This window comes from Chiloscyllium plagiosum, unplaced genomic scaffold (genome assembly GCF_037043375.1).
Source record: "Chiloscyllium plagiosum isolate Xiang-an unplaced genomic scaffold, Cpla_swu_hap1 HiC_scaffold_40, whole genome shotgun sequence".
NCBI lineage: Eukaryota > Metazoa > Chordata > Chondrichthyes > Orectolobiformes > Hemiscylliidae > Chiloscyllium > Chiloscyllium plagiosum.
This window is the reverse complement of record NW_028270178.1, coordinates 62,032,577-62,176,755: the sequence shown is the minus strand read 5'-3', so window position 1 is coordinate 62,176,755 and position 144,179 is coordinate 62,032,577. Positions and strand designations below refer to the sequence as shown.

Genomic DNA, 144,179 nt, shown 5'->3' with positions numbered 1-144,179 from the left:
CTCTCTCTCACACACACACACACTCTTGGACTCTCACACACACACTCTTGGACTCTCTCTCTCACACACACACACACACTCTTGGACTCTCTCTCACACACACACACTTGGACTCACACACACACTCTTGGACTCACACAGACACACTACGCTGGGTCTCAGGGATTCTCTCTCTCTCACACACACTGGGACTCTCACAGACACACTACGCTGGGTCTCACAGATTCACACACACACACACACACACTCTCTCTCTCTGCGACACTCTCACATCATCTGGGACTCTCTGGGATTCCTTCTCACAAACTCTTGGACTCCCTCTGCCACTTTCTGGGGCTCTCTTACACTCTGGCACAGCCTGGGACTCTCTCACACACACCCTGAGATACTGTTCCACACTCACGGATTCTCTGGGATTCCCTTACACACTCTGGCACACTCAGAGATTCTCTCATACACTCGGGGCTTCCGTTACAGACTCTGGGACTCTCTCTCACTCACTGTGGGATTCTGTTTCACATTCTGGGATTCCCTTCACACACTCTGGGATACTGGGACTCTCTCACACCCCCTGGGACACTCTCAAATTCTTTCACACACTCAAGTATCCCAAACACACTTTGGGACAATCTGGGATTCCGTTACGCAATCTGGGACACTGGGACCCTCTCCCACACACTCTCGGTACACAGTCTGGGACACACTGGGATTCTTTCACCAACTCTGGGACACTGTGGGACTCTCTCGGACACTCTTGGACGCTCTGGGATTGCCTCACAGACTCTGGGATTCCATTACACTCTGGGTCACCCTGGGACGCTCTCTCTTGCGCGCTGACACCCTGGGACACGCTCTTGCACGCGCGCACACACACTGGGATGCTCTCTCTCTAGTGCGCGTGCACATACCCTGGGATATTCTGTGATTCTCTCACAAACCATGGGACTCTCTCACGCACTCAGAGTGGTGGCAACGGTGTTGGGGCAATGGGTTTGGGGGCAAAGGAGCTGGATGGGGTGGGGTGGAATGGCGTTGCACGGGGTTGGGGGGGGAAGGGCGTTGCACGGGGTTGGGGGGGAGAAACGGCGTTGCACGGGGTTGGGGGGGAGAAACGGCGATGCACGGGGTTGGGGGGGGGAGAAACGGCATTGCACGGGGTTGGGGGGGAGAAACGGCGTTGCACGGGGTTGGGGGGGAGAAATGGCGTTGCACGGGGTTGGGGGGGGAGAAACGGCGTTGCTCGGGGTTGGGGGGGGAGAAACGGCGTTGCTCGGGGTTGGGGGGGAGGAACGGCGTTGCTCGGGGTTGGGGGAGAACGGCGTGGCATGGGGTTGGGGGAGAACGGCGTCGCACGGGGTTGGGGGAGAACGGAGTCGCACGGGGTTGGGGGAGAACGGAGTCGCACGGGGTTGGGGGAGAACGGAGTCGCACGGGGTTGGGGGAGAACGGAGTCGCACGGGGTTGGGGGAGAACGGAGTCGCACGGGGTTGGGGGAGAACGGAGTCGCACGGGGTTGGGGGAGAACGGAGTCGCACGGGGTTGGGGGAGAACGGAGTCGCACGGGGTTGGGGGAGAATGGAGTCGCACGGGGTTGGGGGAACGGCGTTGCACGGGGTTGGGGGAACAGCATTGGACGGGTTTGGGGGGGAATGGAGTTGCACGGAGTTGGGGGATGGGGTTGGGGGGGATGGCATTGCACGGGGTGGGGGGAAAAGCGTTGCACGGGGTGGGGGGGACGGCATTGAACGGGGTGGGGGGATTGCGTTTCATGGGGTGGAGGGGACGGCGTTGGGGACGAACAGCGTTGGGGGAGAACAGTATTGCATGTGGTGCGGGGGAATGGCGTTGCATGGGTTTGATGGGACAGAGTTGGGGGGGAGCGGCGTTGCATGGGGATGGAGGACAGGATGGGGGGGAATGGGTTGGGGGAACGGGTTTGCACGGGATGGGAGGACAGGTATGGGGGGACAGGGTTGGAGGGAACGGCGTTGCACGGGGTTGGGGACGGGGTTTGTGGGAATGGCATTGCAGGAAAACCGCGTTGCATGGGGTTGGGGGAACGGCGTTGCACGGGGTTGGGGGACAGGGTTGGGAACAGCGTTGCACGGGGTTGGTGGGATGGGGTTGGGGGAGCGGGTTTGCACGGGGTGGGGGGACAGGGTTGGGGGGAATGGCGTTGCACGGGGTTGGGGGAACGGTGTTGGAGGAGGTTGGGGGGGAACTGTGTTGCACGCGTTTGGGGGGACGGGGTTGGGGGGAACGGCACTGCACAGGATTGGGGGAGCGGCGTCGCACGGGGTTGGAGGGGAACGGCGTCGCACGGGGTTGGGGGAATGGCGTGGCATGGGGTTGGGGAGAAGGTGTTGCACGGGGATGGGCGGAATGTGGATGGGGGAATGCATTGCACGGGGTCGGGGGGAATGACGCCGCACGGGGTCGGGGGGAACGACGCCGCACGGGGTCGGGGGGAACGACGCCGCACGGGGTCGGGGGGAACGACGCCGCACGGGGTCGGGGGGAACGACGCCGCACGGGGTCGGGGGGAACGACGCCGCACGGGGTCAGGGGGAACGACGCCGCACGGGGTCGGGGGGAACGACGCCGCACGGGGTCGGGGGGAACGACGCCGCACGGGGTCGGGGGGAACGACGCCGCACGGGGTCGGGGGGAACGACGCCGCACGGGGTCGGGGGGAACGACGCCGCACGGGGTCGGGGGGAACGACGTCGCACGGGGTCGGGGGGAACGACGTCGCACGGGGTCGGGGGGAACGGCGTCGCACGGGGTTGGGGGGCAACGGCGTCGCACGGGGTTGGGGGGCAACGGCGTCGCACGGGGTTGGGGGGCAACGGCGTCGCACGGGGATGGGTGGAATGTGGATGGAGGAATGGCGATGCACAGGGTTGGGGGAATGGGGTTGTGGGGGGCAGAATGGCATTGCACAGGGTTGGGGGGGTCGCCGTCGCACGTGGTTGGGGGGGAACGGCGTCGCATGGGGTTGGGGGGAACGGCGTCGCACGGGGTTGGGGGGAACGACGTCGCACGGGGTCGGGGGGAACGGCGTCGCACGGGGTCGGGGGGAACGGCGTCGCACGTGGTTGGGGGGGAACGGCGTCGCACGGGGATGGGTGGAATGTGGATGGAGGAATGGCGATGCACAGGGTTGGGGGAATGGGGTTGTGGGGGGCAGAATGGCATTGCACAGGGTTGGGGGGGTCGCCGTCGCACGTGGTTGGGGGGGAACGGCGTCGCACGGGGTTGGGGGGAACGGCGTCGCACGGGGTTGGGGGGAACGGCGTCGCACGGGGTTGGGGGGAACGACGTCGCACGGGGTCGGGGGGAACGGCGTCGCACGGGGTCGGGGGGAACGGCGTCGCACGTGGTTGGGGGGGAACGGCGTCGCACGGGGTTGGGGGGGAACGGCGTCGCACGGGGTTGGGGGGAACGGCGTCGCACGGGGTCGGGGGGAACGGCGTCGCACGGGGTCGGGGGGAACGACGTCGCACGGGGTTGGGGGGAACGACGTCGCACGGGGTCGGGGGGAACGGCGTCGCACGGGGTCGGGGGGAACGGCGTCGCACGGGGTCGGGGGGAACGACGTCGCACGGGGTCGGGGGGAACGACGTCGCACGGGGTCGGGGGGAACGACGTCGCACGGGGTCGGGGGGAACGACGTCACACGGGGTCGGGGGGAACGACGTCGCACGGGGTCGGGGGGAACGACGTCGCACGGGGTCGGGGGGAACGACGTCGCACGGGGTCGGGGGGAACGACGTCGCACGGGGTCGGGGGGAACGACGTCGCACGGGGTCGGGGGGAACGGCGTCGCACGGGGTTGGGGGGAACGACGTCGCACGGGGTTGGGGGGAACGACGTCGCACGGGGTCGGGGGGAACGATGTCGCACGGGGTCGGGGGGAACGACGTCGCACGGGGTCGGGGGGAACGACGTCGCACGGGGTTGGGGGGAACGACGTCGCACGGGGTTGGGGGGAACGACGTCGCACGGGGTTGGGGGGAACGACGTCGCACGGGGTTGGGGGGAACGACGTCGCACGGGGTTGGGGGGAACGACGTCTCACGGGGTTGGGGGGAACGACGTCGCACGGGGTTGGGGGGAACGACATCGCACGGGGTTGGGGGGAACGACGTCGCACGGGGTTGGGGGGAACAACGTCGCACGGGGTTGGGGGGAACGACGTCGCACGGGGTTGGGGGGGGAACGGTGTCGCACGGGGATGGGTGGAATGTGGATGGAGGAATGGCGATGCACAGGGTTGGGGGAATGGGGTTGTGGGGGGCAGAATGGCATTGCACAGGGTTGGGGGGGCGGTCGCACGGGGTTGGGGGGAACGGCGGCGCACGGGGTTGGGGGGAACGGCGTCGCACGGGGTTGGGGGGGAACGGCGTCGCACGGGGTTGGGGGGAACGGCGTCGCACGGGGTTGGGGGGAACGCGTCGCACGGGGTTGTGGGGAACGGCGTCGCACGGGGTTGCGGGGTACTGCATTGCACGGGGTTGGGGGGACGGTGTTGCACAGGTATATGGGGAATGTGGTTGGGGGAATGGCGATGCACAGGGTTGGGCAGAGCGGTATTGCATGGGGTTGGGGGGACAGCGTTGCACAGGGTTGGGGGAACAGTGTTGCACGGGGTTGCAGGGACAGTGTTGCACGGGGTTGGGGGGATGTGGTTGGAGGGAATGGTGATGCATGGGGTTTGGGGGAACGGCATTGTGGGGGTACGACGTTGCACGGGGTTAGGGGGAACGGCGTTGGGGAAACGGTGTTGCACGGGGTTGGGTGGAACGGCATTGCGCGGGATTGGTGGAACGGCGTTGCACAGGGTTCGGGGGGAACGGTGTTGCACAGGGGTTGGGGGGAACGGCATTGCATGGGATTGGGGGGAACGGCGTTGCACGGGATTAGGGGGAACGGCGTTGCACGGGATTGGGGGAACGGCGTTGCACGGGGTTGGGGGGGAACAGTGTTGCATGGGGTTGGGGGAAACGGCGTTGCACGGGATTAGGGGGAACGGCGTTGCACGGGGTTGGGGGGAACAGTGTTGCATGGGGTTGGGGGAAACGGTGTTGCACGGGATTAGGGGGAACGGCGTTGCACGGGATTAGGGGGAACGGCGTTGCACGGGATTAGGGGGAACGGCGTTGCACGGGATTAGGGGGAACGGCGTTGCACGGGGTTGGGGGGAATGGCATTGCATGTGTTTGGGAGCAATGGCATTGCACGGTGTTGGGGGGATGGGGATGGGGAAGGGTTTGGGGGGAAACGGGGTTGCACGGGGTTGGGCGAACAATGTTGCATGGGGTTGGGGGGGATGGCGTTGCACGGGGTTGGGGGGATGGGGATGGGGATGGCGTGGGACGGGTTTGGGGAGAAACAGCGTTGCACGGGATTGGGGAGAAACAGCGTTGCACGGGATTGGGGGAACGGCGTTGCATGGGGTTGGGGGGACAGAATTGCACGGGGTTGGGGTGAACGGCGTTGCACAGAGTTGGGGGAAACGGTGTTGCACGGGGTTAGGGGCTCGGGGTTGGGGGGGAACGGCGTTGCACGGGGTTGAGGGGGAACGGCATAACACGGTTTTGGGGGGATGGGGATGGGGGAACGGCGTGGGATGGGTTTGGGGGGAATTGCGTTGCACGGGGTTGCGGGCGAACGGCGTTGGGGGGAACAGTGTTGCACCGGGTGGGGGGGGAACGGTGTTACATGTGGTGGAAGGAAACGGTGTTGTATGGGGTTGGGGGGAACGGCGTCGCACTGGGTTGTGGGGGCGGTGTTGCACAGTGTTGGGTGACAGGCTTGGGAGGAACGGCATTGCACGGGGTTGTGGGGAGGGTTTTACACAGGGTTGGAGGGATGTGGTTGCAGGGAATGGTGATGCACGGGGTTGGGGGGAATGGCATTGGGGTGTACGGCGTTGCACGGGGTTGGGAGGACGGGGTTGGCTGGACCGGCATTGGGGGGTACGGCACTGCACGGGGTTGGGGGGAACGGCGTTGCACGGGATTGAAGGGAACGGCATTGCACGGGGTTGGGGGACAGGGTTGGGGGGAAAGGTGTTGCACGGGGTTGGGGGAACGGGGTTGGGGGGAACGGCGTTGTACGGGGTTGGGGGACAGGGTTGGGGGAAAGGCGTTGTATGGGGTTGGGGGACAGGGTTGGGGGGAAGGCGTTGTATGGGGTTGGGGGACAGGTTTGGGGGGGAACGGCGTTGTATGGGGTTGGGGGACAGGGTTGGGGGGGAACGGCGTTGTACGGGGTTGGGGGACAGGGCTGGGGGGAAAGGCGTTGGGGGGAACGGCGTTAAACGGGGTTGGGGAGATGGGATTGGGGAAACGGGGTTGTGGTGGGGGGACGGCGTTGCACAGTGTTGGGAGGATGGGGTTGGGGGGACCGGCATTGGGGGGTACGGCATTGCACGGTGTTGGGGGGGCAGGGTTGCACGGAGTTGGGGGTGAACGGCGTTGCACGGGGTTGGGGGAACGGCGTTGCACTGGGTTAGGGGGAATGGCATTGCATGGATTTGGGGGGGGAAAACGGCGTTTCACGGTGCTGGGGGGAACGGCGTTTCACGGGGTTGGGGGGACGGGGTTGAGGGGGAACGGGGTTACACAGTATTGGGGGGACGGGGTTGGGGGGAACGGGGTTGCGCGGGGTTGGTGGGACAGGGTTGGGGAACGGCGTTGCACGGGGTTGGGGGACAGGGTTGGGGGGAACGGCGTTGCACGGGGTTGGGGGGGATGGGATTGGAGGAACGGGGTTGTGGTGGGGGGAACGGCATTGCACGGGTTTGTGGGGGAACAGCGTTTCACGAGGTTGGGGGACGGGGTTGCACGGGGTTGGGGGTGAATGGCGTTGCACGGGGTTGGGGGAACGGCGATGCACGGGTTAGGGGGAACGGCGTTGCACTGGGTTAGGGGGAATGGCATTGCACGGGGCTGGGGGGGAACGGCGTTTCACGGTGCTGGGGGGAACGGCGTTTCACGGGGTTGGGGGGACGGGGTTGAGGGGGAACGGGGTTGCACAGTATTGGGGGGACAGGGTTGGGAGGAACGGGGTTGCGCGGGGTTGGGGGGACAGGGTTGGGGGAACGGCGTTGCACGGGGTTGGGGGACAGGGTTGGGGGGGACGGCGTTGGGGGGAACGGCGTTGCACGGGGTTGGGGGGATGGGATTGGGCGAACAGGGTTGTGGTGGGGGGAACGGCATTGCACGGGTTTGTGGGGGAACGGCATTTCACGAAGTTGGGGGAACGGGGTTGCATGGGGTTGGGGGTGAATGGCGTTGCACGGGGTTGGGGGAACGGCGATGCATGGGTTGGGGGAACGGCGATGCATGAGTTAGGGGGAACGGCGATGCACGGGTTAGGGGGAACAGTGTTGCACTGGGTTGAGGGGAACAGCGTTGCACTGGGTTAGGGGGAACGGCGTTGCACTGGGTTGGGGGAATGGCATTGCACGGGTTTGGGGGGATGGGGCTGAGGGGGAACAGGGTTGCTCAGTGTTGGGGGACGGGTTTGGGTGGGGACGGGGACGGCTTTGCACTGGGTTGGGGGGAAGGTGTTGCACGGGGTTGGGGGGGAGCGGAGTTGGGGGTAATGGGGTTGCACAGGGTTTGGGGGACGGGGTTGGGTGGGGATGGGGTTGGGGGGAACGGTTTTGGGCGGGGACGGCGTTGCACAGGGTTGGGGGAACGGGGTTGGGGGGTCATTGCATGGGGTTGGACGGGGACGGAGTTGGAGGAACGGGGTTGCACAGAGTTGGGGGAATGGGGTTGGGGGGAACAGCATTGCACAGTGTTGGGGGACGGGTTTGGGCGGGGATGGCATTGCACGATGTTGGGCGGGTACAGGGATGGGGGAACGTGGTTGGGGGGGAACGGCGTTGCACGGGATTGGGGGACGGGGTTGGGAGGGCGGCGTTGGGGGGGACGGTGTCAGACGTGGTTGATGGGAGCAGCGTTGGACGCGGTTCGGGGTGGGGAGACAGGAGCCCCCTGTAAATTGAGATACATCCCACCCAGCCCCTCAGAGTCCCCTGTACACACTGACACATTCCCCCTCCTCAACCCCCCACCTCGGAGCCCCCTGGAAACACTGACACATTCCCCCCCGCCCACCCCTCTCGGAGCCCCCTGGAAACACTGACACAATCCCCCCCACCCCTCTCGGAGCCCCCTGGAAACACTGACACATTCCTCTGGTGTATTAATCCGTTCCTGAAAGTTAGTGTCAACATCCCCACAATCACGGTAAATCCGCTTCTCTCAAGCTCCCACTCACATGGAAAGCAATAGCTCCCTCTACAAATGGGTGAAATGAACAATCCAAATGATACCTTTCCATTTCCTACACCAAAGCAGTGACTACTCTTCAAGCTGACAATCTGGGCCTCCAATGAATCTCTCTGTTCTAGGAATTCACTGAGTAAATATTAAAGAAATATCCATTATGAACCTGACAGACCACTTTTCAGGGATTCCCCCTGAGGGAGAATGTGTATATTGGGTATCTCCTGAATTGTCCCAACTGCTGGAACTGTTTCTCCATCGAGATCCTCTGATTCAGAGTCCAGAAGCCGGAATGTGTGGAAGGACAGGACTGTGAGAGCTACTGTATACCACATCTGACTGTGTCAGTCACAAAAATAAATCTCTCGGTTTGAATCCTGTCATGGTCAGTGAGGATCAGTAATGGAGTCTGATTCCCTGTCTGGGAGAAAACCTTGCTATTTTGCAGGATCAACATTTTAAATTGAATATTCCCATGTATCAGAACTGCCTCCAGAGTCAGCGATGAACAATGGACCCTAATTTACACCCAGACATCAATGAGACTCAGAAAGCTCCTTGCTGTTTCAATAGCGCAATCACAGTGCCACAGCCAAGCCAAGCAAATGAGGGGATTGTTTCTCCCAAAAAAACTTTAGCAACACAGACAGAACAATACCATTTAGCCCCAGGAGCCTGACTGCAGCTTAATAACATTCTTTGTTCTGATTAAAAGATTGTAGGCAGCACGTGGCACAGTGGTTAGAACTGCTGCCTCACAACGCCAGAGACCCGGGTTCATTTCCCGCCTTAGGCGACTGACTGTGCAAACTCCACCCATTCTCCCTGTGTCTGCATGGGTTTCCTCTGGGTGCTTGGGTTTCTTTCCACAGTCACAAAGATGTGCAGGTTAGCTGAATTGGCCATGCTGAATTGGCCGTAGTGTTAGATGTAGGAGAATGGGTCTGGGTGGTTTGCGCTTCGACGGGTCGGTGTGGACTTGTTGGGCCGAAGGGCCTGTTTCCACACTGTAAGTAATCTAATCTAATCAAATGCAAAACATTAACTCTGCTTGTCTCTCTCTACATTAGCTGCCGGTCTGTTTCAAATTTCCAGCAGCCACAGCATTTGTGTTCATTTTAGTAACATCATCGTTAACTTTTCAGAACTCACCCAGTTTCTGCAACATCTTTTGATCCACTTAGTATTGCAAACATTGCAAATTATTCTCTGGAATGTAGTCAGTGATTCCATTCTTGAGGTGGAAATGATCACAGATTCCCAGGTGTTTGAGTGAAGTCATTTCTCCTTATCTCAGTCACTCAGGCTGCTCTCCAGTCCTGAGACTGTGACCCATCGTAGATTCCTATCAGCAGAGACAGCTGCCAACATCAATCCTGCCAATCTCTTTGGTCATAATATCCAATTCAATGAAAACACCTCTTATCACATGCAGTACAGGATATCTGAATCTCACCCACTTATTCAACAATCTCCAGAACCAGGAATAAGTTGGTGCCCCTCTGTTACAAACACTCTGATGGCAACATGTGCTTCCTTCAGTGAGGAAAACAAATTTGCACCAATCCGGGTCTATCTGTCTGCCTGAGGTTCCAATAAGTGCATTGATGGAAATCACATTGGAAAACCAAATCCCTTTCCAGGTGTTTAAATCAATTCATGCAGAATTTACACAGGAAATCTGCATTATTGGGAGCATAATCTTATTAGTGACAGTCTGTTGCACACAGCAACATGATCCTCTCACAAACACACGCTATTGTTTTATGTTGAAATTGAAATATTAAGCTAAAAAGGTTATGTAAACAATCTACTGCTTGTCACTTTAATAAACGAACTTTCTGATAAGGTAATGCTCAAAGTGTTATAAAGTTGAAGGTGTGTACTCTATCTTTAAGAGGGAGGGAACACTCTTCTGAACTGTGTACTGTATATGACTAGCCAGCAAGCCAAAGTGTACTGGGAAAAGAAACAAATGTAACATTTGGCTGTGAAATATAGACCTATGTTGGTTGCTGTTTTGACAAAATTCAAATTTAACCTATCAGTTTAAATTATACCCCAAGATTCTAAAACCCAATTGAGTTTGAATTTATTGTTTTGCCAGCATCAAGCCAATGAGATGATCTGATGGGGGCGTATAAAATGTGGACATTTTAAAAATTGGTCAGAGAGTAACTGCTGTCTGGGAGAGTCAACATCTTGCTCACCAATAAATTAGGAAAGTCTCTCAATCAAAGGGTACCTTTTCATATGAAACATACTCGGAGTAAAAGAAGACAACGACGACCCAGGGAGATCCTCAGCCAGAAGCAGAAAGACACAAAATTCACGAGTCACTGTGTGGGTTCGATATTAAATTGATGTAATTTTAATAAGTGTCTTACTGAAATAACGTATAGTTATAGAGCTGGAGGCAGATAATATGCAGTGAAGAGAAAGGGAGAGCTTAGATTTATGAATAGTTGTTTAATATTCACTTTGAGTTAAAAATAGATTAATGCTATTTTCTTTAAATAGTGGAATGTGTGAGTTTTCTGTCACTCAGACTTTAACAGATTATGTGGGGAGGTGAACTTTTCTGGGTGTTTGGTTTAACTAACAGAGGGGGGTCACCGTCATGTTGTAACAAAAGAAACACGACAAAGAACAGTACAGCACAGGAACGAGCCCTTCAGCCCAGAATGTTGTGCTGAATGTGACACCAAATTAAACTCATCCTTTCTTCCTATCTTTGTTCCATATCCTTGCATATTCACATGCTCACCCAAAAACCCCTTAAACAACCCTCTCATTTCTGCCTCCTCCACCATCCCTGGCAACATGTTCCAAATTCCGACCACTCTCTGTGGAAAACATATTACCCCTCACATCTCCTTTGAGCTCTCCCCCTCTCACCTTAAATGCACATTCTCTAGTAAAGATATTTCAACTCTGGGTAAAACATTTTGACCAGCAACCTTGTGCATCTCATGGCGCTGCGCTGACTGTCCCTAATTAGGTCATTCTTTACTAAATACACATAAATCCTATCTGTAAAAATTCTGTCCAAAGCTTCCCAACCACTGAGGCGAGACTCACCAGGCTATAACTTCCTGGATTGTCCCTATTTCCCTTCTTGAAGAGAGGAACACCATAAGCTACTCACCAGTCCTCTGCGACCTTTCCGGTGGCAAGTGAGGACTCAAAAATCATGTTCAAGACCCCAAAAATCTCCTGTCTTGCCTTTCTCAATAACCTGGGGTAGCTACTGTCGGATCCTCGGGATTAATCCACTTTAATGCTGTTCAAGAAATCTAATGCTTCTTTCTCGACCTCAAAAATACCCGAGCACATTAGCATACTCCACACAAATCTCATTATCCCCAATATTCTTTTCCTGGGTGAATGCCGATGCAAAGTAATTATTTAGGATCTCGTCCACTTCCACTGACTTCAAGCACAAGTTCCTTCCTTTAGTCTTGACTGGCCCGACTTCTTTCCAAGTTATGTGGAAGCTGTGGAAAGAGTGCAGAGTAGATTTACTAGGATATTGCCTGGTATGAAAGGAAGGTCTTACAAGGAAAGGCTGAGGGAATGGAGGCTGTTTTAGTTGGAAAGAAGAAGGTCGAGAGGTGACTTAATTGCCTGCAACAGTAGTAGAATTGCCGACGCAAATGGCATTTAAATGGGCATTGGACATACATATGGGTAATATTGGAAGGTTGTAGGTTAGATAGGCATCAGATTATTTTCAAAGGTCGGTGCAACATTGAGGGCCAAAAGGCCTGTACTGCGCTGTAACGATCCATGTTCACATCCTCTTGTGGCTAATTATCTCCAGAACGATTTGGGATGCTCTTTAACCTTCCTTGCGAAGGGCATGCCCCTCCTTGCTCTGCTCATTCCCTGTTCAGGTTCCTTCCAGCTTTTGTTTTTTTACGTTCATCACATGCCATGCCCGATTCTAGCTTCCCAAACCTTGCATAGGCTTGTTTTTTCCCCTTTTGACTAAATTCCCAGCCTCCCTTGTTATCCAAGGGGCCTTACATTACCAGCCTTATCCCTCCTCCTTACTGGAACATGCTGGTCGTGAACTCCAATCAGCAAGCCTTTAACTAACTCCCACGTGCCCAATATGGCATTGTCTGATGACAGCTCCTCCCAATTAACACTCCCCAGATCCTGCCTAATACTGACATCATTTGCAATCCCACAATTTAGAAACATCCCATTTATTCGTAGCTGCCTTAAAAAAAACTTACGTTGTGATCACTGTTTCCAAAATGGTCTCCCACTGAAAGGTCAGTCACCTGGCCAGGCTCATTCAGCAATATAAGGTCCACTATGGCCCCTACCCCTCCTTTACACTACTATTTCAAGAAACCCTCTTGGATACACTTAATAAACTCTGCACCGTCTCAGCCTCTTGCTCTAAAGTAGTGCCAGCAAATGGTGGGGAAGTTAAAGACACTTTGAGAACTCTGTTGTTATTGCCTCTGCCGAGATATTCTGCCAAGATATTTGTACCTCGAGGTATTGTTGGCAGATTGAGGGTCCTATAGCATAATCCCATTAACTGCATCCTTCTTATCCACATTGCCTCAGTGGGCGAGCCCCTCCAATATGTCCTGAGTGCAGACATAACATTCACCCGATTGGTAATGCAACTCCTCCACCTCTTTTACCCTCCTCTCCATCTCATCTGAAACAATGAAACCCTGGAATATTGAGCAGCCAGTCCTATCCTTCTCCAAACCAAATCTCTGGAATGGCCACAATATCGGATCTGTGCTCATCTACCTTAACTATGTTGCGCCTTGTGTTGAAATTAACACAATCAGCCCATTCGTACAATGGTGTTCATTTCTCTGTATTTCCTTTCTGATTGACTCGTATACATCTTCCGACCTTCCTTACCCCTCATGTGCTGCCCTGCTGCTGTGATTCCCAGGACCTTGCCATTCTAGGTTAAACCCTTCCCTTGTAGCAGGAACAAGCCTCCCAGTGAGGATATCAGTTCCCCTCTAGTTCAGGTCCCAATTATTCAAGATCCTGAAACTCTTCCCCCTATACCAGCTCTTCAGCCATGCATTCATCTCTGCTATCTTTCAATTCCTTGTCTCACAAGCACATGGGACTGGTGGTAACGCAATGATTACTAGCCTCAAGGTTCTGCTTTTCAGTCGTTCCCTACTTCCTGTGCTTACTCCTCAGGATCTCATCCCTCTTTCTACTCGTGTCGTTGGTAGCAAAGACCTCTGGCCTCCCATTCTCCCAATTCAGAATTTCAAGCAAATGCTCAGAGATGTCCTTGACCCAGGCACCAGGGATACAACAGTCTCAGACGCAGCCACAGTAACACCTGTCTATGCCCCCAACTAGTGCTTCTCCTCCCATTTTCGCTCCCTTGGATTTTGCCCGACCTTGGTCTACAGCACAGTCAGTTATAGAGTCATAGAGTCCTACAGCACAGAGAGAGGCCCTAAGGGCCAGACTGATCCCTGGCAACCATAATGTCCATCTATGGTCACCCCATTTCCCTGCCCATGCCCCATCTCCTTCTAATCCTTTCCTATCCATGTATTTGTCCAAATGCCTTTTAAATGTTGTTAATGTACCTGCCTCAGCCACTTCCACTGACAGCTCATTCCGTATGAGAATCAGCATCTGTGTAAAAAAGTTGCTGCTAACGTTCCCTTTTATTCTTTCCCCTCTAACGTTAAACTGATGCCCTCTAGTCCTCAATTCTTCAACCCTGGGAAAAAGACTGAATGCATTCACCCTATCCATGCCTCTCATGATCATATACATTTCTATAAGATCTCCCTTATGTCTCCTGTCCTCTGAAGAAAAATGTCCCAGCTTGTCCAACCTCTTCCGATAACTCAGGCCATTGAGTATTATAGACCTGGCTACCGCTGTGCTACTCCCCTGAGAAGCTATCCCCAACAATACACCAGCTCTCTCTCCTTAAACATCCCGCATCCAACCCCATCTTTGTCCCCTGTACGATCCTCAGTTTCCTGCTCTTGCTCCAACCCAACCACGCGGACACCCACCTACCTGATGGAACCTGGATGCTTGGACAGGACAAGATCATGGGTGTTTTTAAACGCAATGAATGGAATTCTGAAATTATATTTGGACTGAATGTAATGTAGAGCAGCGTGAAATGGAGGTGGATGACTTACGTGACTTGCTGTAAGGATACTGACAGTAGAACCTGAGGCGATCGTGAGTATATGGAGGTAGAATGTGGGAAACGAGCTGGGACTGTATTGGAGTAGTCATGGTGAGAGGGAACAAATGCTGGATGGAGGGTTTCAGCAGCTGACGGCCTGACACTGAGGTGAACCATCGGAAACTGTGCAAGTGGCCACCATCTAATAGGACAGAGAAACTGATCCATCGGCCTGAAACTGACTGACCATGTGGCTGTCAATGAATCTAATACAAGTGAATGGAAACATTGCTCAGAGTCTGTTTCTGTAACATTCAACACAACCAGGAAATGGAAAGTGAATAATGAGCTGAAAACAAGGCCACTGCTCTGTTAGAGTCAAAATCATTCAATGTTCAGTCACTGAATATTCTCACCTGCAGAAAGGAATCTCCCAGAATCACAGCAGAAGGAGAAAACAAACTTGGCAGAGACAGAATGAAGCCACCGCCTGCATCACAACAGCTCAGAACAAAGAGGCTGAATTCTCAATCAACTGACAAGCAATACAGATACTTTCAGAGTTACAGATAGAGTTCAGAATTATTCAGGAAACAGACTTACCAGATACATTGGTAGGTGGTGTGTGCCAGAAATCCATGAAATAGCTTTGTGATGTGCCGTTTGTTCGTTGAGAAATTATTCTTTGTTTTCGCTAAGAAGAGCAGATGCATAGTTCACTGATTATTAGATTTACAGACAAAGGAAACCTGATCAAGGACTCACAGGTCAATTACACTGTTAGTGACAGTCCATCGCACACAACAACAGCCTGTTACACAGAGAACAGAACAGATTCTAGTTTAACAGAGACACTCTCACAATGAACATCTGCTGCTTTAATAAAAATGTTACCTGTTTGAAGAAAAGGAACATATCAACAATACAGCGAGACTTTTAAACTCCCCAATGTAACTGTGGAGTTTTTACCCAATTCAGTGATCACTGTTTCTATGTATTTTGAAGCTATTTTGAGCAGGGTATCTATCGCGGGTCGGTGTGGACTTGCTGGACTAAGGGCCTGTTTCCACACTGGAGGGATACTATTCAATATAATTATCAACCTGTCCCACAGCAGGATGGGTAAGGCTCGAGGGGAGTCTGAACTGGGGAGGGGTTGTGTCCCACAGCAGGATGGGAAAGGCCCGAGGGGAGTCTGAACTGGGGAGGGGTTGTGTCCCACAGCAGGATGGGTAAGGCCAGAGGGGGGTCTGTACCGGGAAGGGGTTGTGTCCCACAGCTGGATGGGGAAGGCTCGAGGGGGGTCTGTACTGGGAAGGGGTTGTGTCCCACAGCTGGATGGGGAAGGCTGGAGGGGAGTCTGAACTGGGGAGGGGTTGTGAGCCACAGCTGGATGGGGAAGGCTCGAGGGGAGTCTGAACTGGGGAGGGGTTGTGAGCCACAGCTGGATGGGGAAGGCTCGAGGGGAGTCTGACCTGGGGAGGGGTTGTGTTCCACAGCAGGATGGGGAAGGCCCGAGGGGAGTCTGTCCCCGGAAGGGGTTGTGTTCCACAGCAGGATGGATAAGGCTCGAGGGGAGTCTGAACTGGGGAGGGGTTGTGTCCCACAGCAGGATGGATAAGGCTCGAGGGGAGTCTGAACTGGGGAGGGGTAGTATCCCACAGCAGGATGGATAAGGCTCGAGGGGAGTCTGTACTGGGGAGGGGTAGTGTCCCACAGCAGGATGGATAAGGCTCGAGGGGAGTCTGAACTGGGGAGGGGTTGTGTCCCACAGCAGGATGGTTAAGGCCAGTCAAGAGTATACTGGGGAGCGGTTGTGTCCCACGGCAGGAAGTGTGAGGCCCGAGGGTACTCTGTACCAGGGAAGGTATGCGACCCAAAGCAGGACAGGTAAGGCTCAAGGGTAGACTGTACTGGGGAGGGGTTGTGTCCCACAGCCAGACTGTTAAGGCCCGAGGAGAGTCTGCACCAGGGAGAGGTTGTGTCTCACAGCAGGATGGGTAAGGCTCGAGGGGAGTCTGTTCCTCAGAGGGGTTGTATCCCACAGCAAGACGGTTAAGGCCAGAGAGTAATCTGTACTGGGGAGGGTATGCGTCCCAAATTAGGATGGGTAAGCCTCAAGGGTAGACTGTACCAGGGAGGAGTTCGGTCCCACAGCAAGATGTGAAAGGCCTGAGGACAGTCTGTACTGGGGATGGAATGTGTTGCACAGCAGAATGGGTAAGGCCAGAGGGAAAACTGTACCCAAGTGGGGTTGTGTCCAACAGCAGGGTGGGCAAGGCTCAAGATTAGACTTTACCAGGGAGGAGTTCAGTCCCACAGCAGGATGGGTAAAGCCTAAGGGGAGTCTGTACCAGGGAGGTGTTGTGTCCCACAGCAGAATGGGTAAGGCCCGAAGGGAGTCTGTACCGGGGAGGAGTTCAGTCCCACAGCAGAATGGGTAAGGCTCGAGGGCCATCTGTACCGGTGAGGGATTGTGTCCCACAGCAGGATGGGTAATTAGATTAGATTACATTACAGTGTGGAAACAGGCCCTTCGGCCCAACAAGTCCACACCGACCCGCCGAAGCGCAACCCACCCATACCCCTACATTTACCCCTTTACCTAACACTACGGGCAATTTAGCATGGCCAATTCACCTGACCTGCACATCTTTGGACTGTGGGAGGAAAGCGGAGCACCCGCAGGAAACCCACACAGACACAGGGAGAACGTGCAAACTCCACACCGTCAGTCGCCTGAGGCGGGAATTGAACCTGGGTCTCTGTCGCTGTGAGGCAGCTGTGCTAACCACTGTGCCACCATGCCACCCACAAATGTCCGAGGGAAGTCTGTACCGGGAGGGTTTGTGTCCCACAGCAGAATGGGTAAGGCCTGAGGAGTGACCGAGAGCAAAGATTTACTTAGGGAGCTGAGGGGCAACATTTTCCACAGAGGACGGTTCATATACAGAATGGACTGCCAGTGGCACATGGGAGAAACAAGAACAATTACAACATGGAAAAGACATTTGGGCAGGAACATGGAGGGGAGAAAGTTTGAAGGGCCATGGGCCAAACGCAGGGAAATGCAACTCATTCAGTTCAGGAAACCTGGCCAGCATTGGTGACTTCGGCCAGAGAGTCATGCAGCACAGAAACAGACCCTAAGTCTTGCGTTATTGGGGGAGTGGACTCTCGTGACAAGGCATGTTGTCGAGACTGAAGTAAGTTACAGAGATATGGATGGTCGTCTGGACTGGAGCAGGTTCAAACGTATGAAATGATTGGTGAGAGGGGAGGAAAGTACAGAGATAGGAACTGTTTTTAGCATTAGAATGACTGATCCACATGACAAGCTATAGATACAGTGTGGGAGAGGGAACACAGAATGGAACATTCCCAGACAGCATTCCCACCCTCTCGTGGAAGGCCTGCTTTCCCCTCTTTTGTACTGATGCTCACTAAGACAGCACAGGCTTGGATTGATAACTGTGACACTCCCGATGTTGTCTTAGTACAACAAATCTTGCAGTAAAGGCGGTGACCGAACCTGGGGTGTGTCTGTATTGTGCTCCCCTTCCAGCACTATAGCTATGTCATGTCCTGTTAACTGATGTTTGGAGCCCTCTCATTGCTCTCTGCACTGTGAGTGATCTTACCTCACTCCAGATCTCCCTGCCCTGTGTCTCTCTGGCTGACAAACCATCTTCAATGAGGGATGGATTAGACACCCAGCAGCTGGGAAGTCTATTAGGTCAGGACTTTCCTGAGTACCTACAGACAGATAAACAGAATTGGAAATTAGAATGATGCAGTGATGGCTACACATGTCAAATGGCACTGAGTCCGACAGAAATCTGGAACACCCCAGTCTCCATCGTCTATCTGGAGTGGAGAATTCTGTTTGCTCAGGATCTGGAGTAGCTGCAAGAGCAAGGGACACTGACAGAGGCAACAATTCGACCCACACAGTGAGGGATACCACATGGAGAGTTACTAAGTAATATCACCAGAGTGCAAGATCAAACAATTGTGCAGGAAGAAAGGGTTTTGATTCTTGTTGCACTGGGATGCGCAACTTGTGAGCAGGCGAAGTAATGGCCTATTGGCATTATTGTGGAACAATTTATCCAGAAACTCAGCAAGTGTGCTCTGGACACAGGTTGAAATCCCACCATTGCAAATGATTGAATGTGAATTAAATGCTTCAAAAAAGATGTAATTAAAAACCTGTGAGTGAGTATTAAACAATTGCTGATGTTAAGAAAAATCCACCGGGTGCATTCATGTCTTTCGTGAAGTAATCTAAGGTGGGTCTTTCCTCCAATTGTCCTCGACCCCAATAGCCCCGCCCACCTGCACATTGACCTTCTCAAGATGGCGGCTCTGAGGCCCGCACTCCCTCTTCCCTCAAACAAATGGCGGCCGTCACCCTGGGCCGCTTTCCCGACAGAGACCACCACCTCCTTATCAGGGCCTGGAGGGTCTTTTTCGGGTTTTTTCACCTATATCCGCGTCTTGTGAATCCTCTCCGCTCCTTTCTCCCAGTGAGTCTCCCACACGCCACTCTCTGAAGCCGAGCGTAGCCGCACCCGGAGAAAGCTGCTCCAAGTCTCGCCGTGTCCTGGTTAATGTGACACTGCGCATGCCCTTCATAGAAACCAAACTGCGCGTGCGTCGAAGATTATCAGTGAGTTTATAGAGAATATTCATAACTGCATAGAATCACGGGAGAAATATTAGACATTAGCAATTGCTCTGTCGAGTTACAGTCATTGAGATGGTTCATATCCAAATAGATTTTTCCATCCAACTTAATCATACCGGCCAGGTATGTAAATTTCCAATCATTCTGGGAATTTGAAAATAAGTTTGTTACTCGAGTTGTGTAAATCGATTGGAAATATGTACATTGTCAGATTTACATCTTAACTATGTTGTCAGATTTACATCTTAACGATTTCTTTAAAACCTCACATTGTTTTATGAGAGGGGATAATACTCCACTATGTCGTGAGAATGATCAATCCTGCAAAACAGTTTACTTTCTGACCAATCCTGAAGCGTTCACTCCCGAGAATGCATTGGTCCCGCTCCTCACTCACTCTGTTTGGAGGACCGGACGCTGCTCTGTCCTCGAGTTCCGCCCCTTCCTCCCAATTGCAGTGTTGATTGTGACGCGACTCAGCAGCTAAGCAACAGAAACATTAAGGGACAAGGGAATAAGAGAGAATCTGGATAAAGTAGACTGGAAACAAAAATTTTATGGTGGGAAGTTGATGAGCAGTGGAAGAGTTTCAAAGACATTTTACAAAGGTCTATTCCAGTGAAATGGAAGGACTGTATGAAAAGGCATACTCAACAATGGGTATCTGAGGAAAGTGATCAAATTAGACCATAAGACATAGGAGTGGAAGTAAGGCCATTCGGCCCATCAAGTCAATGGGCATTTCAACTTCACTTACCCACATTCTCCCTGTAGCTCTTAATTCCTTGTGACATCAAGAATTTATCAATCTCTGCCTTGAAGACATTTAGCGTCCCAGCCTCCACTGCACTCCATGGCAATGAATTCCACAGGCCCCACGCTCTGGCTGAAGAAATGTTTCCGCATTTCTGTTCTGAATTTATCCCCTCTAATTCTAAGGCAGTGCCCACCGGTCCTAGTCTCCTCACCTAACGGAAACAATTTCCGAGTGTCCACCCTTTCCAAGCCATGTATTATCTTGTAAGTTTCTATTAGATCTCCCTTAACCTTCTAAACTCCAATGAATACAATCCCAGGATCCTCAGCTATTCCTCATATGTTAGACCTACCATTCCAGGGATCATCCGTGTGAATCTCTGCTGGACACGCTCTAGTGCCAGTATGCCCTTCCTGAGGTGTGGGAATCAAAACTGGACACAGTACTCCAAATGGGTCCTAACCAGAGCTTTTTAAAGTCCCAGTAGCACATCGCTGTTTTTATATTCCAACCCTCTTGAGATAAATGACAACATTCCATTCGCTTTCTTAATCACGGATTCAACCTGCATGTTTACCTTGAGAGAATCCTCGACTAGCACGACTGACTCTCAGAAACGTAGAGAAATTCTATTGAGACGGCCTTCATACAGGAAAATCCTGAATGAACTTTCTTCTGATCCCCCCAGTGTGCCAAGAAATCGATGAGGAGAAATCAGAAGAAGAGACTGTCTCAACCATTACTACAACGATGATGCAGACACCCATCTATCAGATGAGCAGTGGACAATGCATTGCTATGACACAGGGGGAAGCAATTCAGATGGCCAACAATGGTACAGATTAAATGCAAGGACTCCACACATGAACAATGACCAATACAGCGACAGCCAAGGTTGGAGCAGCCATTATACAGTATGCACAGAGCCCTGATGGACCGCAAATCTTTGTGCCGGGCAGCCAAATGCTTGTTCAAGGTGCTGCTGGAGATGTCCAAACCTATCAGATCTGTAGAACTCCTAACTCCACTGCTGACCAGGGAATGGTTATGGCATCTTCACCAGTCCTGCAAAGCCAGCCCCAGAATGCTGAAGAAACCACTCGTAAACGTGAGGTCCGCCTCATGAGAAACAGGGAAGCAGCTCGAGAGTACCATCGCAAGAAGAAATAGTATGTGAAATGCTTGGAGAATGGGGTTGCTGTTCTGGAAAATCAAGTTGAAAGAGAAGTCGAACAAAGTGGCCAAAAACAGCATGAAACTAGAACTGGGAAAGTGTTAAAGGTCAACCGAAAGCCACAGGAGCTATAAAGAAAAGTAATATAGAACATGAGAAAAATAAACTAGCACAGATTACAAAGACAGAAAGGAAAAGTTTATATAAATATATATAACGAGAAAAGAATGGCTAAAGTAAATGTTGGTCCTTTGGAAAATGAGAAGAAGCATTTAGTTATGGGATATCACAGTGGAGGATACTAATATCTTTCCAGTAACTAGCAAAGAGACAAAGGTAGGTGAGGATTTGGAAACTATCATTATTACAGAACAGCGAGCTTTAGACTGTTTTGAGGTAATTGAGCTAACGATAGAATAGTCTCCTCACCTTGATGGAATGCATTCCAGGGTACTAAAAGAGATTCTAGGAAAAATAGCAAATTCACTGGCAGTAATTTTCCAAAATTCACTGGAGCCTGTGGCAGTCCCAGCAGACTGCAAAACAGCAAAAGTGACACCAATGTTTTTAAAAGGAGGTAGACAAAAAGTGGGGAATTATGTACCAGTTACTTTATTCTCTGTAGTGGAAAAGATGCTTGGGTCTATTATCAAGGAAGAAATAATAGAGAATCTCAATAGAAATTGTCCCATTGTACAGACACAGCATGAGGGGCAGGTCATGCTTGACCAATCTTTTTGAATTCTATGAAGACTTTTCAAGCAAGGTAGACAACGGGGACCCAGTGGATGCGGTGTACCTGGATTGCCAAAAGACCATCAACAAGGTGCTGTGCAAGAGGCTGTTGCATAATATAAGGGTGCATGGCGTTACCGGCAGAGTATTAGCATGGATAGAAGATTGGTTGACTAATAGGAAGCAAAGTGTGGGGATAAATGAGCATTATTCTGGCTGGCAATCATTGACAATTAGTGTGCCTCAGGGATCGGTGTTGTGACTGCAATTATTTACAACTGATACAGATGATTTGGAGTTGGAACCACATGTAGGGTGTCAACGTTTGCATGTGACACTAAGATGATTAGCGGAACAAAGTGAGCGGAGGACTGTGAAACTTTGCAGAGGAACATAGATACATGGAGTGAGTGGGTAATGGTCTGTAAAATGAAATAGAATGTTTGTAAATATAAAGTTTATACTCTTTGGTTCTAGTAACATTTAAAAAAAAATCACTTGAATGTTAAAAAGTTGCATTATTTGCTCTGCAGAGTGACCTAAGCATCCTTCTACATGAAGGTTGGTCACCAGATACAATAATCAGTTCAGAAAGCAAATGGAATTTTGTCCTTCATTGCTGAAGGGATTATGTTTAAAAGCAGAGGTTTTGTTTCAGCTGTATTTGGGTGTTGGTGAGGCCACACCTGGCGTACTGCATGTAGTTTTTGTCTCCTTACTTGAGAAAGGATGTACTGGCACTAGAGGGGGTGCAGAGGAGGTTAACTAGGTTGATTCCAGAGTTGAGAGGTTCGGCTTAACAGTGACTGAGTAGATTGGGATTATATTCATTGGAATTCAGAAGAATGAAAACATATAAAATAATGAATGGAATGGATAAAATAGAAGTAGAGAGCTGTTTCCATTGGCAGGTGAAGCTAGGACAAGAGGGCATCACCGCAAGACGAGAGGCAGCAAATTTAAGACTGAATTGACAAGGAACTTCTTGACCTCTATGGAATTCACTGCCCAGGGAAGTAGTTGGTGCTCGTTCAGAAAACGTTTTTAAAACTAGGTTAGATTTTTTAAAATGTAATTAATTAATGAACACGGTGAGAACGTGGGTAAATGGTTCTGTGTCCACGAAATGATCAGCCATGATCTTATTGAATGGCAGAGCAGGCTCGAAGGGCAGGACGGCCTTCTACTGTTCCTAGATCTTAGGTTATACATCCCCCCCCCCCCCCCCCCCCCTCATTCGAGACTTGGAGGTGTTGGTGTTGGATTGGGATGGATAAAAGTAAAATTCACAGAACACCAGGCTATTGGTCAACAGGATTATTTGGAAGCACTAGGTTTGCTGCTTCTTCATCAGGGGGTTTTGAGATGCTGTTGTCATTTTTGTAACTCATGAACAGCAACAAAAGCCACGAAGCAATCCGCATGCTCCAGCCAACAATGCGCCCCGGGTGATTGATGTCAGCGGCGGACCAATGGAAAGGCAGGGACAGAGCTGGAGGACCTGGCGCACAGTTGGTCCTCCGACCAATCAGGGTGAATGAGGGGCGGGACTAGACTAGACCACTTGATCATCCTCGCGGTCGGTTCGGGATGTGTGGATGGAGAGCTGTTGGTCAAGATAGAAATAAACAGCAGGAAGCGGGAGGGAAATGGTGTCGGTATGGGTTGAGAGGGTTTACAGACATTTGGTACACATCGAAAATACAAATTTGAAACTCAGTCCCGTTTTTGCAGTAAACGGGAAAATGCCTCATCCAGCGATTGATTCGAGTAAGCACCACCATCTTTATTCGGGGCAACGATTCACTGGACCCGTGCAGCCGCCAGCTTTGTTGGGGGCAAAGTTCAGCGGGACGCATGTGCAGCCCTCTCTGGTAGGGAGTCACAGGGCAGGATTTGCACAGAGCATATTCGCACCCAGAGAAATTGATTTTTTTTTTCTGGATTTGTTTTTTCATTCATTTAAATGATTTGGATGTGAATAGAGGCGGTACAGTTAGTAAGTTTGCAGGTGACACCAAAATTGGAGGTATTGTGGACAGTGATAAAGGGTATCTCAAAGTACAATGGGATATTGATCGAATGGAACAATGGGCTGGGGAGTGGCAGATAGGGTTTAATTTAGATAAATGTGAGGTGCTGCATTTTAGAAAAGCAAATCAGAGCAGGACTCACACACTGAATTGTAAGATCTTGGAAAATCTTGTGAACAAAGAGACCTTGGAATGTAGGTTCATATTTCCTTGAAAGTAGAGTTGCAGGTAGATACGACAGTGAAGAAGGCATTTGGTATGCTTCCCCTTATTGGTCAGAGCATTGGGTAAAGGAGCTGGACAGGTCATTGGTTAGGTCACTTTTGGAATATTGTGTGTAGTTCTGGTCTCCCTCCCATCAGAAGGAGGCACTGAAACTTGAAAGGTTTGAGAATAGATTTTCAAGGATGTTGCCAGTGTTGGAGGATATGAGTTGCGGGGAGAGGCATAATAGGCTGGGGCCATTTTCCCTGCAGTGTCATAGACTGAGGTGTGATGTTATAGAGGCTTATAAAAATCGTGAGGGACATTGATAGCGTAAGTAGACAAGGGTTGGTAGACCCCAGAACTAGAGGATATCGGTTTAGGGTGGGGTGGGAAATTCAAAAGGAGCCTAAAGGGCAACTAAAATTGTAACATTTCAAAGGCATTTGAATAGGAAGGGTTCAGAGGGATGTTGGCCAAGTGCTGGAAAATGGGAATACATTAGGTTAGAATATCTGGTTGGCAAAGATGGGTTGGACCAAAAAGTCTATTTCTGTGCTAGACATCTGACTGTGGGATCATAAAAGTGAACATTGCTCTGATTCATCTCTGGGCTCCTTGATGTCCACTTGTTTGTTATCTAGCTTTCTCAGTCTCTCGTGTGTATTTTTGCTCTGTGTAGTATTTTACTATTACGTTCACAGTCCTCTTTGTAAATGAATTGTCCACTGCTGCCTGGCTCCTGACCATATACTCTATTATCAGGTTATTTTTTCCACAATATCTTTGACGGTCAAGAGTTCTTTTTTTCCAATAAGTGAGTGGATTTTCCTTCCATTTCTGACAGTCAAATTCTGCACCATTTTCATTCCCCCATAAATCATATTGCACTCCCTGAAACATGATGTGTATTTCTCCTTCCACAGATACCAGTGATCAAGGCCAAAGCTCTGTTGCCTGTTGAGAGGGTGATGTCTGACTTCCTTGTACTGCTGCAGTTGGTATGGTGAAGGTGCTCCCACAACGTGGTTGGGTAGGAGACATTACAGATTATTCACTCAGAGATAGTGAAGAGTAGAAGATATCTGTATAAATCAACACATTTTTAATTTCACAAAATATTGAGAACTTTTGACGTAAGGCTACAGATAGAGAATATTATGTCCGGTGACCAAACCTTTGCGAAATAAGCAATTTTTCAGGAATGACTTAAAGGAAGAAAGCAGATCTTAGAGGGTGGGAATTCCAGACCGTGTTGCCTTGGAATCTGTAGAAACAGTCACACAGCTGAACTCAAAAATAAACATATCATTGGGAGTCTAAACTGAAATGAGTTATTGAGATGTGAAAGTGTGTCTGGTGCATGGAGATAGGAATGATTACAGCCAGGAATTAAGTCAAGGGTGTGAAAGTAAATTGCTGTTGCTTATAAATGGGAGCCTTTTGATGGATCAGCAAGTTCTGGTACAAGTGAACACTTGGGCAGTAGAGTTTTCAATATTCTGGAGATTATAGGGAGGGTGATTGTGGGATGCTGGCCAGGAGTTGGTTTAGATAATGAAATCTAGAGTTCATAAAATGAATGAATGAAAATTTCATTAAATTAGCTGAGACTGTGGTGAGGTCAGATGATATCACTGAAGTCGAAATAGTGGTCTTGGAGTGGGACGGGCTGTTACCTTCAGCTGTTTGTCAGTTTGTGAATCAAGTCTGTAACAAGCTCAGAAGCTGATTGGCCCTGCAAGAACCCAAACTGGGCGTCACTGAGCAGGTTATTGTGAGCATGTGCTTGACAGCACTATCGATGACAATGTCTATCACTTCACTGCTGAGCGAGTGTGGACTGATGGAGGGAAATTGGCTGGGTTGGATGTGTCCTGCGGTTTTGTGTTGAACAACACTGGGAAACATTTCCCAATATCGGTAGGTGCCAGTGCTGGAGCAGTACTTGTCTTGGTGGGCAGCAAGTTCTGGAGGAGAAAGTGAGGACTGCAGATGCTGGAGATCAGAGCTGAAAATGTGTAGCTGGAAAAACGCAGCAGGTCAGGCAGCATTCAGAAACTCATTCCTGAAGAAAGGCTCATGCCCGAAACGTCAATTCTTCTGCCCCTTGGATGCTGCCTGACCTGCCTGCGCTTTTCCAGCAACACATTTTCAGCAAGTTCTGGAGCACAGCTATCAGTATATATTGCCACAATGCTAGCAGGGCCCATAGCCTTTACACTACTTGTCCATTTCTTGATCTGATTTGAAATGGGTTTTCAACCAATTCGATTCACATCTGTGATGTCATGGACAAATGGAGAAGCCTCATCCACTTGGCACTGCTGGCTGAAAATTGCTGAAAATGCTGTCGTCTTATCTGTTGTATGAATGTGTGAGGCCCCTCCATCATTAAGGGAGGGGATATCTGTGATGCTTCCTGCAGTGAGTTGTTTAATTGCCCATCACCATTCCTGACTAGGTGTGACAAAATTGCAGAGCTCAGATCTGATCCACTGGTTGTTGGATCACATAGTTCTATTTGGTGTTGCTTGCACTGTACCTTCACCAGGTTGGCGCCACATTTTCAGGTATGTTTGGTATTGCTCGTGGCATGCCCTGCGGAACTCTCCATTGAAGTAGTGTTGATTCCCCTGGCTTGATGTTCATGGTTGAGTGGGGGATATACCAGGCCATTAGATTACAAAATTGGGCTGGGGTACAGTTCTGGTACTGCTGTTGGCCCACAGTGAGACAGAGGTTGTAGGGTCAAGAGGGCTGATTGTGTTGTTGTATTTTCCAGTGCATTGGTAGATGTAATGTGGTCCATCCAGTTTCATTCCTTTGTTGAGACTGTGCAGTGACTAATACAATGAGTGATTTGATGGGCCACTGTCAGAAATGCAACTTTTGAAGAAAGGTTTTGTGATTTATACATGAAAGAAGTGAAACTATCATGGTATTCGAACAGATGAAAGACTCAACATACAACCAAGGTATTTTTCAATGGACAATTTCAGTTACGTCACACTATAAATTTTTGCTATAAATGCTGTGCCTTAGAATTGTGCCCTCCACACTCACCTGATGAAGGAGCGGTGCTCCGAAAGCTAGTTTGCTTCCAATTAAACCTGATGGACTATAACCGGTGTTGTGTGATTCTTAACTTAGAATATTACAGCACTACTAACAGGGCTGCATGTAAACAGGCTCAGTCCAGTTAGTCAATACATTCGGAAGGATTGCCTCCAAGTTTAACGACGCAATATTCGTCAAAACCGTCAACTTCAACCTGCAATGTTGTTATTAACAAAAACTTCAGGCTGACATGAAGCTCCCCACCCCACAGCAATGTGGTAACCGGGCCCGGCCCAAGAATTGGAACTGGGACATTTGTGGACCGTGATCTCAAAGGAAGCGAGCAAACACAATTCTGACAGATGAGTTCTCAAAGATGAGTAGCAGGTTTGAGACAAGGCCGGTGGTATACCATCTTGCATTCAGCTTAATTGCATTTCTTATTTACAGTAGTGTTTTGAAAAGTATAAAGAACCAGTTTGTTTTCTGTGGTTGGGGAGTTTTATCCTCGTTGATCACAGTTGCTGCGTCTCGCTCCACAAGTCAAATCATAGGATCTAAACAATAAACTGCAGGTGCTGGTGATCTAAACCCAGAAACAAAGTGCTGGAGAAACTCAGCAGTTCTGAGGGCATTGGTGAAGAGAAAAAAAAATGTTACATTTCAAGTTTTTGTCTGAATGGACAAAAGGTCATTGGACTTGGAACTTACAATGTTTAATTCCCCTCAGAGATGCTGCTGGGCCTGCAGTTCTCCATCACTGTGCTTTCGATATTCAACTTTATTTACAAAACAGATCGGAAAAATACTAATCTCCAAAAGTGAAAGGTTCATTGCAAACATGAGCATAGTTTCCACACTTGAGTTACACAAGCACATCTCAGTTTAAAAACAAGATTTAACTCAAAGTAACATTCCATTTCAAAATTAGCCGAGTTACACCAGTAATAAAGCTCATCCACCCAATGAGGCACTTCAGACAACATCCTGCAGTGTTGCACACAGCCACCTTTACCGAAGAATGATCACATGTCACAAAATTGAAGGCAAAGAGCGTGTCTCTTTACAGGAGCTGAAGTCAAACTCTCAATTTTTGGAAAGATTTTTATTAAACCTGATTGAACATTTAAATCTCAGAGCAAAATCTTTGCTTTTTTTAAACAAAGTGTGTGGGAAACATCCCACATCTTGCTAAAGGTTCAGTTCAGTCTGATACATAGAGCCAAAGGTCAAACAAACATCACACTTTCTTTCACTTCTACAAAGGGCTGACATCACATTTCTTCAGGATTTAAAGTATTTTATAAATTGTTTGTAAAATCATTTGTCACGTTAAAGAACTGGACAATAACTACCATTGTATACAATAAGAGTGAAGCCTGTGACAGCAGATTGAGCTTTGGAGGGCAGTGAATGCACTTTCTAAATTCTGGGAGCACTTTTGGAGACTGCTCCCAGATGGTGATAGTGAGCATATCTGGAATGCACTGTTTAGATTTGGGAATCCTTGGGAAACAGTCTGTGGTTTCACTGATACTTGGTTTGCGTTGTTGGTGTACAGTAAGCAATTCATAAAGTTACTTATGTATTGTTGTTGACTACCTGAATGGTATTCAAATCTGCCAGGTTGCCTTCAATAGTGTGAATGCATCTATTGTAAATATTTCGAATATTCCAGAACTGCCCAGTGCTTGGCAAATTCAGGGGGGACAAAAAAATCACATTGAGTAATTTGAAATTAAGAATGCAAGAGGATTTAACCACTGAAATATTCAATTCAAATAGTTAAATGGAATGCTCACATCTAAAATACCTGTGATCCAAAGGAATGGATGGACTGACAGAATTGGGACCAAATTCCTAGCTGGGGAGTGTGAAATGTGCTTTGATAAAGTCACCTGCATTTACCAACAATAATTTGGCAAGCTCGGAAATTTAAAAAAACAATACGAGCTTCATTGCTGCTCCAGTCGGGTCCCAAGCTCTGTGAAAAAATAACAATGTTCAGGTTTATTGCATACACTCTGAAACACGTGTTTCTTCAATAGATCTTGCAAGTTTACCAATGAGCATAGCAACATCATTTGGATGGACAAACTTTTGCCAACTCATTTCTTTCCGAGCCTCTATAGCCTGAAGAGTGACCAGAAGCAATTACTCCCCATATGTGGGAACATATGGGGAGTAATTGGGGTGGCACAGTGGTTAGCACTGTTGCCTCACAGCACCAGAGAGCACCAGAGACCCGGGTTCAATTCCCGTCTCAGGTGACTGACTGTGTGGAGATTGCACATTCTCCCCGTGTCTGCGTGGGTTTCCTCCAGGTACTCCGGTTTCCTCCAACAGTCCAAAAATGTGCAGGTCAGGTAAATTGGACATGCTAAATTGTGTTAGGTATAGGGGAATGGGTCTGGATGGGTTGCGCTTCGGCGGGTCGGTGTTACTTGTTGGGCCGAAGGGCCTGTTTCCACACTGTAATTAATCGAAAAAAAAATTACCGTCGAGGATTTTTTCCTTCAGAATTGATTTCCATATATTCAGTGCCCAGAAAAGATAAAAAGCTTGTCACCTTTTATAGAGCAATGATTCAGTGGGAGTAAAACACTCACCTTTTCTTGCTTAATAATCACGCTGCCTAAATTTTAAACATGAACACTTCTTAATAGTTCACGAGATCCTAACGAAATATTTTGTGCAAAACAAATCACATGATACATAGTTATTCAGATAATAAAAAAAGTTTGTTCATTGAAGAACCCAGAGGAAAAGGTCATGAAACAATGTGAGTTTGATACACCTCAATTATCATTTCAAGTGCATAAATTCTCCTTTTCCTCCTCGAAGTATTCAAATTCTTGAATACTTGAGAGAATGAAGTCACAGTTGTACAACACACAATCAGACCCTTCAGTCCAACTTGCCCATGCTGACCAGATATCCTAAATTAATCTAATCCCAGCATTTGTTCCATATCCATCTTAAACCCTTTCTACTGATTATCATTTTATTTTACTTTATCAGCACTTGAAATACTGACGTTGTTTTCTCTAACATTGGATAAAGAAATCATAAGTTCATTCATCTAAGTTAATTTTGTAATCTTTCACAAAGAAACAATTGAGAACAAAATATAGCCGAGTGCAAAACAAAATACTGCAGCTGTGCGATATCTGGGAACACTCTAAAGCTGAGGCACTGATACTGCACAAGTTTGTCAGCACGGTTTCAATTACTGACAATAATTTATTAATGCCTTAGCCTTCACATAGTTAAGGTAAATGTGAGATATCTGAATTTCATGAATTGGTTCCTATTGCACTTTGATCAACAAAAAATATTCTTGGTTTAATCTACTCAAAGGAGAAAGTGACGACCAAAGAAGCTGGACATCAGAGTCAAAAAGTGTCATGCTGGAAAAGCACAACAAGTCAGGCAGCATCCGAGAAGCAGGAGAGTTGATGGTTCAGGCATAAGCCCTTCATCAGCAATCACAGGCTTCAGAAAAATAACTGGCATAGACTTATGGCAACACATACGTAGAAAGGTCGAAGCACGTTACTATCTGATTAGAGACTAATTTCAGATTTGTTACCATTCAGTGCAACATTTCAGTATGATATTTACATATGTACCCAAAAGATAAGTTTGGTTAAAATTACAAGCTCTAGAATGATTATAGGATTAAACCTGGAAATAAAGCTGGTGAACAAGAATGGCAAAGTGAAGTCCCACCAGTATCGCCTTGGGCAGTGTCAAGGAAGAATTTGAGAGCAGAGTTGCCACTTTGGAGTAACCTGCAGTCTGGCCAAATTGCAGCAAAAAGCTGTTCAATTTTATCTACAAACTATTGAATGCAAAATCCTCCTTGCACAATAATGAGGCAGTATTTTGGGATGTCATTTTTAAAATATATTATTTTCAAAGTTACTCACAATTGAGAGTAACAGCTTGGCGCTGTCTGCATTACACAGTACATAAAGGAATTAACAGAAAAAATATTATTACCCAAATTCAGAGTCACTAATTTATTGATATTGCATGGGTCCAGCATTGATAAGTAATCGATTTTTAAAAATAAATATAGATACATTTACTAACTACATTGGGATACAGTCAAGTTTCTTACTGAACAGTGACAGGATTGGACAGAGTCCGCGTGGATTTAAGAGAGGGGAATCATACTTAACAAAGCTACTGAAAGAATCTACAGAGTCAAATATTAAAGTAAGAAATTGCAGGACATTTAGAAAAGCTTATCATTAAACATGGTAGACTGGGTTTTGTGAAAGAGAAATTATCTTTGACAAATTTGCGACAGTTCATTGAGGAGATAACAAGCAGGGCTGATAAAGGGCAATCCAATGATCTGTATTTGGATTTTAAAAATGCAAATGATAAGGTGCTACATAAAAGTCAATTGCTCAATTTAGGAGCTCATGGTATCGGCGTAATGTATTAGCATGGATTGACAATTGGTTTACCACACTGGCTGTTGGTGAGTCCTCACTTGCAGTGTTGTATACAATGTTAGCTCCCATATTTAATAAAGGATAAACCAACATCGGAGACCATTCAAAAAAGATTCAATTAGATGTTTCGAGGACGAAAGTGTTGACCTATCAAGAATAGATAAGCAGGAGTGATCTTATGGAAACAAGATTCTGAGGAGCTTGACAGAGTAGATGTTGACTAGATTTTCTAGCACCAGTGAAGTCTCAAACCAAGGGACATTACATAAGGGAACATTCATTTTAGAAAAAGTAAAGAAATTTTTCTCTGTGAATGGCTAGAATTTCCGCACCCAAACAATTGTGAAAGTTAAGTGTGGGAGGGGAATGGTTGGCTGACTCTTCGGAGGGTTGTTCTGGCTTGTTGGGCTGAAGGACCTGTTTCCACATAGTAGGGAATCTATGATTCTATCTCAAATTATTTTAAAAAAGGGCAAATAGATTTTTGAAATATTGAGCAGTTGAGGGCTATGCGGATCAAGCATAAAAGAGGTATTGAGGTCTGGGTTGGCCAAGCCATGATCTGATAGAATGGGGGAACAAGCTGAAGGCGATGAATGCCCTACTCCGGCACCGATTCCTTGAGGCTCCATTTCATGTTTTTTTTTGTTTCCAAAGAAGAGCGTGATACAATGTGCTAAAGATCTCTGATGTTGTGTAAAGGAGTGAAAATGGGGTGTTTATGTACTGATTCAGATGGCATTGATTCATCAATCACAGCTATACAGTCATGAGTAGGAAGGCAATCCCCTCCATGAATAAAGGAAATCTACTGCAGAGCTCACACAAAGGGAATTCTTACCCTCAGTAAACTCTCCCATCGCATGACCCAACATATCAGCTGAAGGAGGACACACTGCGCATGTTCTCGCCAACAAAGGGACTCCGGGTGATTGATGTCAGCACCGGACCAATGAAAGGACGGTGGGCGGAGCTGGATGACCTAGCGGGATGTTGGTCCTCCAACCAATCAAAGTGAATGTCGGGCGGAGCTAAACTAAACCATGTGATCACTCGCGCGCGGCGCAGAGTCGCTGTAATGAAGGCTCGGGAAGTTATGGAGAGAAAGGATACGGTAAGGAAAGAAATAAACAGGGAAACGGGAGAAAAACTGTGTTGCTATGAGCGGAGATTTTTTACAAACAAATTGTGCACGTCGGAAAACACAAATTTGAACGTCCCAGTCCCGTGTTTGCAGTAAATGGGGAATTGCCTCAGCGCGGCTGCAGGCCTGAGTGAGCGCCGCCATCTTTATTCGGGACAACGATTCACTGGATACGTGCGGAGCCGCCATCTTTGTAGGGGGCAAGGTGCAGCCAGGCGCATGTGCAGCCTTTCTCTCGTTTAGAGTCATTGGGATCATAGCAGCCCATACTGCTCTGATTCACCTCTGGGCTCCCTCATCACCACTTTGTCAATATCTGGCTTCCTCAGTCTCGAACCATGGGTGTATTTTTGGTCTGTTTACTACTGTATTATTACTTTTATAGACCTTTGCAAATGAGTTTTTCACTGCGGCCCAGCCCCTGACCATGTGCTGCTAGATTATCAGATTACTTTTTTTCTTGAATATTTTTGACAGTCAAGAATTCTTTTTTCCAAAAAGCAAGTGTATTTTCCTTCCATTTCTGGCTATCAAATTCTGCACCATTTTCATTCCCTGTAATCCATTTTGCACTCCATGAAACATCAACTGTGTTTCTCCTTCCACAGATACCAGTGATTAATGCCAAAGCCCTGTTGCTTGTGGAGAGGGTGATGTTTGACTTTCTTGTACAGCTGCAGTTTGTGTGGTGAAGGTGCTCCCACAATGTGGTTGGGTAAGAGACATTATAGATTATTCATTACAGCAACAGTGATGATTTGAAAATAATGTCAAATCAACAACAGTTTGTATTTTTATTATCATGCTTATAATTTCACAAAAATACTATTGAGAACTTTAGACATAAGGCCAGAGATGGAGATATTAGGTCAGGTGACCAAAAGTAGGTTTTGAGGGATGTCTTAAAGGTGGAAAACAGACCTGTGAGATTTTGGTTGCAAATTTCAGACCATGCTGCTTCAGCAACTGTAGAAACAGCCACACAGATGAAGTAATGAATTAACAAATTGTTGGGAGTCTCAAAGAAAATGGGTTGTCGAGGTCTCAAAGTGTGTGTGGTGCAGGGAGTTAGGGATTATCACAGCCAGGAATTAAATCAAGTGTGAGAAATTTAAATTGAGGGATATTGGCCACATGCTGGCAGGTGAGACTAGATTGGGTTGGGATATCTGTTTGGCATGGATGGGTTTGACCGAAGGGTCTGTTTCCATGCTGTACATCTCTATGACTCTATGTTGTTGCTTATGAATAGGAGACTTTTGATGAATCAACAAGCAGATATTTAGATGTTCTTGAGATTACAGGGAGGTTGAATATGGGAAGCTGGCCAGGGAGTGAGTTTGGATAATGAAGTCTAGAGATAGCTCATATACTTTCATCACATTGTGTTGAGACAAGGGTGAAATCAGCTCGAAATAGTGATCTTGGAGTGGGGCTGAGCTATCACCCTCACCTCACCGCTGGGATTCAACTGGTTGTCAGTTTGTGAATCAGGCGGTGACACAATCGGGAGCTTATTGGCCCTGGTGGAGCCTAAACTTGCAGAGCAGCTGTTGCTTGGTAGCCCTGGTGATGACATCTTCCATCACTTTACTGCTGATCGAGTGTAGACTGATAGATGGAAATTGCCTGGGTTGGATTGTTCTGTGTTTTTGTGTTGAACATCCCTGGGCAATGTTCCACATTGTCGGTAGATGCCAGTGCTGGAGTGGTACTCGGCTCGGTGGGTGGCAAGTTCTGGAGCACAAGCCATCAGTATGATTGCCAGAATATTGGCAGGGCCAGTAGCCTTTAACTACTTAACCATTTCTTGATGTGATTCAAACTGAATCGAACTGGTTTAAAACTCACATCTGTGATGTTAGAAACCACTGGAGAAGGCTGAGATGGATCATCCCACTTTGCACTTCTGGCTGCAGATTGCTGCAAATGCTGTCATCTTATCTGGTACATGGGTATGTGAGGCCCCTCCATCAGTAAAGGTGGGGATTTCTGTGATGCTTCCCCCAGTGAGTTGTTTAATTGTCCATCACCGTTCACAACTGGATGTGGCAGAACTGCAGAGCTCCGATCTGTTCCATTGGATGTTGGAACACTTAGCTCTGTTGCTTGCTGCTGATGCTGTTTGATATGCAGGTAATTCTGTTTGATAGCTTCACCAGATTAGCACTTCATTTTTAGGTATGCCTGGTGCTGCTCTTGGCAAGCCCTCCTTTACTGTCCATTGTGATGGGTGAGAGCAGGATTTACAAACCCATGAGATTACAGATTGTGCTGGAGTACAGTTCTGCTGCTGTTGATGTCCCACAGTACCTTATAGATACCCTATTTGAGATTCTACATCTCTTTGAAGTCTGTCCCATTTAGAACGGTGATAGTGCAACTCAACACAGCGGAGGTTTTCTCAACTTTAAGGCAAGGCATTGTCTCCAAAAGGAACATGTGATGGTCGTTCTTACCGATAACTGTCATGGCCAGACATATCTGCAGCTTGTCAATTCATAACAATGAGATCAAGTATGTTTTTTTCCTTCTTGTTCGTTCCCTCACCACACGCTGCAGACTCAGTTGAGCAGCTATGTCCTTTAGGACCTGGCCAGCTCAGTCAGTAATTCTGTTGCAGAGCCAGTCTCGATTGTGGACATTGAAATCCTGTACCCAGAGTATGTTTGACACCATTTTGTTGCCTCAGTGCTTCCTCCAAATGTTCAACATGAAGGAGAACTGATCCATCAGCCAAGGGAGGACGGTACATGGTAATCAGCAGGAGCCATGAGACTCCCAGGGCGAATCCTCCCTGTCTGTACACCACTGTGCCACCACCTCTGTCTGGTCTGTGCTGCCGGTGGGACAGGACATATCCAGAGATTTTAGGAGAAATTGAAGACTGCAGATGCTGGAGGTCAGAGTCGATAGTGTGGTGCTGGAAAAGCACACCAGATCAGACTGATGAAGGGCTGAGGCTCAAAACGTCGATTCTCCTGCTCCTCTGATGCTGCCTGACTGTTGTGCTTTTCCAGCACCATACTCTCGATATCGAGGGATGGTGATGGTGGTGTCTGGTCATTGTCTGTAAGGGATGATTCCGTGAATATGACTATGTCAGGCTGCTTCTTGACTCGTCTGAGGTAGAGCTCTCCACATTTTGGCACCAAAAACCATATGTTAGTGAGGAGGACGTTGCACCATCGAGAGGGCTGATTCTGTCGTTGTAATTTCTGGTGCCTTGTTAGATGCCACATGGTCCATCCAGTTTCATTCCTGTGTTGAGACTTTGCAGTGATTAATACAGTGAGTAGCTGGCTGGGCCGCTGTCAGGTTGGCAGGATTTTTTTTACCATTGACAATGGTTTCATGGAAATCAGGAGATTCCTAATTCCAGTTATTTTTTCGTGAATTCAGATTCCACCATCTATAAAGATGGGATTCGAACCAGGACTTCAGTCGTTTGTTTTAATATTCTGGATAAAAGCTAAACACATCAGGTTTGTTCACTCATTTTAAATATCACTAACCCTGGTTTTGTTTCTTTGTAAAACACTGTCCATCATCCTGTCTCCTCTATCCTCCCCTCCAATAACATGAGTGAGGAGCACATGGAGTTTCTCTGTCACCATGACTGAGATAATCCGATCTGCTGCTTCCCTCCCTCCCACTAGCCCACTGAGCCAAACTGCCTCACGTGGTGTTCCTGGTTTTTGTCCTAAACCTACATCTTTCTCCAGTCTCTTGTTAAGCCTTATCAGAGCTCATCTTTACAATTTACCCAAAGCTTGCTAAACCACAGACTTTCCAACACTCTGTCTCCTCCTCCTCCTCACCGATTCACAGATATTGTTCCTTGTTCTGGCTGTCTGTCTTTTCTGGTTATGCCCTTCTCTCCCCTTCTTTGAAAAACTTCCTTTTGACCTCACGGTTTTTGGAAAATCCTGCTCCATTTCCACTCTCTCTTTCCTTTCTGAATTCCTTGCATTTGGTGTCTCTCCAGTATCTATCCTTGCTCTCTCCTGTATCTCACCTACATACTGCCAGGAGTTGACATTGTGAAAAAGCACCATGTTAGGTTTCACATGTACATTGACACTGCCCAGCTCTCCCTCCCCACCATCCCTCTCCATTGTTCCACTGTTACTCAGTTACCAAACTGCTTATCACATTCCCACTACTTGATTAGCTGCAGTTTCCTCCAATGAAACATTGTCACGGTTAAACCCATTGCCTTCAGTTGTTATTCCAAACTCCTTTCTCTTACTGCTGAGCCTCTCCCTCTCCCTGGTAACTGTCTGAAGCAGAAATACGTTCTTCACAATATTGCTGTTATATTTGACCCTAAGGTGACCTTCTGATCAGACATCTGCACAATCCCAAACACCAGGGAATTCCAATCTCTTAAACATTGTTTGTCTCCACCTCACCCCAGCTCCATTGCTACTGAAACCCCTTACCCGCCTCTGTGTCGCCTTAAACTTGACGAATCTGAAGCAGAACCCTTGATTCCGCGACTGACCCAGAATCTGGTTCCAGACTCCCTTTTCAGTATTAACACTCGGAAACATCCACTCAGTATTTATCCTGTCAAACCCCTTAAGAATCCCATCTGTCTCAATGAGATCACCTCTCTTTCTCCAAAATCCAGTGAGTAGAGTCCCAACCTGTTCAGCCTTTATTTAAAAGATAATCTCTCCAAACCAGGGATCATCCCAGTGAATCTTCCCTGCTGAAAAATATGTTGCTGGAAAAGCACAGCAGGTCAGGCAGCATCCAAGGAGCAGGAGAATCAATGTTTCGGGCATAAGCCCTTCTTCAGCTTATGCCCAAAACGTTGATTCTCCTTCTGCTTGGATGCTGCCTGACCTGCTGCGCTTTTCCAGCAACACATTTTTCAGCTCTGATCTCCAGCATCTGCAGTCCGCACTTTCTACTAGTGAATCTTCCCTGAAATGCCTCCAATAAAGTGACACATTTCCTTATCTAAAGGGACCAAAACTGCTCACTTTACTCCAGATATGGTGGTCTCACCACCACTTCCTCACGTTACTCTCAGGTATATACTCCAAACTCTCATACTGAAAACCCTCTAAACAAAACATTCCATTCCCCTTCCTGATGACCTGTTGTAACTATGTACAGTAATCCTGCGCCAGGAGGAGGGGATGGTGTGGGTTTCTAACTTGAACTGAGAGTGACAGATTTTATAAACTTGTATTACAGGATATTACAGGTGGACATTCAGATGGTAATCTCAGTAAATGTTCTGCCAAACTCTGAATTACTCAGTACATCAGGACCTGGATATTCGCATTGTGAGTATTGTGTTCCAGATCAATCCCTTTTGCTGCTTAAAAATTCTCCTTTGAATCATCACATTCTCTCAAAAGGTCTCCCCAAACCATCATGTGTTATGTAATCCTTTTATAATGATGTGATGAGTGTAAGGTTTATGATTCGAATGTGTAATTTTTGTATAAGGATGCCTCAGAGAGGGCTGAAACTTTATTGCTGGAACAGCACAGCAGGTCAGGCAGCATCTAGGGAACAGAAGATTCGACGTTTCGGGCACATGCCCTTCTTCAGGAATGAGCAGAGAGTGTTCAGCAGGAGAAGATAAAAGGTAGGGAGGAGGGACTTGGAGGAGGGGCGTTGGAAATGTGATAGGTGGAAAGAGGTCAAGGTGAAGGTGATAGGTCGGAGTAGGGTGGAGGCGGAGAGGTCAAGAAGAAGACTGCAGGTCAGGAAGGCGGTGCCGGGCTGGAGGGATTCGGCTGAGACAAGGTGGGGGGAGGGGGGATGAAGAAACTGGTGAAGTCCAAGTTCATCCCCTGTGGTTGGAGGGTTCCCAGTCGGAAGATAAGACGCTCCTCCTCCGACCGTCGCGTTGTTGTGGTTTGGCGGTGGATGAGTCCAATGACCTGCATATCCTCGGTGGAGTGGGAGGGGGAGTTGAAATGCTGTGCAACAGGGTGATTGGGTTGGTTCGTCCGGGTGGCCCAGAGGTGCTCTCTGAATCGCTCCGCAACTAGGCGGCCTGTCTCCCCAATATAGAGGAGGCCACACCGGCTGCAGCGGATGCAGTAGATGATGTGGGTGGAGGTGCAGGTGAATCTGTGGCGGATATGGAAGTTTCCTTTGGGGCCTTGGAGAGAAGTGAGGGGGGAGGTGTGGGCGCAAGTGTTGCACCTCCTGCGGTTGCAAGGGAAGGTGCCGGGAGTGGAGGTTGGGTTGGTGGGGGGTATGGATCTGACAAGGGAGTCGCGGAGGGAGTGGTCTCTACGGAAAGCTGATAGAGGAGGGGAGGGAAATATATCCTTGGTGGTGGGGTCCGTTTGGAGATTTCCCTCCCCTCCTCTATCAGCTTTCCGTAGAGACCACTCCCTCCGCGACTCCCTTGTCAGATCCATACCCCCCACCAACCCAACCTCCACTCCCGGCACCTTCCCTTGCAACCGCAGGAGGTGCAACACTTGCGCCCACACCTCCCCCCTCACTTCTCTCCAAGGCCCCAAAGGAAACTTCCATATCCGCCACAGATTCACCTGCACCTCCACCCACATTATCTACTGCATCTGCTGCAGCCGGTGTGGCCTCCTCTATATTGGGGAGACAGGCCGCCTACTTGCGGAGCGATTCAGAGAGCACCTCTGGGCCACCCGGACGAACCAACCCAATCACCCTGTAGCACAGCATTTCAACTCCCCCTCCCACTCCACCGAGGATATGCAGGTCATTGGACTCATCCACCGCCAAACCACAACAACGCGACGGTCGGAGGAGGAGCGTCTTATCTTCCGACTGGGAACCCTCCAACCACAGGGGATGAACTTGGACTTCACCAGTTTCTTCATCCCCCCTCCCCCCACCTTGTCTCAGCCGAATCCCTCCAGCCCGGCACCGCCTTCCTGACCTGCAGTCTTCTTCTTGACCTCTCCGCCTCCACCCTACTCCGACCTATCACCTTCACCTTGACCTCTTTCCACCTATCACATTTCCAACGCCCCTCCTCCAAGTCCCTCCTCCCTACCTTTTATCTTCTCCTGCTGAACACTCTCTGCTCATTCCTGAAGAAGGGCATGTGCCCGAAACGTCGAATCTTCTGTTCCCTAGATGCTGCCTGACCTGCTGTGCTGTTCCAGCAATAAAGTTTCAGCTTTGATCTCCAGCGTCTGCAGACCTCACTTTCTGCCTCAGAGAGGGAGCAGAATATTCTTAAAGGGGAGAATAACCATTTTGAGGGGAGGCTGTTGATTATTGGTATCAATGACATTGGAATAGAAGAGTTCACATTGTTGGATCATTCGAATCTCTGGTGGGGTAGAATTGACCTTCATCAGAAGGATGGATTGTACCTGCACTGAAAGGGAAGAGTTGCTAGTGCTATTCAGGAGGCATTAAACCAGTGAAGGAATGGAGGTAAACTCAAAGAGTGAGGAAAGAGCCAAGTCTGCGGCTGGTACAGTTCAGGCGTCAAACAGTCAAGGCAGGCAAGGGCAAGGCACAGAATGAGGTAGGACTGAGCAGTTACACTGCATTTATTTCAATGCAGGAGGCCCGATAGGTCAGGCAGAGGAGCTCAGGGTATGGTTTTGAACATGGCATTGGGACATTACAGCAATTACAGAGGTATGACTTAGGAATGGTTAGGACCAGCAGCTTAATGTTCCAAGGTATAGATGCTATAGCAAGGATAGAAAGGGGGCAACAGAGCAGGGGGGTGAAGTGGTTTTGATGAGGGATAACATTATGGCTGGGCTTCAGGAGGATATTCCTGGAAGTACATCCAGGCAAGTTGTGCAGGTGGAACTGAGAAATAAATAGTCAGCCGGGAATTGAGAAGCAAATTTACTAACAGATCACTTATCTGTAAGAATAGTATGATTGTATACAAGACTTGACCTTTTTTAATTCATTCACAGGATGAGGGTGTCACTGGCTGGGCCTCAAGGGCAGTTAAGATTCAACCACGTTGCTGTGGGTCTGGAGTCACATGTAGGTCAGACCAGGTAAGGATGGCAGATTCCTTCCCTGAAGGATATTAGTGAATTTCATGGGTTTTTCTTTGCAACAATCAACAATGGATTCATGGTCTTTAATAGATTCTTACTTCCAAATTTTTATTGAATTCACATTCCACTGTCTGCTGTGACGGGATCCAAACCCTGGGACCCAGAACGTTATCTGGGTGTCTGGATTATCCATCTAGTGATAGTATCACTAGACCATTGGGCAGGGTGAGTGACTGAGGTATCAGTGGGGCAGCACATCAGCACCAAATATCCCATGGTCTCTGTGGAACATAGAAAGGGCTGGGGAGGGAAATATATGCCTGGTGGTGGGGTCTGACTGTAGGTAGCGGAAATTGCAGAGGTTAATGCGCTGTATCTGGAGATTCGTGGGGTGGCAGGTGAGGACCGGTGGATTATATTCTTATTGTGGTTGGAGGGGTGGGGGGAAGGTGGAGGTACGGGAAGTGGAGGATATGCATTGGAGGGAATTTTTGATCACGTGAGAGGGAAATGCAGTCCTTGAAATAGGAATCCTTTCTGGGATGTCCTGGAGTGGAATTGCTTCTCCTGGAAGCAGATATGGCAGAGGCGGAGGAATTGGGAGTACAGGTTCATGTTTTTACAGGAATATACTCAAGGGAAATCAGATGAGCAAAAAGGGAACATGAAATATCTCTAGGAAATGGTTTAAGTAGAATCCAAAGCGATTCTACAAATATATCAAGGATAAAAGAAAAAACAGACAAAGAATACAACTTCTTAAAGACCAAGAAGGCCATCTGTGGAACAACAGGAGGTGGGAGAGATACTATGCTATTCTTTTCTGGAGAGTTTGGAGAACTTGATAGTTAACAACAGTGATAACTTGAAAAGTGTCCATGTTACAGAGGAGGTGGTACTGGATGTCTTAAATGGCATCCAGTGGATAAATCTCTGGGTCCTGATCAGGTGTATCCCAGAAATTTGTGGAAAGCTAGGAAAGCAGTGCCCCTCCCTGAGGTATTTATATCATCGTTTGTGACAGGTGAGGTGCTGGAAGACAGGTGTCGTTATTTTAAAAAGGTGGTAAGGAAAGGCCAGGGAACAACAGAACAGGCAGCCTGAAGTCAGTGGTAGGCAAGTTATTGGAAGGGATTCTGAGGGATAGGATTTACATGTATTTGAAAAGACCAGGAAAGATTAAGGATAGTCAACATGACTTTGTGTGAGTAATTCTCTCTTTCTAACTTGATTGAGTTTTTTTGAAGATGTGACAAAGATGATTGATGAAGACAGACTGTGGACGCTGTCTGTATGGACACTGAACGATGTTCCACAAAGCAGACTGGTTAGCAAGGTTAGATAACATGGAATGTTGGGAGAACTAGCCATTTGAATACAAAACTGGCTTGAAGGTAGGAGGCAGAGGGTGGTGATGGAGGGTTGCTTTGCGGACTGGAGGCGTGTGAGCAGCAGTGTGCTGCAGGAATGGATATTCGGTCCTCAAATAAATGACTTGGATGTGAATATATGAGATATAGTCAGTGGGTTTACAGAAGACACCAAAATTGGAGGTGTAGTGGACAGCGAAGAAGGTTAGTTCAGATTACAACAGGATCTTGATCAGATGGGCCATTGGAGCAAAGAATGGCAGACGGAGTTCAATTTAGACAAATGCGAGGTGCTGCATTTTGGAAAGGCAAATCAGGGCAGGATTTATACACTTAATGGTAAAGTCCTTCGGAGTGTTGCTGAACAAAGAGACCATGGAGTTCAGATTCATTGTTCGTTGCAAGTAGAGTCGCAGATAGGCGGACTAGTGAAGGTGGTGTTTGGTATACTTATATTTATTGGTCGATGCATTGAATACAGAAGCTGGGACATCATATTGTGGCTGGACAGGATATTGATTAAGCCATTTCAGGAATTCTGTTTTAAGTTCAAAATCCCCTGTTCTGGGAAGGATGTTCTGAATCTTGAAAGAGTTCAGACAAGATTGACAAAGACTTTGCCAGGGTTGGAGGATTTGGGCTACGGAGAGGCTGGTGGTAATTTCCCTGGAGAGTCAAAGATTGAGAGGTGACTTCATGTAGATTTGTAAAATCATGAGGGGCATGGATAAGGTGAACAGCCAGGGTCTTTCCCCCCCAGGTTAGGTGGTTCCAAAACAAGATCACATGGGCTTAAGTCAAGAGAGCAAAGATTTAAAAGGGATCTGAGAAGCAAAGTTTTCAAGCTGTGTGTGGTGTGTGTATTGGATGAGCTGCCAGATGAAGTAGTGGAGGCTGATACAATTACAACATTTGAAAGGCATCTGATTGGGTACATGAATAGGAAGGGTTTCGAGGGATACGGATCAATAGCTGGGAATAGGATTCCATTAGATTAGGATTCCTAGTTGGCATGGACAAATTGGACCAAAGGTCTGATTCTGTGCTGTTCATCTCTATGACACGAATAAATGAAAATAAGATGTGTTCCTCTTTTGTGGAGAGCTAGCAGAAGCACAGATAATTGTCCTTGGAGCTGAGACGGTTAAGCAGTGAGTTTGACCAGTTGCAAATTTGTGTCTTGGATATTTAATTTGCAGAGAGAAGGGAATTGTGAACAATGCCACAATTTTAGTAACTATTTTCAGGTAATTGGCAAATAATATGTGAACATGTGAACATTATTTTATTCAGTAAAGTCTGAGCATCTGGAACTGTCTGATTGGCAGCTGGACACAGACTCAGCAGTTATTCATAAACAGATTTGGAATTTTACTTTTTAGGGGAAGATTTGGGGGGCTATGGGCAAATGGGAAGGGAATTGGGACAGATGTGCAGCATCTCCAGAGGGAGAGAGTGCAGTCCCAATGGGCTGAATAGCCCCCAGCCCCTGTGCTCTGAGATACTGCCCCATTCACTGTGAATGATGAAGCTCATTCCAGGGCAGAGAGAGGGAGGATCCCACCACTCACCTCACAATGGGTCTCGTGTGATTGATGTCAGCTCAGGCCAATAGGGGGCAGAGGGCAGTACTAGAGGACCAGGTCGTACCAGTTTGTCTTCCAACCAATCGGAGTGAATGAGGGCATCCTCAAGGCTGGAACTAAAGAAAGGCACATGTAGCAGAGATCTGAGAAACTGGAGGACATGAGATAGGGAGCGTTCTGTGGCTGGTGAGGAATTATATAAATAAGGAAGAGTTGTGAGGCTGGATGAGGTGACAGTGATCAGGAGAGTTGAGGATGGAGGAATTTAGAGTTAGTGAGGATTAGAGTCATAATGTTATACAGCAAGGAAACAGGCCCTGTGGTGCAACCAGTCCATGCCAACCATAATTCCAAACTGAACTAAGTGTACGTGCCTCCGCTTGGTCCACATCCATCCAAATATTTCCTATTTATGTACTTATCTGAATGTATTTTAAATATTGTAATTGTATTCATTCCTCTGGAAATTCATTCCACACGTATGTTTTTTTTTAAAACCCTTATGTCTTTTCTCAAACCTTTCTCATTTCTTCTCAAAATGAATGCACCCAAGTTTTGAATCCCCCTCTCCCCCGGCTATTCACCTTATCTGCACTCTTTTTCTGATTTTATAAACCTCTAATAAGGTCACCCCTCAACCTCATGCACTGCAGTGGAAAACATTCCCAGCCTATCCAGCCTCTCCTTAGAACACAATCCCTCCATTCATGGCAACATGCTGGTAAATCTCTTCTGAACCTGCTCCAATTTAATAATATCCTTCCTATAACAGCACAACCAGAACTGGACAGAGTATTCCAGAAAAGGCCTCTCCAACATCCTGTACATCCTCAACATAACGTCCCAACTCCTGTATTCAAAGGTCTGAACAATGACGGTAAGTGTGCTAAGCACCTTCTTAACCACCCTGTCTACATGTGACACAAACTTCAAAGACGTGAAGCCCTCTGTCTCTTTGGTCCCATATCACTACTCAAGGTCCTACTTTTATTGAGTGTCAGTCCTACCCTGGTTTGTTTTATCAAGATGTAATATTTTGCATTTATTCCAATCCAAAACATTTTCAAGTATAAAGGCAGCAGGAGTATAATTAAGAGGGAAATCAGGAGATAAAAAGGGGACGTGAGATAGCTTTGGCGAATAGGGTTAAGGATAATCCAAAGGGCTTTTGTAAATACATTAAGAACAAAAGGCTAACTAGGAGAAAATAGAGATCAGCAAGGCAGTCTTTGTGTGGGGCTTCAGGCGATGGGCGAGATAGGGAAACAAGTACTTTGCATCAGTGTTTACTGTGAAGAAGTACATGGGAGATATAGAATGTGGTGAAATAAATGGTGACATCTTGAAAAATGTCCATATTACAGAGGAGGAGGAGGTGCTGGAAGGAGCTGGTGCAGGGGAAAATGATTCACATTTTTGCATCATTGTGATCTCCTCTGGAGTAGAGTTGACCTGCATAAGAAGGATGGATTGTACCTGATTTGGAAGGTGTCTAATATCTGGGCAGGGAGATTTGTTAATGCTACTCAGGAGGCATTAAACCAGTGAGGGAGTGGGTGTGATTGCAAATAGATAGTGAGAAAAGAGGTATGTCTGAGGCTGGTACAGTTCTGAGGTCAAATAGTCAAGGCAGGCAAGGGCAAAGCAGAGAATGAGGTCAGACTGAGCAGTTACACTGCATTTATTTCAATGCAAGAGGCCTGACAGGGAAGGCAGATGGGCTTAGGGTATGGTTTTGAACATGGCACTGGGATATCATGGGTATTACAGAAACGTGGCTCAGGGATGGATAGGATTGGCAGCTTAATGTTTCAGAGTATAGATGCTATAGGAAGAATAGAAACGGGGCCAAGAGAGGAGGGGGAGTAGTGTTTTTGATTAGGGATAGCATTATGTTTGTGCTTAGGGAGGATATTCATGGGAGTCCACCCAGTGAAGTTATTTGGGTGGAACTGGGAAATAAGAAAGAGATGATCACCTTATTGGGGTTGTCTGCGTGGATTTCATCCGGGTTCTCTGGTTTCCTCCCACAGTCCAAAGATGTGCAGGGTAGATTGGATTATCCAGGCTGAATTGCCCGTAGTGCTCAGGGATGTGTAGGTTGGGTGGCCCTGGAAAATGCAACGTTACAGGGGGAGGTTAGGAGACTCTGAGCGTCAGTATCGATGTGATGGGCCGAATGGTCTCATTCCACACTGTTGGGATTCTGGGATTCTCTGATAATTCTATTAGTTTTAAAATAGTTACAGAAAATAATAGACCAGATTGTCCAATTTAGAAACTTAACTTTTCAAGGGTCAATTTTGATGGCACAAGGCAAAAACCTTCATCTGACCCCTCAAACCTGCTCTGCCATTCAATAAGATCAGGGCTGATCTTTTCATGGCCTCAGCTCCACATTCCTGCTCTCACCATAACCCTTAATTCCTTTCTTGTTCACAAATCTACCTTTTGCCTTAAAGGCAAATAAAGTTGATAGCTCAGCTGCTTCACTCAGCAGGGAATTCCACAGATTCACAACCCTTTAACTGAAGAAGTTACTCCTGAACTCAGTCCTAAATCTGCTCCACCTTATTTTGACGCTGTGTTCTCTAGTTTCACCCATCCCTGGTGAAAATAAACTCCCTGCTTCTATCTTACTTACTCCCTTCATAATTTTGTTTTTTTTCCCCATCCAACCTCCCATTCTTCTAAATTACAATGAGTATAGAATCAGTTTTCTCAATCTCTCCACATACACCAACCCTCTCAACTCCAGGCCCAAACTAGTGACCCTCCTCTGCACCCCCTCCAGTGCTAGTACATCCTTGCTGAAGTAAGGAGATCAAACCTGTACCCAGTACTCCAGGTGTGGCCTGTACAGCTGCAGCATAACCATCCCTCTAGCAAGGAAGCACAATATTCCGTTCACTGCCTTAATTACCTGCTGCACCTGCAAACCAATTCCTGTGATTCATGCACAAGGACACCCAGCTCCCTCTGCACAGCAGCATGCTGCAAGTTTTCACCATTTTATCATCCAGTTTGCTGTTAGTTCGACCAAAATGGATGACCCCACATTTCCCAACATTGTCCTCCATCTGCCAGATCCTTACCCACTCACTCAACCTATCTGTATCCCTGTGCAGACTTACGGTGGCCTCTGCACACATTACTCTACCTCATCTTTGTATCAAATGTGAACTCTGACACCGTACACTTGGTCCTCAACTCCAAAACATTTGTGTAAATTGTAAACAGTTGTAGTGCCAGCACTAATCCAAACGCCCATTTATCCCCATTCTTTACTTTTTGTTGGTTAACCCATCCTGTATCCATGCTAATACATTACCCGTAACGCCGTGCAGCCTTTATCTTATACAGCAGCCTTTCATGTGGCAACTTGTCGATTACTTTCTGGAAATTCAGATACACCACATCCACTGGGTCCCCCTTGTCCAACGCATTTGTGATGTCCTCAAATAGTTCAAGTAAATCCATTAAACATGAGCTGCCTTTCATGAATCCATGCTGTGTCTGCTCAATGGGATAGTTTCTACCCAGATAACTCGCTACTACTTCCTTGAGAGGTTCAAGCATTTTCTCCACTACAGAAGTTAAACTAATGGGTGTTTTTTTTTAAAAATAGTGGCATCACATTTGCAGCTTTCCAATCTGTCAGATACGTCCCAGAGTCCAGCAAATTTTCGCGAATTATCATGAACACATTTGCTATTTTCCTGGCCATCTCTTTTCGCCCCTGGGATGCATTCCATCACGGCCAGGCACCCCTTTTACCTTTAGGCTGTTACCTTTCCCAACACTTCCTCTTTACTGAGAATGATTGATTCTCTGTCCACATCTGCCATTGCCTCCATAGACCTGTAAAAATGAGACAATGAGAGTACACAGACAGTATGTTCCTGTTAAGGGCAAGGCTGGGAGGCGTAGAGAATGCTGCCTGTCGAGAGAAATTGAGGCTCTGGTCAAGAAAATGAAGGAGGGATATGGCGGGTACAGACAGCTGGGTTTTAGTGGATCCCTGGAGGAGTATAGAGACAGTAGGAGAATACTTGAGGGAAACCAGGAGGGCAAAAAGGGGACAAGCGATGGCTTTGGGAAATAGGTTTAAGGAGAATCCAAAGAGATTCTAGAAATACACTAAGGACAAAGAGTGATCAGGCAGAGAATAGGGATCCTCAAAGATCAACAAGACTGACTATGGAACCGCAGGAGGTTGGAAAGATTCTATATGAATATTACACATTGGTTTTTACTGAAAAACGATATGGAAGCTAGAGAATTTGCACAAATAAATAGCGATAACTTGGCAAGTGTCCATGTTACAGAGGAGGATACTCTGAATGTCTTAAAATGGATAAAGGTGGATAAATCCCTGGGACCTGATCAGATGTATCCCAGAAATTTGTGGGAAGCTAGGGAAGTGATTGTTGGGCCCCTCCCTGAGATATTTGTGTCATCAATAACCACAGGTGAGGTGCTGGAAGATGTGTGCCATTATTTGAGAAAGGTGGTAAGGAAAAGCCAGAGAACTATAGACCGGTGAGCCTGAAGTCAGTGGCAGGCAAGTTGTTGGAAGGGATTCTAAGGGACAGGATTTGCATGTAATTGGAAAGGCAAATAATTGGGGAGAATCAGCATGGCTTTGTGCATGGACATCGTTAATATGGACTTCAGGAAGACACAATGTTCCACATAACAACAGACTGGTTAGCAAGTTCAACATCATAGAATACGGGGAGAACTAGCTATTTGGATTAAAAAAATGGCTGAAAGGTCATTAATCACAGAGATATACAGCACAGGAACAGACCCTTCGGTCCAACCCATCCATGCCAACCAGATATTCCAGCCCAATCTATCCCACCTTCCAGGACCCGGCCCATATCCCTCCAAATCTTTCCTATTCATATACGTATCTAGATGCCTTTTAAATGTTGCAATTGTACTAGCCTCCACCATTTCCTCTGGAAACTCATTCCATACACGTACCACCCTCTGCGTGTAAACGTTGCCCCTCAGGGCTCTTTTATATCTTTCCCCTCCCACCCTAAACCTATGCCCTCTAGTTCTGGAAGCCCCCACTCCAGGGAGGAGACTTTATCTATTTATCTTATTTATCCTATCCATGCCGCTCATGATTTTATGTACCTCTGTGAGGTCACCCCTCAGCCTCCGACACTCCAGGGAAAACAGCCCCAGCCTATTCAACCTCCCCTTGTCGTGATTTCGACCAGGAGCAGATTTGTCTCCAGGATATTTAGTTGACAGAGAGGGAAAGTAGAAAGTTTGTCACAATTTTTAGTAACTGCATTCATGTAACTGGCAAATAATGCAAGGTAAAAATGAGAAGATTATTTTACTGAGTCAGTTCTGAGCATCTGGAACAGTTTGAACAACAGCTGAATGCAGATTCAACAGTTACTGTCAAAACAAATTTGGAATTCAACTTTTTAAGGAAAGATTTGGAGGGCTATGGACAGATGGGAGGGGAGTTGGGACAGATTTGCAGCATCTGCAGAGGGAGAGAGTACAGCCCAGATGGGCTGAATAGCCCCCAGCCCCTATGCTCTGTGTTACTGCCCCATTCACTGTGAATGATGAAGCTCATCACAGGGCAGAGCCATCGAGCCATAGAGATGTACTGCACAGAAACAGACCCTTCGGTCAAACGCGTCCATGCTGACCAGATGTCTTAACCTAATCAAGTCCTATTTGCCAGCACTTGGCATATATCCCTCTATATCCTTCCTATTCATATACCCATTCAGATGCGTTTCAAATGGTGTAATTGTACCAGGCTCCACCACTTGTCCTGACCGAAAATTCCATGCATGTAGCATCCTCTGATTGACAGAATTTGCCCCTTAGGTCCCTTTTAAATATTTTCCCTGTCAACTTAAACCTATGCCCTCTCGTTCTGGACCTGTCTATTTATCCCATTCATGCCCCTCATGGTTTTATAAAACTCAATGAGGTCACCCTTCAGCCTCCAACACTTATGGGAGGATCCCACCAACATGACACAAGGGGCCCAGGTGATTGACAGCAGCTGCAGACCAATAGGAGAGTTGGCGTGATCCTCCAGCCAATGGAAGTGAATGAGGGGTGTGGCCAGCAGGCCAACCCGTGACCATGAGCTGTGCAGGCGCAGTGTCACTGGGGGGGGGGACTCAGTGAGTGTGATGGGAGTGGCATAGACTGGGAGAAAAATGGAGTTTGTGGGTACTGGGGCGGTTTATAAACACAGGGTGTAGGCTGCATGACATGAATTACAAGCTCCCGCTAAATAAAAACCAGAAAAAATTGTGGATGATGGAAATGATAAACAACAACCAGAAAGTGCTGGAAAAGCTCAGCAGGTCTGGCAGCATCTGTGAAGACAAGTCAGAGTTAACATTTCTGATCCTATGAACCTTCCTCAGAACTGATGTGACTGCGGAAGAAATGTTGGTTTATATGCAGAAGGTATAGGTTAAAGAGTAAATGATTGGGAATAGAGCCCAAAGAGAGAGAGAGGAGAAATTGGACAAAGGAGTGTATATCGATCTGGCTGGGGGAGAGTGAATAGCTGTTTATGGGGACTGTTAGTGGCTAATCACAGATAGTGTGTAATAGCAGGCTATGTAATAACAAGGCCTGGTGTGTGGGATAGGGGGCTAGGACGCTTGGACGTGGGAGAGTTCAGCATCTAAAATTATTGAATTTGATATTGAGGCCAAAGGGCTGAAGGGTCCCCGAGTGGGTGATGAGGTTTTGTTCTTCCAGCTTCGTTAGCATGTGGCACTGGAAACGCACAGCAGGTCAGGCAACATCCAAGTAGCTGGAGAATCGACGTTTTAGGTATATGCCCTTCATCAGGAATGTGCGGTCTGGGAAAGAGTGCTGAGAAATAAATAGGAGGGGGTGTGTAGGGTTGGGGGGGAAGGGAGCTAGGAAGGCAATAGGTAGATGCAGATGGGAGGTAATGGTGAGAGGGTGGAGTGGATAATGGGGAAGGAAGATGGACAGGTAGGTCAGTTCAAGAGGCCAGTGCCGAGTTGGAGGGTTGGAGCTAGGATAAGGTGGGGTGAGGGGAGATGAGGAAACATTGATGCTGTGTGGTTGAAGGGTCCCAAGGCGGACGATGCGGTGTTATTCCTCCAGGCTTCGGATGGCTCGATTTGGCGATGGAGGCAGTCCAGAATCTGCATGTCCTTGGCGGAGTGGGAGGGGCCGTTGAAGTTGTCAGCAGTGGGGTTGGTTGGTACATGTGTCCCAGAAATGTTCCCTGAAATATTCCGCAAGTTGGCGTCCTGTCTCCCCACTGTAGAGGAGACCACATCGAGAGCAAAGGACTCAATAGGTGAGGTGTTTGAATGTAAGAACTATCTCTGCTGAATGTGGAAGGATCCTTTGGTGTCTTGGATGGAGGTGAGGGGAAGGTGTGGCCACAGGTTTTCCACCTCTTGCAATGGCGAGCGAAGGTGCTGGGAGTAGAGGATGGGTTGGTGGGGAGCGTGGATCTAACAAGGTAGTCACAGAGAGAATGGTCTCTGAGGAATGCTGAAAGGACTGGGGAGGGAAATATATCTCTGATGGGGTCTGATTGTAGGTGGTGGAAATGGTGGAGGATGATGTGTTGTACCTGGGTGGAATGTGAGGACTTAGGGGATTCTATCCTTGTTGCAGTTGAAGGAGTTGGGATCAAGGGCGGAGGTGTGGGAAGTAGAGGAGATATGGTGGAGGGTATTGTTGACCACATGGGAGGGGAAATTGCTGTAATTGAAATACGGAGCCATTTGGTATGTTCTGGAGTGTTCTGCCAGTTTGTATCAAGCTTCACTGGAACATTGCAGTAAGTGTGAGACAGGGATGTTGGCCAGGGAACAGGCTCGTGTGTTGAAGTGGCAGGCAACTGGAAGCTCAGGGTCTTTTTTGCGGCAGAACGTACATCAGCCACCATTTCCATCCCATCCACTGAGATGCTGCCAGACACCGCTTCCTGTTCCCTCCATTAACAGCTATGCACTCTCCCAGCCAGATCGCTATCCAGTCCTTTTCTTTCCAAATGTTCCTTTGGGCTCTGTCCCCACCTATTATTCACTCTTTAACCCCTATCTCCTTTGCCATTGCACTGGGAGCTAAATTGCCCATAGTTTTCAGAGACGTGTAGGTTAGGTGCAAAATAAATATTTGTCTTTACTATTCATCCTGCACTGACTGTGAGTTTTGTTGTGTGAATTCATTTTATGGGATATTAATTGAGACTGGGATCTCAGAAACAGGTTTTTACAGTCAGCAGAGACATCAGGACCTGAATATAATTGGCATTTAACTGTGGAAACAGAAAGGTTTGTCTGTTCTGTCTGTGAGAAAATATCTTCAATACTTTTGTCAAGCAAAAATCAGAGAGATGGACAAATTTGTGGCTGGATCACCCTTTGGGTGTGTGCTCTGTTCTGGGCCCTGCAGCTGAGGAAGGAGATATTGCCCTGAGAGGGAGCACAGATTTATCCAAATTGCACCTCATCTCTTTGCAGGAACTGTCAGATTTAGTCCCCAATCACCCACTTCGTAATGTTAACCTGTAAACTCCTTATTTTCAGTTCTCTACAAACTACCCACTAAAATTCCTTATGGACTCAAATTCCTTATGAACTAAAATTCCAGCATCTTTTCAGGTGGAATGTTCCAGATTCTGACAACTGAAAATGACAGGGCTGCACTGAGAGTGCTGCTTGGCTCAGCGAGTGTGTTTTGGAATTGGGTGAAAACAGTGAGGTGGGACAGGGAGAAGGTGATGCTGAAACTCAGGTTTAGTTCAGGCCATTCAGAAATTCACATGGCCCCAATGGGAATAGCCAATTTTTATGAGATACCTGCTGAATATTTTGTAACAGGTTTTAAAGTATAACATGTCAGCTTAAGTAACGGTCGGGGCTTTAGATTATAATGGACATGCTTGAAGTGAAGAAAGGTTGCTAGCTCATTTAAGTTCTCGCGATGGGAGAACTAGCTGAATCTAGAGAGACATTGTTACAGGAGACCTCAGATCCGCGGTGTTCTCCTCTTGTACAATGTGGGAAATAAGGGATGCTTCCAGTGTCCCTGGCGACAATATGTGCAGGAAGTGTGCCCATCTGCAGTTACTGGGAAACTGCTTTTCAGATCTGAAGCTGTGAGTGGACTCACTGTGGAGCATCTGCAATACTGAGGATGTTATGGACAGCACGTTCAGTGAGTTAGGAAAGGGAATGGATGACTATCAGATCAAGTAAAAGGCTCAGGAAGGAAATGCAGGAGTTCCCAGTGATCATCCCATTATCAAACAGATACTGTATCCCGCTTCGGATTCTGCACCGAACGGAGGAAAGAGAGTAACGGGGATTCAATAGTCAGGGGTACAGACAGGCACTTCTGTGGCCACAGGCATGAATCCAGGATAGTATGTTACCTCCCTGGTGCCAGGATCCGCGATAGCATGGATAGGTTATTGGACATTGTGGAGCTGGAGGGTAAACAGCCAGTGGTGGTGGAATCCTCTCACTATGCAGACGATGTATCATTTACACTCTCCACTGCTTCTCACTCATGTCTGCTTCAAAAAGAGGGAATCACTGAGAAACACGGAATAAAATGGGGTCAGAGTCTCTGGTATAAAACTGTTGAACACAATGCCCCCATCTTCTCCATATTGGTCATCAAGCACACAGACCCGCTGCGATCATCTCATACCTTTTTGATATTAGAATAGATGATAGATGATTGGTTAATGTTTTGGGGAGGCAAATGAGCAGAGAGGTTTAGTAGGAAATGCTGGAGCTCAGGGTGCAGGAATCTGAGTTAAAAATGGGCTATCCTCAAGGCTGGAGTTACAGAAAGCCACTTAGCAGAGAGATTTGTGGGGATCGAGATTACAGAGATAGGGAGGATTGTGTGATTGGAGGATGTTACAGAGATGCTTATGATAGCAGAGATAAGGAAGAGTTGTGAAGCTTCATGAGGTGACAGTGATAGGGAGAGTTGTGAACACGAAGACACCGAGAGTTAGAGTTTGAAAGGTATATATCATGGAAATGGACCCTGTGGTCTAACCAATCCATGTCGACTATAATTCCACCTAAACTAATCACACCTGCCTCTGCTTGGCATATATCCCTCCAAATATTTCCTATTTATGAACTTATCCAAATATCTTTTAAGTATTGTAATTGTATTCATAGCTACCACTTCCTCTGGAAGTTCAACCCATAAGTGCAAAAATAGAAAAGCTCATGTCTTTTTAAAATCTTTGTCACCTCTTCTCAAACTGTATGCACCGGTGTCTTGAATCCCCCTCCCATGCAGCCATTCATCTTATCTACACACTCCATGATTTTATAAACCTCTAATAAGGTCACCCCTCAACCTCCTGCTCTCCAGTGACAGACATCCCAGCCTATCCATCCTCTCCTTCTAAAACAATCCCTCCATTCATGGCAACATCCTGGGAAACATCTTCCAAACCTTCTCCAATTTAATAACATCCTTCCTCTAATAGGGGGACAAGAACTGAACACAGTGAAGAGGCTTCACCAACATCATGTATAACCTCATGACAGTGTCCCAACTCCTATACCTAAAGGTCTGAGCAATGAAGGTAAGCGTGCTAAACACCCACTTAACCACCCTGTCTACATGTGACACAAACTGCAAAGACCTGAACCCCTCGGTCTCTTTGTTCCACATCACTACTCAAGGCCTTATTTTTAATTAGTGTAATTAATTAATGAGGCTAAAGGAGATGTTTGTTTTATTAAAATATAATATCTTACATTTATTCAAATTAAATTCCATCTGCCACATTTCAGCCCATTCACCCAATTGATCAGGATCCCTCTGTATTCGTGGATAACCTTTTGTTACTGTCTACCTTAACAGTTTTTGATGTCACGCACAAACAAACCATGCCTTGTATATTCTAATTCAAACCATCTACACACATGACAAACAAAAATGGACTCAGCACCGATTCCTGGAGAACACTGCTGGTCACGGGCCTCCAGTGTGAAAAACAACCCTCCACTATTACTGTCTCCTATTGTTAAGCTAATTTTGTATCCAGTTGGCAAGCTCTTGCTGAATCCCATGGGATCGAACTTTACAACTTTGTCTCCCCTGCACAACCTTTTTAAAGGCTTTACTAAAGTCCAAATAAACAATGTCTGCCACTCTGCCCTCATCGATCTTCTTGGTGACTACCTTAAAAATCTCAATCAAGTCTGTGAGACACCCTGTTAAGTAACCATGTTGAGTGTCCCTAATCATTCCTTAACTCTCCAAATACATGCAAATCCTATCCTTCTGAATCGCCTCCAGCGGCTTACCCACCACTGAGGTCTACAGTTCCTAGGCTGCTCCTTATATCCCTTCTTTAACAAAGGTACAACATTAGCCACTCTCCAGTCATCAGGCAGCTCACCTGTAGTTATCGATTATACAACTATTTCTCCATGGTGCCCACAATTACCTCTCACCCAAACTGTTCCCGTCCAATCACTTCCGTCACTTGCCCTGTCTGATCAGACAAGAAAAGGTCAGGTGTTGCTTGCTTCCTGATAGGAACATTTAAATATTGATAAAGAACATTTCTTGAACTCATTTAACACATTCTTTACCAACCAAACCTTTCACACTATCGTAATCACCTACTACTATAACCTTATTGTTGTGACTGTATACCGGAGATCTCTCTGTATATTTGTTCCTTATGTTCTCCCTGATTATTGCAGCGTCTATAGTGCCATCTGACCAAGGTGATTTTTTTTAAAGTTTGAAAACACAATTTTGTTTTTAAAAAAGCTTTCCTCTGCGATTTAAATATAAATTGTTTATTCACTCAGATGTGGATGTTTACCCTGAGGGCAGTTGGTCGTTAACCACATTGCTGTGGGTCTGGAGTCACATGTTGGCCAGACCGGGTGAGGATGACAGTTTCCTTCCCTAAAGGGCATTAGTGAACCAGATGGGTTTTTTCCTAACAGTCGATAATAGTTTCATGGTCATCACTAGCCTTTTCATTCGAGATTTTATTGATATCTGATGCCACCATCAGCCATGATGCTACCATCTAACCGTAATCCTCGGAAGATTGCTCATTTTACTCGTCTAGCAAGAAGTATCATCTGGCCATTGCCTCCCTTTTTAGCAATATATTATTTTTTAAAAAAGCTCCATCATTCTCCGTGTACAATTTGAGGTAAAATTACACACATGCAATTTCTGAAGCCGGAGGGGGATTACAGAGACAGAGAGGGATGTGGGTCTAGTGGGGGATTGTTGTCCAAACATCACTGTGGTGTCCATGGACTGCAACATTTCAGGGAGGCCGTTCACCACCACTTTCTCCAAGACACATAAAGGTGGTCAATAAATACTGGTCTGGACAGCAAAGGCAACCTCCTGTGAATAAAACCGAGCAGTGACCTCTCCCAGCTGACTGGTTGTGAAGGTATAAACCGCTCGGAAATGCAGCTTGGAGAAAAGAGAAACAAACAGTGACATTTCGCAGCTGCCCTCAGAGAGACCTCGCTCTCTGAGCTCACAGCCGGATCAGCTCAGTGAGTTTCAGTCTCTTGAAACATCAATTTTAGACGGTTTTATTATATTAATAGTGAGAAAGGTGAGGGTTTCTTTTTTATGTCTTTCGGTCTGTTGTTTAAATGTTTAAAATATAAAGCATAAGCATTAAGTTATTCTCGGGCAGTATTTTTCGAGCAGTAAGACTGTGCCTTTGTCTTGATCTGTAGATTGTTAAGGCGGAGATGTGGCCTGTTGTAGAGTGGTGTGCTGTTCCTGTCGGATGGGGGAGATTAGGGAGAGTTTCAATCATCCTGATGATTGTGTCTGCAGGAAGTATGTTTGCAAATCCTATCAGATCACATGGATTGGTGAAGGAGTGATTAAAGGCAGTGAGGAATTGACAGGGGTCAGGGGGTGTGATAGGTGGCAGTCTCAGGATTGCAGGATACTGCAGATATAGTCAGGTAGATGGGTTACCGCCAGGAAAACTAGGAGGGGTAGGTCGGTACTACAGGAATATCCAGTGGTTATCCCCAGCTCAAACAAGTGTACTGTTTTGGAAAATGTAGGGGGTAATAGACTTTCAGGGGAATATAGCACTGACTGCCAAGTTACTGCAACTGAGACTGGCTCTAACATAATGTAAGGTATATCCAGTTCCACGCAAACGATGGTGATAGGGGACTCTCTAGTCAGGGGCACAGTCTGCCATTTCTGCAGCTGACAGTGAGACATCAGAATGGGGTGGTGCCTCCCTGATGCTAGGGTCAAGGATGCCTCGGAGAGGGTGCAGAATATTCTCAAAGGGGAGAATAGCCAGTGGGAGGACATTGTACATTGGTACCAATGGCATAGGAAGGGGAAAGCATGGGGTCCTGATGAGCAGGGAGATTTGCTAGTTCCACTCGGGAGGCATTAAACCAGTGAGGGAGTTGGGGTAAACCTAAAGAGATAGTGAGAAAAGAGGTATGTCCGAGTCTGGTACTGTTCAGATTAGACTGTCAAGGCAGGCAAGAGCAAGCCACAGAATAAAGTGGGACGGACCAGTTACACTGCATTTATTTCAGTGCAAGAGGCCTGACAGGTCAGGCAGGTGGGCTCAGGGTATGGTTTTGAACATGGAACTGGGATATTACAGCAATTACAGAGGGATCACTCAGGGATGGATAGGACTAGCAGCTTAATGTTCCAGGGTGTAGATGCGATAGCAAGGGGGCAACAGTACAGGGGGAGTGGCGTCTTTGATTAGGGATAACATTACAGCTGGGCTTCGGGAGGATATTCCTGGGAGTACATCCAGGCAAGTTACTTGGGTGGTACTGAGAAATAAGAAAGGGATGACCGTCTGACTGGGATTGTATTATAGACTCTTTCCCAATAGTCGGCGGGGAATTGAGACACAATTTTACCAGGAGACCTCAGTTATCTGTAAGAATAATATGGATGCAATGATAAGGGGTTTTAACTTTACCAACATAGGCTTGGAGTGCTGTAGTGTGAAGGGTTTGGATGGAAAGGTATTTGTTCAGTGTGTACGAGAACGTTTCAGATTCAGTTTGTAGGATGTACCTACTAGAGAAGGAACAAAACCTGACCTGTTTTCTTTGTTCATTCACAGGATGAGGCTGTCACTGGCTCGGCCAGCATTTATTGCTTCGTTTAACCAGAGGGCAGTTAAGAATCAACCACGTTGCTATAGGACTGGAGTCGCATGCAGATCAGACCAGGTAAGGATGGCATTTTCCTTTCCTAAAGATCATGAGTGAACCAGATGGGATTTCCCAACAATTGACAATGGATTCATTGTCGTCACAAAATTAATTTTCCAGATATTTATTGAATTCACGTTCCAAAATCTGCTGTGATGGAGTTCAAACCCAGGTCTCCAGAACGTTATCTGGATCTCTGGATTAATTGTCTAGCGATAATTTCACTCCGTCATCGCTGCCTCTTAGGAAATGAGGCAGGGTGAGTGACCGAGGTATCAGTGGGGCAGCACATCATCACCAAAGATCCCACAGTATTGTGGCTCAGTGGTTAGCGCTGCTTCCTCAGCACCAGGGACCTGGGTTTGATTCCAGCCTCTGGCGACTCTGTGTTGGAGTTGGCACGTTCTCCCCAGTGTCTGTGAGGGTTTCCTTCGGGTGTTCCAGTTTGCTCCCACAGTCCAAAGATGTGTAGGTTAGTTGGATGAACCATGTTAAATTTCCCATAGTGTCCAGATGGAGTAGATGAGGTTTTGGGATGTGCGGAGAAATCTCTGCCTGATGTGAAAAGATCCTTTGGACAGAGGTCAGCGGGAGGTGTGGCCGCATGTTTTACATATCCCGTGGCGGCAAGGGAGGGTCAAGGGTGTGGAGCGTGGGTTGGTGGGAGGGTGTGGGCCTAACAAGGGTGTTGCCGAGGGAATGGTCTCCGTGCAACGCAGATAGGGGTGGAGAGGAAAATATGTCTGTGGTGGTGGGATCCGACTTTAGGTAGCAGAAATAACAGAGGTTAATGCACTGTATCTGGAGATTAGTGGGGTGGAAGGTGAAGACTGCAAGGTTATAATCTTATTGTGGTTGAAGTGGTGGGATAAAGGTGGAGGTGTGGGAAGTGGAGGGTATGCATTGGAGGGCATTGTTGATCAAGTGAGAGGGAAATTGTGGTCCTTGAAGTAGGAGGCCTTTCTGGGATGTCCTGGGGTGGAATTGCTCCTCCTGGGAGCAGATATTGCAGAGGCAGAGGAATTGGGAGCACAGGATCACACTTTTATACTTGAGGGAAATCAGGAGAGCAAAAAGAAGACATGAAATAGCTTCAGGCACTGGTTTAAGTAGAATCCAAAGAGATTAAACAAATATATCACAGACAAAAGTTTAACTGGACCAGAGAATAGGACCCCTTAAAGATCAACAAGGCTGTCTATGAAACCACAGGGAATGGGAAAGATATGCAAATATTTCATATCATTTTTTACTGGAGAAGGATATAGAAACTCGAGAGTTTGGAGAAATAAACAGAGATACCTTGAAAAGTGTCCATGTTACAGAGGAGGTGGTACTGGGTGTCTTAAATGGCATCAAGGTTGATAATGTCCTGGGACCTGATCAGGTGTATCCCAGAACTTTCTGGAAATCTAGAAGTGATTGTTGGGCCTCTCCTGAGGTATTTGTATCGTTGATAGCGACAGGTGAGGTGCCCTTATTTTAAAAAGGTGGTAAGGAGAGGCCATGGAACAAGAGAACAGTGAGCCTGAAGTCAGTGGCAGGCAAGTTGTTGGAAGGGATTCTGAGGGACAAGATATCCATCTATTAGGAAAGGTAAGGAATGATTAGGGAGAGTCAATGTGGCTTTGTACATGCATAATTGTGTCTCACTAGCTTAACTGAATGTTTTGAAGTGACAAAGAAAATTGATGAAGCCTGGCGGTGAATGTTGTTTATGTGGACATTCAACAAGGTTCCACAAAGCAGACTGGTTAGCAGGGTTAGATAACATCAAATGCAGGGAGAGCAAGCCATTTGGATACAAAACTGACTTGAAGGTAGGAGACAGAGGGTGGTGATGGAGGGTTGCTTTGCGGACTGGAGGCCTGTGGGCAGCAGTGTGCTACAAGGATCGATATTGGGTCCTTAAATAATTGACTTGGATGTGAATGTGTAAGGTATGGTCAGTAGGTTTACAGAAGGCACCAAAATTGGAGGTGTAGCGGACAGTGAAGAAGGTTAGTTCAGAATACAACAGGATCTTGATCAGATGGGTCAATGGCGCAAGGAATGGCAGATGGAGTTCAATTTAGACAAATGTGAGCTGTTGGATTTCGGAAAGGCAAGTCAGGGCAGGACCTGTACACTTAATGGTAAAGTCCTGGGGAGTGTTGCTGAATAAAGAGACCTTGGAGTCCAGGTTCATAGTTCCTTGAAAGTCGAGTCACAGGTAGGCGGGGTCGTGAATGCAGTGTTTGGTACACTCCCCGTTATTGGTCAATGCATTGAATGCAGCTGTTGTGTCGTCATATTGTGGTTGTACAGGACATTGATGAATGCTCTTCTGGGATTCTGTTTTCAGTTCCAATCTCCCTGTTCTCGGAATGATGTTGTGAAACTTCAAAGGTTTCAGAAAAGGTTTGCAAGGACTTTGCCAGGGTTGGACGGGTTGAGCTATTGGGAAATGCTGAATAGGCTGGGACTATTTTTCCTGGAGAGTTAGAGACTGAGAGGTGACCTTATAAATGTTTATAAAATCATGATGGACCTGGATAAGGTGAGCAGTCAGGGACTTTTTCCCGGGTTCTGTGGGTTCAGAACTAGAGGACACAGGCTTAAGATGAGAGGGAAAAGATTTAAAAGGGATCATTTTTCTCAATGAACAGAGTTATCAGAATCTGGAACATTCCACCTGAAAAGGTGCTAGGATTTGAGTCCATAAGGAGTTTACAGGTTAACATTATGAAGTGGGTGATTGGGACTAAATCTGACAATTCCTACAAAGAAATGAAGTGCAATTTGGATCAATCTATGCTCCCTCTCAGGCCAAAAAAGACCCTGAGCTCCCGGTTGCCTGCCACTTTAACACACGAGCGTGTTCCCTGGCCAACATCTGTCTCATGCTTAGGTGCAGTGTTCTAGTGAAGCTGGCAGAACACTCCAGAACATACCAAATGGACCATATTTCAAGGACTGCAATTTCCCCTCTCATGTGGTCAACCCCAATGCCCTCCAGTGTATCTCCTCCACTTCCGACACCACTGCCCTTGAACCCCATCCCTCCAACCCTTAACTCACACACATTGTTATCACATTGCCTGCCATTACACACTACCCACGATTAACCATTAATTGTCTCCGTTGACAGCTATCCCCCACCTACATCACTCAACGATTGGAGCTGCCAAGGACACAAACCTCTGGAATATCCTCCCTAACCCCCTCTGTCCTCCTTTAAGATTGTTGGGCCTCTCCTGAGATATTTGTATCATTGATAGCGACAGGTGAGGTGCCATTATTTTTTAAAAGGTGGTAAGGAGAGGCCATGGAACAAGAGAACAGTGAGCCTGAAGTCAGTGGCAGGCAAGGTTGTTGGAAGGGATTCTGAGGGACAGGATATACGTGTATTTGGAAATGATTAGGGAGAGTTAAAGTGGCTTTGTTTGTGCAAAATCGTGTCTCACTAACTTGAGTATTTTTTTTCCTTGAAGATGTGACAAAGATGATTGATGAAGGCAGCCTGTGAACGTTGTCTCCATGGGCATTGAACAGGGTTCCACAAAGCAGACTGGTTAGCAAGGTTAGATAACATGGAATGCTGGGAGAATGAGCCATTTGGATACAAAACTGGCTTGAAGGTAGGAGACAGAGAGTGGTGATGTAGGGTTGTTTTGTGGACTGGAGGCCTGTGAGCAGCAGTGTGCTGCAGCAATGGATATTGGGGCCTTCAATAAATGACTTGGATGTGAATATATGAGATATGGTCAGAAGGCACCAAAATTGGAGGGGTAGTGGGCAGTGTAGAAAGTTAGTCCAGATGGGCCATTGGAACGAAAAATGGCAGACTGAGTTCAATTTAGATATATGTGAGCTGTTGTATTTTGGAAAGGCAAATCAGGACAGGACTTATGCACTTAATGGTAAAGTCCTGGGGAGTGTTGCTGAACAAAGAGATCTTGGAGTTCAGGTTCATTGTTCCTTGAAAGTAGAGTCGCAGGTAGGCAGACTAGTGAAGGTGGTGTATGGTATGCTTATATTTATTAGTCAATGCATTGAATACGGAAGCTGGGAAGTCATATTGTGGCTTCACAGGACATTGATTAAGCCATTTCAGGAATTCTGCTTTCAGTTCGAATATCCCTGTTCTGGGAAGGATGTTATGAAATTTGAAAGGAGTCAGACAAGATTTGCAAAAACATTGCCAGGGTTGAAGGATTTGGGCTACAGGGAGAGACTGGGGCTATTTTCCCTGAAGAGTCAAAGACAGAGGGGACTTTATGGAGATTTATAAATCATGAGGGGCATGGATACGGTGAACAGCCGGGGTCTTTTCCCCCCCAGGTGAGGTGGGTCCTAAACAAGAGCACATGGGCTTAAGTTGAGAGGGCAAAGATTTAAAAGGGATCGAAGGGGCAACGTTTTCAAGCTGAGTGTGGTGTGTGTGTGGAATGAGCTGCCAGATGAAGTAGTGGAGACTGATGCCATTACAACATTTGAAAGGCATCTGTGAATGGGATGGGTTTTGAGGGATAGGGCCCAATAGCTGGCAAATGGGACTCCAGTAGTTTAGGATCCCGAGTCGGCATGAACGAATTGGACTGTTTCTGTGCTGTCCATCTCTATGACACTAATAAATTAAGATGCGTTCCTCTTTTGTGGAGACCTAGCAGAAGCACAGATAATTGTCCTTGGAGCTGAGACGATTAAGCAGTGATTTGGACCAGGTGCAGATTTGTTTCCAAACAATTAATTTGCAGAGAGAGAGGAATTGTTAGCACGATCACAATTTTTCGTAACTACTTTCAGGTAACTGGCAAATAATGCAGAGTGAAAATGGGAACATTATTTCACTCCGTAAGTTCTGCGCACCTGGAATAGGCTGAACGGCAGCTGGACACAGATTCAGCAGGTGTTCTCAAACAGATTTATAATTTTACCTTTTAAGGAAAGACTTAGTGGGCTTTGGGCAAGTGAGAGGGGAGTTGGGATAGATTTGCAGCATCTCCAGACGGAGAGAGTACAGTCCCAATGGGCTGAATAGCCCCCAGCCCCTGTGCTCTGTGATACTGCCCCATTCACTGTGAAGGATGAACCTCATCACAGGGCAGAGAGAGAGAGGATCCCACCACTTACCTCACAATGGGGCCCGGCTGATTGATCTCAAACAAGTACACTGTTTCGGAAAGCGTCGGAGGTCACCCTCTCAGGGGCATATCGCACTGACAAGCAAGGTACTGGGGTACAGAGACTGGCTCCAATGTAATGTGAGGTATATGAGGTTCCTGGTGATCGATGGTGATAGGGGATTCTCTGGTATAGGGCACAGACTGCCGTTTCTGCAGCTGACAGTGAGACATCAGAATGGGTGGTACCTCCCTGGTGTCAGGGACAAGGATGTCTCGGAGAGGGAGCAGAGTATTCTCAAAAGGGAGTATGATCAGTGGGAGCTCATTATACATCAGTACCAATGACATCGGAAGAGGAAAGGATGAGGTTCTGACGAGAGAATATAGCAAATTATCCTGGAGGATAAAAAGTAGGTCTTCGTGGATAGTAATATCTGGATTACTCATTGTGCCGCATGCTAGTGAGAGTAGGAACAGCAGGATAGAGCAGATGAATGTGTGGCTAAGGATCTGGTGCAGGGGAGAAGGATTGCCATGTTTGGATCATTGGAATCTCTGCTGGGGTAGAATTGACGTGCATAAGAAGGATGGATTGTACCTGAATTGGAAGGTGTCTAATATCCAGGCAGGGAGATTTGCTAGTGCTACTCAGGAGGCATTAAACCAGTGAGGGAGTGGGGGGTAAACCTAAAGAGATAGTGAGAGAAGAGGTATGTCTGAGGCTGGTACAGTTGAGAAGTTAGACAGTCAAGGCAGGCAAGGGCAAGGCACAGAACGAGGTGGGACAGAGCAGTTTCACTGCATTTATTTCAGTGCAAAAGGCCCGTCAGGGAAGGCAGATGAGCTGAGGATATGGTTTTGAACATGGGACTGGGATATCATGGATATTACAGAAACGTGGCTCAGTGATGGATAGGACTGGCAGCTTAATGTTCTAGGGTGCAATGGGAAGGATAGAAAGGGGGACGAGAGGAGGCAGAATGGCGTTTTGGATTAGGGATACCTTTATGGTTGTGCTCAGGGAGGATATTGGGAGTATTTCCAGTGAAGTTACTTGGATAGAATTGGGAAATAAGAAAGGGATGATCACCTTGTTGTGGTTGTCTGCTTGGGTTTCGTCTGGTTGCTCTGGTTTCCTCCCACAGTCCAAAGATGTGTAGGATGGGTGGGTTATCCAGGCTGAATTGCCCATAGTGTTCAGGGATGTGCTGGCCAGGTGGATTGCTGATTGGAATTGCAACGTTATAGGGGTAGGGTAGAAGGCTCTGATGTTCAGTGTGGATGTGATGGGCTGAATGGCCCGCTTCCACACTGTCTGGATTCTCTGATAATTCTACTAGCTTTAAAATAGTTACAGAAAATAATAGACCAGATCTAATAGGTAGCCTTCTAAATTGGACAATTTCGATGGCACAAGGTAAGAACTTGCAAAATTTGTTTGCGGGAGGTTATTTCCAGGGAAAGGGATGGCTGGACAAAAGAGTAACCAGGCAGAGAATAGCAACCCTCAAAAATCAGTAAGGCTGTCTATGGAACCGCAGGCGGTGGGAGAGATTCTGTAAGTATTTCACATCAGTTTTTACTGAAAAATGATATGGAAGCTAGAGAGTTTGGAGAAATAAATAGTGATAATTTGGCAATTGTTCATATTACAGTGGAGGAGGTACTGGATGTCTTAAAAAGCAGAAAGGTGGATAAATCCCAGGAATCTGAGCAGGTGTATCCCAGAACTTTGTGGGAAGCCAGGGAAGTGATTGCTGGGCCCCTCGCTGAGATATTTGTATCATCAATTGCCACAGACAAGGTGCTGGAAGATGGGTGCCATTATTTGAGAAAGTTAAAAATCACACACCAGGTTATAGTCAAACAGGTTTATTTGGAAGTGTGCTTCCAATTAAACCGTTTGGACTATAACCTGGTGTTGTGTGATTTCTAACTTTGTACACCCCAGTCCAACACTGGCATCTCCAAATCATTATTTGAGAAAGGTAGTAAGGAAAAGACAGGGAACTATAGACCGGTGAGCCTGAAGTCAGTGGCAGGCAAGTTGTTGGAAGGGATTCTCAGGGACAGAATTTACATGTCATTGGAAAGGCAAGAAAAGATTAGGGAGAGTCAGCATGGCTTTGTGCATGGAAGTCATTAACTTGGACTTGAGAAAGACACAAGGTTCCACATAACAGACTGGTTAGCAAGTTCAACACCATAGAATACAGGCGGAACTAGCTATTTGGATACAACATTGTTTGGAAGATCAAAGAGTCATAGATGTACAACACACAAGCAGAGACCCTTCGGTCCAACCAGTACATGCTGACCAGATATCCCAACGCAATGTAGTCCCACCTGCCTGCACCCGGCCCATATCCTTCCTATTCATATACCCATCAAGATGCCTTATAAATGTTGCATTCGTCCAACCTCCACCACTTCCTCTGGCAACTCATTCCATACACGTACCACCCTCTGTGAAAACGTTGCCCCACAAGTCTTTTTAAAGTCTTTCCCCTCTCACCCTAAACCTATGCCCTCTAGTGCTGGGATCCACCACCCCAGGGAAGAGACTTTGTCTATTTATCCTATCCATGCCCCTCATGATTTTAAATACCTCTATAAGCTCACCTCTCAGCTTCCGACGCTCCAGGGAAAATAGCCCCAGTCTATTCAAAATCTATTCAACCCCCAGCTGAGCTCAAATCCTCCAATCCTGGTAACTTTCTTGTAAATCTTTTCTGAACCCTTTCAAGTTTCACAACATCCTTCCGATAGGAAGGAGACCAGATTTGTACGCAATATTCCAATAGTGGCCTCACCAATGCCCTGTACAGCCACAACATGACCTCCCAACTCCTGTACTTAATGTTCTAACCATATGCCGCCTTCACTATCCTATCTACCTGTGGCTACACTTTGAAGGAGCTATGAACCCGCACTCCAAGGTCTCTTTGTTCAGTAACACTCCTCAGGACCTTACCATTAAGTGTATAAGTCCTGCTAAGATTTGATTTCCCCAAATGCCACTCCTCAGCCCATTCACTCATCTGATCAAGATCCCGTTGTACTCTGAGGTAATTGTTTTCACTGTCCACTACACCTCCAACTTTGGTTTCATCTCACTAACTATGCCTGCTATGTTCACATCCAAGTCATTCATATAAATGATGAAAAGTAGTGGATCCAGCACCGACCCTTGTGGCACTCCACTGGTCACAGGCCTCCAGTCTGAAAAACAACCCTCCACCACCACCCTCTGTCTTCTGCCTTTGAGCCAGTTCTGGATCCCAATTGGCTAGTTCTCCCTGTATCCCATGAGCTCTAACCTTGCTGAGCAGTCAGTGTCTTGGTGGAGGGTGCTTTTAGGACTGGAAGCCTGTGGTGAGCAAAATGCTGTCAGGCTGGGTGCTGGGTCCACTGCTTTTTGTCATTTATATCAATGATTTCCATGTGAATATAGGAGCTATGGTTAGTAAGTTTAGAGTAGACACCAAAATTTGAGGTGCAGTGGACAGTAAAGTTACTTCAGAGTACAATGAGACTCCGATCAAATGGGCTGAGGAGTGGCAGATGAAGTTTAATTTTGATAAATGTGAGGTTATGCATTTTGGAAAAGCAAATCAGGGCCGGACTTCTACACTTAATGGGAAGGTCCTGGGCAGTGTTGCTGAACTAAGAGATCTTGGAGTGCAGGTTCATAGTTCCTTGAAAGTGGAATCATAGATAGGCAGGGTAGTGAAGAAGGTGTTTAGTATTCTTGCCTTTATCGGTCAGTGCATTGAGTACAGGAGTTGTGACGTCATTTTGCGGCTGTGCAGGACATTGATTCAGTCACTTCTGGAATTCTGCTTTCAGTCCTGGTCTCCCCACTATCGGAATGATATTGTGAAACTTGAAAGGATTCAGAAAAGATGTGCAAAGATGTTTCCAGGGTTGAGGGATTGAGCTAAAGGGAGAGGCTGAATAGGCTGAAGCTGTTTTCACTGGAGAATCGGATGCTGAGGGGTGACCATAGAGGTTGATAAAATCGTGAGGGGCATGGATAAGGCAAACAGCTAGGGTCTTATTCATGTTTAGGTGAGTCCAAAACTAGAAAGCACAGGCGTGAGGGAAAAGATTGAAAAGGGATATTAGGGGCAAAGTTTCAAGCTGAACGTGATACGTGTATGGAATAAGCTGCCAGAGAAAGTGTGGACGCTGGTATAGTTACAACATTTAAAACGCATCTCATTGGATATGTGATTGGGAAAGGTTTAGAAGGCTATGTGCCAAGTGCTGGCATATGGGACGAGATTAATTTAGGATATCTGGTCGGCATGGACAATTTGGACTGAAGGGTTTGTTTCTGTGTTGTACATCTCTACGACACTAATAAATTAAAATTAAGATAGGTTTCTCTTTTATGGAGAGTTAGCAGAAGGTCAGACAATTCTCCTTGGAGCTGAGAAGGATAAGCAGTGATTTCGACCAGTAGTTGATTTGTTTCCAGGATATTTCATTTATAGAGAGACAGAGTGAGAAATTTTTAACGTCACAATTTTTAGTAACTACTTTCAGGTAACTGGCAAATTATGCAGGTTAAAAATGTGAAGATTATTTTACTCACTAAGTTCTGAGCATGTGGAACAGTTTGAAAGACAGCTGAATGCAGATTCAGTAGCTATTGTCAAAACAAATTTGAAATTTAACTTTTTAAGGAAGGATTTGGAAGGCTATGTCCAAATGGGAGGTGAGTTGGAACTGACTGGTACCATCTCCAGAGGGAGAGAGTATAGCCCCAATGGGCTGAATAGCTCCCAGCCCCTGTCCTCTGTGATACTGCCTCATTCACTGTGAATGATGAAGCTCATCACAGGGCAGAGCTGTAGAGATGTACAGCATGAAAATACACCCTTTGGTTAAACTGGTCCATGCTGACCAGATATCCCAACCTAATCTAAGTCCCATTTGCCAACACTTGGCACATATCACTCTGCACCCTTCCTATTCATATACCCATCCAGATGCCAAATGGTATAATTGTACCAACATCCTCCACTTCCCGACAGAAGATTCCATACACGCACCAACCTCGGTGGGAAAAAAAATTGCCCCTCTGATCCATTTTAAATTCTTCCCCTCTCATGTTAAACCTATGCTCTCTCATTCTGGACTCACCCACCCCAGGGAAACGACCTTGTCTATTTTTCCTATCCATGCCCCTCATGATTTTATAAACCTTTATGAGGTCACCCCTCAGCCTCTGATGCACCTGGGAGGATCCCACCACTCAGGTCACAATGGGGCCTGGCTGATTGACACAGCTTCAGACCAATCGGAGAGTTGGCATGATCCTCCAGCCAATGGGAGTGAATGAGGGGTGGGTCCAGCAGGCCAACACATGACCATCAGCTTTGCAGGCGCAGTGTCACTGTGAGGGAGGACTCTGAGTGTGAAGGCAGTGGGAGAGAATGCAGAGACTGGGAGAGAGATGGAGTTAGTGTGGACTGGGAGGGTTGATAAACACTGTTTCAGTCTGCTAGAGCTGAATTAGATACTCCAGGTAAATTGAAAGAACTGTGGATGCTGTAAATCACACACAACAACTGAAAGTACTGGAAAAGCTCAGCAGATCTGGCAGCATCTGTGAAGTGAAATCGGTTCGCATTTTGGATTCGGTGACATCCTCAGGAACTGATGCTACTGAGAAAAAAATGTTGGTTTTTATGCAGAAGGTAGGGGTTAAGGAGTAAATGATAGGGGGGATAGAGATAGGAGCAGTTGGACAAAGGAGTGGATAACGATCTGAGGGGGAGGGTGAATAGCTGTTTATGGGGACTGTTAGTGGCTAACCATAGGTAGTGTGTAATGCCAGGCTATGTAATAAAAAGGCCTGGTGTGTGGGGTAAGGGGCAAAGACACTAGGACGTGGGAGAGTTCAGGACCTAAAATTATTGAATTTGATGTTGAAGCCAGAGGATTGTAGGGTCCCTGACTGGGAGATGAGGTGTTGTTCTTCCAGCTTGTGTTAAAGTGTGGCGCTGGAAAAGCACAGCAGGTCAGGCAGCATCCAAGGAGCAGGAGAATTGACATATTGGGCATGTAAGCACTTCATCAGAAATGTGGGAGTTGGGGGAAGAGGGCTGAGAGATAAATAGGGAGGGGTGTTTGGGGTTGGGGGGAAGGGAGCTACGAAGAGACTAGGTAGATGTAGATGGGGTAGTGGTGAGAGGGTGGAATGGATAATTGGGAAGGAAGATGGACAGGTGGGACAGTTCAGGAGGCCAGTGCCGAGTTGGAGGGTTGAATCTGTGATAAGGTGGGGGAGAGGAGATGAGGAAACCTTGATGCCGTGTGGTTGAAAGGTTCCAAGGTAGAAGGTGAGGTGTTCTTCCTCCAGGCGTGGGGTGGCTTGGATTTGGGGGTGGAGGACACCCAGGACTTGCATGTCCTTGGCAGCGTGGCGGCGGAGGGGATGTAGCTGAAGTGGTCGGCCACAAGGTGGTGGGGTTGGTTGGTGCATGTGCCCCAGAAATATTCCCTGAAATATTCCACAATTTGGCGTCCTGACTCCCCAGTGTAGAGGAGACCACATTGAGAGCAAAGGACACAATAGTTGAGGTGTTTGGGTGGGCAGGGAAATTTCTGCTGGATGTGGGAGGATCCTTTGGTGCCTTGGATGGAGGTGTGGGCACAGGTTTTACACTACTTGCAGTGGCAAGCAAAGGTGCTGGGAGTGGAGGATGGGTTGGTGGGGAGGGTGGACCTAACGAGGAAGTCACAGAGGGAATGGTCTCTGTGGAATGCTGAAAGGGGAGGGGAGGGAAACATATTTCTGGTGGGGTCTGATTGTAGGTGGTGGAAATGGCAGAGGATGATGTGTTGTATCTGGGTGGAAGGTGAGGAGTGGGGGGATCCCATCCTTGTTGGGGTTGGAAGGGTGGGGTTCAAAGGCAGTGATGTGAGAAGCGGAGGAGATACACTGGAAGGCATTGTTGACCACATGGGAGGGGAAATTGCAGTCCTTGAAATAGGAAGCCATTTGGTATGTTCTGGAGTGTTCTGCCAGCTTGTATCAAGCTTCACTGGAACACCGCAGTAAGCATGAGACAGAGATGTTGGACAGGGAACAGTCTTGTGTGTTAAAGTGACAGGCAACTTGAAGCTCCGGGACCTTTTTGCAGCCACAATGTAACTCATCAGTCACCATTTCCACCACCGCTACTGAGATGCTACCAGGTTCCTGTCTCCTCCACTAACAGCTTTCCACCCTTCCACCAGATCGTTATTCACTCCTTTGTCTTTCCAAATGTTCCTGTCTCTCTTTGCACACTCTATCCCCACCTATTATTTACCCTTTAACCCCTATCTCCTGTAGTCCAAAGATGTGCAGGTTCAGTGAATTGGCCCAGCTAAATTTCCCGTAGTGTTCAGGGATGTGCATTAGTCCGGGGAAATGGAGAGTAATAGGGAGGGGAATGGGTCTGAGTGAGATGAACTTCGGAAGGTGGGTGTGTAATTGTTGGGCCGAAGAGCCCGTTTCCACGCTATAGGGATTCTACTTTTCCCAGCTGTTTTCGGTTCTGATGAAAGGTCACAGAACCCGTGATGACCCTTGGTGTTTGCAGGAGGCGGAAAGGGGAGAGTGGCAGCAGAAACCGGATGAGATGTATCAGTGTAGACTGGGAGGGTTTAGTCATACTCTGTGCAGGTCGTTAATCTGAATTAGAAAATCCTGGTCCCACATTTGCAGCAAAGGGGAAGATGACTTGGGCCTCATGCAGTGAGAGGTCCTGGGTTATGGCCGCCATCTTTATTTGGGGCAAGGTACAGCAAGGCACATGCACATGTCCTCTTTTGGGGGGGGGGAGCGGGGTGATTTCAAGAGGAGTGTTTACACATCAAACACATACCAAGAGAAGTGTTCGCCTTCACTATTCATCTTGCACTGATTGTGAGCTTTGTTTTGCGAATTCATTTTCTAGGATATTAATTGAGAATAATTGAGACTGGGATCTCAAAAACAAGTTTCTACAGTCAGCGGAGTCATCAGGGTCTGAATATCATTGGCATTTAACTGTGGAACGAGAAAGGTTTGTTCAGTCTGGGAAAATACCACCAATAGTTTTGTCAAGCAAAAAGCAGAAAGATGTTCAAGTTCATGGTCAGATCACCCTTTGGGTATGTGTTCAATTCTTGGCCCTGCAGCTGTGGAAGGAGGTATTGGCCTGAGAGAGAGCACAGATTTATCCAAATGCCAGATTTAGTCCCAGTCACCCACTTCATGATGTTAACTGTAAACTCCCTACTTCCAATTCCCTGCAAGCTTCTCATAGAATTTCCTTGTGGACTCAAATTCCAGCACCATTTCAGGTGGAACATTCCAGATTCTGACAACTGTCTGTTCATCCAGAAACTGCTGAAGTCCATGTTGACTCTGGGGTTACAAAGGGCTGAACTGAAAGATGAGATGCTGTTCCTGAGCTCCCATTGAGATGCGTTAGAACAGTACAGGAGGCTGAGGGCAGTGTAGGTATGAGCAGACATTGAAAATGACAGGGCTGTACTGAGAGTGCTGCTTGGCTCAATGAGAGTGTTTTGGAGTTGGGTGTAAACAGAGTGAGGTGAGACTGGGAGAAGGTGAAGCTGAAACTCAAGTTTAGTTCAGGCCATTCAGTAATTCACGTGGTCCCAATGGGAACAGCCAATTTCTCAGTGATACCTGCGGAGTATTTCAGTTTTTAAAGTATGACATATCTGCTGAAGTAAAGGTTTTTTTTTATTATAATGTACATGTTTGAAGTGAAGGAAGGTTGCTCACTCGTTTAAATTTTCTTAATGGGAGTAACGAGATGAATGTAGAGAGATGTTGTGATAGGAGACCTCAGACCCGTGGTGTGGTCCTCTTGTACAATGTGGGAAATAAGGGACGCTTCCAGTGTGCCTGGCGGCTATGTGTGCTGCAAGTGTGTCCATCTGCAGTTACTGGGAAACTGCTTTTCAGACCTGGAGCTGTGAGTGGACTCACTGTGGAGCGTCTGAGAATGTTATGGACAGCATGTTTAGTGAGTTAGTCACACTGCAGGTGAGGGCTACACAGGCAGAAAGGGAATGGATGACCATCAGATCAAGGAAAAGGCTCAGGAAGGGGGTGCAGGAGTCCCCAGTGGTCATCCCCTTCTCATACAGATACTGTATCCCGCTTGGGATTCTGTAAGGGCGGGAATGGGTGGGGTAGCTTCTTGGGAAATCAGCACCAGCTAGGGTCATGCCACCACAGAGAGCTCCGCTGCAAAGAGCGGGAGGAAAGAGAGGAAACACGGCTATAGTGACAGGGGATTCAATGCTCAGGGTTAGGGCGGGCACTGCTGTGACCACAGGCATGAATCCAGGATGGTATGTTACCTCCATAAAGCTACGATCCGCAATATCATGGAGCGGCTGCAGGACTTTCTGGAGCTGGAAGTTAAACAGCCCGTGGTGGTGGAACACACAGATACCAACAACATCGCTAAACAGAGGGATGAGGGCCGGAAAGCGAGACATAGGGAGAGCAGAGATGCATTAAAATGTAGCTCCTGAAATGTAATAAGGTCAGACTTACTCCCAGTGCCATGTGCTACTGAGAGCAGGAATAAGAGGGTAGATCAGCTGGATGTGTGGCTGGGGAAATGGTGTACCAGAGAAAGGTTTAGATTCTTCAGGCACTGGGACTGTTTCTGGGTGGGACCTATACCAGCCTGACCGGTTACTCCTGGGCAGAGCTGAGACAAATCTGATGGGGGCTTTTGCAGTTCCATTGGTGAGGTTTTAACTAGTCTGGCAGGGGGTTGGGAAATCAAGTGTCGGCTTAGATGGGTCAGATTCGGGTCAGGGAATGGGAGGTAGAATATTAGTGATGTAGTCAGCAGCTCAGAAAGCCAAAGAAAAGGAGGATTAAACGAGGATTGAGTCCCTCTTCAGCCATCAGTCCTGCCATCTCAGAAATGTGAGTCAACAAAATATGGAGCTGTATACATGTCTATGACTCTATGTGCTTCAGCAAAATGGTGGAAATCTACAATAAGAACATAAATTGCTGGACATCCTCAGCAAGTCTGTCAGCATCTGAAATGGTGACAGATGCAGGAAACATTGCAGCCTTGAAGAAGTGTTTAGATGATCACACCAAGATGTTACACGGAGTGCCAGAACGTGGGACTAGAATAAATAGGCGCTTGATGACCAGCATGGATACGATGGGGATGGAAAGTTGATGTTTCGGGTCAGGACTATTCATCCGGACTGACAAACTGTCCTGACCAAAACATCAACTTTCCTGCCCCTCTGATGCTGCTTGACCTGCTGCACTTCCCCAGATCCACATTGTATAAACTCTGACTTCCAGCATCTGCAGCCCTTAACTATCTACACATCCCAGGACTCAGGCTGGTGACCCTCCTTTACTCTCTCTCAGTAACCAGGAGAGCCTTCCTTGGGAAAGGGGAACAAAGGTACACACAGTACTCCAGGTGTGGTCTCACCAAGGCCCTTCCAGAAAGGGATCCCTGCTCCGGTACTCGAATCCTCTCACTAGGAAGGTTACACATCATTTACATTCTCCACTGCTTCCCACTCCTGCCTGCTTCTGAAAAGAGGGAATCTCAGAGAAACACGCAATAAAATGGGGTCAGAGTCTCTGGTCTAAAACTGTTGAACACAATGCCCCCATCTTCTCCATACCGGTCATCAAGCACACATGCCTGGTGTGATCATCGAAACACTTCTTCAAGGCTGCAATGTTTCCTACATCTGTCACCATTTCAGATGCTGCCAGACCTGCTGAGGATCTCCAGCACTTTGTTTTCTCTGTTGTAGAGTACTGAAAGGGGGAATTTGTAGTTGAGAAATACACATTGAACTTCATGTTCAGTTTTGATAGTCACTGGATCTGTGCCGATCTGGATATCATTGGCCTTTTCATCTGGAAGGAAAGGTGTGCATTCTGTCCAGAGACGAATATTTCAAATGTCAGTGTGGCTGGAAAAAGTACTGAGACAGCAAAGTCCGTGTTAGTGTGATGACTGTAGAGAGAGATTTCATTTGGTTTTTGAAAGTCTAAAAAATCATGGCACATTTCCCAGGAGCAGTTAAACCCCAGATTGGTTAATTGTCCTCATACAAAACCATGAAACCAGAAAGACAAAAGGATTCCTGCATCATGGAAAAAGCTATGAAAATGGGATTGTTGTAACGGAGTGAATTATCGATCATGGATTGCAATCCATTGGTGTTGTCACGTCGGTTCCAATGCCGTGGGGAAAACGCGTGAAATGTGATGGATGCAGTGTAGGTTTCAGTTATTAAACTGGAAAGGTGCAGAAGAAATTTACAAGAATAATGCCAGGTCTCGGGTCTGAGTTATAGGGAGAGGTTGGATAAGCGAGGACTTTTTTGTTTAGAGCAGAGGAAACCGAGGGGGAATATATTAAAGAAGTGTATGAGATCATGAGAGGCCTGGGTAAGGTGAATGCACTCAGTCTTTTTCCCAGGGAACTAAGGACTGGAGGGTATCAGTTTAAGGTTAGAGGAGAAAGAATAAAAGGGAACCTGAGGGGCAACTGTTCTACACAGAGGGTGGTATGTATATGGAATGAGCTGCCAGTGGAAGTGGTTGAGGCGGGTCTGATAACAACATGTAAAAGACATTTGGACAAATACATGGATAGGAAAGTTTCAGAAGCAGATGAGCCAAGTGCAGGGAAATGGGGTTCGCGTGGATGGACATTCTGATCGGCATGGGCCAGTTTGGGCCAAAGGGCCTGTCTCTGCTGTAGGATTCTATGACTAGGTGCATTTGCTATTTCTCCCCCTGACTCTGTTGGTATCTTGGGATGTATTCTATCAGGGCAAAGAGACTTGTCTACCTTTAGCTCCATTAGCTTGCCCAGCTCTAACTCTTTCATGATAACGGTTATTTATAGGTCCTCACCTTCCTCAGTCTCCTTATCAATTACCGGCATGTTCTTCGTATCCTCCACTGTGAAGACTGACTACTGTGTACTCATATTCCTGAACCCTGCTGGGTAGGAATAACTGGGCACAGAACTCTGAGAGGTCTTCTTTAGAGTCTTTATTGATGAGACATGGTAGTTACGTGCAAAATGCCTTCAGACAACATCAGGTAACTCCCCGCCTGTCCGGTGTACGCCTCCCATTTTTCTACCTTTGTGGTTTGTGACTTTGAATAGAGACTATCTCTCAGGATTATCTCCATGGCAACAGCAGTTAAAAAGTCTTGTTCAGTTCAGCACTTTGTGGTTAAACCATACACCCCTTCCCCACACCCCTGTGGCTCAGTCAGGTATCTGACAGGCAGTTCAGTTTCAGTGGGGCTGTCTGTCAGGATTCTGATGTGGAGGAGCCAGGGTTGGGGTGGGATGGACAAAGTTAAAAACCACACAACACCAGGTTATAGTCCAACAGGTTTATTTGGAAATACAAGTTTTTGGAGTGTGCTGTGATTTTTAACTTGATCAGGATTATCTCTATGGTAACAGTTAAGTGCTTCAACAATTACAGAGGCCATATGTTCCCCACACAATAGGTTCCCCTCCAGCAGTGTAAACTGCTATTCTGGCCCTGGAGATAGCTACTCATTACATTTTATCCGTAATCCCATCAAGCTTTCTGTTAATCTTTGAAGTTTCTCTAATCTCCTGGTTTCTCCTTGGTCTTTACCAATTTGTATGCCTTCAATTTCAATTTGACAGACTCCATTATTTCCTTAGACACCCATGGCAGATTACTCCTTTTCCGACAGTCCTTCCTTTTCACTGATACATGTTTTTACTGAGCACTTTGAAAAATTGCTTTGATATTCCTCCACTGTCCGTCAACTGTCCCACCCTAAAGTCTTTGCTTCCAGTCTACATTAGCCAACTCCTGCTTCATCATATTGTAGTCTCCTTTGTTTAAGCACAGGATCTGGATTGGATTTAATCTTCCCGCTTTCCATTTTGTGTTCTAAATTCAACCAGACTTCTCAGGTCTTTTATCAGGTTACGTGGGGAGGCGGTGTTTTGGGTTTCATTGTCAGAGACCTTGGCTTTGTAGTAAAGTATAGGATAGATATTCCCAACAGAGTATTCTGGACGCTGTGAATGTCCTACACAGTCGAACACCATAAATCACTGTGTCCCCTCAGTTTAAAATTGCAAAATCATTATCTCCTACTCGCTTCCTCACTATCTAAGTTTGGAACGCTAATCCACCTGAGTATCCTGCATTTTGTGAAGGTGGTGATTTTTGGATTCAGCTTTCCAGTTATTACCGTAAGAAGATAAGCACTGGGCACAGGAGAGGCAATGCAGCCCTTCGAACCAGCTCCACCATTTAATACAATGATGATTGAGCTCACCTCGCTCTCAGCTGGATTTTCCCGCCTGCGCGCTCTCACCCTTCAACTCATTGCAAATGAAACATCTGTATCTTTTCATTAAGTTTGCTCATTGCCCTGGCATCCACTGCATTTTGAATAGGGAATTCCACAGATTCAGAACACATGGAGACAGGTACATTCTTCTTCATGAGAATAGAATAGAGTCCCTATAGTGCAGAAACAGGGTGTTCATCCATCGAGTCCACACCAACCCTATAGTCAGCATCCCATTTAGACCCATCCATTCCCTGTAACCCTGCATTTCCTGTTGTTAATTGTCTAACTGGCACATGCGTGGACCCTGTGGGCAATTTAGCATGGCCAATCCAGCAAACCTGCACATCTTTGGACTGTGGAAAGACACCGGAGCACCCAGAGGAAACCCACGCAGCCAGAGGGAGAATGTGTAAACTCCACACAGTCGCCGAAGGCTGGAATCAAACCCGGCTCTCTGACGCTGTGAGGCAGCAGTGCTAGCCACTGAGCCACCTCTCTTAAAATTTGCTGCCCCTTATTAACCTCCCCACCCCACAATTGGCTGAATGTATATTCCTTACGTCAGAACTCGGGTTGTCTAAGCAGATGTCTCAGTAAAACCCAGTGACAGCCCACATGTCCTGTGTGTCTGAATGGGGATCCAACACCCTCCAGCCCACAATTTTCATTCACTTTCCAGAGGCTTCATGGGGACAACAACTCCCACAATCCCTGAGGCAGGGACCACACGTGTGGGGAAACCCGGCATTGTACATGTATGGAATGTGGGCGTGTTTTGGAGCATTTGTTTTGGGTAACTAGCAGAAAGCATTTCACACCGACTGGCTGTAGAAGGGACGCATCTACTTATAGTATTGATCGGTTGGGGGGAGGGGGTCAATGTGCCATCACACCCACGTGGAACCAAGTTCATCCCCAACTCGTTGTAATGCTGGGAATCGACCTATGGGAAACGAGGAAGGATCTGACACCTTCTCCCAGACTGAAGGTTCCTCTTCTGTCCAGGATCTGCCACCTCCCTTTCTGTTTCCTTTTGTTTCATTCTGCTGTTACATTACTGACTTGCAGCAACTGAAGGGAAAGGAAGTGAACCCAGAAAGGGTGCAGAGTCTAACCAGGGACGGGAAGTGGTGGCATGGATCTGTTTATCAGTAACTCCATGAGAATGGGAAAGGTGTACATTAGGGGGTAGCAGAGGCAGAACAGTGGGAGAAAGTAAGTGGGCTGGAGGGTTACAGCTTTGGGGGAAGAAAGGGGAAAAATATTCAGGAGAAATTAGAATTGTCTGTTCTGAATTTCTAACCTGTACATATTCCTTTATACAGGGTGCTAGATGGTGAAGATTTGCAGACTGAAATCTCAAAATCATGTGCAGATCGTGATTACGTTAACCAGCATTTGATGAACCAAAGACTGAGACTCACTCGGCCAAAATCGTGCAACACTCTCCCTCCCAGCATTGTCGGTCTATCTGCACCAAATGGACTGTGAATGGTTCAAGACAGCAGCTCACTACCATCTTCTCAAGGGTAACTAGAGATGGGGTATAAATGCTGGCTGAGCCAGTGATGCCCATATCCTGGAAATGGGTTCTCTCTCTAGTTGCTGAAGCGCGGTTGATGTTACTGCAGGATGATGAGGGATGCTGAGTGCATCCTCCAGGAGGCAGCACCATCACATTACCCCTGCCTACACCCACACAGTAACACAGCAACGTCACTGAAACAAAAGGTGGTGAAGCCAAAGGAGGACTTCGATGAATTTACCTCAAAGAACTATATCTAAGGGGATTGGGACACAGCAGGAACAGGTGATGGATGGTCAGCTGGTTCCCATTGGTTGGTGGAGCAGGATTGAAAAGCCGAATAGCTGCTTCTTGCTATCTCCCAGGTATGTATATAGCCATGGAGCCCGAGTAGGAAGAAGTAGGCAGGGCAGGGATTCTCCTGGAGATTGCACCTCCACATCAGTTTTCAGTGAGAGAGGGTTTGATGGATTTTATTTAATATTTGTCTTTTACATTTAAAAAAAATAAATTTGCAAACCTTGTGTTCAAGTTTATCCCAGAATAAAAGTAAAAGAATCGAAACGATCTGAATATAAGTTTTTAAAATTTCAAACGCCCTGTAAAACAAAATCCTGTCTATTCCCGGACACCATCACTTCCCAGTTGCTCAAACTCCAAGGAAATATTCCCTCCCTGTCAGAACCTTTGGTTTGATTTAACTGCTTTTCAGTTCTCGTTCTGTGAGCTGTGAAGTGTTCTTTTTCCCCCCCATTTCTCCTACCCAGGAATGTTATCTCTCACAGCTGTGCAACCTTCCCACCATCAACATCAAATTACTCCATTTTGCTTTTTGTTACCAGCAGGAAGCCACCCGTGTAACCAATTGAATATTTCCAAACAAGACCCCTTACAGGCAAAGCAAACCATTACAAGTGACAAAGTGAGAAGGGACTAAATCAAGGCAGAGTTGTAGGGAGGGGGCAGCGACAGAGATAAAGCACATATCCCCTGCGGTGCCCACCTCTATCTAAAGGCATTGAGAGCATTGATACACACCACATGCTCCTTCTCCAGGGACACCCTGCTGTGTAACGTTTATCCTCAATCATAGAACAGAATCCCAACAGTGTGGAAGGAGAGCATTGGCCCATCAAATCCCACCGACCATCTGAAGAACATCCCACGCACTGCACTCCATCCCTGTAACACTGCATTTCGCATGTCTGATCCACCTAGTCTGCACATTCCTGGACACCATGGGCAATGTAGCACGACTGATCCACATAACCTGCACATCTTTTGACTGTGGGAGGAAACCAGAGGACCCACACTATCGTGGGGAGAATGTGGAAACTCCACACAGGCCGTTGACCAAGGCTGGCCTCTGACCTTGTACCTGGTGCTTTGAAGCAGAGGTGCTTCAATCCCAATATAAATCAAAACAGATGATCCCTGCTCATTGTCACATTGCTGTTTGTGTAGCCTTGTGCTCAGAGAGACATCCTGAGCTTCAGAAAGTGGCAATATAAATTCAGTCAACTCCAGCCCAGTTAATGTGGTTAACACCACAACAACATCAATATTCCAACAGTGTCATCGTGTACAAGGTCCACTCCTGACTCTGATTAACAGTCACTGCAGAATCAGAGTCCTGCAGTGATGTGTGAACTCTACCCCACACGGAGCAGGGGGATGACCACTTCCCTGTGTGCACTCGCTGGTCTCTGTCATGTTGAAGATGCAGCAAATCCCTTGTCACACTGAGAGGTAAACAACTCCTACCCAGTGTGAACCCTCTGGTGTATCAGCAGGAGGGATGAATCACTGAAACCCTTTTCACACACTGAGCATCTGAATGGCCTTTCCCCAGAGTGGTCTCACTGGGGTCTCAGCAGATCAGAAGACTGGGCGAATCCTTTCCCACACATGGAGCAGGTGAATGGCCTCTCCCCGGTGGGAACGCACTGATGTCTCTGCAGGTGAGAGATTTGAATGAATCCTTTCTAACACATGGAGCAGGTGAATGGCCTCTCCCCGGTGGGAACGCACTGATGTCTCTGCAGGAGAGAGATTTGAATGAATCCTTTCTAACACATGGAGCAGGTGAAGAGTCTAAATCCTCTGTGACCTCTCTGGTGCCTCAGCAGATTGCAAGAGTGAGTAAATCCCTTCCCATACATGGGGCAGGTGACCAGCCTCTTCCCAGTGTGACTGTGTCAGTGAGTGTCCCGCTGGGAGGGGTAAGTGAATTCCTTCCCACAATCCCCACATTTACACAACCTTGCCCTGGTCCTATCACATTGGTGTCTTCCCAAATCACATGACCAGTTAAATCCTCAACCACATGCACAACACGAATGGTTTCTCTGGGCTGGGAATGCTGCTTTCCCCTTCCGTATTATGTATAATGTTCAGGACCTGCAGAATTGGGAGTGTTAAATGTGATGTTAAAGCTGAGTTTCCCATCTGTGAACTCTCTCTGTAAAACAAATTTATCTCCTTCATTACTACAGCTCCCAACACCAGCTCTCCCTTTAGTTCTCCTGAAATTCTAAATTTGGACTAATGCAATAATGTGGCTTTCTCTCACTTGTTTCTGAAAGTAAATTAGGATGATTTTGAATAACTGGACTTTACTAGCCAAACTCGTTCCTACTCTATCATATACGACCTTTAACCCATGGGAAATGTGTTACCAGCTTCGATGACCGTTATAATGTTCTGACCACTTCTATGGAGTCTGTATAAGTTGATTCTAACAATTATCAATAGATCGTATCTAAACAGGATGCCCACACAACAGTGGGCGCTCTGACACTCAATGCCTGTAAGTTGTTATTTTTCTTAAAGCCCCACATGTGTCTGGCAATCTGGCAATACAATTGAAGATAGTTTATACAGTAACCTTACAGTCTTAGTTGCCAATTCCAATCCATGAAGCAGTCAGTAACATTCCCCAGTGAATTGAATTCTATTAGCAGCTTTGTCCTGTCAGGAGAGATTGAGGATCATGAAGCTGTCTTCTCTGGAGGACTGAAATATGAAACACTTGAAATGAACAAAATTCTTCAAGAGCTCAATAGGATAGATATAGGACGATGTGCACCCTGGCTGATATGTCTTGAATGAAATAAGCACTAACTGCGGTGTCTTTACCCAGCATCCCCTTTAGCTGCATAAATGTTCAAGATTTATTTGCTGCTCTAATTCCACTCTCTTATTGAATCCCATTTGTAACTGCTGTAATGTTGTTGCCGTGCAAATTGGTAACATTTGATTCAATCTATCCTAAAACCTCTCTGTATCTGTGTCTCGCTTTTGTTCACCAAGACCCTCATTCAATCTGACCTCTTTACAAACCCTGCCCTGATATTTTCTTAGAGGGCTCAGAATTAAATGTCCACAGAATTGTTACTGCACAAAAGGAGGCTGATTGGCTCATCAGCTCTCCAAAGGATCACCTCACCGAATGCTATTCTTCTACCTTTACCCCATAAACCTTCCCATTGGTCCTCTTCCAATAACTGTTCTGTTCAATTCTATTCTCTTCATTATACCTGGCTCCCATTGTACTCTTTGGCAGTGCATTCCTGACCATAAACTGTCTCTGCATGAAAACACTTTGTATCATGTTACATGTGCTTCTTTTGTCAATCCCTTGACATCGGTGCCTCCTCATTATTGATTCTTTCATGAAAGAGAGCAGTTTCTCCTGGTCCACTCTCAATAGATCCCTTTTGGAGGTGTCTTTACCCAGTATCCCTCGGGATGGTGAATATCATCTCTCCTGGTTACAGGAGACCAGTGCGAGACCATTCAGTAGCTTTCACTGTGGGGCTGGGTTCAGGACACCATCCAGCCTCACTGTACTCCAGCGAATACAGACTGGGGAGAGACCATTCACCTGCTCTGAGTGTGGGAAGCAGTTCACTCAGATATCCAGCTTGATGAAACACCGGCGAGTTCACAAGTAACCACAGCGATTGGATTTATTTTGTTTGTTCATGGGATCATGGCAACACTTGCTGGGGCAGCATTTGTCAATCATTCTGACTGCCAAGAAGATGGTCCAGGGTCAACCCCATTATTCAGGGTCTGGATTCACATGTAGGCTGGTCAAGGTCAGAATTAACACAGTTTCCGAGACTCAGTGACATGAAGAGGGAAAACACTCAGACACTGACCAACCCATCTGATTGTCAACTCAGACAGAAAGACAGAAAGAAAGATGCACATTTAGATAGCACCTTTGATGACCTGGGGCAATAACGCATGCTTCTATCCCAATGATTTCAACCACAAATCTCTGAAAACACAGGCACAAAGCTTCCTACTTGTACCAGGTTGTCTCTCAGCCTCCTCTTGCGAAAAGAGTTTTAAGCTGTTAAGACTTTCCTGGTGATTATAACCTCTATGTTCCTATAAGATTTGTGACTGAACCTTTATTTTCCTGTTCCTTGTGAGTGATGCCAGCAGCAGAAACAGCTCCTGACCTGTGCGGGTTTCGATTGGAGTATTTGTATTTAAAAATGCATTTTCACCCTCATGTACAGTGTGAAATTGCTATAAAACAGAAGGAAAGGATTGAGTGAGAACCCACAGAAACACAAAGGCAGTATGTGTACCTGAACTGAATGAACCGGGCATGAGGAAAACATGACGACAATCACAGCTAGTTAGAGTCACAGAATCCCGTAGGTGCAGAAAGAGGCTATTCAGTCCATCAAGCCTGCAATGAACTGCTCTCCCACCCTCCCTCCATAACCTCTCATTTACCATGGCTAACCCAACCCGTTAAACCTGCACACTACAGGCCATGTTAGCACAGCCAATAGAGCAAACCTGCACATCTGTGGGAGGGTCACAGATTACATCCAAATGCTCGGAATTGTGGATGATGTCTCACGAATATTTGACTCTGATACAAATGCTCTGTTTTTAAAAATAAAATCTGGGAGAAACTGCAACCAGAAAGATTTCCAATTATCTCTGGAGGAAGAGAATTCAAAACTCGTGCCATTGACCCAAGGGGACACAGTGAAGTCACAGAGGTCTGGGAACCATCAGAAATGTAACAGGTTGTGAGCAAGGAGGAGGTGAGACAAGGACAAACAGACAGTCTGTCACACAGGGGAAGGCAGGAGAGATTAAACAGCAGAAATGGTAGTCCCTCAAGGCCACAGGGAATAGTGTTCAGGCTGGGATTGAAACTAGGAAACAAGGTGTGCAGCTGTCAAAGAAATACATTGAAAAACAGATAATAAGAACATAGAGGGCAGAGATCACAGTCTGAAATTGTTGCTGTCAATGGTGAGTATAGAATGCTGTAAAGCCTGGATAGTTCTATTACAACCAACACATACAGGATGGGCCAAGTGGCTGCGATCTGTGCTGTAACTTTCTGATAAATTTATTCCGACATTTGGATATCAAGTCTGATGATGCTAATAAATTCTCAAATTCGACTTGAGTTGAATATGCTGGAGAAATGTCAAATAAATCACATTGATCCCATTCTGCAGACTTTAGTCTGCAGCCCTGCATGTTCCAGCATCTCAGTTACATCCATAACCTTTTGTCCTAATGTGATGCTGGTTACTGCCTCTGCCACCCCATCAGTGACTCACCATCTCCGAGTGAAATGAATTCTCCCCTCCCCTTCTTTCTGAGAATTAGTTTCAATCTAAAACCTCCAGTTTCTGACCTCTCTGCTAATGAATAGCTCCTCCCTATCCACTCGATCTGTATTCTTCAGCATTTTATCACTTCAATTAAATCTCAGCTCATCCTCCTCGGAAATCATCCCCAGCCTACCCAACCTTTCCTCAGAGCAGAAATTTTCCAATCGGAGAAACATTCTGATCAATCTCCTCTGTACCCTCTCTGGTGTGATCACATCAACCCTGGAATGTGGGGATCAGAAGTGTGTGCAGTACTTTAGCTGTGGTCAAACGAGTGTTCCTGACCTTTCCCACGTCACCTCCGTGTTCTTGTGGTTGTCGCTCAGACAAGAAGTGTCCTGGTTTTCCCACATGGAACTGGATGTGCACTCCATGAGCCTGGGATTCCCTACCATGTGTTTATTTGTTAACTAATCCTAAATTAACTTCAGATTAAAACAAGATTATCAGCTACCCACCAATCAACTTCTTCCATTATACTCAAGTCACCTTACTTTTTAAAAATATCTTTAAAATTATTACTATCTAAACACAACAGGCTTTAATTTGCTGATCAAGTATTCAGATGTCTCCACTGTTACAATCACTTGAAGATTATCTTTACCTTCAGCTACATTTGGTGAATTGAACACTGATTGTAAATATATGAATATCAAAAGGACTTGAGTTTTATGATAATTAATCCAGTCTGACATTCTTGTTGGTTAATATCTTGAAGAGAACTGTCCTCAGAACTCCAGCTGTGCTCTGACTTCATTGACAACAGTCCATGGCTGGACTGCAGAGCTTCGATCTGTTCTGTTGTTTCCCGGATTGCTTCACTCTGTCTATCACTTGCTGCTTCTGCTGTTAGGAACACAAGTAGTCCTCTTTGGTAACTTCATCAGGTTAACACCTCATTTTTGGATATTCATGCTGCTTTTACTGTAAGTTTTGTTGGAGTACAATTTTACTGCAGTTGGTGGAAGGAGAGAGCTAAACTCTTACACTGTCGGCCCCATACACAAGAAGCAACATGCAGTATCATGATCACTGAAAGGCCAAGACATGAAATACAAGCAACTCTGTACAATGATGCAGGATCACAACTGCAGCAAGGGGAGTTTAAGATCCAACCCGACATAGGAGTATGGAAAGAAGCAGCTGATCAGATTGTCTCATTCAGAGTCACAAAGAGACTCTGTGAGATTATTGTGCTGTTGGGGATGAGGATGGAAGAGGTTGGGGAGATGGAGAGTCCTTCAAAAGAAACTAATCTGCCTGAGAGTTATGGGATTGACTTGATTGCCATGCATTTAACAGAAAGCTAATTGAAACTGTTTTTATCCCCAATAGATAACAAGGCATCAGAAACAAACCCCATGATACATGGTTCTGAGATGGATGTCAATAGCCCATCAACATCCAACTCCTGCAATGAATAAAGGAAAATAAAAGTCTCTACCCAGTGTGAATCTGCATGTTCAATGATGTTGTGAACATTTCCAAAACTAAGTTCTCTATATACAAAACTTTATGAACTGCCAAAACCATTGTTCATTACTTGGTGTGAACAAGAGAAAAAAAATCCTTCAACTTGTGGTTATGAGTAAATTGACTGGTGTCTTAGCAGGATGGATGCCTGAGTGAATCCCTTCCCACCCACCCTCCCCCCAACCACACACTCACAGAGCAGCAGAGCAGGTGAACAGCTTCTCCCCAGTCTGACTGGTTTGGCCAATTTCCAGGTGGGATGGGTAAAGAATTCCTTTCTGGCATTCCCCACATTTCCAGAGTCGGTCCCTAGTGTGGCTTCACTGGTGTTTTGCCATTTCAGACAAATGCTGGCACTGTTATACACACCGTCACACCCCCTCCCCTCCCCCACACCCGAACCCAGTATAAAACAGTAAACATTATCTCCTGCTGTGGAGGGACAGCCTGTATTAGTCTGTGTAGGAACCCTGAGCAGATTTACCTCAATGACAATTTAATCGGTGACCAGAGCAAGTTAAGCAAGTCCAAATAAAATGCATTATAGCACAGAGAGAGGCCCATCAAATCCAAGCTGGCTCTCTGTAGCAGAATCCCATATTCTCGCTCCCTATACTTCCCCCAAACTCTGCAAGTTTACTTCCCTCAGATCGGATATAATTGTTTTTATCAATTATTCATCTTCTCCTCTGCCTGCACTACCATAATAGGCAGTATGTTCTGCATATTTCCAGCCAATACAGACAGCAGAAACAATGGCTCATCTCCCACTGTCTCAAAGTGGGGGTGGCGTTTTTGCCAGTTTGATGGTGAGTTTGGTGTTGGAGCGGACGGGGGTGGAGGTTTTTGTTGGTTTGATGGTGAGATTGGGGAGGCGCAGTGGTAGTTTGGCGCACTGATCTTTACACCGCTGAGGCTAAACGCCAGCTCACGGACACCTTCTCCTACTGCCCCCTTGACCATGACCCCACCACCCCCCACCACCAAACCATCATCTCCCAGACCATCCATAACCTCATCACCTCAGGAGATCACCCATCCACCGTCTCCAACCTCATAGTCCCACAACCCCGCACCGCCCGTTTCTACCTCCTGCCCAAAATCCACAAACGTGACTGCCCCGGCTGACCCATTGTCTCAGCCTGCTCCTGCCCCACTGAACTCATTTCTGCCTACCTCGACACGGTCGTGTCCCCCTTAGTCCAAGAACTCCCCACCTACATTTGGGACACCACCCAAGCCCTCCACCTCCTCCATGATTTTCGCTTCTCCGGCCCCCAACGCCTTATCTTCACCATGGACATCCAGTTGTTATACACCTCCATCCCCCATCATGAAGGCCTTCAAGCGCTCCACTTCTTCCTTTCCCGCCGACCCAATCACTACCATTCCACTGATACCCTCCTTCGACTGACTGAACTGGGTCCTCACTCTTAACAACTTCTCCTTCCAAACCTCCCACTTCCTCCAAACCAAAGGAGTAGCCATGGGCACCCGCATGGGCCCCAGCTATACCTGCCTCTTCGTCAGATATATGGAACAGTCCATCTTCCGCAGCTACACTGGCACCACCCCCCACCTTTTCCTCTGCTACATCGATGACTGTATCGGCGCTACCTCGTGCTCCCACGAGGAGGTTGAACAGTTCATCCACTTTACTAACACCTTCCACCCCGACCTCAAATTCACCTGCACTGTCTCAGACTCCTCCCTCCCCTTCCTAGACCTCTCCATTTCTATCTTGGGTGACTGACTCAACACGGACATTTACTATAAACTGACCGACTCCCACAGCTACCTAGATTACACCCCCTCTCACCCTGTCCCCTGTAAAAACGCCATCACATATTTCCAATTCCTTCGTCTCCACTGCATCTGCTCCCAGGAGGACTAATTCGAATACCGAACAACTCAAATTGCCTCCTTCTTCAAAGACCACAATTTCCCCTCCGATGTGGTCGATGATGCTCTCCACTGCATCTCCTCCACTTCCCGCTCCTCTGCCCTTGAACCCCACCCCTCCAATCGTCACCAGGACAGAACCCCACTGGTCCTCACCTTCCATCCCACCAACCTCCAGATACATCGTATCATTCTTCGTAATTTCTGCCACTTCCAGACAGACCCCACCACCAGGGATATATTTCCCTCTCCACTCCTATCAGCATTCAGGAGAGACCACTCCCTCCGCGACTCCCTCGTCAGATCCACAACCCCCACCAACCCAACCTCCACTCCCGGCACCTTCCCCTGCAACCACAAGAAGTGCAAAACGTGCGCCCACACCTCCCCCCTCACCTCCCTCCAAGGCCCCAATGGATCCTTCTATATCCATCGCAAATTCACCTGCACCTCCACACACATCATTTACTGTATCCGCTGCACCCGATGTGGTCTCCTCTACATTGGGGAGACAGGCCGCCTACTTGCAGAACATTTCAGGGAATACCTCTGGGACACCCACACCAACCCACCCAACCGCCCCGTAGCGGAACACTTTAACTCCCCCTCCCACTCCACCAATTACATGCAGGTCCTTGCCCTCCTCCATCGTCACACCCTGACCACACGACGCCTGGAGGAAGAGCACCTCATCTTCCGCCTAGGCATCCTCCAACCACGAGGGATGAATGTAGATTTCTCCAGCTTCCTCATTTCCCCTCCCCCCACCTTATCTCAGTCCCAACCCTCGGATTCAGCACCGCCTTCTTGACCTGCAATCTTCTTCCCGACCTCTCCGACCCCACCCCCTCTCCGGCCTATCACCGTCACCCTCACCTCCTTCCACCTATCGTATTCCCAGCACCCCTCCCCAAATTCCCTCACCCCTACCTTTTATCTCAGCCCGCTTGGCGCACTAGTATCATTCCTGCAGAAGGGCTTATGCCCAAAACATCGATTCTCCTGCTCCTCGGATGCTGCCTGGCCTGCTGTGTTTTTCCAGCACCACATTTTTCAACTCCCGCTGTCTCAAAACCTTACATCTGATCTTAATTCTTATGCCATCACCTATCGAATACAGATATTTTTGTCTGCTATATCTAGGTCTGTTGTAATCTTATACGTTCTATCAAAAATATATTCTACATCTTCACTTTAAAGAAAATAGCAATTTCTTCAAATCAATCCAGTGACAGCATTTTCTTCATCAGTGAACTACTCCAGTAAGTCTGTACTCTATACTCTGAAGATCACTCATATCCTTCATTGTTGATGCCTATTTTGTTCCACAAATCCAGACGACGCAAGTTTTCTGCACAACAGCAGTAGCTTTATTATTGGACAGCCGGCGAGAGCTTCAAAGCATCTCTAAAGTAGCTGAGTGTCTACTTGCAGAGGCTGTTCTTCCTGAATCTCTGCCTTACCCACAGAGACAGTATATTTAATAGGAATTAGACAAAGGCATATCAGTCACATGGGCGATTGTCAACAGATAGTTTAAAGTAGGTAATTATGACCTTACAAAGCTTGATGAATGACGATGTCCTGTGATAACGTGTGATGGATTACAGAAACTGATTATCGTATTGTTCATGTTTATGTGTTGATGGGAAGAGATTAAGGCAGAAGGGTTCTTCCTTCAGTTAATGGGGCATTCACTTACCTATGCTCATATGGAGGGGATGTAAGACAATGGACCGGGAGGCAGTTTAACAGGCTTGTGCCCAGGACTCTCAGTCTTGTCTGGCAAGGGCCAATTCGTCTGTCTGGGGATATGGTGGAATCCACATGTCCTGAAAGAGAAGCAAATTATGGAACTGGCCCCTCTGTGGTATTTTAACTTCCTCATTCTGATCAGAAATCTGTTGACCAGAATTGGATGCAATGATTGTCTGTGACCTAACTAGAGCTTTGTCAAGGGTTAGCATCTTTTCCGTGTATAAAGTTAAAAATCACACAACACCAGGTTATAGTCCAACAGCTTTAATTGGAAGCACACTAGCTTTCAGTGCGATGCTCCTTCATCAGGTTTATTAGATTAGATTAGATTACAGTGTGGAAACAGGCCCTTCGGCCCAACAAGTCCACACCGACCCGCCGAAGCGCAACCCACCCATACCCCTACATTTACCCCTTACCTAACACTACGGGCAATTTAGCCAATTCACCTGACCTGCACATCTTTGGATTGTGGGAGGAAACCGGAGCACCCGGAGGAAACCCACGCAGACACGGGGAGAATGTGCAAACTCCACACAGTCAGTCGCCTGAGGCGGGAATTGAACCCGGGTCTCCGGCGCTGTGAGGCAACAGTGCTAACCACTGTGCCACCGTGCCACCGTGCCGCCCTGGTGTTGTGTGAATTTTAAATTTGTACACCCCAGTCCAACACCGGCATCTCCAAACCACATTTTTTCCGTGAGTTTGTTATCATTCCCCCCTTAATGAAGCGGAGCATCCCATATGTTTTCCTCAAAACAATTTATGTTCTCTCTCACCTTAATGATTTGTACACTTTGTTCCCCATTCCTGCTGTCACGCTCTCTGTTTCTGTGCCATTTAAATTATATATTCCCTTTCTACATTGCTTCTCTCAAAATGCATCAACTTACTGTATGTTCTAAAGAAGAGACATATTCCATTCAAAATATTAACTGTCACTCCATACATTCTACCGCCTGGAAAACAGAACAGCACAGCACCGGAATAATCAGCCCACTATGTCTGTGCGGATCATGATGCTATTCCAAACTAATTCAATCTCCCTGTATATGATCCATATCCCTGACAACCCATGCCCGCTTATGTGCCTGTCCAAATGCCTCTTGAACGTTGCGATTGTTTCTGCTTTTACCGACTCCCAGGAGAGTACATTCTAGTCACTCACCACCTTCTGCTCAAGAAACTTGTCTGACACAGCTTCCTTTAAACTTGCAAAGATGTTGTTGGAAATCCTCACTAGGTCATGCAGCATCTGTGAAGAAAACTCAGTTAATGTTTCGGTTCTGGTCACACTTCAACAGAAACGTTAACTCTGATTTCCCTTCACAGGTGCTGATAGAACTGCTGAGTTTTTTTCCAGAAACTTCTGGTTTACAGCATCTGCTGTTCTTTCGGTTTTCATTTCCTTTGAACTTGCCCCCTCTCCCCTAAAATCTATGGCCTCGAGAATTTATCATTTCCACCATGGAAAAAGATTCAGATTATTCACTCTGTCTGTGCCTCTCGGATTATTCCGCAGCCACTGACTTTCCAAAGACAGCAATTCAAGATTTTCCAACCTCTCCCAATCCAGGCAACATCCTGGTAAACCTGTTTCCACTCTCTCCAAAGCCTCCACATCCTCATTATAATGTGGTAATCCAAACAGCACAAAATACTCCAAAGGTGGCCTAATGCCAGTTTTATATTTACTCCCCTGACAGAAGAAAGCTTTATTCCTGATGAAGGGCTTTTGCCCGAAACTTCGATTTTACTGTTCCTCGGATGCTGCCTAAACTGCTGTGCTCTTCCAGCACCACTAATCCAGCAGAAGGCAAGCCTGCCATCCACCTTCTTCACCACATTCAGGGAGCTGTGAACTTGCACCTGAAGATCCCTCTGTATCCCAATGCTGCTCAGGGCCCTTCCGTTTAGTGTACACATTCCTCTTACAATGAGCCTCCCAAAATGTATCACCTCACACTTATCTGAATTAAAATCTGTCTGCAATTTCTCCACATAACCTTCCACCTGCCCTCTTCCTTGCTGTATCCTTTGACAACATTCTTCATGTACCATGTACCATCGACAAACTTGCTAATTAAATCGTTTACATTTTCAAACTAATCATTTATATACATTACAAACAACAGATGTCCCAGTTCTGATCCTTGTGGAACAGCACTAGCCACAGACCTCCAGCCGGCAACTTGCCCCAGCACAACTGTTGTTGGGAGAAATATCAAAGAGGAGCCTTCAGTTCTGTGCTGTGCAGCATGACCAATGTTTATTCAGAGCTTACTAACGCATGATGGGAGAGTTCCCTCTCTGGCTCCCCCAACCAAATCCAGCATTCTGCTGCATTTCCTTCATACGTTCCGGTAATATATCCCCCCTGACCCAATCTCCTGGGTTTGGGATGTCAGCTTGGAGGTTTCTCTGCTCCCTTTTCCAGTTTCTGATTCTCTACCGTTCTGCAACTTCCCCTCTCAGCTCATGCAGTTGCTTATCCAGTTCTTTCACAAATTGTTTAACCCTATCCTTACCATTGCACATCTCGAGCCCTCCCACTGCCACGCCCTCTGGTAGCTGCATAGTCCATTCAGTCACTAATTCAAAGGTAAACAGTCCTGTTTCCTTTGCTGGGGTTGCCCTCAGTTTCATTGGGATGATGGGGAGTACTCTAACCATCCCTGCCTGTCTCTGTCAGGGCCTTAGTCAGACTAGCTGTCTGTGTCTGCTTCATTCCTTCTGCTGTACCTGAGCACTGGGGGTGGTGTGGGAGATGGGATTTCTGTTCAGTATCAAACAGGGCACAGATGTGTTTAACTATGTGTCCCTTGGTCAGAATCTGCAGGGGAATGCTTTCACTCACTGCGTAAACCTATTTATTAAGATCCAGCAGGATTTCCTTCCCTGGGCTTGGGATGGAGGTGTATGTAAAATCCATCTTAATTATTCCCATGTCCTTCTGGGTCTCAGCTGCTCGATCCACTTTACCCTGATTGCTTTCTCTGGCTCACACAGTGTACAGACTACACACCTTCGACAAAACCTCTCCCTGTTCCAGGTCACCCCGGTAGTAGGTCATCTGATATTGCATGTATCCTGCCCAATATGGTTCAGCCTATGATATGTTTTTAATAATGTTTGTCTTATACAGTGTAGTGGCACTGCTGGATCATCCAGACTCTGTCGTGTCCTATTATTGCCCCATCCTTTTCCTGTTCCTGTTTCTCCAGTTCTGTGACTGTTTCTAAGAATGTCTTTAAACTTTCCTTTCTCGCTTCTGTAGCTACTGTCACTGCCACTTCCCCAAATGTCTGCACTGTTTCAGTCAGTATTTTACCTGCCTTACCCACATACTCACTGCTCTGTTGGTGTGGAGTTTCTACTTTTGTGAGCTCTAATCTTCATCATTGTTGCTTCACTGGGAAATTTAGCTGTTTCCACTAAGTCTCTGACCTGTTCCTCATGCTCTATGTGGCCCCCAGAAGGTGATGTACCCTCACTGAGCCCAGGCCAACACATGGTCATGAACAATGTCAAAGGCATGCTGTGTACATGTTTCCTCCCTGTCCCCTGGCTCATCCAGTGCTTCTTTCAGGGCTTTAGATGGCTCTACCAATTCTGGATATTACTTACAAAGTTCCCACAGTAGTTAAACAATCCTAAGGTTTGCCTTACGCCCTTCACGGTGTGCGGGTGGACAGTTTTAATATCATAGTTTTTGGTTCTGCTGGGACTGTCCCCTCACGCTTCATGATTTGATCTCCCCAGTATGATATCCCTACCTCCCCAGTTGCACTCTCTGTGAGTTAATTTTAAGCCCAGCCTGGATGACCTGACCCAATACTCTGTTTAATATCCAGAGATGTTCTATCTCACCGACTGAGGTGATAAGGTGTTGGTAAGATCAATTTGACTAACTCCATCAGCCATATACCGGTGGGATATACTGGAATATTGTGGGATCCCTGAGGTAACTGGATCAAGGTGCACTGTTTCCTCAGACAGCTATCCGGCTTCTGTCAATTAGTAAGGGATACTGTCAGTCTGATGATTCTCTACTTCTCTCAATCTGTTACTGTCACAATTACTGCCTCCTCAGCCCCAGCTTTAATGGGATCCTGTTTGTGTGGGGAGTGAGAGGGCCCTCAATCTTTACAGGATCTACAGATAATAACCCACATTCCTGTTTGGGTTACCCACACCGCTGAGTGGGTCCTAGCTGTAACTCCCAAGATTCCCTGACTGTCCCACTCTCCCTGCAATTCAGCTACTTTGGTGATGTCGCCTCTTATTTTCTTCCTGTCCCATTACTGGCTGGAGCGTCCCTATGTTATAGTCCAGGTCTCTACATCAATAGTTGCTCCTAATTGTTCTAAAATGGCAACTCCCAGAATGGTCCTTTCCTCAGTTTCACACTCCCATATCTGAATGTATTTTGTTATATTCCTGATCTACATCAGGATAGCTTCCTCCAGCTTCATCCAGCTTCCTCAGTTCCCACTCCGACTGCTCTCATTTTAGTAATTGAAAGGGTGAGGGGTAAATCCATATCGGTAACTGATATAGATGCGCCTGTGTTAACATCATGTGTTGCTCGAGCCCTAACAGCGTGTCAATAAATATTTATGGGCTATGCATGTGCACACGTGAACACAGGCCACACACAATGTGAACACCTATCTCCCTCTCTCTGCCTACGTTCCTTGTCTATATGCCCTTTTCTGCTTCCCTTGCAACATTGCGAGTCTGGTTCCCCTCCCTGTACTGCAGCTATTCCCTTGTGTTTCTGAGCTTGCCTCAGCTCTCATGGCCCAATTCAGAATTTGTTTAGAATTATCTCCCACTGGGAGTCCCATGTTTATAATTACAGTTACATGGGGTTTCGTGTCATCTTTTAAATACATCAAACAAATTTCATCACCACAGGTTGAGGTTTGGTAATCCCCCGTGGTCCTTATACACCTCAAGCTTCCTCTCTGTACGATCGTTGATATTACCCTTGCGGCCCTGAGTCACTAAGGTTATTTTAGCCCATTCAGCCTGTCCCCTCCCCAGTGTGTCCCTGTAATATCTGTAAATGCCTGGAGCCACTGATCGGCTGTGCACTGAAGGGAACCGGCTCACACCCCCACCCTCTCATTGCAGGGACAGATTCTGCTGTACACGTCAGGGCATCTTGGCCTGAAAGGTTTTAGCCTGACATCCTCATCAGTGAGATTGTGTACTTCAATTAATTCATCCATACTCTCCCAATAAGACCCATTATTACCATTTCTCTATCAGGCTGGGTGTTCATTCACCAACATCTGTCATTCAGCCAGGTAAACAGTTCAGGTTTAGTTTCTGTCAGTTCCCTTTGTTGCCCCCTCCTGTCTGTCCAAGTTTGAGTTTTGATGCCAGGCGGTGCCATAGACACGGCCTTCTGGACTTTACAGGGCGGTGGGTCATCCCACCCAATGCCGGCCCTCTCTCTATACATACAGTCATAGAGACATAGAGATGTCCAGCATGGAAACAGACCCTTGGGTCCAACTCGTCTGTGCTGACCAGGTAACCCAACCCAATCGAGTCCCACCAAACCTTTCCTATTCATATACCCATCCAAATGCATTTAAGTGTTGCAATTGTACCAGCTTCTAACACTTCCTCTGGCAGCTCATTCCATGCACATACCACCCTCTGCATAAAAAAGTTGCCCCTTAGGTCTCTTTTATATCTTTCCCCTCTCACCCTAAACCTATGCCCTCTAGTTCTGGACTCCCCAACCCCAGGGAAAAGACTTTGTCTATTTATCCTATCCATGCCCCTCATAATTTTGTAAACACCTGGAAGGTCAACCCTCAGCCTCCGACACTCCATGGAATACAGACCCAGCCTGTTCAGCCTCTCCCTATAGCTAAAATCCTCCAACCCTGGCAACATCCTTGTAAATCTTTTCTGAACCCTTTCAAGTTTCACAACATCTTTCCGATAGGAAGGCAACCAGAATTGCACACAATATTCTAACAGTGGTCTAACCAATGTCCTGTACAGCCACAATATGACCTCCTAACTCCTGTACTCAATACTCTGACCAAGAAAGGAAAGCATACCAAAAGTCTTCTTCACTATCCTATCTACCTGCGACTCCACTTTCAAGGAGCTATTAACCTGCACTCCAAGGTCTCTTTGTTCAGCAACACTCCCTAGGACCTTATCATTAAGTGAATAAGTCCTGCTCAGAATTGCTTCCCCAAAATGCAGCACCTCGCATTTATCTGACTCCATCACTACTTCTCAGCCCATTGGCCCATCTGGTCCATATCCTGCTGTAATCTGAGGTAACCCTCTTCGCTCTCCACTACACCTCCAATGTTGCTCTTATCTGCAAACTTACTAATTGTACCTCTTATGCTCGCACCCAAATCATTTATGTAAATAACAAAAAGTAGAGGAATCAACACCGATTCCTGTGGCACTCCACTGGTCAGAGGCCTCCAGTCTGAAAATCAACCCTCCACCACCACCCTCTGTCTTCTACCTTTGAGCCAGTTCTATATCCAAATGGTTAGTTCTCCCTGTATTCCATGAAATCTAACCTTGCTAATTAGTCTCCCATGGGCAACCTTATCGAATGCCTTACTGAAGTCCATATAGATCACATCTATTGCTCTGCTCTCATCAATCCTCTTTGTTACTTCTTCAAAAAACTCAATCCAGTTTGTGAGACAAGATTTCCCATGCACAACGCCATGTTGACTATCCCAAATCAGTCCTTGCCTGTGATGGCTGTAATAGAACTACCCAGGCTTTACAGTATTCTGTACTCACCAATGAGCAATAATTTCAGACTCTGAATTCAGCCTTTTTTTTCTGTTTTTGTTTTCATTGACAGCTGCATACCTTGTTTCCTTATTTGTTTCCCAGCCCTAACTCCATTCCCCGTGGCCTTGAGGCAATCCCATTTCTGCTGTTTAATCTCTCCTGCCTTCTCCCGTGTGACAGACTGTCTTTTTGTCTTTGTCTCACCTCCACCTTCCTCACAACCTGTTACATTTCTGATGGTTCCCAAGTCTCTGTGACTTCACTGTGTCCCCTGGGTCAATGGCACGAGTTTTGAATTCTCTTCCTCCAGAGATAATCAGAAATCTTTCTGGCTGCAGTTTCCCCCAGATTTTATTTTCGAAAACACAGTATTTGCATCAGTCAAGTATTTGTGAAAATTCATCCACAATTCCAAGCATTTTGATGTAATTTGTGACTCTCCCACAGATGTGCAGTTTTGCTCTATTGGCTGTGCTAACATGGTCTGGAGTGTGCAGGTTAGGTGGGTTGGGTTAGCCATGGTAAATGTGGGGTAATAGGGATAGGGTGGGAGAGCAGGTCATTGCAGACTCGATGAGCTGAGTAGCCTCTTTCTGCACCTCAGGGATTCGAACGAGTTGTGATTGTCATCACATTTTCCTGATGCCCGGTTCATTCAGCTCAGGTACACATGCTGCCTTTGTGTTTCTGTGGGTGCTCACTCACTCCTTTCCTTCTGTTTACATCAATTTCTCACTGTAGGTGAGGCTGAGAATGAATTTGTAAATACAAATATTCCAACCAAAACCACTCACAGGTCAGGACCTGTTTCTGCTGCTGCCGTCACTCACAGGAACAGGAAAATAAAAGTTCAGTCACGAAACTTACAGGAGCATAGAGATTATAAACACCAGGAAATGCTGAACATCTCAAAACTCTTTTCTCAAGAAAAGAGGAGGCTGAGAGACAGCCTTTTACAAGTAGGAAGCTTTGTGTTTTTGTGTTCAGAGATTTGATGTGGGGATCATTGGGTCTGGAGCATGGTTCAATGCCCCAGGTCATCAAAGTTGCTACCTAAATGTGCATCTTTCTTTCTGTCTATCTATCTGAGTTAACAATCAGGTGGACAGGTCAGTATCTGAGTGTCTTCCCAAATCCCTGATTGAATCTTCCTCCCCCACAATCTCAGGTGCCTCACCACTCACTGGGTCATGGAGAAACTCTGCCGTTACAATGAGAACTGTCTTTGCTGTCGCCTCTTCTCGTGCTTCTGCCTAATCCCCATTTCCCATCATTAAATCCCAGCTGCCTATAGCCCACCCACATGGGCATGTTGAAGAGCATGACAGGAGATTGGATTGAAACCGAGAGTTCAATAGCCAGAATGAAATAGGAAGAAGGAAATAAACCGGGTTTGTGGATCCCAGGGGATACAGACTCCAGGTTGGGTCCTTTGTGGGCATTCCCGCAGTAATACGAGACAACATTCCATGATGAGAGTTAAACCCGGATGGCAGGAGAGGGAGCCACTGAACATTAGCAGGTTTAGCTCAAACACAGGTTTGTTCAGTCAGTAACAGTGTGTTAGACATGGAAGTGAAGTGAGCAGTGAGGGGAAATGTTGCCGAAAGCTGCAGATGGGCAAATTTCATTGGAACAGGAGGAGGCTATTCAACCCCTCAACCCTGCTCTGCCATTCAATAGATCATGGCTGATTTCTGGCCTAACTTGCAATGTTCAAAACTCTCCAAACTCATCAATAAACTCCTCTGCAACAGACAAGATCAACATTGAAAAACTAACGATCTGCAAATGCTGGTAAATCAGACACAAAAACAGAAATTGCTGGAGAAATTCAGCAGATTTGGTAGCATCTGTGGAGAGTGAACCTTTGGGGTCAGGTGACCAGCTGCAGCTGACCATTCTTCCTTTTCTGTAACACTATCTGGAACAGGTTGTCTGTGAGAGGGGGATGAGATTGTCAATAACAACTGAGCAAACAGGAGGGCATGCTCAATTAGAATAAAACCCATTTTGGAAAAAGTGAGGACTGCAAATGCTGGAGATCAGAGCTGAAAATGTGTTGCTGGAAAAGCACAGCAGGTCAGGCAGCATCCAAGGAGCAGGAGAATCGACGTTTCGGGCATGAGCCCTTCTTCAGGAATGAAGAAGGGCTCATGCCCGAAACGTCGATTCTCCTGTTCCTTGGATGCTGCCTGACCTGCTGCGCTTTTCCAGCAACACATTTTCAGCGCTAAAACCCATTTTGGTCTTGCACTTTTAATTCAACTGCAAACATTATTCATTACCATTTCCAAAATAGGATAATAGATCATAAATCAACTCTTAATGTCACTGAGTCTAGGAAACTGTTACTTCTGACCTGGTCCAGCCGGCATGTGAATCCAGACCCTGAATAATGGGGTTGCCTCTGAACCATCTTCTGTGCAGTTAGAATGGATGACAAATGCTGCCCCAGGAAGTGATGCCATGATCCCATGAACAAACAAAATAAATCCGATCACTGTGGTTACCTGTGAACTCGCCGGTGTTTCATCAAGCTGGATATCTGAGTGAATTTCTTCCCACACTGAGAGCAGGTGAATGGCCTCTCCCTGTTGTGTATTCACTGGAGTACAGTGAGGCTGAATAATGTCCTGAACCCAATCCCAGAATGAGAGCACCTGAATGGTCTCGCACTGCTCTCCTGTGACCGGGAGAGATGTAGACACTATCCCAGGGTATGGTGGGTAAAGATATCTCCAAAAGGGATCTAGTGAGAGTAGATCAAGACAAACTGTTCACATGCATGAAAGAATCAATAATGAGGAGGCACCGCTGTAAAGGGATTGACAAAAGAAGCACATGGGACATGAGACAAAATGTTTTCATGCAGAGAAAGTTTATGGTCAGGAATGCACTACCAAAGAGTGTGGTGGAGTCAGGCACAATGAAGAGGATAGAATTGAACAGTCATTGGAAGAGGATGAATGGGAAGGTTTATGGGGTAAAGGCAGAAGAATAGCATTCAGTGAGGTGATCCTTTGGAGAACTGATAAGCCAATCAGCCTCCTTTTGCACAGTAATAATTCTGTGAACAATTAATTCTGAGCCCTCTAAGGAAATATCAGGGCAGGGTTTGCAAAGAGGTCAGATTGAATGAGGGTCTTGGTGAACAAAAGTGAGACACAGATACAGAAAGGTTTTGGGATGGATTGAATCAAATGTTATCAATTTGCACAGCCACCAACATTACAGCAGTTACAAACAGGGGTGATCAAGAGCATGGAATAAGAGCAGCAACTAAATCCTAAACATTTATGCAGCTGAAGGGGGTGCTGGGTAAAGATAACACCGTTAGCGCTTATTTCATTCCAGACACACCAGCCAGGGAGCACATCCTTGCTGTATTTATCCCATCGAGCTCCTGAAGAATTTTGTTCATTTCAAGTGTTTCATTTTAGATACTCCAGAGAAGACAGTTTCATGCTCTGCAATCTCTCCTGCCAGGGCAATGCTGCTGTTAGAATTCAATTCACTGCGGCATGTTACTGGCTGCTTCATGGACTGGAACTGGCAATTGAGACTGTAAGGTTACTGTATAAAATATCTTCAATTGTATTGCCAGATTGCCGGACACATGAGCGGCTTTAAGAAAAATGACAACTTACGGGCATTGAGTGTCCATTGTGGGGGCATCCTGTTTAGATAAAATCTATTGATAATTGTTAGAATTGACTTGCACTGGCTCCGGTGAAGTGGTCGGAGCATTATGACTGTCATCGGAGCTGGCAACAAACTTCCCATGGATTAGAACTCGTACATGATAGAATAGGTGTGGGTCCTTCTTGTAAAGTTATTCAAAATGGTCCTAATTTACTTTCAGAAACAAGTGAGAGAAAGGCACATTACTGAGGTCATTGCATTAGTCCAAAATTAGAAATTCAGGAGAACTGAAGGGAGAGCTGGTGTTGGGAGTTGTATTAATGATATGGAGAAACTTTTTTTTTACAGAGAGAAAGTTCCACATGGGAAACTCAGCTTTAACATCACATCAACTGCAGAGTCGTCCAATTCCGCAGGTCCTGATCCTTATCGGTAATATGGAAAGGGAAAGCAGCATGCCTAGCCCAGAGAAATAATTCCTCTGCTCTGCATGCAGTTGAATATTTAACCGGTCATGTGATTTGCGAAGACACCAATGGGACGGGACCAGGGCTAGGGTATGTAAATGTGGGGACTGTGGGAAGGAATTCGCTTACCCCTCCCAGCAGGACACACACTGACACAGTCACACTGGGGAGAGGCCATTCACCTGCCCCACGTATGGGAAGGGATTTACTCAATCTTACAATCTGCTGAGGCACCAGAGAGGGCACAGAGGATATCGACCCTTCACCTGCTCCATGTGTGAGAAATAATTCATTCAAATCTCTCACCTGCAGAGACATCGGTGCATTCCCACTGGGGAGAGGCCATTCACCTGCTCAGTGTGTGGTAAAGGACACACTAGGTCCTCTGAAATGCTGAAACACCGAGCTCACTCTGGGGAAAGGCCATTCACTTTCTCACAGTGTGGGGAGACATTCACTCAAATGCACTACCTGCAGTGACCCCAGAGAGCTCACTCTGGGGAAAGGCCATTCACTTGCTCCCAGCGTGTGGGGAGAGATTCACTCAAATGCATCACCCCCCGAGACACCACTGAGCCCACACGGGACAGGCCATTCAGATGATCAGTGTGTGAGAGGGGATTCAGTGATTCATCCCACCCCCTGAGACCCCAGCGAGCCCACACAGGGGAGAGGCCATTCAGATGCTCAGTGTGGAAGAGAGGATTCAATTATTCATCCTGTCCCCTGAGACCCCAGCGCGTTCACACTGGGTAGGATCGTCACTGCGTGACAAGGGATTTGCTGAGTCTTCAACACGACTGAGAGCCCAGTGAGTGGACACAGGGAAGTGGTCATCCACCTGCTCCGTGTGGGGTAGAGTTCACACATCACTGCAGGACTCTGATTCTGATGTTACTGTCCATCAGAGTCAGGACTGGACTGTGTTCATGATGACACTGTTAGAGTATTGATGTTGTGGTTGTTAATCACATTAACTGGGCTGGAGTTGACTGAATTTATATTGCCACTTTCTGAACTTTGAGATGTCTATCTGGGCAGTGAGTCTCCACAAACAGCAATGTGACAATGAGAAGGGGCCATCTATTTTGATTTAAATTGTGATTGTAGCACTGCTGCTTCACAACATCAGGTATAAGGTCGGAGTCCAGCGTTGGCCAACGGCCTGTGTGGAGTTCCCACATTCTCCCCATGATAGTGTGGGTCCCCTCCCGGTGCCCTGGTTTCCTCCCACAGACTAAAGATGTGCAGGTTAGGTGGATCGGTCGTGCTAAATTGCCCATAGTGTCGAGGATTGTGTAGACTAGTGGATCAGCCATGGGAAATGCAGTGTTACTCTGGATTGCTCTGGGTGGGATGCTCTTCGGATGGTTGGTGAGATTTGATGGGCCAATGCTCTCCTTCCACACTGTAGGGATTCTACTCTATGATTGAGGATAAAGGCTACACAGCAGGGTGTCCTTGGAGAAGGAGCATGTGGTGTGTATCAGTGCTCTTGATGCCTTTAGATAGAGGTGGGCACCCCTTTATCTCCAGCGCTGCCCCCTCACCCCCAACTCTACTTTGATTACGTCCTTTCCCACTCTGCCACTTGTAGTGGTTTGCTTTGCCCATAATGGGCTTTGTTTATAAATATTCAATTGGTTATTCAGGTGGTTTACTGCTATAATGGCGAAATTATGATTTTGATGGTGGGAAGGTTGCTGTGATAACACTTCTGGGTCCGAGAAATGGGGAAAAAAGAAAACTCCACAGCTCACACAACGAGAACTGAAAAGCAGTTAAATCAAACCAAAGGTTCCGACGCGGGGGGAATATCTCCTGGAGTTTGAGAAACTGGAAAGTGATGGTGTCCGGGAGACGTCGGGATTTTGTTTTATACGGCGTTGAAATTTTAAAACTGTTATATTCAGATCGTTTTGTTTCTTTTCTTTTTGTTTCATTTATCGTGGAATAAACTCGTACATGTTTTAAAACCAAATTTACAAACTTTGCATTAAAGACAAATGTTAAACAAAGTCCATCAAACCATCCCTCACTGAAAACTGATGTGGAAGTGCAATCTCCTGGAGAGTCCCTGTCCTGCCCACTCCTTCCTACCCGGGTTCCATGGTTACATACAGACCTGGGAGATAGGGGCAGGAGGGGGGCTTTCGGCTTTTCAATCCTGCGCCACCATTCAATGGGAAACAGCTGACCATCCAGCTCAGTCTCCTGTTCCTGCTGTGCTCCAATCCCCTTTGATGCCTTTACCTTTAAGAACTATATCTAAGTCCTCCTTTAGCTTCATTGCCTTTTGTTCCAGTGCCGTTGCGGTGTTACTGTGTGGGTGTAGGCAGGGGTAATGTGATGCATGCACTCATCATCCATCATCATCCTGCAGTAACAATCAGGTTTCAGTAAATAGAGATAGAAACCATTTCCAGGATATGGGCATCACTGGCTCAGCCAGCATATATTCCCCATCTCTAGTTACCCTTGACAAGATGGTAGTGAACTGCTGTCTCGAACCATTTGCAGTTCATTTGGCGCAGATAGACCGACAATGCTGTGAGGGAGAGTGTTGCAGGATTTTGGCCGATTGACTCTCAGTCTTTGGTTCGTCAAATGCTGGTTAACTTAATCACGATCTGCACATGATTTTGAGATTTCAGTCTGTGAATCTTCACAATCTAGCACCCTATATAAAGGAATATGTACAGGTTAGAAATTCAGAACAGGCAATTTTAGTTTCTCTGGAATATCTTTTTCCCAGTCTTTCCCTAAAGCTGTAACCCTGCAGCCCACTTACTCTCTCCCACCATTCTGCCTCTGCTACCCCCTAATGTACACCCTCCCCATTCTCATGGAGTAACTGATAAACAGATCCATGCCACTACTTCCCGTCCCTGGTTAGACTCTGCACCCTTTCTGGGTTCACTTCCTTTCCCTTCAGTTGCTGCAAGTCAATAATGTAACAGCAGAATGAAACAAAAGGAGACAGAAAGGGAGGTGGCAGATCCTGGACAGAAGAGGAACCTTCAGTCTGGGAGAATGGGTTAGATCCTCCTTGGTTTCCCATTGGTCGATTCCCAGCATTATGAGGCATTGGGGATGGAACTTGGTCCCACGTGGGTGTGATGACACCTTAATTCCCCGGCAGATCAATACTAAAAGCTGATATGTTACTCCTCCAGCCAATCACAGTGTGAAGTACTTTCCGCTAGGTACCCCAAAGCACATGCTCCAAAGCCCACCCACATTCTGTACATGGACAGTGCCGGGTTTCCCCACTCACGTGTGGTCCCTGCCTCAGGGATTGTGGGAGTTGTAGTCCCCAGGAAGCTACTTGAGCCCTGTCTCTGGAAAGTGAATGAAAAGTGTGGGCTGGAGGGTGTTGTCTATCAAATCCCCATTCACACACACAGGACATATGGGCTGTCATTGGGTTTCACTGAGACATTCGTTTCCACGACCTGATTTCTGACGTGAGGAATATAGATTCAGCAAATTGGGTGATAGAGAGGTTAATAAGGAGGAGCAGAGTTTAAGCAGAGGTAGCTGAGTGGTTAGCACTGCTGCCTCACAGCGTTAGCGATCTGGGTTTGATTCCAGCCTTAGGCGACTGTGTGGAGTTTACACATTCCCCCCCATGTCTGTACGAGTTTCCAACCGTGCTCCAGTTTCCTCCCATAGACCAAATATGTGCAGATTAGGTGGATTGCCCATGTTAAATTGCCCAGTTTCCATGCATGTGCTGTTTAGGCAATTAGCCACGGGAAATGCAGGGTTACAGGGAATGGGTGGGTCTGAATGGGAGGCTCATCATAGGGTTGGTGTGGACTCTGCACTATAAGAACTCTATTGTATTCTCATGAAGGAGAATGTACCTAACTCAATGTGTTGTGAATCTGTGGAATTCCCTATTCAAAATGCGGTGGATGCCAGAACAATGAGCAAATTTAATGAAGAGATACAGATTTTTAATTTTCAATGAGTTGAAGGGTGAGATAGAGCAGGCGGGAAAATCCAGCTGAGACCGAGGTGAGCTCAGTCATCATGGTATTAAATGGTGGAGCTGGTTCAAAGGGCTGCATTCCCTCTCCTGTGCCCAGTGCTTATCTTCTTACGGTAATAACTGGAAAGCTGAATCCAAAAATCACCACCTTCGCCAAAGGAGATTTTCGGGAAAAGTAGGATAGTCAGGGGGATTAGCATTTCAAACTTAGAAGATGAGGAAGCGTGTAGGAGATAATGATTTTGCAATTTTAAACTGAGGGGAGACAGTGATTTATGGTTTTTGATTGTGTAGTAAATTCACACCGTCCAGAATACTCTGTTGTGAATATCTATCCTGTACTTTATTACAAAGCCAAGGTCTTTGACAATGAAAACCAAAACACCCAGGTAACATCATCTCACCTCGTAATCTGATAAAAGACTTGTGATAAGTATGGTCAAATTTAGAATACAGGTGGAAAGCGGGAAGATTAAATCCAATACAGATTCTGTGCTTAAACAAAGGAGACTACAATAAGATGAGACAGGAGTTGGCTAATGTAGACTGGTAGCAAAGACTTTACGGTGGGACAGTTGACGGACAGTGGAGAAATATCAAAGAATTTTTTCAAACTGCTCAGCAAAAGTATATATTAGTGAAAAGGAAGGACTGTAGGAAAAGGAGTAATCTGCCATTGATGGCTAAGGAAATAAGGGAGTCTATGAAATTGAAATAGAAAGCATACAAATTGGCAAAGACCAAGGAGAAACTAGGAGATGAGAAAAACTTTAAAGATCAACAGAAAACTAGATGGGATTGGGGGAGAAAAGTGATGAGTAGCTATCCCCAGGGACAGAATAGCAGTTTACACTGCGAGAGGGGAACCTATTGTGTGGGGAACATATGGCCTCTGTAATTGTTGAAGCACTTAACCGTTACCATAGAGATAATCCTGATCAAGTTAAAAATCACAGCACACTCCAAAAGCTTGTACTTCTAAATAAACCTGTTGGACTATAACCTGGTGATGTGTGGTTTTTAACTTTGTCCACCCCGTTCCAACACCGGCTCTTTCACATCAGAATCCTGACAGACAGCCCCACTGAAACTGAAGCGCCTGTCAGATACCTGACTGAGCCACAGGGGCGTGGGGGAGGGGTTTTGTGGTTTAACCAATCAGTGCTGGGCTGAACTCAACTTTTAAACTGCCATTGCCGTGGAGATAATACTGAGAGACAGCGTCCATTCAAAACCACAAACCACAAAGGTATGAGAATGGGAGCGGCACATCGGACAGGCGGGGAGTTACCTGATGCTGCCTGGAGGTGTTCTGCATGTACACTATCCAGGTAACTGCCATGTCTCATTAATAAAGACTCAAAGAAGACCTCTCAGAGTTCTGTGCCCAGTTATTCCTATCCAGCAGGGTTCAGGAAGTCTTCACAGCAGTCAGTCTTCACAGTGGAGAACACGAAGAACATGCCAGTAAATGATAAGGAAACTGAGGAAGGTGAGGAACAAGAAACAACCTTTATCACGAAAGTGTTAGAGCTGGGCAAGTTAATGGAGCTAAAGGTAGATAAGACTCGTCGCTCAGATGGAATACATCCCAGGTTGCTACCAGAGATAGCGGGAGAAATAGTAAATATACTTAGAGTCAGAGTCCTACAGCAGAGACAGGCCTTTGGCCCAAACTGGCCAATACTGACTAGAATGTCCATCCACGCTAACCCCATTTCCCTGCACTTGACCCATCTGCTTCTGACCCTTTCCTATCCATGTATTTGTCCAAATGTCTTTTACATGTTGTTAATGTACCCACCTCAAGCACTTCCACTGGCAGCTCAGTCCATATACATAGCACCCTCTGTGTAAAACATGTGCCCCTCAGGTTCCCTTTCATAATTTCTCCTCTAACCTTAAACTGATGCCCTCCACTCCTTGATTCCCTGGGAAAAAGACTGAATGCATTCACCTTACCCAGGCCTCTCATGGTCTTATACACTTCCAGAAAACATTCCCCCTCTGTTTCCTCTGCTCTAAACAAAAAAAAAAAATCCTCGCTTGTCCAACCTCTCCCTTTAACTCAGACCCCTGAGCCCTGGCAAAAATTCTTGTAAATTTCTTCTGCACTTTTTCCAGTTTAATAACTGAAACCTACACTGCACTCATCACATTTCCAGTGTTTCCCCACGGCGCTGGAACTGACGTGACAACGCCAATGGATTACAAGCCACGATCGATAATCAACTCCTTTACAACAATCCCGTTTTCATAGCATTTTCCATACTGCAGGCATCCTTGTGTGTTTCTGGTTGCATGATTAATTAAAACTTTGTCCTCATACAAAACAAATCTGTAGCTTAATCGTTCCTGGGAAATGTGCCATGTTTTTTCAGACTTTTAACAACAAATGAACTCTTTCTCCACAGTCACCACGCTAACATGGACTTGGCTGTGTCTCAGTACTTTTTCCAGACACACTGACATTTGAAATATTCGCCCATGGACAGAATACACACCTTTCCTTCCACATGAAAAGGCCAAATGATATTCAGATCGGCACGGATCAAGTAACTATCAAAACTGAACAGGAAGTTCAATTTGAATTTCTCATCCACAAATCCGCCTTTTCAGAACCCTACAACTGAGAAGACAAGTCACCACCGTTAACACAGGATGGAAATTCATAAGACAGTGATAGTATTAAATTGTAGTTTCTTTGCTCCCCCAAAGCTTTAAATCTCAGTCTCACAATTGCTCTCTTCTGTGAACTGAAATCCAAACCAATCTCCTCACCATTTTTCCTCCACACCCAGTTCTCAGACACTCTCTCTTCTCTTTGAAATCAGCTTCCTAGCTCCTGCCTGCAGACTAAGAACCAAAAAAAGGTTTCCTCCCACAATCCAAAGATGTGCAGGTCAGATGAATTGGCCATGCTAAATTGCCCATAGTGTTAGGTACATTAGTCAGAGGGAAATGGGTCTGGGTGGGTTACTCTTCCGACGGTCGGTGTGGACTGGTTGGGCTGAAGGGCCTGTTTCCACACTGTAGGAAATCTAATCTAATCAAATCAATGAGTCTGACTCGGAGCCTCCTGGATGTTGGTGAATCCTCCCCCCATCTCCCAGGCTTCCTTCCTGGTCAGAACCAAACTGATTTTTTTCCCCCAATCTGGAACATTTTATTTATTTCCCCCACACGGACCCTCTGATGAGAACCATCCTGCAAACACTGACCAAATCATATCTGATTGAACTAAGATGAACCAAATTAGAACTTTAATTGCAGGCCCATCTGTGTTGTTTTCCATAACATTCCTGAATATTCACACGAGTTCTGATAACTTTCTGCAAAATGCTCCCCCCACTGATAGCCGACTACTTGTCACGATATCAGGGCAGGGGCCATTTCCCTGAGTTCTGTTCCCATAGGGAGGAAACTGCCAATGACAGATTAACCCCACACACGCACAGCCTCCCTCCTGGCCCTGACCAGCCCTGCACATACACCAACAATTGCCCAGCACTGCGCCCGTGCACTGGTCTCCCCTCCTACAGCACATGCTCCAGATCACACAGAAGCTGGGTGATTGACAGCAGCCGCTGCCCAATAGGGTGGAGGGGGCAGGGCTGGAGATTGTAAACAATGAATGAATGTGGAGGACACTGGGGGATGGACAGGTCAGTGACGGACAGGAGCAGTGCAGCAGTAGGAGGGAACCCTGGACAAAGTGAGCAATGGGAGAGTCTGACAGGAGAGAAACTACAGGAAAGTTCTGTTGAGGCTCAGGCGGGGACAGCTGGGAGACAGTATGGCCTGGCGGCTTGGTCATGTTTTCCAATCACCCTTTTCAAAGATGCTGTTACTCAACTCTGAGCCCGATCCTCCTGGTTCAGAGGAAAGGACACTACCATCATTTTCTGGTGAGCTAGTGGAAAGAAGGGAAGATTTTCTCAATCTCTCTTACATGAAAACTCCATGAGCTCCTCCCACTTACTGTCTATGGTGGGGATGGAGACAGAGCAGATGGGAGCGGGGTTCTGGATATAGGGACTGCCTTTCAAATGGAACTTACCTGTGTGGGTGATATCAACAAGACTCAATACACAGTCACTAACACAAACCTGATGTACTTGAACTTTATCCAGAATATTAACAGTCATAACTGGGTGACACAGATCCCAATGTACAGAGTTAAGTCCTGGATATTAATAATGGCTTTGTGTATGAGAAATCACGTCACATGTACTTGAGTCAATTTTTTTTGAAGTAACAAAGAGGATTCATGAGGGCAAAGCAGTGGAAACGATCTACATGGACTTCAGTAAGGCGTTCAACAAGGTTCCCCATGGGAGACAGATTAGCAAGTTTAGATCTCATGGAATAGAGAGAGCACTAGCCATTTGGATACAAAACTGGCTCAAAGGTAGAAGACAGAGGATGGTGGTGGAAGGTTGCTTTTCAGATTGGAGACCTGTGACTAGTGGGGTGTCACAAAGTATCAGTGCTGGATCCACTAATTTTCATAATTTATATCAATGATATGGATGTGAATATAGGAAGTATTGTTAGTAAGACGACACCAAAATTGGAGGTGTAGTGGACAGTGAAGAGGATTACCTCAGATTATAACAGGATCTTGATCAGATGGTTGAATGTGCTGAGGACTGGCAGATGGAGTTTAATTTAGATAAATGTGAGGTGCTGCATTTTGGGAAAGCAAATATTAGCAGGATGTATACACTTAATGGTGAGGACCTTGGGAGTGCTGCTGAACAAAGAGACCTTGGAGTGCAGATTCATAGCTCCTTGAAAGTAGAGTCGCAGGTAGATAGGATAGCGAAGAAGGGGTTTAGTATGCTTTCCTTCATTGGTCAGAGTACTGAGTATCGGAGTTGGGAGGTCATATTGCGGCTGTACAGGACATTGGTTAGGTAACTCTTGGAATATTGCGTGCAATTCTGGTCTCCTTCCTATCAAAATAATATTGTGAAAGTTGAAAGTGGCCAGAATAGTATTAGAAGCACATTGCCAGGGTTGGAGGATTTGAGCTACATGTAGAGGCTGAATACACTGTTTTCCCAGGAGCGTCAGATGCTGATAGGTGACCTTATAGAGGTTTATAAAATCAGGATGGGCATGGATAGGGGAAATACACAAGGTCTTTTCCCTGCGGTGGGGAGGAGCCAGAAGGGGGAGACCGAGAGCGGAGGGTGACGGTTATTTTGTAGAGCTACAACACAACCCTGTTCCTGTTTTCTCCCCATTCCCTTCAATCCCTCTGAAGGGCTCAGAACAAGTGCACAGGCCCTGAAAGGTAGAGCTTCAGGGTGATTAAGTGCTGAAGGTTGCATTTGGGACACTGACCTTTATTGGTCTGTGCACTTATCAATAAATGGACCTAGGTTCAATTCCACTATCCTGGATTCATGTCTGTGGCCACAGACGCGCCTGTCTCTGACATTGACTACTGCATCCCCTGTCACTACAGCTCTGCCATTCTCCTTCCTCCAGTTCTGTGCAGCGGAGCTATCTGTGGTGTCATGAACCTGGCTATTGCTGACTTCCCCTGAGAGTCCACTCCACCTGATCCCCGCTTGTAGAATCCCAAGCGGTGCACAATATCTGTTTGAGAAGGGGAATGATCACTGGGGAGTCCTGCACTTCCTTCCTGAGCCTTTTACTTGATCTGATGGCCACTCATTCCCTTTCTGCCTGTGTAACCCTAACCTGCAGTGTGACTAACTCACTAAACGTGCTGTCCATAACATTCTCATTATCGCAGATTCTCAACAGTGATTCCACTCTCAGCTCCAGGTCAGAAAAGCAGTTTCCCAGTAGTTTCAGATGGGCACTCTTCCTGCACACATAGCCATCACGGACACTGGAAGCGTCCCTTATTTCCCACATTGTATAATAGGAGCACACCACGGGTCGGAGGGCTCCTGTCACAACGTCTCTCTAGTTTCAGCCAGATACTCCCATTCAGATAATTGAAATGAGCTAGTAACCTTCCTTCACTTCAAACATTTCCATTATAACCAAAAGCCCCGATCTTTACTTAAGCTGACATTTTACACTTTAAAAACTGTTAATAAAAACTCAGCAGGTATCGCTTACAACCTGGCAGTTCCCTTTGGGAACATGTGAATTTCTGAACGGCCTGAACTAAAACTGAAGCTGAGGTTCACCTTCTCCCTGTCTCCCCTCGCTCTGTTTATACCCAACTCCAAAACACTCATTGAGCCAAGCAGCCCTCACAGTGCAGCCCAGTCATTTTCATTGTCTGCTCATACCGACACTGCCCTCAGCCTTCTGTACTGTTCCAATGCATCTCAATGGGAACAGCATCTCATCTTTTAATTCAGCCCTTTGTAACCCCAGAGTCAACATGGACTTCAGCAGTTTCTGAATGAACAGACAGTTGTCGGAACCTGGAACATTTCACCTGAAATGGTGCTGGAATTTGACTCCACAAGGAATTTTCATGAGAAGTTTGCAGGGAATTGAAAATAAGGGGTTTACAGGTTAACATCATGAAGTGGGTGATTGGGTCTAAATCTGACAGTTCCTATAAAGAGATGAGGTGTAATTTGGATAAATCTGTGCTCCCTCTCAGGCCAATACCTCCTTCCACAGCTGCAGGGCCCAGAATTGAGCACAAACCGCAAGGGTGATCCAACATCTTTGAACATCTTTCCGCTTTTTGCTTGAAAAAAACGATACTTTCCCACAGAGAGAACAGACACACCTTTCTCCTTCCACAGTTAAATGTCAATGGTATTCAGATCCTGATGACACTGCTGACGATAGAAAATTGGTTTTGAGATCCCTGTCTCAATTATTCTCAATTAATATCCTATAAAATGAATTCACAAAACAAAACTCACAGTCAGGGCAGGCTGAACCGTAAAGACAAATATTTCTCTTGGTATGTGTTTGATGTGTAAATGCTCCTCTTCAAAACGCCCGCCCCCACCCAGGAAGAGGACATGTCCATGCCCCAAATAAAGATGGCGGCCATAACCCAGGACCTAGCACTGCCTGAGGGCCACAGCCATTTTCCCATTTGCTGTAACCGTGGAACCAAGAGTTTCTAATTCAGGCCTAACTACCTGTACAGGGTGTAATTAAACCCTCCCAGTCTAAACTGGATCCAACTCCCCTTTCCAGTTTCCTCCTCCTGCACACACCAAGGGACATTCTAGGTCCAGTGACCCTTCCTCAGAACCGACAACAGCTGGGAAAATTAGAATCCCCACAGTGTGGTAACAGGACATTCGGCCCAACAAGTCCACACCCACCCTCTGAAGCGTTTCTCAACCAAACCCATTCCCCGACCCTATTATTCTACATTTCCCCTGACTAATGCACCTAACCTATACATCCCTGAGCACTACGGGAAATTTCGTTGGGCCAATTCACCGAACCTGCATATCTTTGGATTGCAGGAGATAGGGGTTAAAGAGTCAATAATAGGTGGGGATGGAGCCCAAAAGAGACAGTAACATTTGGAAAGACAAAGGAGTGGATAACAATCTGGCTGGGAGGGTGCAGAGCTGTTAATGGAGGGGACAGGAACCTGTGTCGGGCAGCATCTCAGTGGAGGTGCTGGAAATGGCAGCTGATGATTTACGTTCTGCTGCAAAACCGACCCCGAGCTTCCAGTTGTCTGTCACTTTAACACACGAGCCTGTTGCCTGGCCAACATCTCTGTCTCATGCTTACTGCAGTGTTCCAGTGAAGCTTGGTGCAAGCTGGCAGAACACTCCAGAACATACCAAAATGCCCTGTATTTCAAGGACTGCAATTTCCCCTCCCATGGGGTCAGCAATATTCTCCAGCGTATCTCCACCACTTGCCTCACCTCTGCCAGTGAACCACACCTCTCCAACTGCAGCAAGTATAGAATCCCCCAGTTCTCATCTTCCACCCAGATACAATGCGTCATCCTCTGCCATTTCCATATATTAACATAGAAATCATTGATATAAATGATGAAAAGCAGTGGACCCAGCATCAATCCTTACACCATATTGCTCATCACAGGCCTCCAATCCGAAAAGCACTACCTTCCGTCTCCAACCTTCCAGCCAATTTGTTTCCAAATAGCTGGTTCTCTCTGCATCCCATGGTGTCTAACTTGCTAAATGTGGAACCTTTTTGAATGTCTTTTTGAAGTCCAAGTTAGTGATTTATGTACAAAGCCATGCTGACTATCCCTAATCACTTCATGCCTTTCCAATTACATATAAACCTATCCTTCAGAATTCCTTCCAACAAATTGTCTGCCACAAACTTCAGACTCACCAGTGTATTGTTCCCTGGTATTTCCTCATCACCTTTCTCAAATAATGGCGCCTGTCTTGCAACACCTCACCTGTGGCTATCGGTGATAGAAATATCTCAGCGAGGGGCCCGGCAATCACTTCTCTAATTTCCCACAAAGATTTGGGGTATACCTGATCAGGTCCCACAGATTTAATCAGCATTATGTATAAGACATCCAGTACAACCTCCTCTGTAATATGGACAGTTGTCAAGTTATCACTATTTATTTCTCCAAAGTCTCTAGCTTCCATATCCTCTTTCAGTAAAAGCTGACATGAAATCCTCGAGACCCATGATGGAATGCATCCCAGGGGACTAAACGAGATGGTGAAGGGTCTATTGTACTTCCTTGCTAGAGGGATGGTTATGCTGCAGCTGTACAGGGTGCTGGTGAGGCCACACCTGGAGTACTGTGTACAGGTTTGATCGCCTTACTTCAGCAAGAATGTACTGACACTGGAGGGGGTGCAGAGGAGGGTCACTAGTTTGAGTCGGGAGTGGAGAATGTTGGTGTATGTGGAGAGATTGAATAGACTGGGATTATACTTGTTGGAATTTAGAAGAATGGGAGGTTGTATTGGAAAAACTAAAATTAAGAAGGGAATAGATAAGATAGAAGCAGGGAGGTTATTTCCACTTGGGGGGGGGGGGGTCAACCTCGAGAGTATAGCGTCAAAGTAAGGGGGTATCTGATTTAGGACAGAGTTCAGGAGCAACTTCTTCAGCAAAAGGGTTATGAATCTGTGGAATTCCCTGCTGAGTGTAGCAGTTGATGTTATCAATTTGAATGTCTTTAAGGCAAAAGGTAGATTTGAGAACAGGAAAGGAATTAAGGGTTATGGTGAGAGAGCAGGAAAGTGGTGCTGAGGCCATGATAAGCTCAGCCCTGACCTTATTGAATGGCAGTGCAGGCTTGAGGGGCCAGATGGCCTACTCCTGCTCCTATTCCTTCTGTTCTTATGTTCCCACTTTCCAGCCGTCCCTTTACCTGGGGGGTTGCAAAGAAATATTGAAAGTTCTTGCCTTGTACCGTGAAAATTAACCTTTGTCCAATTTTGAACAACAACTTTTAGATCTGGTCTATTATTTTCTGAAACTATTTTAAAACTAGTAGAATTATCGTCAGAGAATTACCAAGTGTGGAAGCAGGCCATTCGGCCCATCACATCCACACTAACCCTCAGAGTCTCCTGTCTTAGCCCTGTAACGGTGCATTTCCCATGACCAATCCCCCTAGCCTGCTCATCCCTGAACACTGTAGGCAATTTCGCATGGCCAATCCACCCAACCTTCACATCCCTGAACAATATGGGCAATTCAGCCTGGATTATCCCACCCAACCTGCACATCTCTGGACTGTGGGAGGAAACCAGAGCACCCGGATGAAACCCACACAGACAACCTCAATAAGGTGATCATCCTGTTCCTATTTCCCAGTTCCACCCAAGTAAGTTCACCGGGCGAACTCCCATGAATATCCTCCCTAAACACAACAATAATGTTATCCCGAATCAAAAACACCATTCCACCTTCTCTCTTAATCCCCCTTTCTATCCTTCCTCTTACATCTATTCCCTGGAACATTAAGCTACCTGTCCTTTCCAACCTAAAACACGTTTCTGTGATACCCACTATATTCCAGTCCCATGTTCAAAACCATATCTTAAGCTCATCTGCTTTCCCTGTAAAACCACTTGCATTGAAATAATTGCAGTGGAGTGCTATCAAAAGGACAGTCTGATGGGCAGAGGGGATGGGATGGCCCTGTTGGTGAGGGATGACGTTCAGCCCTTTGCGAAGGGGGAGACACAGAGTCAGGAGATGTAGAGTCAGACTGGAGGGTGGCTAATGTTGTCCCACTTTTCAAGAAAGTTGGGAGAGAGAAAGCAAGGAATTATAGACCAGTTAGCCTGAGGTCAGTGGTGAAAAAGATGCTGGAGTCAATTATAAAAAATGAAATTATGGCTCATTTGGAAGCGGTAATAGGATTCGTCAGAGTCAGCATGGATTTACAAAGGGGAATATACTGACTTGGATTGAAAATTGGCTGGCTGACAGGAAGCAAAGAGTAGTGATAAACGCTTCCTTTCGGAATGGCAGGCAGTGACTAGTGGGGTACGACAAGGTTCGGTGCTGGGACCGCAGCTGTTTACAGTAAAAATTAATAATATAGATGAACTTATTAAAAGTAATATTAGCAAATTTGCTGATGACACAAAGCTGGGTGGCAGGGTGAAATGTGAGGAGGATGTTATGAGAATACAGGTTAACTTGGATAGGCTAGGTGAGTGGACGGATGCATAGCAGATGCAGCTTAATGTGGATAAGTGTATGGTTATCCACTTTGGAAGCAAGAACAGGAAGGCAGATTACTATCTAAAAGGAGTCAAGTTTGGTTAAGGGGAAGTACAACGAGATCTAGGTGTTCTTGTACATCAGTCAATGAAAGCAATCATGCAGGTACAGCAGGTAGTGAAGAAATCTCGCTGCATGCTGGCCTTCATAACAAGAGGAATTGAGTATAGGAGCAAAGAGGTCCTTCTGCAGCTGTACAGGGCCCTGGTAAGACCATACCTGGAGTATTGTGTGCAGTCTTTGTCTCCACATTTGAGGAAGAACATTGTGGCTATTGAGGGAGTGTAGGGTAGGTTCATGAGGTCAATTCCCGGAATGGCGGAATGATCATATGTTGAAAGATTGGAGCGACTGAGCTTGTATACACAAGAGTTTAAAAGAATGAGAGAGGATCTGATAGAGACCGACAAGATTATTAAAGGGTTGGACACTCTGGAGGCAGGAAGCATGTTTCCACGGATGGGTGAGGCCAGAACCAGAGGACACAGTTTAAAAATAAGGGAGAGGCCATTTAGAACAGAGTTGAGGAGAAACGTCTTCACCCAGAGAGTAGTGGACACAGGGAGTGCACTGCCCCAGAAGGCAGTGGAGGCCAAGTCTCTGGATACTTTCAAGGAAGAGATGGATAGAGCTGTTAAAGATAATGGAATCAAGTGTTACGGAGATAAGGCAGGAACAGGGTAGTGATTGTGGACGATCAGCCATGATCATAATGAATGGTGGTGCTGACTCAAAGGGCAGAATGGCCTATTCCTGCACCTATTGTCTATTGTACTTTGTCAGTCCGACCTCATTCTGTGCCTTGCCCTTGCCTGTCTAACTTCTAAACTATACCAGTCTCAGACTTGCCTCCTTTCTCACTATCTCTTTAGGTTTACCCCACGCCCTCACTGGTTTAATGTCTCCCGAGTAGCACTAGCAAATCTCCCTGCTTGGATATTAGACACCTTCCAATTCAGATGTAATCCATCCTTCTTATGCACGTCAATTCTACCCCAGCAGAGATTCCAATGATCCAAAAACGTGAATCCTTCTCTCCTGTATCAGATCCTTGGCCACGCATTCATCTGCTCTACCCTGCTATTCCTACTCTCTCTAGCATGTGGCACCGGGAGTAATCCAGATATTACTACCCACAAGAACCTGCTTATTATACTCCAGGCTAATTTGCTATATTGTCTCATCAGGACTTCATCCTTTTCTCTTATGTCATTGGTACCAATGTACAGCGACCTCCCACTCATCATTCTCCCCTTTCAGAATATTCTGCACCCTCGGAGCCATCCTTCACCCAGGCAGTAGGGAGGCACTACCCCATTCTGATGTCTCACTGTTAGCTACAGAAACTGCAGTCTGTGCTGCAGACTAGAGAGCCCCCATCACCATCGATCGCGTGGAACCTGATATACCTCACATTACACTAGGAACTTGGCTGTCAGTGCGATATTCCCCTGAGAGTCTGTGACCCCCGATGCTTTCCAAAACATTATACTTGTTTGAGATGGAAATAACCACAGGAGACTCCTGCACTACCTGCCTTCCACTCCTCCCTTTCCGAGAGGAAACCCATCTACCTGACTGGATCGGCAGTTTTCCTAACTTTCTGAAACTGCCACCTATCACACCCCCCGGCTCCTGTAAATTCTTCATTACCTTTAGCCATCGCTCCATCTGATCCATGAAATCCTACAGGATTTGCATCCTCACTTCCTGCAGACAATCAGGATCATTGAAACTTTCCTTAATCTCCTAAATCCAACAGGAAGAGCACATCACTGTACGAATGGCCATCTCTGCACCTTAACCGTCCACAGACCCAGAAAAAGGCACATAGTCTTACAGCTTTACAAAACACTACCCTAGAATAAATTAGTACCAATATTTTATATTAAAACACTTAATCAAAGTATCATAAGATGTGTACTTAAAGAAATAAACCGCCACCCTACTGAATGTTGTAGCTTTACTAAAATAAAACAGACTAAGATTTATCTTTGAAGAGACCGAAACCCACTGAGCTGTGAGGCACAGATAAACAGCACTAAACAGAATCTTCGGTCAAATTTGTCCATGCCGACCAGATATCCAAACCTAATCTTATCCCTCTTGCCAGCGCCTGGGCCATATCCCTCTAAATCTTTTCTATTCATGTCAATGTCCAAATGCCTTTAAAATGCAATAATTGTCAGCCTCCACCACTTCTGGCAGCTTATTCCATACACGCACCACTCTCTGCGTGAAAAAGTTGCTCCTTAGTTCCCTTTTATATCTTTCCCCTCTCACCCTCAACCTCTGCTCTCGATTTCTGGACTCTCCTACTCAGAGAAACGACCTTGTCTGTTTACTCTATCCATGCTACCAATGACTTTATAAACCTCTACGGAGGTCACTCCTCAGTCTCTGATGCTCCAGGGAAAGAAAGCCCAAGCCTTTTTGCTCTCTTCCTGCAGCTCAAACCCTGGCAATATCCTTGTAAATTTGTGTTGAACCCTTTCAAGTTTAACAACATCCTTCCGATTGATGGAGAACAGAATTGCACACAATATTCCAAAAGAGGCCTGACCAATGTCCTGTACATGACCTTCCAACTTCTATACTCAATGCTCTGATCAATAAAGGAATGTATTCCAAACACTTTCTTCAATATTCTATCTACCTACAACTCTACGTTCAAGGAAATATGAACCTGCACTGCAAGATATCTTTGTTCATCAACACTATCTAGGAATTTGCCACTAAGTGTATCAGTCCTGTTAAGATTTGCTTTTCCAAAATGCAGCACGTCACATTTATCTGAATTAAACTCCATCTGCCACTTCTCACCCATCTGAACAAAATCCTGTTGTAATCTGAGGTAACCCTTTTCGCTGTCCACTATATCTCCAATTTTGGTGTCATCTGCAAACTTACTAACTATACCTGCAATGCTCATAACTAAATCATTATATATATATATATATATATATATATATATATAAAACCACCACCCTGCCTTCTACATTTGAGCCAGTTCTGTATCCAAACGGCTAGTTCTCCCTGTATTCCATGAGATCTAACATTGCTAACCTGTCTTCCATGGGGAACCTTGTCGAGCGCCTTACTGAATTCCATAGATCATGTCCACCTCTCTGCCCTCATCAATCCTCTTTGATACGTCTTCAAATAACTCAATCAATTTTGTGAGACATGATTTCCCACGCACATAGTCATGCTGACTACCACTAATCAGTCCTTACTTTTCAGAATACACACGCATCTTGTTCCTCAGGATTCCCTCCAACAACTTGCCTAGCATCAATGTCAGGCTCACCGGTCGATAGTTCCCTGGCTTGTCCTTACCACCTTTCTTAAATAGCGGCACAACGTTAACTAACCTCTAGTCTTTCGGCATCTCACCTGTGATAATCAATGATACAAATATCTCAGCAAGAGGCCCAGCAACCACATTCCCAGCTTCCCAGAGTTCTAGGGTTCACCTGATCAGGTGCTGGGGATTAACTAAGCTTTAAGGGTTACAAGACTCCCAGCACGTCCTCCTCTGTAAGATGGACATATTCAACATGTCGACATCTATTTCCCCACATTCTATATTGCCCATGCCCTTCGCCACAGTACACACTGATGCAAAATATTCAGTTAGTATCTCTCCCATCTCCTGCGGCTCCACGCAGAGGCTATCTTACTGATCTTTGAGGAGCCCTATTCTCTCTCGAGTTACCCTTTTGTTCTTAATGTATTTATAAACACCCTTTGGATTATTCATAACCCTATTTGCCAAAGCTATCTCATGTCCCCTTTTTGCCCTCCTGATTTCCCTCTTAAGTATACTCCTACTGTCTTTAATGCTCAGGGTTTTTTGGATTGGAATAAATGCAAATATTACATCTTGATAAAACAAACGAGGGCAGACTTACACTAATTAAAAACAGAGCCTCGAGTAGTGATATGGAACAAAGAGGCCGAGGGGTTCGGGTCTTTCAAGTCTGTGTCACATGTAGACAGGGTGGTTAAGAAGGCGCTTAGCACACTTGCCTTCATTGCTCAGACTTTTGAGTACAAGAGTTGGGACGTTACTTTGGATGTTGGGGAGGCTTTATCTGGAATTCTGTGTCCAGTTCTGGTCATGCTGATATCGGGAGGACATTATGTAGTTGGAGCGGATTCAGAAGAGATTTACCAGGATGTTAATGGGAATGGATAGTTTGAATTATAACCAGAGACTGGATAGGCTGCGACTTCTTTCACTGGTGCGCAGGAGGCTGAAGAGTGACCTTATTAGATGTTTCTCAAATCATGGAGGTGTGGTATCAGTAATGTGAACAGCAGGTGTCCTTTCCAGGAAGGGACGCGATTCAAGACTGGGTACATACCTTTTAAGGTGACAGCAGAACGGCTTTAAAAAGGCGTTTGGGATTTTTTTTTTATTTTTGTTCAGATAATGGTTTATGTGTGGAATGAACTATCAGAGGAAGTGGTAGTTGTGAATCAAATTACAACTTTAGGGTGGCTCTGTGATTAGCTGTGCTGCCAGGGCCCCAGGTTCCTGCTGCTCAGGAACAGGGAGAAACAGGAGGTAATCACTCAACTGCTCGATTCTGGGACATAGGGACAGGAGATAGTCTTTCAACTGTTTGAAATTGGGACACAGGAACAGGAGGTAGTCACTTAACTGCTCAATACTGGGACACAGGAACAGGAGGCAGTCACTCAACTGCTCGTGACAGGGATACAGCTAAACATGGAGGCTAGTGAGGCCCCAGATTTCTGTTCCCCAGGAACAGGAGGCGGTGACTCACTACCCATCAGTCTGGGACACTGGGAGAAAAGGGAAATCGGCGTGTTACTAACAGAAAAATCTGAATAATTTGCATGAACGAGCCATTTAATCCTGCTCCAACATTCTTCAAAACCATGACTGATCTGATTGCAATTCCATCATTCCATTTTACAGAGATTCCCCTCTCTGAAACCTCTGCTCCATTTGTTGGTCATGTTGCAGATCCAGATGCTGCAACTACAGTCACCATGTTTCATCCATATTTGGATCATCAAAGCCTCTGGTCTTCCTGAATTGCCAGAGCAGTTTAAAACATAGCCTCCCGGAAACCATCCACAGCACTTCCACGAATGTACAAAAACTAGAGTTAAGTCAATTGCCAGTGAAATGCAAGTGAGAAGACTGGTCTGAATCACTAACAGTTGTGGGGATTCCTCATGTTACTGACCACCTGAGCAGCAGAGAATGATTAAAACAGGCGTTCAATGTTAGACACAGAGCAAGTTACAAAGATGTGCCTCAAAACTGCTAAAACCCCACTCTCCAACATGGAGCACAGGGCAGGACACTGGGACAAACACAGAGACAACACATGCACACAGACCCACACGGACACACAGACACATTAGCATCTTGAGGATATAACTAGATAAGTTATGCTTAATCATGGGATCAAGGCTTGTTGTGAGAAGGCAGGAGAATTGGCTTGAAAAGCATGTCAGCCATGATCAGTAGCTCCGTAGACTGGATGGGTCAAATGGCCTTTTATTCTGCTCTAATTATTTACAGTCTACGGTACATGCATTTGTCTGTGCTTGTGCGCATACTTGTATGTGCATGTGTCTGTGTGTGTGACCGTGTTTTTGTGTGTTTGAGTGTGCCTGTGTGTGCATGTCTGTGTGTGTGTTTGAGTGTGTGTGTGTGTGTGTGTGTGTGTGTTTGAGTGTGCTTGTCTGTGTGTGTGTGTGTGTGTGTGTGTGTGTGTGTGTGTGTGTGTGTCTGTGTGTGTGTTTGAGTGTGCTTGTCTGTGTGTGTGTGTGTGTATGTGTGTGTGTGTGTGTGTGTGTCTGTGTGTGTGTTTGAGTGTGCTTGTCTGTGTGTGTGTGTGTGTGTGTTTGTCTGTGTGTGTGTGTGTGTGTCTGTGTGTGTGTTTGAGTGTGCTTGTCTGTGTGTGTGTGTGTGTGTGTGTGTGTGTGTGTGTGTCTGTGTGTGTGTTTGAGTGTGCTTGTGTGTGTGTGTGTGTGTGTGTGTGTGTCTGTGTGTGTGTTTGAGTGTGCTTGTCTGTGTGTGTGTGTGTGTGTGTGTGTGTATGTTTGTGCTCCTCAGTATTTTCAGAAACGGAAATTTCAATGTACATTTTTTAAAAATGTCTATTCTGTTTGATATTCACTTTTCCATCATAGTTTGAGGAACTTTGTTTTCGTCATGAATTTGTTATTTTAATAAATGAAGGAAATCAACCTGACCTCTTCCGAGGATGACCCTGACCGAATGTGAGACCTACAACATTGGCCATATCATCAACCTGGTTACAGCGTGAATTTGTTGTGACCAATGGAAGAGTGGCAGTAGAAAATAAAACAGTTACCCAACAACCCAATAAACTCTGGACCAGTGAGCCTGACATTAGTGATGGGTGAGCAGTTGGAGGGGATTCTGAGGGATAGCCAATTGCATGCATTTTCAAAGGCAAGAATTGATTGGGGATAGTGACCATGGCTTTTTGCATGAGAAATCGCGTTGTACGAATTTGACTGAGTTTGTTAAAAAAGTGACAAAGCAGATTGATGAAGGCAGTGTTGTAGATGGTTTCCATACAAACTGGAACAAGTTGTTTGACAAGATTCTGCATATTAGGCAAGTTAGTAAGGTTAAGTCACATGGGAACCAGCGCATCCAAGCCAATTGAATACAAAATAAGATTGAAGGAAGGAACAGAGGTTTGTAAAGAATTGCTTTTCAGACTGGAGGCCTGTTTTAAGGTACGAGGGGAAATATTTTAGAGGGAGGTGTCCATATGGAATTATCTCCCAGAGGAAGTGGTGGAGTCTGGCATCTTTGGTATTTGAATAAGGAGGTTTAGAGGAATATGAGACAAATGCTCTCAAATAAGACTCGATCATAATGGGATGTCTGGGCAGCACTTACACATTTGCATGCTTTATGACTCTATAAGAGGGATGAGCAGAAATTCTAAACAGGTATTTCAAGTGGGAATTCTCATCCCCACAAGTTTGAGATGTCTTTTTGTTTATATTTATTCAACGCTGAGTTAGTTAAATATTGGACAGAGAAGTGATTCTTGGTTAATAGCACACAGACAGAAATGTGGAGCTGAGACCACAACTTGATCAGCCACAATCTTAATCCCTAGTAGAGAAGGATCAAAGTGTCCAATGACCCACTCCTGCTCCTCAGTCCCATGTTTCTGTGTTCCATTTAGCCCATCAAACCGACTAGACGGAGCAATTAGAGGCTACTTACTCCTTTCACAGAAAAGGAGGAGACCATTCAGCCCCTCAAAACTGTCAAACCCAGTTTGGACTAGTTAGGAAAGTGTAATAGGAAATCCCAGGCACTGGTATGAAAGAGGGTCCTCATCACTCCTCACTGACCTTCCCCTTTCTGCAACTTGTGCTTCGTTTGTTGGTCAAGTTGTGGACCCAGTTTCACTGTGACTACAGCCCCCATTCCTCACCCTGCGGTGGTCCAGACAATCTGGTAATATTCAACAACAGAGCTTCTAGGAAAATAACAGCCTCTACTTTCAAATAATAGAACGTGAGAAGGCCACAAACAGGGATATGTCATTCATCCACACGCCACCCACCCCCGTCCATCCCCCCCCCCCTCCCCCCCACCCACAAGCAGGTCTTCTCCCACAATAAGATCATAAGGTCTAATGTCCTCTTTCGTGTCCAATTCGTGTCAGAGCCCTCAACTCTGACTGGTCAAAAAGCACTCCCTGCCCCACACTGTGGCCTATTGATATGAGCAAAATACGTGAACACAAGGGCTCAGGGAAGAGTGACCGGCCCTGTCATCAAGGCATCATTTAACTAAGGACGGTCTCAAGGAGTCTGAGCAGGATTGCACTTAATGGGAATGAGTTGTAAACTTCCCCGGTTAGAGTGATTTAAAGCATAAAGCACAATGATTGTGGTTTGTGGACAAAACTCCATGCAGTCCTGGACATGTCTGCAAAAGATCCTCAAGGTAGCTTCCTCAGCACAAACATCTTCAGGTGCTTCATAAATGTCTTGCCCACACCATAAGATTAGAAGTGGGGGTGTTCACTGAAGATCATACAATATTCAGGAAAAAAAATGTCCCCCTTCAGCTCCTGAACTAGTCTGTGTACATGTGCAGCAAGCCCTGCACAACATTCAGGCTTGTGATGTTGGAAGTATCGGTAACATTCATGCAACAGTGCTGCTGGACACTGCATATTTCCACAGTTAAAAGGAGGGAATTATTCCGCTCCTCACAGTAGCTTCACAGGAATATGAGTAAGTCATTCAGCTCAATGATATTATTGGGGAAGTGTAGAGATAGCCCATTTAATGCCTCCAACCAATTACACAGGGAGAGAAGGAGTCACGTGTAATGGACGACAGCAGAGCTCCTCAAAAATATTTGATGGCGTTGGCCTAGACTCTATTAATAATTAAGTGTTCTGATACATGTAATTGGACAAAAGGAAAGATCAGACACAGATTTTCAGATGCAGTTCTCCAATCGAGGAGGGAAAACAAATCAAGTGAAAATTTAGAGAGAGATGCAGCCAGGATACTTCCACTGAAGCTCCCAACTCTGTAAAGACGCCAATACTTTCTGATGTTACTGAGAAACCAAAACACTTCTTGTAACGTGGCTGCCAGAACTGCACACAGTATTCTATCTATGGCCTAACCAATGGCATGGTTACCTCATATTATGTCGCCTTGATGAATAAACACTATGCCTACAGTCCCGTATGATTTTTACACTGTCTGGTCACATTCAGGGATGTGTGGAGAAACACCCTCTGATGTCCCTATTGTTCTGCTATTCATTGCATTCTACCCTGTCTGGTTACTTCTTACAAAGTGCATCACCTCATATTTATCAATTTTCCATTCCATCTGCCATTGATCTGACCATCTGACCACTCCACCTGTGTCTTCCTGTAACATAAGGCCTTCCTCCTCACTGCCAACCACCTGACCAATCTTTGTGTCAAACACAAAATTACTTATTATGCTCAGCCCTCAACCCCCACCACCCCCTCCACATTTACATTTACATCATTTATGAATACCACAAATAATTTGATACACTGCACTGCTTGCTGTGGTACACAACGAGACACTGGTCTATCTCTACCACCCTTCCAGTAACTTGGGACCACATAGCTGTTCTCCAGTCCTCTAGCACCTCCCTTGTGTGGTCAGATTCGACTAAAACATTTAGGTCAGGACATTTCCTCTCTTGTCTCCAACAGCATCCTGCGATACAACTCATCTGGACTTTACATTATCCAAAACCATCAATTCCAACTTGCATCTTATATCAATCTGTTCGAGAGCTTCCCAGTCCATCTTCTTGAATTATGTACCTGCATCTCCCTTATCCCAACTAAAACAGATGTAAGCTCTCGTGTTACAGTCTATTAAATGTTCCCCAGTTTCACATACTGATTACCCGCTTGGTTTCGAAATGGATTCTAATTTTTCCCTGGTTATTCAGCAATGGAGGAGAGCTGAACCATGCTGGAACTGATCTCAGCCAAGCTGCAGAAGCATGACCAGGAGATCCAGCGTCTCGGGCCACATGTCGTGGAGGTGGAAGAGTGGACTGCGGCTTTGGAAATCATGACAGAATCCTCAGCAGGTCTGGTCCAAGACCTAGAATGGTAGGTACAGACCTTAGTAGAGCAGATCGAGGACCTCGAAATTAGAGCCGTCAGAAGAACATCAGCTTGGTCGGGCTGCCAGAACGGGAACAAGAAAGCCATCTCGTCAGCTTCTTGGTACAATGGCTCACACAATTTTTGAAACTGGAAGTCAGGGCAGACTGGGTGCGGGTCGAGCGGGCCCACCGGGTCGCAGTGTGCAGGCCCGGATCGGACTAGCATCCCTGTCCGGTGCTTGTGCAACTCCAGCACGATAGAGAAAAACAGATGCTGGAATCTTCTTGGGTCGTACAATTAAGGGGAGACTTTAAGTGACGTGTGGACCCGGAGGTGATAGGATGTCGAGGGTATCGGAGGTATTTCCCCGCCACCCAGGCAGCTGGTGGACCTGAACAGGTAGCTGGGTTGGCGGATGTGTGATATGTCTTCATCCTGAAGATATGGACTTCACCTTTATTTCGAACCCGCATAAATGCTATACTAGGATTGACATGTTGTTTGCCCCATTGGTCTTTCTAAATTAGATGCTGTCTTTTAGAAATGGGAACCATTTATGATCATGTGGCAGTGTACATGGAGGTCAAGGATGGTGGCGATGGGACAGGCTCACGGCACTGGCACGTGGATCATTGCCTCCTGAAGGATAGCAAATGTTTCGGGGGAATTTATATTTTTTTGGAACATGAACTTGTGTACGGCCAGTAATCCGATGGTGCTATGGGAGACTGCCAAAGCCTATACAAGGGATTTGATTATTTCTTATTCAGTGACTCAGAAGCGGCAGAAGGGAGAACAGCAGAATATGCTTGAGGCTCGGCTGAATAGAACTGATACACCATATTTTGTCAGACCGTCTATAACTTAATTGCAGCAGATTGCAGCCCTCCGGATTGCTCTGAATGCTGCACTCGCCCAGAGAGCAAAGAGAGAGAGTTCCTTTGCGAAACAGAAGGTATTCGAGCATGGTGATAGCCAGAGCTGATAATGTGTTGCTGGAAAAGCGCAGCAGGTCAGGCAGCATCAAAGGAGAATGAGAATCGATGTTTCGGGCATGAGCCCTTTTTCAGGAATGAGGAGGGTGTGCCAAGCAGGCTTAGATAAAAGGTAGGGAGGAGGAACTTGGGGAAGGGGCGTTGGGAATGCGATAGATGGAAGGAGGTTAAGGTGAGGGTGATAGGCCGGAGAGGGGGTGGGGTCCGAGAGGTCGGGAAGAAGATTGCAGGTAAAGAAGACGGTGCTGAGTCTGAGGGTTGGGACTGAGAAAAGGTGGGGGGGGGGGGGGAGGAGAAATGAGGAAGCTGGAGAAATCTGCATTCATCCCTTGTGATTGGAGGGTTCCTAGATGGAAGATGAGCCGCTCTTCCTCCAGGCGTCGTGTTGCCATGGTCTGGCGATGGAGGAGGCCATGCCTTATAAGTATTATTGAATTTTTTGAGCATGAGGAAAAAACAGATTTATGAAGGTACAGCAGTGGATGTGGTGTATTTGGATTTTTGCAAGTCATTTGATAAAGTTACCAGTGGTATGTTCATTCAGAAAGTAAGGATGCATAGGATACAGGGAAATCTGGCTATCTGGATACAGAATTGGCTGGCCCATAAAAGACACAGGGTAGTGGTAAATAGAAAGTACTCAGCCTGGAGCTCGGTGACCAGGGGTGTTCTGCAGGGATCGGTTCTGGGTACTCTGCTCTTTGTGATTTTTATAAGAGAGTTGAATGGAGAATTGAAAGAGTGGCTTTCCAATGACAAGGAAGTTGGTGGAGTTGTGGATAGTGTGGAAGATTGTTGTATGTTGCAAAGAGACATTGACAGAACTGAGCTGATGAGTGGCAGATCGAGTTAAATCTGAAAAAGTGTGAAGCCATTCACTTTGGAAGGTAACATTTTCATGCAGAGAACAGGGTTAAAGGCCGTATTCTTGACAGTGTTAAGGAACAGTGGGATCTTGGGTTCCATGTCCACAGATCCACAAAGTTGCCACCCAGGTAGATGTGGTTGTTGAGAAGGCACAAGGTGTGTTGCTTTCACAAGCCGGGGAACTGGGTTTCAGTGCTGTGAGGTTATGCTGCAGCTCTAGTGCTTTTCTGCATTGAGAGCTTGCAAGCACCTGTCATATGACTAGCTAGCAGTTTCAGAGTGTACTGGAAAATTGAAAATGTGTAACATTTGGCTGTGAAACAGATACCTTGAGTTTTGGTTGTTCTTTTGACAACTTTCCATATTTAACGAATCTGTTCTAATCATGCTTCAGGGTAACAAACGCAACAGATTTTGAATTTACTGTTTTGCCAACATTGAACCAATGGCATGATTTGATTTTGAGCGGATAAAGAGACAAGCATTATGAAAGTTAGACAGAGAGTAAACTGCCATCGACAGAGAGTGCCATGGAAAACACTTCCTATTAAAGTTATGTTTTTGCATGATACCTCCTTGCGGTAAAAGGCAGAAGACGACCCAGAGACATCTACAGATGAAAGAAGGAGGACACTGGAGATGACAGCCGCTTCCTGGTTTTGAAATTAAATTGATGTAATTTTAATTTAGTTTCTTTTTAATGGGAACAGTATATTTTTGGAGAGGTGGAAGCAGATAACAAACAGTTCAGAGAAAGGGAGCTTAGAGCCGTGAATAGTTGTTGTTCAATGTTCACTTTAACAGTTAAGGAATAACCTGATATTATTTTTCTTTAAATAGTGGAATTTTCGAGCTCTCTGTCACTCGTGCTTTAACAAATTATAAGGCAAGGTGAGCTTCTCTGGGTGTTTGGTTTAATTAACAAACGGGTTCATTGCTGTGACGCAACAGTACACTTGGAACATTGTGTTCAGTGCTGGCCACCTTGTTATAGGAAAGATGTAGAAGCTATAGCGAGGGTGCAGAGGAATCCCAACGGATCAACAAAAATATTAGCACACACCACACGATCGAGTGAAATATTGAGGAAGTCACCACGCGAAAAATAAATACTGGCAGATTCTGCATGTCTGTATAAACGTCAGTGTGTCAGTGTTTGTGGTGCGTCTGTACTGATGCCTGTATATCTATGTGTGCACGTGCATCAGTGCATTGGCATTTGTCTCTGTGTGCTTTCGTATATGTGTGACTGCACCAGTCTCTACATGTGCCTGTGTATCTATATTCATATCTGTGTGTATCTGCGTGTCTCTGTGCGTATCCGTGTGCACAGCGGATCTGCCAGCCTCTGTGGTGTTTAAAGTGATGCAATGTCCGCCTCTGCTGGCCTTCACACTCTACTGCATTGATGGCAGTAGAGGGAGAAGACCATAAGGGATTCAGTCTAGGAGGTGGGGCGAGGGAGGTAGATCATAGCACCAACCAAACTGACAGCACCATCTGGACAAGCACACACACACACAGTTGGGCATAGGGTGGATCATAATTAGACTGAGGACACTCAGAGTGGCGAATGCTCCTGAGGAGTAATATCTGTGCTTGATCTGCAATGTGGAAGCGATTTGTCTTTGGAGATTATTCGTCACACAGAGTGCACACCTTGAAGAGTATTTCCACTGCAACCGCATCCAAGTAACTCTGACCAAAACACTTGTAAGGTGATGCGATGAATTTATTGCACGTTCGTTAAATTGAAATATTTTATATTTCACCCCTACAAGGTGTAAGTGAGAAAGGATTGAAATGTCCTGAAATTGACCCAGTGAGGATGGTAATATATCTAGGTATCAGACAAAACTGTTCTGTGCATCCAAAGATATTTGCAAAACCAAACAGCCGTGCAATGTGAGAGATTCGCAGTATTTGATGTCCTCTGATATAAAAAAAAACTGACACTTGTGCAGTGGCATGGGGAGACCAGCAGAGGGTGTCATCGTATGACTATAAACTTAACAGGGACAGACGTAGAGGTGGAGGAAGGGAGTCAGGGTTTATCTCAATTTCAATGGATTTACCCCCAAAATCACAGAGCCATCATTTCACAGAGATGCACACAAACATACATAGACACATTAAACTCACAACACACATACATACAGATATGGACACTTACACACAAACACATGCACACTCCCGCACACAGGCACCTCGTTTTCTTTAAGATAGAGATAAATATGTTTTTCATGAATAAGGGAATCAATGGTCAGTTTGTGAAGGCAGGAGAATGTGGCTGAGAAACATTTTAACTGTGATCATTCGGCACAGCAGATGCAAGGGGCTAAATGGCCTAATTCTGTTCCAATTTCCTATTTTGTGAAGGGATTCATTTTGAAAGTCGAATTTGAATGCCGATTACTGGGTCAAATGTAGGTTTCCTAGCAGTGTGGAGGAACAAACGGATCTTGGGGTCCATGCTTATAGGTGTCTCAGTTGCCACCTAAGTTGATTAGGTTGTTAAGAAGGCGTATGGTGTGTTGGTTTTCATTAGCAGGGGGGCTGAGTTGAAGAGCCGCAAGATTATGCCGCAGGTCTATAAAGCTCTGGTGAGACCACATTTGACATGTTCTGGTCGCCTTAGTAAAGAAAGGATATGGAAGCTTTAGAACGGGTGCAGAGGAGATTTACCAGAATGCTGCCTGGACGAGAGGGCTTGTCTTATGAAGAAAGGTTGAGGGAGCTATGGCTTTTCTCATTGGAGTAAAGAAGGATGAGAGGCAACTTGATAGAGCTGAACAAGATGGTGAGAGTTACAGACAGAGTAAATAGCCAGAGACTTCTTCCCACGAATGATTGTCACGAGGTGAGCATAATTTTAAGGTGTTTGGAGAAAGGTTTTGGAAGATGTCAAAGGCAGTCCGACACCAGCCCCCCCTCTGCCTCCCCACAAACCGGGTCCCAGGTACAGTGAGACAGACGTGCTAACCACTGAGACAGCATGCACCCCCCCCCCCTCCCCATCCTCCCGAAATCCGTACCCTGGTACTGTGGGACAGCCGTACTAACCACTGAGACACCATGCCCCTCTCCCCCTCTCCCCTAAACTGGGTCTCTGGTACTGTGAGACAGCCGTACTAAGCACTGAGACACCATGCAACCCCTCCCTCTCCCCCCAAACCCCGGGTCCCTGGTACTGTGGGACAGCCGTACTAACCACTGAGACACCATGCCCCCCTCCCCCTCTACCCCAAACTGGGTCTCTGGTACTGTGAGACAGCCGTACTAACCGCTGAGACACCATGCACCCCCTCCCCCTCCCTCCCAAACCGGGTCCCTGGTACTGTGAGACAGCCGTGCTAACCACTGAGACACCAGCCCCCCTCCCGCTCTCACCCAAACCGGGTCCCTGGAACTGTGGGACAGCCGTGCTAACCACTGAGACACCATGGCCCCCTCCCCGCTCAACCGGGTCTCTAATACTGTGGGACAGCCGTGTTAACCACTGAGACATCATGACCCCCTCCCCCTCTCCCCCACACCGGGTCCCAAGTACTGTGAGACAGCCGTGTTAACCACTGAGACACAATGCCCCCTCCCCATCGCCCCAAACCTGGTCCCTAGTACTGTTAGACAGCCGTGCTAAGCACTGAGACACCAGGTCCCCCCTCCCCCAAAACCAGTTCCCTGTACTGTGAGACAGCCTTGCTCACCACTGAGACACCATACCCCCTCCCCTCCCCTCAAACCGGGTCCCTGGTACTGTGAGACAGCTGTGTTAACCACTGAGACACCATGCACCCCTCCCCTTCCTCCAAACCGATTCCCTGGTACTTTGAGACAGCTGTGTTAACCACTGAGACACCATGTCCCAATTCCCCACCCCCATCCCTCCAACCGGATTCCTGGTACTGTGAGACAGCCGTGCTAATCACTGAGACACCATGCCCCCTCCCCCTCCCCCCAAACCAGGTACATGGTACTGTGAGACAGCTGTGCTAACCACTGAGACACCATGCACCCTCCCCGCCCCCTCCCCCAAAACGGAGTCACTGTGCTCGGTAATACTTGGGAAATGTAAATAAAAGTGATCCGATTAGAGCTATGATGTTGTGGCCATTACAGAGGCATGAGTTTCTCAGGGGCAGGAATGGTTGCTGGATGTTCCAGGGTTTAGAACATTTAAAAAGAATAGGGAGGAGGTAAAAAGAGGAGGGAGTGTAGCACTGCAAATTAGAGAGGGTATCACAGCTACAGAAGTAAATATTATCGAGGAAGGTCTGCCTACTGAGTCAGTATGGGTGGAAATTAGGAACAGTAAGGCAGCAATCACCTCATTAGGGGTTAAATACAGGCGCCCCCAATAGAAGCAGGGAGATTGAAGAAAGCATAGGTCGGCAGTTTTTGGAAAAGTGTGAATGGAATAGGGTAGTTGTAATGGGTGACTAACTTTCCCAATATTGATTGGAACCTCCTTCCAGCAGACGGTTTGGAAGGAGCTGTTTATGTAAAGTGTGTTCAGGAGGGTTTCCTAACTCAGTACGTTCACAGGCCGATGAGGGGAGAGCCCATTTTGGATTTGGTGCTTGGCACTGAGCTGGGGCAGGTGTCAGATCTTGCGGTAGCAGAGCATTTTGGTGATAGTGACCACAACTGCCTCATATTCTTCATAGCCATGGAGAAGGAGAGAAGCAGGAACAATGGAAGGATATTTAGTTGGGGGAAAGGAAACTATGATACTATCATACTGCTTTGCGAAGCATGGACTGGGAGCAATTGTTCCATGGAAAGGGCACTATAGACATGTTTAAGGAACAGTTGTTGCGAGTGATGCACAAATGTGTTCCTTTGACACAGGCAAGAAAGCGTAAGGTAAAGGAACCTTGGATAACGAGAGCGGAGGAGCTTCTCGTCAAAAGAAAGAAGGCAACTTACGTAAGGTGAAGGAAGCACGGGTCTTGCTCAGCTCCGGAGGATTACAGGCAGGCGAGGAAGGAGCTGAAAAATGGTCTGAGGAGAGCCAGGAGGGGGCAGGAAAAAGGCTTGGCAGGAATGATTAAGGAGAAACTAAAGGCATTTTGCACATATGTGAGGAATAAGAAAATGATCAAAGAAAGAGTAGGGCCTATCAGGGATAGCATATGGAACTAAGGAGGTAGGGGAAGCCCTAAATGAGTTTTTTGCTTCTGTCTTTACGAACGAAAAGGACTTTGTAGTGAATGAAACCATTGAGGAGCAAGTAATCATGCTGCAACAGATAGATAGAGGAAACTGTTGTGTTGAAAATTTTGACAAACATTACTGTTGACAAGTCACCAGGGCCAGACCATATTTGTCCTCGGCTGCTATGGGAAGCGAGAAATGTGATTGCTTCGCCACTTGCGAAGATCTTTGCATCCTCGCTCTCCACCGGATTCGTACTTGAGGACTGGAGGGAGGCAAATGTAATTCCTCTCTTCAAGAAAAGAAATAGGGAAATCCCCGGAAATTACAAATCAGTTAGTCTCACGTCTGTCATCTGCAAGATATTAGAAAGGATTCTACGGGATAGGATTTATGACCATCTGGAAGAGCATGGCTTGATTAAATGCAGTCAGCACGGCTTTGTGAGGGGCAGGTCATGCCTCACAAATCTTATTGAGTTCTTTGAGGATGTTACTAGAAAAGTTGATGACGGTCGAGCGATGGATGTTGTATATCTGGACTTCAGCAAGGCATTTGATAAGATTCCCCATGGTAGGCTCGTTCAGAAGGTCAGGAGGAATGAGATGCAGGGAAATTTAGCTGTCTGGATATAGAATTGGCTGGTCGACAGAAGACCGCGAGTGGTAGTGGAAGGAAAATATTCTGCCTGGAAGTCAGTGGTGAATGGTGTTCCAAGGGCTCTGTTCTTGGGCCTCTACTCTTTGTAATTTTTATTAATGACTTGGATGAGGAGATTGAAGGATTGTTTAGCAAGTTTGCAGAGGACACAAAGGTTGGAGGTATCATTGACAGTACACAGGACTGTTGCAGGCTGCAGTATGACATTGCCAGAATGGAATTCAAACTGGATAAATGCGAGGTGATGAATCTTGGAAGATCTAACTTGAAAGTTGAGTACAGGATTAAAGGCAGCATTCTTGGCAGTGTGGAGGAACAGCGGGATCTTGGTGTGCAGGTACATAGATCCCTTAAGATTTCCACTCGTTGCAGCTCCATTTACTCATACCCCTATACTTATTCTCCCATTTTCTCATACTCCGACACTAAATTCTCTTGCTTTTTCATATAACGATACTAATTCTGCCATTTCCTCATATCCCAGTATGATTCTCTCATTTCCTGATGCCCGAGTTCAAATCTCGCATTTTGGAGTGCCCTACTCTAATTCTACATTTTAATGGTGACTTGCACCAAATATCTAATTTAGGTCCACTCCACACCATTTCTTCCATTAACTATGTAGCTGCAATGATTCTCCCATGTCGTGGTCCACTGCTGTAATTCTCCAATGTTGGCGTTTACTGCATCAAATTCTAAAATTGCCAATTCTGCACTAATCCACCCTTTCGTCATGAACTGAAGAAACTGTCCCACTGAGTATTGCCTTGCCCCAACTCTCCTGTTTTGCTGTTTCCTGACATACATCTTCCACATAATGGTTTACTACTCAAAGTTTTTTCATTAATGTCGCCCTGCATCGAATGGCCACTTTCCTGCACTTTACAACATTTCTCCGACTTACTGATTCCTGCCCGTGTTCTCCCATTTAAATATGCTCTGTTCCAATTCTGCATGCTTTAAACACCCCACACCAATTTTCGAATTCAATATTGCCCTGAAACAATTCTCATGTTCATTGATACCCAAACCAACTTCTCCCAGTGTGGGGAACGCCACTCTGACTCTCTGAGATAGTGGTGTCATACCCCAATTTGCTGTTAAAGTTCCAATGTGCAATATTTCCATTTTGTGGTTCGTGCAACAATTGTCCCAAATACAGCTTCACATCCGTGCACCATTCTACCATTTTCGAATACTGCACGAATCTTCTTTACGTCAATAACTGCACCTCCACCACATTTAATATTATTCAGAACCAGTTCTCCCACGTCTTCCACCAAATCTCTACTTTCGTGACATCGGCACCAACTCTCCCATTATTGATGCCCTGCGTGAATTGTCCCATTGCGTTGTTTCCTGATACACTTCCTGATACACGTATGGCTTCCCTGCTCCAAAGTTTTTTTTTTCATTTCTTGATGGGCGGACTCGTATCTCGACTTTACTGCTGCTTGCAAAATCTTTCCTTCTCAATGGTTCCCTGCCCCTATTCTTCCAATTAGAGGTCTTCTGCTCAAATTCTTTAATGAATAGGCAATTTGTACAAATTTTCCAATGTAATAGCACTGTGCAACAATTCTCCCATTTACTGATACCCAACAATTCTCCCACTGCCTGGCACCCTGACACCTGTCGTGGAAATTTAATCGACTCGAATCAACTGCTTGCAAGAGCAAAATAAAGGCTTTATTTTTCAACCTCTGCATGCAGCGCGGCCAATATCCTTGGCAAAAGTGCCTTATGTAAGGGCTGTGAACAAAATTCACATATTCGTGTTATACTATTCTTATCACATGCTCAAGGACAACTGTTGGGAAACATTCGAGCTCATATTTTCTCATTCCCATGCCTTGGACATAATTGTCTTTATGTTTTCCGAAGCTTTTTTATGAACTCGGCTGCTCGCAAGGCCAGGTGAAATGTTTGCAAAGTTCCACAAAGACAAGCTGACTCCTCGACACAGAATTCAGCAAAGTATTTGCATATTTCAGCGAAGTATTAAATTTTGCAAAACATTCTCTGACAGATTTTACATTAAATGTTAATTTTGTTAATTTTCCAATACATTTTCCAAATTTTTGTCATTTTACAACAAGGACAACAACCAAAAAAAAAGCCAGATAGCTATTCATCAAAAATAATTTTTGAACACCAGGCATTTCCTCAGACACCACCTAACTCTAACAAAGCTTTGTGGTGGTTTTCCCACTTCCCTGGTTTGCGCGATACACAGCCCATCTTCACACGTCACATTCGTCAACGTCGCTGTAGGGTGCGGACAAGCAATCGGATCTTCCTTCTTTGGGGCCACGGATAGTTTAACATTTCGTATCCTACTGCATTCATAAACAAGTGGTGTAGGCAGGTACACAACTAGGGTCTTATTCAAAGCAGTATGAGTAAGACCAGTCCTACAACTAGTAGAACGATATGGGTCCATTACCCCCAGCCCGCATAAGAAGGGACGTGAGCCATCGGGAGCAGGAGTCATCTGCTCGTGGAGGCGGTCATATAGCTGCCTTCATACCATTTATTAAACAAGCAATATTTTGGGACTCATCAGGAACATTAATACAGCATGAGTACCTAACGTTTTGCAGACGCCCCCTCTCTCAGCCGTCAGGATGTCTCGTACTCATCGATTTTGTGTCTCTGCTTCCTCACCGCCATTAACTCAGTGTTAATGAGTGCTAGGCCTTCCTCCGTCTCATTTGCGAATACACCATATGCGAGGATGTTCTGCGAGTGTGTACCCATTCCAATGCAGAGGGATGCCCCTTCGAGTTCGGCAATTGCTGCCTTTTAGGGCGAAAACTGTTGCGTAGGTGGACAGCATCGCGGTGTAGCAGAACCCCTTTCACCCCGGGGGAGTGGTGGTACCCTTTCTCGCCACCTGCCCATATTATACCTGCCATCCTGATTAGATTAGATTACTTACAGTGTGGAAACAGGCTTTTCGGCCCAACAAGTCCACACACACCAGCCGAAGCGCATCCCACCCATACATTTACCTAACACCTAACACTACGGGCAATTTAGCATGGCCCATTCACCCGACCGGCACATCTTGGTGACTGTGGGAAGAAACTCATGCAGACACAGGGAGAATGTGCAAACTGCACACTGTCAGTCGCCTGAGGCGGGAATTAAACCGGGCTCTCTGTTAGGCAGCAATGCTAACGACTGTGCCACTGTGCCGCTCATGGTCTGACCATTGATAAAGGAACAAGCAATGTTTATGGTCGTATCATTTGCGTATGTTGCTGTACAAGAGTCATTGTTCAAGTACAGCATCAACCTTCACTGGGAGATACCCAAAAGGATTCTCCCCCGATTGGTGCAAATACACGTTTCTCCCCTGCAATCCACTATCTGGAATGCTTTGGTCGGTAGCGTGTCAGGCTTGGGGCTGTAGTTAGCTTGGAGTTCGGGTGGTGACACGAGATTTGCCCAAATTGCCACCCACTAACAGGGTCAGGCTAGTCGCCTCCCGCGGAAGCAGACAACTGGCATTTCTCGCCAGGCTCTCAGTAGTTTACTGGACAGTCTACCTTTGGGCTGTGTGCAAACATATCCAACAAGTGTAGCCAACGTCTAGTCTCTCGTTTTGTCTTATGACCAAAGCACATGCTCTGTTCCCTTCCCATCTAGCAATTGCCCTTCACAGCTCCCAACCTACTGGCGTCTCATTTCCGCCATTTATCTCCAGCAGGCATATTCCCCTCCTGCTTTAAATTCGCTCTCTCGCCACGGCCGTCTCCCTTCGGGTTCCGGTGTGTCATTAATGACCTTTGCCCGGCTTGGGGTTAGGTCCATGATCTGGTTTGATTGGTTGCCATGCCCCACTGCTCATATCGTCTGTAATACATTCTGCACTGCATCTCGGAGGGCGAGGGTGGGGCGACTGGACCACTATATTCACCTGTCTACAGATGTTTGAGACGGATCAATCTATTCCACACCACAAGACTCCCTCATTGCTCTTCTGAAACTTACTTTGATCACAGAATATCTATTTCCCATGTCAGGTGCCCCTTTTGCCGTGGTGGCTACTATTAAGTGCCAGTCTCCGGCACGCATGGATCCATGCATAAATCTTAATTATCGAGTTTATAGTCGTCCTTGTTTCTGAACAGCTATGGGTCGCATGTAAAGATCTACTTCGTCCTATCAGTTAAGATTACCGTCAGCTGCTGCATCCCCGACGCCCCTGCCCTTCTGAATAGTCCTACCAGGGCGCTTGCCAACAGTGTGAACTGGGGCAGCCCCACATTTGCTTAAGTCTTCAAATAAATACTTGTTCTAAATTGGTTTTGGTGTTGTGCGATGTCTCCTCAGTCCCAGCTGCAAGTTTGTAATGGCTGGCGTGTATCCACGTGGCTGTTCCAGCGATCTTAACAGCTATCTGTGCTCTAAGGCGTACTTGAAACGGTCCCAGCCACCTCTTCGCCTTCCTGTTTTCCCTCCTGAAGTCTTTCGCCACTATTCAAGCTCCAGGTAATACATCGTACATCTTCCCTTCTGCTGATTGGGGTAGTGCTGTCTTCACTTGATTCTGTATTTGGGACAGAAGTGTCGAGAGTTTCATGCAGTAACACAACATCTCATCTTCACAGTGGCCTGTTATCTGGCTTCCCTGACGTCTCGGGGAATTTTTTTTTTGTTTGGCGGCCTACTAAACAAAATCTCAAACGGGCTAAGATTAGCTCTCTCTTCCAAGTTTGAGCGAAGATTTGTAGCTCGGGTGCTCGTTGTTGTGGTTCTGTTCGCCGAGCTGGATGTTTTTGTTGCAAACGTTTCGTCCCCTGGCTAGGCGACATCATCAGTGCTTGGGAGCCTCCTGCGAAGCGCTTCTTTGATGTTTCCTCCGGTGTTTATAGTGGCCTGTCCCTGCCGCTTCCGGTTGTCAGTATCAGATGTCCGCTGTAGTGGTTGGTATATTGGGTCCAGGTCGATGTGTTTGTTGATGGAGTTTGTGGATCAATGCCATGCCTCTAGGAATTCCCTGGCTGTTCTCTGTCTGGCTTGCCCTATGATAGTAGTGTTGTCCCAATCGAATTCATGTTGCTTGTTGTCTGCGTGTGTGGCTACTAAGGATAGCTGGTCGTGTCGTTTCGTGGTTAGTTGATGTTCATGTATGCGGATTGTTAGCTGTCTTCCTGTTTGTCCTATATAGTGTTTAGTGCAGTCCTTGCATGGTAATTTGTACACTACATTCGTCTTGCTCATGTTGGGTATCGGGTCCTTCATTCTGGTGAGATGTTGTCTGAGCGTGGCTGTTGGTTTGTGTGCCGTTATGAGTCCTAGGGGTCGAGTAGTCTGGCAGTCAGTTCCGAGATGCTCCTGATGTATGGTAGTGTGGCTAGTCCTTTTGGTTGTGGTGTGTCCTCGTTCCGTGGTCTTTCTCTTAGGCATCTGCTGATGAAGTTGCGCGGGTATCCGTTTTTGGTGAATACCTTGTATAGGTGTTCCTCTTCTTCTTTTTGCAGTCCTGGTGTACTGCAGTGTGTTGTGGCCCTTTTGAATAGTGTCCTGATGCAGCTTCGTTTGTGTGTGTTGGGGTGGTTACTTGCATAGTTTAGGACTTGGTCTGTGTGTGTGGATTTCCTGTATACTCTTGTAGTGAATTCTCCGTCTGGTGTTCTCTGTACCATCACGTCTAGGAATGGGAGTTGGCTATCCTTTTCTTCTTCTCTCGTGAATCGGATTCCTGTGAGTGTGGCGTTGATGATCCGGTGTGTTTTTTCTATTTCCGTGTTTTTAATGATTACAAACGTGTCATCGACATATCTGACCCAGAGTTTGCGTTGAATTTGTGGTAGGACTGTTTGTTCTAACCTTTGCATAACTGCCTCTGCTATGAGTCCCGAGATTGGTGATCCCATGGGTGTTCCGTTGATTTGTTCGTAAATCTGGTTGTTGAATGTGAAGTGTGTTGTGAGGCACAAGTCCTAGACGTGATGGAACAGAGAACACCTGACGGAGAATTCACTACAAGAGTATACAGGCAATCCACACACACAGACCAAGTCCTAAACTATGAAAGTAACCACCCCAACACACACAAACGAAGCTGCATCAGGACACTATTCAAAAGGGCCACAACACACTGCAGTACACCAGGACTGCAAAAAGAAGAAGAGGAACACCTATACAAGGTATTCGCCAAAAACGGATACCCGCACAACTTCATCAGCAGATGCCTAAGAGAAAGACCACGGAACGAGGACATACCACAACCAAAAGGACTAGCCACACTACCATACATCAGGAGCATCTCGGAACTGACTGCCAGACTACTGCGACGCCTAGGACTCATAACGGCACACAAACCAACAGCCACGCTCAGACAACAACTCACCAGAACGAAGGACCCGATACCCAACATGAGCAAGACGAATGTAGTGTACAAATTACCATGCAAGGACTGCACTAAACACTATATAGGACAAACAGGAAGACAGCTAACAATCCGCATACATGAACATCAACTAACCACGAAACGACACGACCAGCTATCCTTAGTAGCCACACACGCAGACAACAAGCAACATGAATTCGATTGGGACAACACTACTATCATAGGGCAAGCCAGACAGAGAACAGCCAGGGAATTCCTAGAGGCATGGCATTGATCCACAAACTCCATCAATAAACACATCGACCTGGACCCAATATACCAACCACTACAGCGGACATCTGATACTGACAACCGGAAGCGGCAGGGACAGGCCACTATAAACACCGGAGGAAACATCAAAGAAGCGCTTCGCAGGAGGCTCCCAAGCACTGATGATGTCGCCTAGCCAGGGGACGAAACGTTTGCAACAAAAACTTCCAGCTCAGCGAACAGAACCACAACAATTAGCTCTCTCTCTCCTCCTAGATCTCATGCACATTAGCACAATTGGAAGTGCCTTTGTCCATGCCATTCCTAGTTCCTCAAAGCATTTTGTCAATTTATTTTTTAAGGTAGAATTTTCTCTTTCCGCTGCCGTACCGCTCGTTTGGTTGTAGGCACAGTGTTATCTCATGTTTATTCCCAAATACTCACTAATCTGCTGTAGGGCATTATGGACAAATGGTGTCCCACTGTCACTACTAAGCCTAGAGTGTAGGTTTGCTCGCTAAGCTGTAGGTTTGATATCCAGACGTTTCATTACCTGGCATATGGAGGTTAGTGGGCTAGTGTATGTTAGGTGGGCTTGGCTCAGCACAACATCGAGAGCCAAAAGGTCTGTACTGCGCTGTATTTTTCTATGTTCTTTGTTGCAGGTAACTTCATCAGTGACGAACTCCAAGTGAAGAGAAGCTGTTATCTCCTGCTTTCTAGTTATATGTTTGGGGTTTGTGGTGATGCCATTTCCTGTTCGTTTTCTGAGGGGTTGATAGATGCTATCTCGATATATGTCTTTCTTTATGGCGTTGTGGTTGGAGTGCTAGACCTCAAGGTATTCTCTGGCATGTCTTTGCTTAGCCTGTCCCAGGGTAGATATGTTGTCCCAGTCGAAATGGTGTTTAAATTTCATCCGTGTGAAGGGCGACGAGGGAGAGAGGGTCGTGTCTTTTTGTGGCTAGCTGGTGTTCTGTATCCTGGTGGCTAACTTTCTTCCTGTTTGTCCTACGTATTGTTTGTGCCAGTCCTTGCATGGAATTTTGTATATGACGTTGGTTTTGTCCATGGGTTGCACTGGGTCTTTTAAATTTGTTAGTTTTGTTTGAGACTGTTGGTGGGATTCCGAGGGGTCTTAGTAGTCTGGCTGCCACTTCTGAGACTTCATTGATGTATGGAAAGGTCGATAAGGTTTCTGGCTGTGTTAGGTCTCCTTGTCGTGGTTTGTTCCTGAGGAATCTGTGGACTGTAGTTTTGAAGTATCCGTTCTCCTTGAATACGTTTTATAGGTGGTTCTCCTCTGTTTTTCGAAGTTCGTGTGTGCTGAAATGTGTGATGTTTCGTTGTAATAGTGTTCTAATACTGCTTCCTTTTTGCGTGTTGGGATGGTTGCTGGTGTAATTAAGTACTTGGTCAGTGTTTGTCGGTTTGCTGTATATGCAGACACACCAGCGAATTCCGAGATGCCTCGCACTCCAATCACAACGCCATAAACAAACACATAGATCGATTTAGCATCTGTCAACCCCTCAGAAAACGAATAGGAAATGACATCACCACAAACCCCAGGAACCACATCCAGGACAAACATATCAATAGAAAGCAGGAGACAACATCTTTGCTTCTCTTGGAGATCGCCACTGATGATGTTACCTAGCCAGGTAATGAAACATCTGGATAACAAACGTACAGCTCAGCGAGCAAACCTACACCCTAAACCTCAACCGGAGTTATAAACCTTCACAAATCTTGGGACTACTAAGCCTCTCAGGGATGCTCCAACTCGGAATTATTTCAGTTAGGAAAGCTTTGGTTACGGCACTGGCATTCTGTTTTGCCGTGGGGAACGCTTGCACCCATTTGGAAAACATATCAACTATTACCAGACAATACCTTTTTCTTTCGCAGGTTGTTAGTTCGGTAAAATCCAGTTGTAAATGTTCAAATTGCTTTTGGGGTTTCGGAAGTGCTACATGACTCATCTGTATTCCCCTCCCCACATTATTGTGGCACAGATAATGCATCGTTCACAATATTTCTGGAAGTCATGAGTAAATCCCTCAGTGTACCACTGTGCTGAAATGCTGTCATATCTCCCCTCTTTTGACACATGTTCCTTACCGTGTGTCAGTTTGGCATAGAATGGAAATAATGATCGTGGTAGAAAAGGTTTAACATTGGGGCCACACCATACCCCTTACCTCAAACTGCACTCTGCTTTTTCCCACTCAAACCTTCTTCAAGCCTGGACTTCGACTGTGACTCCCGTACGTCTGCTGTTGGGGTAAGGATTTTTGTCATTCCCATGTCAAACTGATCATTTACCGGCTGCTGGGCTGCCGTCCTTGCCGCTGAGTCTGCCCTTGCATTTCCTTGAGAAACGGAATCGTTATTTTTCGTGTGGGCATCATATTTACACACAGAGATTAATTTAGGCAATAGGACAGCTTCCAACAGGTCAGAAATCTGATCACGGTGTGTGATGGGCTTTCCGGTGAAGGTCAAGAAGTCCCTGTATTTCCACAGGGTTCCAACATCTTGTGCAACTCCGAATGCGTATCTGCTATCGGTTAAATATTCGCTGTGTTTCCCTTAGCCAATTTGCATGTCTCAGTCAAGGCAATCATCTCCGCTGCTTGCGCTGACAGTTGAGAAGCGAGTGATCCCGCTTTGAATACCTCGTGGGTAGTTACTACAGTCTGCCCAATAAAATTCTGGCCTATCTCCTGGCCTATCTCCTGAATGCTGACACATCCACAAAAAAACCCGCCATATTTGGATTCTGAAGTGGTGAATTCTGCAAGTCTTATCTCGGCAGCACATTTCATTCATTACAGCGATACAATCATGTGGGTCTCCGTCTCCTTCTCTAGTGAGAGGATTAGCAGGATTAAGGACCTTACATCGTTTTATTGCAATGTTAGGCTTCTCCAATAACACAGTTTTGTATCTGAGTCAACGCGCTGCCGACATACGTGCTGTCTTTTGCTCGGAAAGCAGTAAGGACACTGCATGTGCGATAAGTTTGGTTTAGTCGCCATAGCCGATTATATCCCCGGACACTGCAACAGCCTTTTCAGCTGCAACCACAGCTCGCAGGCATTTACGCAATCCTGCCGCTACGAGGTCTAGCTTAGCCGAAAAATAGGCTGCCAGCCTGAATTTTCCCCCATGATCCTGTAACAGCACAGATGCCATGCAGCCATGTTTTTCATCTACTGTTTGACAGAAGGCTTGTTGTGCTTCGGAATCCCCAGTCCAGGTATACTTTGAAACATCTTTTTCAATTCAACTCGCCCGCTGGGATCCATTGCAACGGACCTTGGTTCTGCTACCCTTTTCCATGGGCCGTGCCACTTCAGGGCGCCTCAAGATTTGTGTAATGTGGGATAAACGTTCTTCAGTAGGAGCACATGCCCCAATAGGACAGCAATTGTTTCTTCATGTGAGGCCTTGGAATTTGCTGAATTACTTGCACTCTGTCTTCACCAATGGCCCTCCCTTGTTCAGATATTAAGTGACTGAAGAACGTCACCTGTTGTTGCATAAATCGAAGCTTTGCGAGACTGGCTTTGTGCCCTTCCCTCGTGCAATGCAAGGGAATCCATCTCACATTGTTCCTCTGTCGGTGCTACTATTAAGCAGTCGTCTACAGATTGCAGAAGCGCAGATCCAGGAGTTAAAACAAGAGTCTCCAGACTCCTACGTAGAGCCTCATTATATATGGTGGGTGACTCACGTAACATTGACAAAGTCGTGTGAACTCAGAAGATTTCCATTTGAATGAAAAAGCGAACGAGTGTGTGATAGTGACGCAGTAATTGGAAGGAGATCAGGCTGATTGTGATGCAGTAAGTGTTACTGTGTCAGGCTGATTCCGATGCATAAAGTGGGAGGGGACAGGATGATAGTAACGCAGTAAGTGTGATGGGTTCAGGCAGAGACTGACGCAGTGAATGTGAGACAGTCACGGTGATAGTGAGGGAGTAGGGGTGTGCGTTCAGGCTGGTAGTGACACAGTAAGTTGAGAGCGTCAGGCTGATAGTGGCCAATAAAAGTGAGGTGTTAGGGGAATAGTGACGCAGTAAGTGTGAGGTGTCAGGCTGTTAGGGATGTGGTCAGTGTGAGGGGTCAGTCTGATAGTGAAGCAGTAGATGTGAGGGGGTCAGGCTGATAGAGACGTAGCAAGTGTGGTGGGGTCAGGCTGATAGTGTCACAGTATGTGTGAGGGGTCAGGCTGATCGTGATTCAGTATGTGTCCGTGAGTAAGAGTGATCCTAATGCAGGACGTGAGAGGGGACAGGGTGATAGTGACGCAGTGAGTGTGAAGGGGTCAGCGTGATGGTGACGGAGTAAGTGTGAGTGTTCAGGCTGCTATTGATGCAGTAAGTTGAGGGCGTCAGGCTGATAGTGATGCGGGAAGTGTGCGAGTGTCAGGCTGATAGTGACGCAGTAAGTGTGTTGGGAGCAGAGTGATAGGAACGCAATAAGTGTGAGCGGCTCTGGATGATAATGACAGGTCATTATGAGGGGGAGGATGGTAGTGACCCAGTGAGTGTGAGGTGTCAGGATGACAGTGAAGCAGACTGTGTGAATGTGTCATTGTGATGGTGACCTGGCAAGTGTGGTGTCAGGGTGACAGTGACGCAGATGCTTTCAGGGGGTCAGGTTGTAGTGATGCAGTAATTGTGAGGGGTCAGGGTGATAGTGACGCAGTGAGTGTGAGATGTCAGTGTGATAGTGACGCAGAACATTTGAGGGGCCAGGCTTATAGTGACGCAGTATGGGCAAGGGGTCTGAGTGAAAGTGATGTAGATGCACTCACAGGGCCAGGTTGTCGTAAAGCTGTAAGTGTGAGTGTCTCAGGCTGATAGTGATGAAGTAAATGCGAGGGGCTAAGGCGGATAGGGATGTAGTAAGTGTGCAGGGGTAGTGCTAGAAGTGACGCAGTAAATTTGAGTGTTTAAGCTGATAGTGACGCATTAAGTTTGAGGGGATCATGCTGATCTTGACGCAGTAAGTGTGACGTTGTCAGGATGATAGTTACGCGGTAAATGTATGGGAGCACAATGATCTTGACGCAGCAAGAGAGGGAGTCAGGGTGATAGTGACGCAGTACGCATGAGTGGGTAAGTGACGCAGTATATGTGAGGGAGTCAGCCGGGTAGTGGCGCATTATGTTTGAGATGGCCAGGCTGATATTGATGCAGTTAGTGTGTTGGGGTCAAAGTGATAGTGACGCAATAGGTGTAAGCGGTTCAGGATGATAGTGACACAGTGGGTGTGAGATACCAGTGTGATACTGACGCAGTAAGTGTAAGGGGTCAGGATGACAGTGACACTAAGTGTAAGGCCCTCAGTGTGATAGTGCCGCAGGAAGTGTGGGGTGTCAGGGTGTAAATGACGTCGTAAGTGAGAGAGAAGCATTGCGATAGTGAAGCAGTAAGTGTGAGGCTGATAGTGACACAGTCAATGTGACGGGGCATTGTTTTAGTGACAAGATAAGTGTGAGGCGTCAGTCTGATACTGACACAATAAATGTGATGGAGTCAGGCTGATAACGACACAGTAAGTGTGAGAGGTCAGACTGATAGTGACACAATAAGTGTAAGGATTCAGGGTGATAGTAACATGGGAAGTGTGAGGGCGTGACTGAAAGTGACGCAATAAGTGTGTGGCGGTTGTGCTGATGGTGACGCAGTAAAATTAAGGCCGGCAAGGTGAAAATAGCAAAGTCTGTGTGAGTGGGTCAGGATGATAGCGATGCAGTAAATGTGAGGAGGTCAGGGTGAGAGTGACGCAATAAATGAGAGAGGATCAGAGTGAGAGTGACGCAGTAAGTCTGAGGGGTCATACTGATATTGACGCAGTAAGAA

General features: G+C 46.5%; 3 long non-coding RNA genes and 1 pseudogene across 11 annotated transcripts; 2 read left to right on the top strand and 2 right to left on the bottom strand.

Moving 5' to 3' along the window:
• Positions 1 to 10,660: 10,660 nt before the first annotated feature.
• Positions 10,661 to 19,056, bottom strand: LOC148138576 (uncharacterized). The gene is made up of 4 exons (XR_015753977.1): positions 18,957 to 19,056; positions 18,111 to 18,225; positions 15,073 to 15,163; positions 10,661 to 11,803 (listed from the first exon to the last, which is right to left on the bottom strand). It is a non-coding gene; the product is annotated as an uncharacterized LOC148138576 (long non-coding RNA).
• A 1,730-nt stretch (positions 19,057 to 20,786) lies between these two features.
• On the top strand, positions 20,787 to 21,086 carry LOC122544817 (cyclic AMP-responsive element-binding protein 1 pseudogene; annotated as a pseudogene).
• Positions 21,087 to 32,652: 11,566 nt separating this feature from the next.
• On the top strand, positions 32,653 to 85,254 carry LOC148138575 (uncharacterized). 9 transcript variants are annotated; one of them, XR_015753904.1, is made up of 9 exons: positions 32,653 to 32,705; positions 33,344 to 33,450; positions 36,138 to 36,220; positions 37,947 to 38,038; positions 40,646 to 40,732; positions 44,464 to 44,568; positions 57,853 to 57,961; positions 77,767 to 78,331; positions 84,965 to 85,254. It is a non-coding gene; the product is annotated as an uncharacterized LOC148138575 (long non-coding RNA). The 9 variants fall into 9 exon arrangements; XR_015753910.1 differs by lacking the exon at positions 36,138 to 36,220; XR_015753903.1 differs by lacking the exon at positions 40,646 to 40,732.
• Positions 85,255 to 102,139: 16,885 nt separating this feature from the next.
• Positions 102,140 to 106,280, bottom strand: LOC148138574 (uncharacterized). Its single transcript, XR_015753911.1, has 3 exons — positions 106,174 to 106,280; positions 104,961 to 105,152; positions 102,140 to 102,352 (listed from the first exon to the last, which is right to left on the bottom strand). It is a non-coding gene; the product is annotated as an uncharacterized LOC148138574 (long non-coding RNA).
• Positions 106,281 to 144,179: the final 37,899 nt, after the last annotated feature.